Below are 144179 nucleotides of genomic sequence, written 5' to 3'. Positions count from 1 at the left end.
GCTTGTGGTCTTCAAAGTGACTTCCCAGTTTATTTAAAAAGGGGAAACATGGAAATAACTTGATGCAGTTCATTACCCTCTCAACAGCTGGTATTAATTGCTTAGAACCTGTTAATCAGATAATGTAGTCATACCTGCATGGAATAGAATAACGCTCACTCCAGGCTGTATGGTTGTATGAATGCATTCTTTCTTTACTGAGCTCAGGACTGCAGTATCACCACAATGGCCACTTCCATATTCATACTGACAAAGTTTAAGACTTATCTCCAAGCATGGGGGATTCATATTCTTCAAAACACTGGGTCCAATCCTTTACTGGCCGGAGTGTCACAGTGCAAATGGACAAATATAAATTATAATAATAGAGGAAAACAAATCCTGGGGTCACCTCAAGTCTTATTAAACATTCTTGCAGAGTGGTAAGAGAAGGACAGCTTGTCTTTTAATGAAAGTGACATAACGTACTTGAACAATCAAAGGATTTTCTAAACAAACAGGGTTAAAAATCAATTCCTGTAGAAAAACAAATCTACAGAAAATGAACTGTTACATAATTCTCGAAAGACTGACATGTAACAAATAGACATGTATTTTTCTCTTTGACAGAAATGGACTATAGACAGTCTTTGATCTCAGATAACCTAAGCAGTATTTATATGAGTAAGGATAAGTTTACTGTGAATGCTTTTAATCCCTATGAGTAAAACTTAGAATACAAAGTTATTCTCCAAAAGGTTAGAACAGAAGCACAAGTGGCCTAAAAATGAGTGTTGCATTGAGGCAGGAGGGTATGAGATATGTGAATGTGAATGTTGCCAAATCTGTTAAATATATTGTTTTTGGGTTTCAGTCTATCAGTTCAGGAAAAGCAAGACACTAGCAAAGAAATCCTTTTTATTCAATGTGCACAAATTTAATAACTCAATTTAATAGCCTCAATTTAATAGCTACCAAAACTCAAAGTGGTGTTTTTTCAAATTTGATCACATGTGTTCCAGCTCCTTTCCTATACACACAGGATTAACTCCTTGGTTTATTTCCTTTATTATCAGTAAATGTGTCAATTCAGCACATCTATCAATACATTATCCTGCTTTCAAAAACCCTTCTAGGTAACATACTTTAACTCTTAAACTTCGTTCCCGTTCTTTCCAAAAACGAGGCAATATTTAGTATACCACATCCTGGCACTGTGCCTTGTAAAACAATACACTTTATTGAATAAATAGGCTGAAATGTTCCTTTTCATATAGTGTGGTATAGATCATGTTATTTATTATCACCATTATTATCACTGTCAATTTCAAATGTGGATAGCTACAAAAACAAAGGCTAAAGGTCCTTTCACACTGGATGGGTCAAAGTGGTGTCAAAGTCCTTTTTTATTTACAATACATTTCTTCCTGCAATAGCAATGTACCAGAAATAGCGTATGGCAAATAATTTATATTTTAGTTTTTACATTGGGCATAAGTTTATCACCACATAGAAGGAGGAAAGAACACAACTGCAGTAACGGTTACTTCAGAACAGCTACAATTCTGTCCAGTCCAAGTATTTGTAGCATTTGCCCTTTTCTACCTGATTCATAATCCCGGCCGTCAGATTTTTTTAAATGTCAAGCACTGGTAAAAAAATAAAAAGTTTGTTGTACTGAGTACTGTCAGCTGACATCTGAAGTCAATAAGCATTGATTTAACTGTTTAGCAAAAGCACAGAACTTAAACCATGGTGTAAACTGGGCTCATATTAAAAAAAACGATTATAATGATGATGATGAAGAAGATGATTATTATGAGAATTGTCTTCAAATGAGATATTGTGCATGAAACTAGTTCTGAAAAAGTTTAATAGATTCCTTTGTATGTCTGAAAAGCCAGAGACAGAACAAGTTATTACATTTGTCTCCATCCTCAGCTATTGCAAGGTTAAACAGGGAAAAACATATTCTTTCCTCTGGCATTTGTTGTTGCTTCATTATTTTTCACAGAAGAGCATCTTTGTTATGTTTTATATTTGTTTGGCTTACATTTAAGACAAACAATTATCATCTGGGGGTTTTCTGTGCTCCTTTTTCTAAAAAACAAAATGTCTATTGCAGGATCATTTATCTTAATGATTTAACTTGGCAGGCTGATAGCTTGAAGGGGAAATTGCATTGTAGAAACATTTGAATGCAAACTCTGTGCTTTCAGAGCCTAGTGTGATTTTAAATTCAGCACTTCAACTACCATATTAAAGTTATGAATAAGACAGACAAAAGTAATTAGCACAAATCATCTTGAACGTTGCGTCTCCCAGTTCAGTAGCAAACCATCGTGGCGCTTCGCTCATAAAAAGCATTAACTCATCTCTATCTCATATTCAGTTACTTGAATGGTGAACTTCTGTATTATTTTATGGAGATTGCTGGCATTGTGGAGGGGAGCTTAATTTAAAATACACCGTAGTTGCCTTTGATAGATTCCATTCCTGTCATGTCATAAATAATTGGATGTCACCCAATTATTGTTACAGACCACATTAAAAAAAAATCGTATATTATTTTACAGGAATAATCAGTTCTCTGAATGCATATAATATGATGTATTGTTATAATCTTTCCATTAGCAGATGGTCATAACAGAGTGCAACTCGGTGATGGACTATAAAATAATAAAGCAAGTTTAGGGAAAAAGTGATACAAAAGAGAAGAGTGTTACATATGCTCCTGCAGAACTGAATTAAGTGAAGGTTTGATCACTCAAATGAAAATGGAGGCCAAGTGCAAAGTAAAAATGTGTTGACATGGTACAACATGACATGTTTTGTACTATGATCAATTCTGTTAAAATTGCAATTACTGAACACCAGTAAAGAAGCGATATAGAATTGCAAACTGGATGATATCCAGTCTTAAAATTAGAGATACATTGCAGTCAGCTTGGAATGCCTAGATTTTTTTTTTTTTTTTTTGGCTCAATACAAAAAATAAATGAATATCCTTAAGAAAAAATCTGGGTGCCACTTATGAATTTACTAACAGATCATACATGTTTAGCAGACAGAAGTGGAAAACATTATTTCACAGTATTGTCAAGTATTTGTGCAATATTTAATGTACTGTGAAACATGTGGGGCTGCACATGGCGTCTGGGGCTCTGTTGCTTCGTGTTTTATCGAGGAGGGGAGCCAGTCACGGAGCGAATAGGCGTTTCCCAGAAATTTTCCTTCCCCCGGGTCTGAGGTGCAGGTCAGTTCAGGGTGTTCCCTCACCATGCTGCCCAGCACAGCTTCACAGTACCATATGGTTTATTTATTTCAACAACCTTCATTGATCAATTATCAGACAAATTCAGTAATGCGTTGAAAGCTCTGCAGACAAGAAGCCCTTTGATGTGGCATCAATTCCACGAAAAATGAAAATTTGAAAAATTGACACAAATGTATTATTATTTTGTAAAATAATTTTCAGGAGTATAGCTCATTAAATTATTTCTGTACGGCGTCCCTGAAGTGCAAAACACATGCAAATCCCTGGCTTTTAAGTGGTGGAACGACCTTCCCACTGAAGTCAAAACAGTCCCTGACCTCCTTCCGGCGATTACTCAAGATACATCTTCTCAGACTCTACTTGTAATTTAGTCATTCATTCTCCTGTAAGATTGCACTTATACAATGTTTTGCCATACGCTTCCCTTTGCATTACTAGCACTTGTATCGTTTATTTTGATATCCCCTATGCTCCCTTTCCCTTAACTTTGACTTAACATCTTGTCTGCAGTTTTCATTCTAGGATGTAAGACAATATACACTCACCTAAAGGATTATTAGGAACACCTGTTCAATTTCTCATTAATGCAATTATCTAACCAACCAATCACATGGCAGTTGCTTCAATGCATTTAGGGGTGTGGTCCTGGTCAAGACAATCTCCTGAACTCCAAACTGAATGTCTGAATGGGAAAGAAAGGTGATTTAAGCAATTTTGAGCGTGGCATGGTTGTTGGTGCCAGACGGGCCGGTCTGAGTATTTCACAATCTGCTCTGCATTTGTGAAGCCACAACACGTACAACCTTGAGGCGGATGGGCTACAACAGCAGAAGAACCCACCGGGTACCACTCATCTCCACTACAAATAGGAAAAAGAGGCTACAATTTGCACAAGCTCACCAAAATTGGACAGTTGAAGACTGGAAAAATGTTGCCTGGTCTGATGAGTCTCGATTTCTGTTGAGACATTCAGATGGTAGAGTCAGAATTTGGCGTAAACAGAATGAGAACATGGATCCATCATGCCTTGTTACCACTGTGGTGGTGGTGTAATGGTGTGGGGGATGTTTTCTTGGCACACTTTAGGCCCCTTAGTGCCAATTGGGCATCGTTTAAATGCCACGGCCTACCTGAGCATTGTTTCTGACCATGTCCATCCCTTTATGACCACCATGTACCCATCCTCTGATGGCTACTTCCAGCAGGATAATGCACCATGTCACAAAGGTCGAATCATTTCAAATTGGTTTCTTGAACATGACAATGAGTTCACTGTACTAAACTGGCCCCCACAGTCACCAGATCTCAACCTAATAGAGCATCTTTGGGATGTGGTGGAACGGGAGCTTCGTGCCCTGGATGTGCATCCCACAAATCTCCATCAACGGCAAGATGCTATCCTATCAATATGGGCCAACATTTCTAAAGAATGTTTTCAGCACCTTGTTGAATCAATGCCACGTAGAATTAAGGCAGTTCTGAAGGCGAAAGGGGGTCAAACACAGTATTAGTATGGTGTTCCTAATAATCCTTTAGGTGAGTGTAGATCTGTTTGAGGATGTTTTTGCGACAGTTCCTTATTTACACCCTTATCTGCAATCAGGAGCGATTCATCAGACTTGCAGCTCGAAATAGCGACAGTTCTGCAGCCATTTCTGGGGATTTCATGCATAAATGAAAATAGGGACAAATTCTGGTGCTACAAAATAATGGACTAATAAATAAAACAGACCAATTGGTGATTGTTTTGCCTATATAAAAATATGAATACAGTAGTGTGATGTCCCCTAAATATCTATCTAGGGGTATTTTACTGCTACTGTCATAAATTAAAAAATATAGTTCTACTTTACATAATACATTAAATTCATGGTTTTATAGCAATTCTACTATGAATACTACATTTCCATACACCATTCTGGTGCAGCACACATACAACCAGTGTTAGACACATATAATGTGGCACACAGCAGTAGTAATGTACATAATAGCATAGTATGTTTGTTGCTGTGTATTATCCTGCATTAAGACCCCATACATACATACAGTTAATTATGCTTATTGGGTAATATTTATTACTACGCCCACAATATTGTGTTTGCAATACTACACGTATGAGCCTCGTTGTATGCCCTGTCAGGACAATGGCAGACGTGTCACTGTATTACCGAGGTGGTATGCATTTGGGAAGCGTCCAAACATAAGCAAAATGCAGAGTCTCTTTATTATTGCACTTAAACCTTTCCTTTTCGAAGTATCTTCAATCTTCTCAATAAAGCAAGCTGACACGTGTTCTGCAGCTTATGAAACACATACATCACACAGGGTTTTTGTGAAGTGTTCTTTCAGAAAATAGCTTTTTGGTGCTATGAACTGCTATATGTTCCGAGATATTATCTGAATGTGAGTTTGCATGAGTAATATCAGAATGACTAGTCTCTAACGTTTCATCTGCGCTATCTAATATGCTGACCTATTGTGCAAAGACAGTGACAAATGCAGCTTCAGACCAGGAGAATTAGCAGAGGGAAAATCATTTGAGGGATTCACATGCTTTTATTACAAATTACTTCAGGCCAAAGTCAATGATGGTGCGAGAATCACAGGAAAATCTGTATAAAATGTTCAGTTCCCAGACTAAATGGACTTTTTCTGTGTGTCAAGTTACATTATGGTAATACAGTTAGTAGTAGTAGTAGATGCAGTGGTACTTCTCTACTTCAACTGTGACCTCTGTTGTTAATGGATTAAACAAACTAAACAGGTTTCATTAGAAGTGTTCTCTCTTTTGCTTTCTTGGAAGATTAGTAATAGAGTTGTAATAACTGTTATATATCATCTATTAATAGTATATAGATGGTTTATTAATTGCTATTTGTGTAACCGTATAAATTGCTACTATTTAATTTATCATGCAATCTTAAATACATTTAATCTTCATAATCACTTATATGTAATTTTAAAATAATCGCCTATGTATTTTTCAGGTAGATTTTCTTTCTTATGATATAGTACACACAGTAACAAACATACTGTCCTTTTGATGATGTATAACTATCTGCACAATTTAATAGAGTTTTAAACTGGTGTTCACAGTGAAGACAGCCCCAACCTCACACCTGACTTCTGCCTTCCAAAGCAGAAGTATCCACCAACAAACACACTTTCCCAGCATTCATTGCTTTGCATCCCTCCTCCACCCCAAACTTCACCTTTGCAGCAGCTCCTTGGCCCATCCACTGGCCTCATTCTCATTGCCAGGTCATCGTTCCCTTAGTCAAGCGAGTCTAGGTCAAAACAAACTTTTTTACTACATACGTTTATTGTGGTTGGATAAAGTTATATTTTATCTGAGCCATTACATTTTTATGAAGCCTTCACAGTTACCTGTGCTGAATGCATCTGGATGTTTGCTGTAATCATTATGTTGATTTTACCTGCAAGAGTGTTTATTCATTTATTTAATCTTCTTATAAATGTATCCAGAAACCTGACTGGGGCTTTATATATTTTTTTTTTATTGTCTTATGTAGTCACTTATTCACATGCTGGCTTGATTTCTCAGTGGTCTTTTGTTGTTCCTAGACCCTGTGCCTTTCTATAACTTATTATGCACTAGACAACTGTCTCTCTGTGTGAGTTTTTAAAGTGGTTTCTTGCAGTAATTGGATTCTATTCAGAATATTGGTTAGGCTTATACCTGTAGTGTTTGCTTGAAGCTGTAAAAGGAAATTGAAAGAAATAGCAGGACAATTTACAAATGTATCCCACTTATTCAAAGGTATGTTATGTCAATGAGAATAAAGAATAACATTTTTTTACAGCTGAAATTATTGCAAAGAATGCATAATTTTATTTTAGGAGCTTGAATAATCATAAGACGAAGGCGGAAGTATTTTGATTATATATATTGTCTTAACCTGCGTAGCTGTTGGATACAATAGCCTACACATAGGGACAAGGCTGATGTACACCCCCTCACACACACATACTAGGAGGAATGAGTCAAGGAGCTGCTGCAGAGGGGGGAAGTGGGGGGGAGGAGGGATACTAAGCAATGAAAGCTGGGAAGGTGTGTTTGGTAATGATGCTTAGATGAGAGACAGTGAGTGTGAGGTTGAGCTTGTGCTTTCATTCTATTCTATTGCATATCTGTTACAAGCCTCATACATTTAAAGAATGGCAGTATAGTCTCAGTCATTTCAGGCAGAAGCAAACCACACACTGAGGGGGGTGGGTGGACACTGCAGAGCTGCCCAAGACTACTGTAAAAAAATCTCAGTCCTGCTCTGTTTCTAGAAATGCAACGCCAATGAAACAATTTAAAATTAAACTCTGCTAAATCCTAGCAACCAATGTGTGACATAGTTGCACTGACATTTAACTAGACAACTTACAAGTGATTAGTATATAACAGCTATTACCCCGACAATGTTTAAAATACTGTATCTGATTTCCCTTTAGCAATGACTGTGTATTAACAAACGTGACAAATGTGAGGGCAGATTAATTAATTGTATAAATAACAAAGAACAGATTCAACATTGTTAGAGCTGACATCAATCCAAATCAGCATTTGATCTGTGCCCATGGAAACAATGAAAATGTTGTTCTTTCCTCTCTAATGAAGGTGTGTACTTTAAATACATGTGTTTTAAATACATTCTGTGTGATATAGGTAACCTCAAACTATGGCCTCTGTCTGTGTGCAGTAATAGTGGTTCTCAGGATTTCAGAATAAAAACACCTTTCTCTGTGAGGTTCCTTGGTCAGGTAGTGAATTTCAAGCAAAGATTTCAAATCTCAGGGATAATATAATTGAAAAGCACAGGTCAGAAGAAGGATACAGAAAATATCAAAGTCTCTGAATATCCCTATGAGCAGTCAACTCAATCATCAAGAAATGGAAGGTGCATGTACCACCTAGACACTGCCTACTCCAAACTGAACAGCCAGGCAAGGAGGAAACTGGTGAGGGGTGCCACTGTGAGGCCAAAAAGGACTTTGAAAGAGATACAGAATTCAATGGCTAAGATGGGAGAAAATGTGCATCAGTCAACAATATCATGCAGAACACTTCCAAAAACTAGCCTATATGGTGGGGTGGGAAGAAGGAATGATGAGACCAAATTGTACAAATTATGTTTGGCATTGATCCGACACAGCACATTTTCCAGTCAACACCATCCCTACAGTCAAGCCTGGTGGTGGCAGCATCATGCTGTGGGGATGCTTCTCCTCAGCAGGTACTGGAAAGCTTGATAGGAATGAAGGAAATATCCATGGAGCAAAGTACAGGCAAATACTAATGGAAAACCTATTTCAGTCTGCTAAAGAGTTCAAACTGGGGTGAAAATTCACCTTTCAGTAAGCCAATGATCCAAAGCACAAGGTCAAAGCTACATTAGAGTGGTTAAAGAATTAAAATGTGAATGTCCTTGAGTGACCCAGTCAAAGTATTTTCTTGAATCCTATGGAGACTCTGTGAAAAGACTGCTTTCCTTAAGGGATCCACAATAGCAACTTGAGAGAGATTGAACAAATCTGACAAAAATAATTTGCAAGAATTGCACCAAGACAGTGTGCAAAGTTGGTAGAGAAGAAGGTCAAAATATAGATGACTACACCACCTAGTGCTTTTAGGAGGAACTAGGACCGCATTTCCTAATTTCCCCTGCTGTGACTGGTTCTTTGTATCTCCAATTTTTCAGCACACAGACCACAGAAATGGAGTGACGTTAGTTAAGTATTTCCTTTCTCTTTATCTGTATTTTATTTGTATGTAGAATCCCCAGTGAGGAACTAGACCAAGGCTAGTTAGGTTGATTACTTAATTATATAAGAAAAATGCTTGATTTCCAGGGCAACAAGATCATGTACACAATTAAACTTCATAACAAAATAATCAAGAAACTAACAAAACAAAATCAGGCCCTTCTGACATACAAAGTATGGCAACTACCACTCTGTAACAGTCCATTCCTCTTCCCCAAGGCAATGCTCGCAGACCTGTGAGAAACAGCATGAGAGACTCACCCAAGACCGGCACCTTGGGCAACAGGGTACAAGAACGACTCACCTAAGGATCTGTACCCGCTTGGCTCATTTGGTTCACCCATAGCAAATATTTGCAGTTCTGGGGAGATCTGCGCTGCTCCACCAACGGGATAGGTGGGATTTTGCAAATCTGTGCAGCACTGCAGAATCTGCGCTACAAGAAAATGACCTCAGTTCTCTCTCTCTTCCTTGGAATCAGGTGTGACTCGTAGGTCACGTGATCATACACTTACATGGGGGGAAAAAACTAAAACACTCAGTGACTAACATTATACAATTATAAAAATAATGCTGAAAACAGTGCATTTCACACAATATAACCTTCATAAGTGAAAGAAAAAAAATACATACTAACAGACTTCCTCCAAATGTTGAGTTGATGGGTCTGAATACTTATCTAATCAAAGATTTCAATTTCTTCTCAAAACAAGTTTTCCAAAACAAACTGTTGACAGTTCTATGAGGTACATTCACTTTCCCTCCAGCTCTCTTGCCTACAAAAACACTCAGTACTGTTCTTCATAAAACTCCCACACCAACTTACCAAGCAGCGGGTCACCACACCCTAATATACCCCCCAGTCATGTGACCCCTACCCCCCAATAACCACTGCCCGGCAGTACCCACCCCATAGACGGAGGAAGCCACATAGCCCCAAACCATACAACCATCCCTCCCTAACCCAACACAACAAACACTCCACATATACACACACACAAACAGACAGGGTCCCCGAACTGACCCGCCCACCCTCCATACACACTTTTACAACCCCCGCATCCCCGACTGACCTACTGGCACACACACACTCTGGTGCTCTATCAGTCCAATCCAAGATCGCTACAATATATATAAACATATACATACTGTGAGGGAAAAAATATTTGATCCCCTGCTGATTTTGTACATTTGCCCACTGACAAAGAAATGATCAGTCTATAATTTTAATGGTAGGTGTATTTTAACAGTGAGAGACAGAATAACAACAAAAAAATCCAGAAAAACGCATTTCAAAAAAGTTATAAATTGATTTGCATGTTAATGAGGGAAATAAGTATTTGACCCCTTCGACTTAGTACTTGGTGGCAAAAGCCTTGTTGGCAAACACAGAGGTCAGACGTTTCTTGTAGTTGGCCACCAGGTTTGCACACATCTCAGGAGGGATTTTGTCCCACTCCTCTTTGCAGATCCTCTCCAAATCATTACGCTATCGAGGCTGACCTTTGGCAACTCGAACCTTCAGCTCCCTCCACAGGTTTTCTATGGGATTAAGGTCTGGAGACTGGCTAGGCCACTCCAGGACCTTAATGTGCTTCTTCTTGAGCCACTCCTTTGTTCCCTTGGCTGTGTGTTTTGGGTCATTGTCATGCTGGAATACCCATCCACGACCCATTTTCAATGCCCTGGCTGAGGGAAGGAGGTTCTCGCCCAAGATTTGACGGTACATGGCCCCGTCCATCGTCCCTTTGATGCGGTGCAGTTGTCCTGTCCCCTTAGCAGAAAAACACCCTCAAAGCATAATGTTTCCACCTCCATGTTTGACGGTGGGGATGGTGTTCTTGGGGTCATTCCTCCTCCTCCAAACACGGCGAGTTGAGTTGATGCCAAAGAGCTCGATTTTGGTCTCATCTGACCACAACACTTTCACCCAGTTCTCCTCTGAATCATTCAGATGTTCATTGGCAAACTTCAGACGGGCCTGTACATGTGCTTTCTTGAGCAGGGGGACCTTGCGGGCGCTGCAGGATTTCAGTCCTTCACGGCGTAGTGTGTTACCAATTGTTTTCTTGGTGACTATGGTCCCAGCTGCCTTGAGATCATTAACAAGATCCTCCCGTGTAGTTCTGGGCTGATTCCTCACCGTTCTCATGATCATTGAAACTCCACGAGGTGAGATCTTGCATGGAGCCCCAGACCGAGGGAGACTGACAGTTATTTTGTGTTTCTTCCATTTGCGAATAATCGCACCAACTGTTGTCACCTTCTCACCAAGCTGCTTGGCGATGGTCTTGTAGCCCATTCCAGCCTTGTGTAGGTCTACAATCTTGTCCCTGACATCCTTGGACAGCTCTTTGGTCATGGCCATGGTGGAGAGTTTGGAATCTGATTGATTGATTGCTTCTGTGGACAGGTGTCTTTTATACAGGTAACGAGCTGAGATTAGGAGCACTCCCTTTAAGAGAGTCTCAGCTCGTTACCTGTATAAAAGACACCTGGGAGCCAGAAATCTTGCTGATTGATAGGGGATCAAATACTTATTTCCCTCATTAACATGCAAATCAATTTATAACTTTTTTTAAATGTGTTTTTCTGGATTTTTTTGTTTCTGTCTATTCTGTCTCTCACAGTTAAAATACACCTACCATTAAAATTATAAACTGATCATTTCTTTGTCAGTGGGCAAACGTACAAAATCAGCAGAGGATCAAATACTTTTTTCCCTCACTGTATATAGAATCTATACACACACACACACACACACATATATAGATACATACATAAATCTACATTTGAAGTATCAGCCAAAACCATTTTATATCATTTAGAAGTCATGCAATTGGAGGAGTACTAATGCTGAATGTGAAAACCTGAGCACCTCATTCTTATGTATGTTACAGAGACAGATAATCACTCTGTGGAGGCACCGAATATATTTTGATGATTTTAATGATTAATTCATTCAAATTCCACTAAAGATTCATTACTTGAATATCGCCTGTATCAGCATTGCAGCTCATTAATGATAACTGCATATTTAAAAATATTGGCTGAACAGTTCAGATTATACGAAGCATGTATTCATCTAAATTAATCAAAACACACTGGGATATAAGAATCCCAGGTAATAATCTCTGCCTTTTAGTATATTTAGAATATAGGCCATTGGGATACTAACTGCAATCATTTTGATGGAACTGCTGTGTAATGTTTACATCCTCTTTTTAATTTTTTTACTGAGCATTGGTAAAACCTATTTTTTATTGTTTGTGTTTAGATTTTTTCTGTAGAAATGGGGACATCTAAACCAGGTGACAAGCTCTGCATCAGTCTGTGGCCCAAACGCCACTGAAAACTAAGAGAACAACAACATAGACCCTTGATATATATACACTCACCTAAAGGATTATTAGGAACACCATACTAATACTGTGTTTGACCCCCTTTCGCCTTCAGAACTGCCTTAATTCTACATGGCATTGATTCAACAAGGTGCTGAAAGCATTCTTTAGAAATGTTGGCCCATATTGATAGGATAGCATCTTGCAGTTGATGGAGATTTGTGGGATGCACATCCAGGGCACGAAGCTCCCGTTCCACCACATCCCAATGATGCTCTATTAGGTTGAGATCTGGTGACTGTGGGGGCCAGTTTAGTACAGTGAACTCATTGTCATGTTCAAGAAACCAATTTGAAATGATTCGACCTTTGTGACATGGTGCATTATCCTGCTGGAAGTAGCTATCAGAGGATGGGTACATGGTGGTCATAAAGGGATGGACATGGTCAGAAACAATGCTCAGGTAGGCCGTGGCATTTAAACGATGCCCAATTGGCACTAAGGGGCCTAAAGTGTGCCAAGAAAACATCCCCCACACCATTACACCACCACCACCAGCCTGCACAGTGGTAACAAGGCATGATGGATCCATATTCTCATTCTGTTTACGCCAAATTCTGACTCTACCATCTGAATGTCTCAACAGAAATCGAGACTCATCAGACCAGGCAACATTTTTCCAGTCTTCAACTGTCCAATTTTGGTGAGCTTGTGCAAATTGTAGCCTCTTTTTCCTATTTGTAGTGGAGATGAGTGGTACCCGGTGGGGTCTTCTGCTGTTGTAGCCCATCTGCCTCAAGGTTGTACGTGTTGTGGCTTCACAAATGCTTTGCTGCATACCTCGGTTGTAACGAGTGGTTATTTCAGTCAAAGTTGCTCTTCTATCAGCTTGAATCAGTCGGCCCATTCTCCTCTGACCTCTAGCATCAACATGGCATTTTCGCCCACAGGACTGCCGCATACTGGATGTTTTTCCCTTTTCACACCATTCTTTGTAAACCCTAGAAATGGTTGTGCGTGAAAATCCCAGTAACTGAGCAGATTGTGAAATACTCAGACCGGCCCGTCTGGCACCAACAACCATGCCACGCTCAAAATTGCTTAAATCACCTTTCTTTCCCATTCAGACATTCAGTTTGGAGTTCAGGAGATTGTCTTGACCAGGACCACACCCCTAAATGCATTGAAGCAACTGCCATGTGATTGGTTGGTTAGATAATTGCATTAATGAGAAATTGAACAGGTGTTCCTAATAATCCTTTAGGTGAGTGTATATGCTATGGCAACAAATTAAATACTGTATTATATAATTTGAATTATATAATAGCACAGTTTCTTCTGTTTTACCAATGATGGCCAAACACTGTTCCCGAGGAGTAGTATTCCTGCAGGTTTGATAGGTCTGAAGCACTGAAAATCTAGAACACATGGTAACTTTGAGCGGTTACATCCATTAATTGACTCAACTAAGTAGTTAATGCTTTGCATATTTAAAAAAAGCAGAAGACACTGATGCTCTCCATGAATATTGTTGGACAGCTTAGTGTCATTATTGTTAAAGGTATATGTTAGGCCTCCTAACATATACCTAAATATAAACAAGTTTAAAACAGCATTTCCTCCTTTATGCAAAATTACACAGAATGCCTTATTACAAGGTTAATATACTTTATAAGAACATAAGAAAGTTTACAAACGAGAGGAGGTCATTTGACCATCGTGCTCGTTTGGTGTCCATTAATAACTAAGTGATCCAAGGATCCTATCCAGTCTATTGTTAAATGTTCCCAAATTTTCAGTTTCAGCCACATCGCTGGGGAGTTTGTTCCAGATTGTGATGACTCTCTGTGTGAAGAAGTGTCTTATGTATCTTGTCAATGTGTCAAAAGTTGCCCATTATTCCTTTATATATTAAGCATCACAGACACATTGAACCCCAGATAAATGGTTCTAAAAAACTGTAACTGGTGATTGAGGAGATACAGACAAATCATCTCATCTGGTGGTAGTTTAATTAATGGTGTATTTGGCTGGGTTTCTTTATTTTCTTGATGTGTTTCTGCAGCTGGGTGTACTTAATCAAATATCCCATGGTGGAAGCTGTCATACACCATCACACTCAGAGTAAAGCCAATTAACATAATCATCTTGCATGCTATTTACTTGTCAGATCTTTTCAGGCAGCTCACAGAGTTGAAAAGCTGTTGTTTGAATCACATTTTATATACCTGAATTTACTGCTGAGCCTGTCATAGCTGTGCCTTGTGGAATTACTGTGTCACTTTTAGAACCAGAGAACAGGTTTTGTACAATTTTTTGTAGTTCTTCTTTGTCTGTAATGATGTAATTTGCACAATATTAAATAATACAGCAAAGCATAAATAATGTATAGTAATGTGGTTTGATACCTGTCTATTGCACTTCATTACTTCATAGCTTCATTTCTTAGTTTCAATGTATCTCAGAGCTGGAATTTCCCTTCAAAGCCTGGGCTCATGTCAATATGCTGCAGATGGCAGCTCAATCGAAAGGTTTCATTTATCTGAGGAGGATTTCCACAGGTGTGTTTCATTTGCTGAATACCTGCAAAAGCAGAGTGCAAAAATTTTAGCTCCCCTTCGCATATTATTTTCAGGAAGCAGTTGTAAATGTAATGGTGGAAATCTTACAAATCAGAACTTGGATAAAGAGAACAAATAAATCAATTATATTTGTGTATGTATAAGAACTTATTTGAAATCAAATCAGTGCATCTTACACACATAGTGGTTATCCATGCCAGTGTCTTACAATCTTTCGCAGAAATTGAGAATTTAGAAATGACTTCACGTTTCCAGGAGAGGCCAGTGGAGATGCACATTGTGAGGTTTTCTTTGTGGCAGATTAATTATTTTTGCATAGAAAAGCAGTGATATGATTATGAAAGGAGTATATCTTAGGCCCACAGCAATGTTTATTCAAAGGTCTAAAAGGGGTTGTGTGTGTTGGGGGGATCGGGCAATACATCCACCAGAAAATATTATATCGCTAAATAACCTGTCATGGTGAGCAGTACAGGGCACCTTTCTTATGCATGCACATTTTCTGTGTAGTAGATTTCTTTATAACAAACAAAAAAACCTTTAGTGAAATTTGACATTATCTCTTCTAAGCACTACATTCACAATTCCACAAGGGGGCACCAACGCAATAGTAACTGCATAGAATCAGTCATTTAAATATAATGATATACTTAATTACATTTTAAAGAGTCGAGAGTAATCCAGAGATAGATGTTTGGTCAATCAGTAATAATGTCCAATCGGGAGCGTTTTTTTTTTTTTTTTTTTACATTATCTGGCAACACTGCTACACCAGTTAGCTCACAATATACTAGACTACAGCAGTGTGTGCATGGTAGCCTGCTCTTTAACTGTAATACAAAGTAGAAGAAACATGTTTGGGGGATTCCTCATATTTGCAGGTATGATCAACTTTCCATTGCAAGAAAACAAGAAAGGCTAAATATAAATAAATGCATACATAGTTAACCAAAATTCGGAGACCACATTCATTATAGACCTGCATGTATTAACTCAAGATGTGTAATACAGAGAACTAGTATGAGTAGTACAATTCAATATAAAGACCTATCATTTGCATTAAAAATCAAGTCATGAAATGATAAGAAAAAAGAAAAGAAAAAGAATGAAGGGATGTGGGGTTTTATACAGAAGGAGGAAGAAAAAAGTGAACATTAAAGAAAATACTAATTATGGATAAAACCATGCCGTCTTAACTGCAAAACAGTCCAAAGAAAGAAACTTCGAAAATCAGTATGAATTATAACAGTAGGAAATAATCCGCCAAAACTATTCAATGTCTCATATGATTTATAATATGTTTGAATTGAAAAAAACTATTTGTTAATATTCATAGTATACAATCTTATTATCATAATATACCCAGTCTTCTATGTATATGATTTTTCTCTTATTTTTTTTTGTTTTATTCTCCAAATATTTTATATACATTCTGTACTTCCTTGTTAACCTGTAAAGCGCACTGTGTCAAAATGGTTAAAACTGCAGGCTTCTTGGGCGAGTGAGGGGCTTCTTGCAGCTGAAACATACTTACTTACAGGTTTTTTATGTTGTTCTGCACCATTACACCTCAAGTTGTATTTCCCAATGATTAGATTACTTCGTAGCCCGTGCTTGTATTGTGACATTAGATCAATACATCTGTGCATGTGTTTCTGTGGGAGAGAGAGAAGCTGCTGCAGAATGTTACTTGGGGTTTCCAAGAAAGGTTCCACTAAAAGGCAGATGCAAGAGCATGTAGAAAAAGACTAGAAGACAGAGTGAGCATTGATACTGCTGACAAAGTGGACTCCACAGACAGACACACACAACACAGGGTCGATACTGGACATGAACCTCTGCTGATAACAGGAGTGTTTGTGCAACTCTGTGTGCTGAAATCAGTTAATATACATGTCTGAAGAAGTCGCTGTCCCAGTGGAACATCACAGACAGTTTTTTCTTTTTGTATTATTTCTCACAGGACTACATTTAGGGAATAGTTCTGATTAAACAGAAAACGGCTCATTCTTGGAATATGTAACTCAGTTCAGTTACCAGTTTTTAAACTCTGGGTATTCTGGTATTGGTACTTAACATTTGATTAATGTTTTTTACAATGATTACATTATGTTTTTGTTTTTTAACGAAACGGCACACAAAATATGGACATTAAAGTTTGCCTATTTTTCTTGCTCTTCCTGTAGTTTTATCAGCTGCTTCTGCTTTGGTGGTGAAGATTCCCCAGGTTACATACGAGGCTGCAAGGGGAGACAATGTGACCATTCCTTGCACCTTCACCTCAAGTGTTCAAAATAGAAAAGCTCTAATTGTCCAGTGGACACGTCTCTCTAATGACCCGATTATCCCTGGGGTAAGTATCAAATCACTCTACACTGAAGCATACAGTAACCTGGGGATTCCTCAATGCTAGGAAAGTAGGTTTTAAAGTATACCACCAATGCACCAGTGTTAGCATTCATGACTTAATACAGGGGCCACAAAAGGCCCTGCACTATATCTTTCTACCAAAATTCTTGGCAGTTAGCTTAGGTATTTCCCCACTCCTATAGCTAATCTGAAAGCACCATGAGTACAATTCAGGTATAAGATGAATACCTAAAGGATACAATACATTGCAATCAAAATAAAGTCAGATCACATTATGACTTATTGCTAGGCCATTTGTAGGTAGTTGTTTGGCCATGTTCTCTGTACCACTGTGATCTTCCTTGCCAGAGCTGGACTCGTACTCGTAGCTTTGTAATAGTCAGTTTGTAAAAAACACTATTATTGAGAACCATGCTGACAATAATGACACAAAGTTTGATTATATTCACTGATTTTTGATTATGATACCATTTCGGTATTAAGTTACAATACAGTTACTGTTTATCTGACCTAAACTTACAGTATGAGAGAGACACATTCATTTAACGAGGTAAGGTAGTGTGAAGCAGATTTCTCACCTCCAAGTGTAATTCATTTGTCTAATAATGTAGGTTTGCATTTCCAAATTCATATAATGGTTGTGATTTTTTTTTCCTTTTAGGTGAGTGTAATTGATTATTACTGGCCTGGTACCAGTGTTGATGTAGCTGAAACTTATGATGGCAGAGCTGGCCTAGTAGGCGATCCTAACACTGGAGATGCTTCCATATACATCAGCAGACTGACAGTGGCAGACAATGGAGTGTACGCATGTACTGTCAGTATTCCAGGTGAAAAAACAGGAACACCTCAAGCCAACACTAGTTGTGTCAGGTAAGATATTTATTGGTTTGTTCAGGCATTTTTAATTCAATATAATGACATTCTTACTAAGTCTCACTAAGGTTCTCAATGTACTTTACTAGATTTTATTCATTTGATGGAAAATGAGTTCTGTATATCGTGCCAAATGGTCATTGTTTCCCGGAACCACACACTGGTGATTCTAGGTAAAAATTATTTTTGTTTCGTCAACCAAAGTATTTTCTTCTGTTGATATATAGATATATAATATATAATACATATATCATGTGAACTAGTTCCCTGTACTGCAGGGTTTAGATACCGAGACAGCCATCATGTGCCCAGCAAATACATTTATCCAGCATGAAAATTGCCTCCTCAAAGGTCTTCTTCCATGGAGGCTTCTTTCGCTCAAAAAGCGACGGATGGTGCGATCAGAAAGTGACTTAACTTCACCTTGGAGTTCAGCTTGTATCTCTTTGGCAGTTATCCTTGGTTCTTTTTTTGCCATTCGCCCTATCCTTCTGTTCAATCTGGGGTTGATTTTCCTCTTGCGGACGCGCCCAGGGAGGTTGGCTGCAGTTCCATGGACCTTGAACTTCTTAATAATATTTGCAACTGTTGTCACAGGAACATCAAGCTGCTTGGAGATTGTCTTGTAGCCTTTAACTTTACCATGCTTGTCTATTATTTTCTTTCTGATCTTCTCAGACAACTCTCTCCTTTGCTTTCTCTGGTCTGTGTTCAGTGTGATGCACACAATGATAAAAAAATGCCCAGTGACTACTTTCCTTCATTTAAATAGGCTGAATGACTGATTAGAAGATAGGAGATGTGTGAAACTAATTAAAGAAATTAATTTGTTTTGAATATCACTATAATCCAATTATTTATTATCTTTTCTAAGGGGTACCAACAAATGTGTCCAGGCCATTTTAGAATATCTTTGTAGAATGAGCAATAATTCATCTCTTTTCACAGCTTCTTTGCTTTATTCTATGACATATCAAAGGCATGCAAGTATACATGATGCAATAGCTTTTAATTTAATCACTTTTCTGGAGGAATGAAACATTATTTCAATGAGCTATAAGGGTACCAACAAATTTGAGCACATCTGTATTTACAGTGTTTCAAAAGGGCAAATCAAACTAATTTCAAGTTAAATATTATTATTATTTATTTCTTAGCAGATGCCCATAGCCAGGGGGCGACTTACAAAATATAAGCGCAATACAAACTACAAAAAGTGCAAAAATACTGTGTAGTTCAAGGCACAAAACATTACAAATTCCAATTTACATAACAGTGCAATTCAAAGCATTATACATTTCACAAATTGAATTTATACAAGTGTATACAATATATGAGGTCTTACATCTTGGATTGTAAGAGCTGAGAGCAGAAAAGATGTTAGATCACAGTCAAGGGCCAAGGGAAAGAGAGCAGAGGGGAAATCAAAATAATACGAGAACTTGTAACACAAGGCAAGTAGAATGATAAAACATTGTAAAGTGCTATCTTTACAGGAGAGTAAGGAACTAAATTACAAGTAATGTCTGAAAAGATGTGTTTTGAGTAAGTGCTGGAAGGAGGTCAGGAGGGGATGTATGGAGAGACGAGGGTCTGAAGGTAGCTTGGTGCAGTGTGGTCGAGACAGCGGTAGGTGAGGGTCAGTGTCTTGAACTGAAATAAATAAAAACAAACTATTCAGTACATATGCAGATTATACTTACACTGTTTGTGTTTACAAATTGAATAGCCCTACTGATCTGGAGGATAGAAGCAATTCAATTAATGATGTCATCTATTTTGTCTCATGAATTCAAACTCATAGATTGGAAGAAAACGTAACAGTACCTTTCACAGTACTACAAACATTTCCCAGAAAATACAGTAGGTGGCAGCACTAGTGCATTTGGAAAACTATCATCTGTAGTTGGCAATTAGTTACAGTTTGCACATGAATCCATTCATCTGTTGGCTAATGTGTGTTTTAAACAAGTATGTGCTTTTACTTTTTGATCTATTCAGTCTGTTATTTGCAAGTGTTATTTGGAAGTGTTCTCGTTGGTTATGGCATGGGAAATGTTATGAACTCACAATGTTTGCAACTGCAAGCAATATGATAACAATTAAATAAGAGGATAATAGCAATATTTCCCCCTGAAGCCAGGAGGTAAACAGAAATAGATATGATGTGAAAACAGCTCACGTTCTTGGTATATGCAATTCAGTTAATTTGCCAGTGTTTAAATTCTGAGTATTGCATTTGGTATTTAACATTTTATTTTGTGTTTTTACAATGATGATATTTTTTCATTATTATTTTTAGAAAACAGAACACAATTAAATTAAAATACATTTGGTAATTTTTCTTGATCTTTCTGTAGTTGTATCAGCTGGTTTGGAGGTGAGGATTCCATTGCCTGAGTACAAGGCTACAAGGGGAGACAACGTGATCATTCCTTGCTATTTCAAGTCAAGTATTCAAAATAAAAAACGTATAATTATCAACTGGGCACGTCTCTCTAATGACCCGAGTAACCCTTCAGTAAGTGTCAAATCACTCTACACTGCAGGGTACAGTTTACACTGAGACAAAGACCAAACCACTAATTTTATAATCTTTCAAACAAATCTTTTGCACCTGAACTGTTTTATGGTTGCCATAGCAAAGAGGTTCAATACTTACGCAATTGAGAATCATTAAATTATATTAGCATTTTGTTAGCTTCATCAGTTTATACTAGATTGTACAGATGCTAAATATAAAGTCCTATTTCAAAGTTTCATGATTGCAAACTCAAGACGGGAATAAAATATAAAAACTTTACGGGTTGAGGGGTGAATAATTTTGCAAATCACAGTATGTATTTCATTTGGCAAAGCTGTTTACAATGATCAGACATCATGATACATAACATTAGGGCTTATTGCTAGGTCATGCATGTTTCCATTGTGTATATGTGATTTTGCAGAGCCTAAACATTTTTGTGTAGTTATATGGACATGTAATCTGTATCGCCATGATCTGCACTGCCAGAGCTGGACTCAGAAATGTCTTTGTAAAGGTCAGTTTGTAAAAAATAATATTATGTACAACCATGCTGACAATAATGACAACAAATTTTGATTATTTTCACTGTTGTTTGATTATGATTCCATTTCCGTTCTAAGTTACATTACAGTTACAAAAACTTACAGTATGAGAGAGACACATTCATCTAACGAGGTAAGGTAGTGTGAAGCAGATTTCTCACCTCCAAGTGTAATTCATTTGTCTAATAATGTAGGTTTGCATTTCCAAATTCATATAATGGTTGTGATTTTTTTTCCTTTTAGGTGAGTGTAATTGATTATTACTGGCCAAATAACATTGTTGATGTAGCTGAAACTTATGATGGCAGAGCTGGCCTAGTAGGCGATCCTAACACTGGAGATGCTTCCATATACATCAGCAGACTGACAGTGGCAGACAATGGAGTGTACGAATGTACTGTCAGTATTCCAGGTGAAAAAACAGGAACACCTCAAGCCAACACTAGTTGTGTCAGGTAAGATATTTATTGGTTTGTTCAGGCATTTTTAATTCAATATAATGACATTCTTACTAAGTCTCACTAAGGTTCTCAATAGTATTCCCTTCTGGTGATGTATAGATATATAATATATAATGCATATATAATGTGAACAAGTTCCTTGTACTGCAGGGTTTAGACACCAAGGAGACAGCCATCATGTGCCCAGCAAATACATTTATCCAGCATGAATATAGGCTCCTCTAAGGTCTTCTTCCATGGAGGCTTCTTTCGCTCAAAAAGCGACGGATGGTGCGATCAGAAAGTGACGTAACTTCACCTTGGATACATTTATCCAGCATGAAAACACCCTCCTCAAAGAAACTCTTCCTCTGAGTCTTATCTATTTAGGTAACTGCAAGCAATCTGATAACAATTAAATGAGGACAATAAAAATATCTCCCCCTACAGTCTGGAGGTATATAAATACTACAATCAACATATTACACCCTCAGCAAATAGAAATATATATTTATAGATATAATATGAAGGTGAGGGGACAATAACTCAAGCCCAGCATTTAAGAAACTTCAGTTTTAAATAAGAAGCTGAAATGTATATCTTATTAAGACACAGGATTTAAACATTCAAATCTGATAAGGGTTAATACATTTTCACGGTAATTCATTGGTTGTTTGTAAAATAACCTATTTTATGATTTCAATGATCATAAAAAAATGTTTAGATTGTTATTATGCTGCTGTTCACGTTAACTGTGAACATAACTAGTTCGACTACTCTAACTTTTCACTTTCCAAATGTGTAACTTCAAATGCAGTCCTTACACATAAGCATGTAGTACTGAACATTTTCTGCTTGGATTTTGCCATTTGACAAAAGTGCTGTACTGAAGCTACTGCAGGACCTATGCCTTGTGTCTGTGTACAGAGGTGGTGCACTACAGACAGGCCCTGTCAATTCCCTGCAATGCAGCTCTCCTCATTGTGCCTCAGGGACCTCACTGGAAGGACCACGTATTTAGTGAGAGACTAATTCACTCTCCCTGCCCATCAGTGATTGACCTTGTAGGATATGGGTCAACCTTCTTAGCATCCTTTAATGTTACATTTAATAAGAAGAACTGCCCTTATACCAACATATGATGAACACAAGCACAGACTTAACACAATGCTGAATCAGTCTGGCAATCATATAAAATAGGGCACAGTTAATGTCAGGGAGAGAATGACAGGTCAGTGTTAGGTTTGGAACAATGATATGGCTGGAACCTGATCCTCACGATCCTCATGTTGCATTTCTATGTAGATGACTCCGATCTCTGACTATTTAACCTCCTTAATCCCTAGCAGTGTGCCTGCTATGTTCTCCTGGATGCATCATTTGAAACTCAATATCTGGCCGCCTTTTCATCCACTCCTCCTCTTCCCCATATTTCTGATCTTTCCATCTCCATTCCTCTTCAATCTGCTCTGGCTCCTCCTCAACTGAGAATCTTAGTCACTCTAGATCCCCGACGCTCCTACTCTCAGCACATCTCCACTGTAACACCCTCCTCTTCTACCTTAAACTAATATTACAGCTATATTGCAGTCAGGATTTAATTGCCCTGTGTTTTAATAGTAGATTGAATACATATTGTAGACAGTTCAATGTTTGTACTCAATGGTGAATGTATTATTATATCTTATTATGCATGCAGCTACAGCTACTTCCTTCAGTTCTTTACACGGGAGGAGTTGATCAGCTCCTCTCGTTCAGAGTTGTAGATGTGGTCGAGGGAGGGCTTACTGTCTTATGCTTTTAAACACAAAGCCATGGAGACAATGCCCTCCGTTAAGTACAATTATATTCTATTATATTCAGAATATAACAGTGTGAAATACACAATACACAAACATGAATTCAGCAAGTTCAAATGCTGATTTATTCAGACATTTTGTCAAATGTAGGAAAACCACAGGTCTGAGGTCTGTCTACTGATCAAGATGGTGATGAGTCAACCAAATTTATCAACCTTTCTACACAGAATATTTAAGTGATATTAATATTGGTATTTTTCTGTCACTTAAGGTTCTGTCACAGTGAGTCACTTTTATTTATATAGCGCATTTAAAAACAAAGACAGTTGGCCAAAGTGTGGTACAAAATCAACAATTACAAAATTCACAACATGAAAAACACAATAACAATAAAAGAGTACCACTAAACCTGCATATTTCCATAAGCTACAGAAAACAAATTAGTTTTAAAAAGAGATTTAAAACCATCAAAAGTTGGAGAAAACCTTATATGCGATGGTAAATTATTCCAGAGTTGTGGGTCTGCAACTGAGAAGGCACGGTCACCCTTCAGTTTTAGGTGTGACCTGGGAACAGTCAGCTGCAGACTATTTGATGACCGAAGAGGTCTAGAGGTGTGATGGTAAGAGAGAAGATCCGCTATATATTGAGGAGCCAAACCATACAGACCCTTATAAACAAACAATACAATTTTAAATTGAATTCTGTATTTGACAGGAAGCCAATGGAGAGAGGCCAACACTGGAGAGATACTATCCCTCTTTTTAGTCCCAGTTAAAAGTCTAGCAGCAGCGTTCTGAACTAACTGAAGACGTGACAGTGAAGACTGTGAAATTCCCAGATAGAGTGCATTACACTAATCAAGCCTGGATGAAATAAAGGCATGAACTACAGTCTCCAGATCTTTGAATGACAGAAATGCCTTTAGTTTGGCAATTCTCCTAAGGTGGAAGAAACAGCTGTTGACCACAGAATTAATATGTTTGTTAAAATTTAGGTCCGAGTCAGAAATAACACCTACATTTCTAACATGTGTCTGCAGATTTCTTGATAAAGGCTCCATGTTACTGGATATTTTTTGTATAGAGTTCGGAGGGGCAAAAACCATGACTTCTGTCTTAGATTCATTGAGCTGGAGAAAGTTGACTGCCATCCAATTTTTGACATCATTCAAGCAGTCAAACAAAGATTGTAATGCAGAGGTATCATCAGAGTGCAAAGGCAAATAAAACTGCATGTCATCTGCATAACAATGATAAGAAATGTTATACTTTTGAAAAATGCTAGACAGAGGGAGCATATATAAAGAGAACAGAACAGGGCACAAAATAGAGCCCTGTGGTACTCCACAGGAGATTGGTACAGAAAATGAAGAGTAACTACCAATCTCCACTGAAAAAATCCACTCTTTTAAGTAAGAGGCAAACCAATTAAGAGCACTTCCCAGAATCGCAACCCACTGTTGTAGGCGCTTCAGGAGGATAGCGTGGTCAATCGTATTGAATGCCGCACTCAGGTCAAGCAAAACAAGGACAGCTTATTCTCAGTGTCAACAGTAAGTAATAGGTCATTAGACACTTTTAAAAGAGCAGACTCCGTACTATGTTGCGTTCTAAAACCGGATTGATATTTATCCTTCAAGAAAGAAGAAAGCTGATACAAAACAACCAAAAGGTAGCTTTGAAATAGGCCGATAGTTATTTAACAATGATTAATCAAAATTAGGCTTTTAAGCAGGGGTTGTACCACAGCATTAAAGCAAGATGGGACTGTCCCACTGATCAAACAACTATTTACTATAGACAAAATGCTGTGAACAGTGAAGTCTGGGCACATATTCTCTTCTATCAGTGATACAAATACGCACAATGTGAGTCAGGTTAATTCCGGTCTGTTCCACAGAACTGTAGAAAATGGACAAATATGAAACTACTATGTTTGCTTCTTCAATTAAACAAATACTCCCCCCACCATAAGTTTCAAGTCAAGCTGGCAATTGCACATTACTGAAAGAACGAAAATGCTTTGAGCAACCTGCACCAAACCTAGTAACATAATCCATATACCTATTTCAACATGACTCATAACATGTCAAACCAGTTTTATTGTTTTGTTTTTCCCTCCTTTGCAGATTGGGGTTTGTAAATATGTTTCTGGATCTAACACTGGGTCTATGGTTTATACTTGATTTATGAAGCTTTCATCAACTTGCTCAGCCTCAGTTCTGCAATGATTTTGTGATTAATATACCCATTATATTTGTACAGGATGTTTATAGTGCTTTCCTGATCCACACAATTTTGATTTTAGAAGAGTCCCATATTAAATGATTATTTACTTGCCAAGTATTGTGGATACCTTGTAAACCTTACAGAAAACTTGGTAAGATGTGACATTTTATATAAACCAGTGACTTATGAAAACATGTCAAATTTGACAACAAAATTTGCTGTTATTTAACCTCCCTTGTTCCATTCAAACTACAAGGGCCAGTTTAAATCAAGACTGGCTAGATTGAGATTTCTCCTAACAAAAAACAACAAGCCTGTACTCAGTGGCAACTTTATTTTTTGGCAGATGCTTCTTTTTTTTTCTCATAATCAAATACAAGTTATTGGCTTGCTTATCATAGTTTTGATTTAATCCAGTCATCAACCTTTCTCTCAAGGTTTGCATTCATATCTCAAATCAGAAGGCTCTTAATAAGTTAAGTATTTGAACTAACTGAAACCAGTTAACCAACTGGCCAGTAATTAAAAAAACGAAGCCTGGACAATTGCATAGGAGTGCTGTCCAAGTAGTGAGGATCTATCAGTAAGCATACTATACCCTGGGATCTAGGCGGTGCTGTGAAATTATTAACTAGACCACGTCATCTTGTTTTGAGATCAAGGTCCTCATTTAATTAGCCGTGTTTGTATGATAATGATCACTGTCCTCCTCGGATTGCAAAACTAAGGCACGTTGTTTCGGCAAAATACACACACTGGCTGGGCATTACGTTCATTGAATTTATATTGGTATCTTGCATTTTCATTGGTTTAGGTGAATTCGTAGACATACCCACATGTTTCAAGGCCATTCTGACTGCTGAGACTTTGTCATAGTTGTCTGCTATGGTAGTTTAGCTAAACTATGTTTGTATGCAAATGTGCACAAACAAAATTCTAATGTGAACACTGTCATTTTCACCACAATTGTTTTTATGGCTGAGCTTTATAGACTTTGAACGATTGTTCACGTTACAATACAATAACCACTCCAAAAAAATTGAACAAAACGTGCAAACAATTTTTTTGTGAATTTTCAGTTGTAAGAGACTTGTATGTCCTTCTTCAGAAAGAAACACATTGCACCTTGAAATGTTACACCAAACTTAAAGAAATTTGTAAAGGTTGGTTATAACAATTTGCCCAAGGAATTAACACAATAAGCTTTCGATAAACCAAAACAAAGGTCTAATAGATCATGCTAGAAGTGTACAGACCAATGTGATCAGAGAAAAGGAACCACTTTATACCACAATGTTAAGGGTACATTCAACCATTCCGGAAATGTATGCATAGCTTTCAACTTTTCAAAACATCAATGTGTGAGATTTGTCTGTCCCTGAAACCGCTCCCGCTGGCTTGAGACTTAAGAGCTATGTAAATGAATAATCCTTTATTACAGACATGACACAATTTTATTGATATTGTTCACTGAATTAAAGATGTCCCACAGCCATTTTATGTGTCTTCTGACTTCTCCCCTGTTTGTTCAGTGGTCCACCAAAAGGACTCCACTTTATTTCCACGCTGTTAGAAGCATTCATTCTCCTCCCATATCTGTAGTTTTGTATATTGAAAATCGGTAGTCTGACAATTCAGCAGAAGTTTTGAAACCACTGCAGACCGGGAACACCCCACAACAGCTGCAGTTTTGGAGATACTCTGACCCAGTCGTCTAGCCATCACAATTTGGCCCTTGTCAAAGTCACTCAGATCCTTGAATTTCCTGAAATGGAACAAAGGTAAGAGGTAAACTGCCAGAGGTTAAACAAAAAAAAAACTGAGGTTACCAAATACTGAAAAATGATATACATTTCAGATGTATACTGTATATGTATACTCAATGTATGTAAGATACAAACACTTCATTGAGAAGTGGATGGTGGATCCTCCACAGGATACGAGCTCGGGAAGGAAAATCACAGACACAAAGCCGTTCGTTTCGCTTCAATTAATTCTTGCTACAGCACACACTTTTATACACATCAAGATGATCAAGAGTTTCAATAAGATTCTATTCTAAGAATGTTAAAGTGCTGTCTGGCCTTGGGGGTGGAATGTGGAATGCGAGGGAGAGGACATCTAGACTTGCACAAACCTCTACACCAGGGGTTTTCAAACCAGTCCTGGAGTACCCCCTGCCCTGCTGGTTTTTGTTCCAACCTAAGTCTTAATTGCTTAATTGAATCCTTAATTGACATAGCATAGCAATATACCATTCAATTAAGTAATTAAGACAAAAAACAGCCGGGCAGGGGGTACTCTTGCGCTAAAAGTTATTTCTGTGGATGTTACAGGTTTCGGTTCCTCTGGAGCTTGTCACGGCAACAGTTCAGTGTACGCGACTAATGCTGGTTGTACATTATCCTTGTGCTAACAAGCAGTTTCATAGACAGACATTCAGCATTATACAGACAAAATATGGATGTAATATAGCAGAGTATTACACAGTGGGTATATACAATACATAGGGGGCAATTTTACCCCAACAATGTATACTGTGTTACTTCACCCTCTTAAGCATTATCACAGCTCCTGTGCATTATTATTATTATTATTATTATTATTATCATCATTATCGCTCTTATCCAGGGCAACTTACATTTGTTGAGCATTGTACTGGAGCAATCTAAGTGAAGTACCTTGCTCAAGGGTACAATAGCACTCCCCCACCTGGGATTTGAACCCACAACCTTCCAGTCACTACTCCACAGTGCTGCCTGCTATCTGCATAGAAGTTACACTGTATTCCTACAATGCACACATCACTTGAAAGCTTATTCTCTTGGCTACCAGTGTATTTCATTCTCAAACACATCTGATTTACATTTTCCATGTCGCCCGCCGTCATTGAGTGTCTGCTCCGGCAGGGGTGGGGTCTCATTCATAAGAACATAAGAAAGTTACAAAAGAGAGGAGGCCATCCGACCCATCGTGCTCATTTGGTGTCCATTATTAACTAAATGATCCAAGGATCCTATCCAGTCTATTTTTAAATGTTCCCTGGGGAGTTTGTTCCAGATTGTGACACCTCTGTGTGTGAAGAAGCGTCTCCTGTTTTCTGTCTTGAATGCCTTGAAGCCCAATTTCCATTTGTGTCCCTGGGTGCGTGTGTCCCTGCTGATCTGGAAAAGCTCCTCTGGTTTGATGTGGTCGATGCCCTTCATGATTTTGAAGACTTGAATCAAATCCCCACGTAGTCTCCTCTGTTCCAGGGTGAAAAGGTTCAGTTCCTCAGTCTCTCAGTAGGACATTCCCTTCAGACCTGGAATAAGTCTGGTTGCTCTCCTCTGAACTGCCTCTAGAGCAGCGATATCTTTCTTGAAGTGTGGAGCCCAGAACTGTACACAGTATCCAGATGAGCTCTAACTAGTGCATTGTACAGTCTGAACATTACTGCCCTTGTTCTCAATTCTACACTTCACAATATACCCTAACACACTGTTCACTTTTTTATTGCTTCCCCACATTGTTTGGATGAGGAGAGTGCTTCACTTCACATGCTTTACTTCTTCTAGTTCTAGTCCTCCCATAGTGTAATTATAATGGACATTTTTACTACCTGCATGTAATACCTTGCACTTGTCCAAATTGAATTTCATCTGCCAGGTGTCACCTCACGCCTGAATAGTGCCTTTGAATAGCCTGTGCTGCCGAGATTGTATCTGCTGAGCCACCTATTTTAGTATCATCTGCAAATTTGACATGTTTGCTAAATATCCCAGAGTCCAGATCATTAATATAGATTAGAAAAAGCAAAGGCCCTAATACTGATCCTGTGGAACTCCACTAACAACCTCACTCCAGTTACCTACAGATGGTCACAGATCACTCAGTTTCTTAGGCTTGTTTTGTGCAGAACAACCCAACGATGAATCCGGTATATATTATTTGATGTTCAATGAAACACTGAGAAGTTCAGTGGTTCAGAAGTTCAAACGATTCCATGATTATTTTTTTTATCTCCAATTTTTATTTGTTCTATGCTTCAATTTCAGAGTACATTGAGACATTAAACTGCGTACATTTCAATAAAAACTTCTGACCAGTAGTGTATATACATGAGGGGAAAAACATGTTTTAGTTTTCAAAATCAATATGAATGTATATGTATATTTAAAACAATAAAACAAAGTTCCAAAAGAGAACTTTACAGATTGAAACAGGCTAACAAAACAAACAAAAAACTAATAAATAAACCACTTGGCACTACTATGCATTAGTAAATTAGAATTAAAATGCAATGCCAGTGTACATACCTCCCACTCACTATAAATAGTTGAAAATGTTTCTCGGCTTCTTGAGTTTCCTGTGCCCCTTCTGCTTCAGCCCCCCTATATGTTCTCCCAGCCCCCCCAAAAAATAAGACAACAGAAGAATCAAAGAATGAAGAACTAATTTCTTTAAAAAACCCTTCTTATTATAGGTAGACCTGTTGCGGCACAGGTACATTGGTTGGACGTTTCGTGATTAAGTCAACCTGCATGCATGAGTGATGGGCAATCGACAATGCAATCAGGAAGCAAGAGCTAACTCGCCGAGTGAGTGGTAGCAAAGTGAAAGAAGGCAGAAGATCTGCGATTGGATAACACGAGTATCGGCCAAAGGGATTGGCATTAACATAAGTTAGATCATAAAAAAGGACAAAGGTGTCAGCCCTTGTATTTATTATCCTATATAGAGAGAGTCAGCGCGACATTATATTTCAAGAGGAAGAGGAGAAGATGGTGGGCTTTCTGATCTTTACAGGTATGTTTGTTTCCGTGTCGTTTCGTTTACCTGAACAGCAGGACAGGAGACGGCGCCACGCCTAGCCAGGTGCACCACAGCGCTGCTCGCCATTTGTTTCACTACACACATCAATTGTGTTCTCCTCTAATGGGCTTATGGGTCCAAACGCAACGTATATTCAGATTGAGGACTAAATGGTGCTATACTTCAGTAAGGATCATCCCCAGTTGCGGGTTTAATTGGTCATTGCAGTTTGGGGTCAGCTGATCCTCCGGTTTCGTACACAGTCGAGCCAAACCCCCCAGTGCCCACAGATGGTGACATTTCAAGGCATATTTGTGAATGAATGTGCTCGATTGCTAACCTCTATACACGCATTCATCTGGAGGTCGCTGTAGGTGTGCATATTTTAAATCCGCACCTGATGCCTATTAGTATTACTAGGAAGTCCGTGGTTCGTACGATTGCCTGTGAAAGTAGGTCGCGTCCGTGGAGCGCAGATGTCCGCAGATCTGCGCGGCTGCACCAATGGGGTCGGTCGAATTCTGCAGATCTGCGCGGAACTGCGGAAATCTGCGCTACAAGAACACGACCGTAGTCTAGTCCTGATATACTAACTATGCGGTCCTCCGAAACTTCATTATTCGTTATTGGTGCTAAATCGACTGTATCGGTTACGTCTCTATTCATTGACCTAATTAAGTTGCAATATTTTTGATCGATATTTTTACTTTACTTTCTAGGCAATGATCTAAAAAATCTTTCTGAAAGATTTTTTTCATAAATGTCTTAATCATTCGTAGATATAGCCTACGTTACTACACTGTAACAACTTTTTTTTTTTTTTTGGTATTTTTGCATATTCCTCTTCCTTGGGACAAAACCCATCCCCCGCCCAATATCTCCGGTTTCTCTGGTGGATTGGGAAGTAATTGGCTCTGTTTATCAAACTATAACTAGTTTAAACCTTTTAAATCCTTGTGTAACGTGCCATTACATAAATAATTGATTGATTTTGATATTAAAGTAACTGTATATGCTTTTATTCTGTTGAAACAATACATTTTTATACCTAAAATCTATCTTCTAATGCGTGACAAAACTTCTATCAATTACAATATGTCTGATATGTACGTTTGCCTATAACATTTTTACAATGATTACATTATGTTTTTGTTTTTTAACGAAACGGCACACAAAATATGGACATTAAAGTTTGCCTATTTTTCTTGCTCTTCCTGTAGTTTTATCAGCTGCTTCTGCTTTGGTGGTGAAGATTCCCCAGGTTACATACGAGGCTGCAAGGGGAGACAATGTGACCATTCCTTGCACCTTCACCTCAAGTGTTCAAAATAGAAAAGCTCTAATTGTCCAGTGGACACGTCTCTCTAATGACCCGATTATCCCTGGGGTAAGTATCAAATCACTCTACACTGAAGCATACAGTAACCTGGGGATTCCTCAAGGCCAGGTGCTATGAAAATCCTTTTTAAAGTATACGCCTGATGCACCAGTGTGAGTGTTCATGATTAATAGAGGGGTTTAATAGTGCTTCACTATCCCAACCCATTCAGGTAGCAGAGAGCACCATAAACTGCAGGTATAGACTACTTGAATTTAAAGATTTTTTTTTTTTTGCATGTGAAGGTGTCTTTTGCGTTCTATATTATTTATTGAATGTTAGTTTTATGGTAGTATGCAGGCTAATATCAGTGATCAGTCTGTAATCGAAATAGTAGTATGATCTAGGTTAGGAGTAGAACGAAGCAATAATAAGCAAACGTACGTAGGTTAGAACCTAGTATAATGGCAGGTATGTTTATGATACTATGCAAAGTATATCTATATATTTTTATTATAAGTAATCATATCTGATCATATAGTAGAAGTAGCTGTGAAGAGTAAGCTGTTTTTACATCCTAACCCTTTTATACTATGCAAGCATGAGCCCAATAAGGAAAATGCATGCAAAGTGTGCTAGAGGATATCCAAAATGTCATTTGGGGCCAAAAAATGCCATCTGGGACTAAAAGGTGTCATAAACAACCAATTACTGTGTGGTTTCCATTTGCACTGTTGCTGTAGAGTCCATTGTAACAGGCCAGCTCTGTAGCAGGGGATGGCATGGATGTAAAGTTTTACATTTTCATTTGTAGATTTGTATTTCCCAACCATGTAATGGTTTTGATTTTTGATTTTTTTTTTTTTTTTTTTCCTTTTAGGTGAGTGTAATTGATTATTACTGGCCTGCTACCAGTGTTGATGTAGCTGAAACTTATGATGGCAGAGCTGGCCTAGTAGGCGATCCTAACACTGGAGATGCTTCCATATACATTAACAGACTGACAGTGGCAGACAATGGAGTGTACGCATGTACTGTCAGTATTCCAAGTGATAAAACGGGAACACCTCAAGCCACAACAAAACTAGTTGTGTTGGGTAAGCTATTTGTTTGTTCATTTTGAATAAAAAATAATGACATTTTGTGAGTCCAACTGGTGATTAAACGCATGTTTTCCTTGATTTTATATTCCTAATATTTAATGGAAATGAAGGTCTAAACATTAAATTGCTTGCTTTTCCATTGAACAAAATGGTAACCAGGATGGATGATGCATCCACACACTAGATGATGTATCAAAATGAGTGAATATTTAGTTCAAACATAAGGCAAGGGACATTACATTTAGCAGATGCATTTATATTTTGATAATTAAAATCAAATTTGCTAAACTGTTTATTTGTGACTTGACAGTTCCAAAGAAAATGACCTGGTGTGAATCATTTTATTAATTAAGTTAACTACTGTATATTAAAATGTTTTTCATCAAACCTTGTAATATGAGGAACAGTTCCCTCTCTGGATTTATACATTAATTTTTCATTTACAGGTGAAACTGGGGTTGTTACAGAATAAGTGGATCTGCAGTAATCAATTGCAAGAGTAGAAGGGAAATTTGCAGAATCTTTTAAATCCTCAGTCAGGAATCCCTGTTTTGCCAGCATATGAGCTGTATACATACAATTACATTTTTGCCTATGGTGATGGTTGACTTTTTTTTTTTTTAATGATGTATTAAGTCTGAGGGAAGCATTTCAATAATTCTAGAAGCTAACTAAGATGGTTTGAAAACCCATGGACCTTTTTAGTGGTCTATTTTCTGTTCATGCCTATAAACTATCAACTTCCTTATTACCCTACCTTACATATGTAAATACATTTCATTCTGCTTATGATTTCTCAGTTGCTCCATCTAGGCCTATCTGCAAAATTGTGGGAACAGCAGAATATGGACAGAATATCAGTCTGACATGCGTCTCTGAAGAAGGCTCCCCAGCGCCAACCTACAAATGGACTTCCTATGATGTCAAAAACTTACCAAGGGCAAACCCACCAAAATCTACCGACCGTATGTACTTGCACCATTAGAGAAGTTCACTGATGTACAAACTAAAATCCTGCAACATGTTTTTCTAATGACTTGCTACATATAGTAAAACCAGCAGTATATATTTATATTGTAATTATGTCCAAGCCTATTTACCTTATCTGCTTTAATTTCCCAAGATTATTGGGATAAATGAGTGTATCGTATTGTATTCCTGGATGTCTTTGAGTTTATTCTAAAGGGTGAGACTGATGCTTTATAATTATGTATCATGAATAGCAGAGTCATGGGTTTAAAATGATGAATGACTGAGATGTTTAATTCCCCAGTTGACAAATGTATATTTCAAGGTTTTGTATTTTCTTATCGTTTGTGTAGAAAATGGAGTTCTGTCCCTGGTCAATGTTTCAATTGACACATCTGGATACTTCATTTGTAACTCGCAAAACAAAATCCGCTCTGCTTCCTGCAATATTACTCTAACTGTATTGCCTCGTGAGTACTCTTTCACTACTTGTTGTATTACATTTATTGCACAGCTTTAGCACTACAATAATTATTTGGTATGAAAAGTATACATTTTAGTTACGAAGTGTCTTGACGGGCATGTTTATTCTGAGTGTAGTTAAGTGCCTTGTATAATGTTTTCACTTCAGTACATTTAGATTTTAAAATTTAAATTCCTAGACTTGAAGATAGTAAGGATAACCGTTTAAGAATAACCTGTGGGCTGTGAATAATGTTTGTTGGATGGCAGAAGGACATATCTTTTAAGAGATGCATACATTTAGTTTTGGAATTGTGGTTTCTTGCCTCTTGCATGCTTTCTCAGATACACAAAATACCTACCCTCCCTTCAGCTTTTTGAAATGGGATATAAATATCTTTAACATTTTAAAATGCAGAAGATCAATATAATGAAATTGGGTGAATATGCTCTTTGACATCAGTTTAGGCAGTTTGCCAGCACTCTGAATGGTCTAGAGGAATCGACCTGTTGGTACTTGCCTTCAGTTACTAGTAGGCTACAGGCTAAGTGGCATCTGCCTCCATTTTGTTTTCTTCCATGGGGACAGCAACTACCACTGCATTTCTGTGGACCGGTGAGAGTATGTCCCAAGGCAGCAGTGTTCTTTAACTCCCTTAAAGATACCAGACCCTTCCACACAGTACAGGGGCTGAACACATTTCACACAATCGTGTATAGGGCCCAACTTATACCTTCTAGATCGTAAGATTTTGGGTGGGAGGTTTTTTGTTTTGTTTCTTGGTAGGAAGTTTTTGTTGGCAATCCCAACACACCTAGCTCTTAACTAGTGAACTGACAAACAAAGGGCAAAATAGTAATTTGTGGGTTCAGTGGAAAAAGTTCAAGAAAACATATTTCTTACTGAGGATGTAGTAATTATTTTGGAGTGGAAATTACTAAAAAGGTCTAATGCATCAAATATTCGTTTAAATGTGTTATTAGTTAAATTTTGGAGGACCAGGACTGGGAAACGCTGTTTTTACCCTCGAGTTTTCTACAGTAATGGGAATGTATGACTGTCTTTCAGCTTCCATGAACATTGCAACAACCGCTGTGATCATTGCTGTTGCTGCGGTTGCAGTCGTTATCATTGGAATCATCGCGTACTGCTGCTGCTGCCGCAAAAAGGGGGAGCCCCAGGAGTACCCCATGGTGTAAGTATTACAATGACTCTACATAACAGCCAGCGTCTCCAGTTAAAGTACAGCACCTAAGCATTCCCGAATCAGGTATCCGAGAGGCACCAATGACATTTGAATGTTTCAAAAAGCTGGCCTCTAACTGTAAGTTTACATCCCATTCACTGTGGAAGGGACTATAAACACAAACTGCTTTCCCCCCCCTCTGCTTTTTCTAGCTTTTGGCCAGTGTACGTTCCATTAAAAGCAAATAAATAAATTGGGTTGGCTCTTCATATTGGAATTTCAATTGTGAATTTTTCAATATAGCTTACCGTGTGCTTTATACGTGTAATCTCAAGTATGTACAGTATATCAGGTGCTCAGTAAAAATTATAAATACAGGTTTGTCCTTCTGGTGTATTTTTCTCATGTATGTATAATTTCTTTTTAATTCACGTTTTCTTTTAGTTCAAGTTTTTTTTTTTTTGTCCAATAACTAATTTAGGGTTTAGGGTTAAGCATGAGGAAATCTGAAGGTTGCATACTAAGTGGGGGCAGTATAATCGGATCAAAATGCTTATTCATGAATGTCTACTTTCACATGAGTATTAGTAATGCATCCCTCATATATGGTGAGGTGCTGGTGTATTTTGCAAGAGTGCTGGGAAATTATCTTGTGCAGAAGAGGCCCCACCCTCCTTGCCATTTCAAGTGTTTCCAGTGTAGCTTTTTAATTGTTTTGCCACCTGAACTGAAAACTCGTTTTTCTGGATTGATGCATTCTGCTGGGGCTCCACCGTAAGAAAAAGCGATAACATTGTTTTTGTCAGAACTTGTGGACAGTTTTAGATTGTGCTATGAACATAAAGTGTACAAACGAGAGGAGGCCATTCAACCCATTGTGCTTGTTTGGTGTCCATTAATAATTGAGTGATCCAAGCATCACGTCCAGTCTATTTTTGAATGTTCCCAAATATCTGGTTTCAAATAAAGAGGTGAAAATGAGATCCCATTCCCTCACTCTTGTGAATTGAGGGCAAAACAAATGCAATGCAATGCGCTGCTTTGCAATGGGGGTCTTTTAATTCTAGCTACACTAGAAGGATATTGAATAGTTTGGTTTTCAGACTTTGCTAGCTTCATGAGACTCTTGTGTGGTTTTTGACAGACCTCCTCCAGAAGGCATGGAGTATTCTGATGCGAACCCAGAAAAACACCAGCCCCAGAATGGCAGGCCGTATCATGACGATCACTGGGATGAGGAGAGTGAGCGGCGAGGTACTCCTGTGGTCCCTCCTAATAAACCTCGAAGAATAGACTATGAAGACTAGGCTCTGGAGAGTGCTTGCAAGATCTGTCCGCTCTAGAGCCAGCTTTAGGACTGCCCTTATCAAGGTAACAGCACAGCAGTCCAATCTTCTGCCCAAAGAGAATACTTTGAACAAAATAAAGTGAAACCCCTTTTAAGGTACATGTCTTTTAATAATACATTTAGTTCTCTTGCCCTCCCCAGTACTGTAAAAACATTTTGGATCTAGGTCTGCAAAGATTTAAATGAGAAATGCATTTTTTTTTTCTTCATTAAACAAACATTGTCTTGCTTTAATCTGTTCAGCTCTGGAAAAACTTGAGACCACTGCAAAATGTATTCTATAAACTACTGACATTTCTCCCAAATTCCAAATAAAAATATGAATGGAATGGAATGGCTGCCATACATGTAGGGATGCTGATTTAAGAAACATTTGCAGTGGTCTCCATTTTTTCCCACAGCTGTATACTTCATTTACCAAATCAAATGTTCTTTCTTTTAAGTGTTGCTGAAAAAGGTGAATAGTACCACTCTTCGTGAGTACCATGTAGAGATGAATAGTACCATATTTTGTTTTAAGGGGTAAAATTGTCTCATTTAAAAGTTATGTATTGTACTCCCATCTCCAACACTAAAAAGAGTTTTGGGAGCTAACCGGGTGTGATTCTCAGCAGTACTTTTATTTATAAATGGGGCGGTTTCTGAACTACAATGCATTTTTGTAATTGCTTTTGCTTCATGCTATGTAGTAGCAGTGTCGTACATGTTTGCTGGTGGGTTTTGAGTTGGTTTTTTTTTATTCCAATGAAATGCAAATAAAATGCAAATTAACTCTTCAGCTGTAGCATTTGGATCCTATTTATAAGCATTAACTATTTTTAATGTCAAAATTGTAATCTGCAGAGAAACATGTAAACCAAAGAATTTAACATTGCCTTTGATAACAAATATTTCTTACTTATTGTACCAATATATACTTATGTTTATATAAAAATAAATAAACAAATGCTTTGTATATTGTAATTACCACTGAGAGACATGGTGGTGGTTGTTTTTTTGCGGGGGTGGGCTTCTTTAAAATGAAGAGACTCATTCAGACATGTTAACTTTTTTTTTTTTTTTTTAATAAAGCTTACATTTATTATAGACCATTGCAAGAAACTTTTGGAGTAAATTCATGTGTGGTTTGAGGGTGGAAAAAAATGTTCAGACAACATTGACATACACATTGCTTCAGGGTTTCCTTCCCTGATCAGGGAAATATGTGACCCATTAGCAAACATCTCGAGTTGGAAATAGGGCCAGTTGTTATTGTATGTATAAAGATATTCATTTAAACAGGGTAAGCCCTATTCTTCTGGGCAGTTACTGCTGCTTCCCTTCAATCGGTTGTTCCGTTGGAATAACTTAAAGGAAAGGGAAAAATCTGAGCCCATGGTTGTGATGATTTTTAGAATTAATTTAAAAATTACAGTTTGTTCCTGCCATCAATCAAATCTCCCCTCAGCGGTTATAGACCTGCTCTTTTTCAAAGACTACTGCAAGGAATGTGCTTTGTTTTGTCCAAACATGTTGGAGGTGTAGGGTTGCAATGATCCTGCAGCAATACTATGTTTATGATATGGAAATTTGTTTTAACCAATTACCTGTGCCAGTGCCACCTTCCTGTGTCTCCTTCAGCCACTCCCTGAAAATGTGCATTGATCTTCCTTATCCTCTACACATGCTGTGTCAAAGCATAGTAACAGTACCACTGCGTCTGACTGTGCATGTTTTAAGTGTAGTAGGTATAATAACATCTATGACAACCCAAACCCCTTGCACTTAATGTATTCCTTTAAAAGCTACATTTATTTTGTGTAGTCATTTTCCCCTATCACTCTAAAGATATAAAAAAGTTTTAAGCAGAGCACTAGAAATGCATAAGTCTGCTCACCCTATATCAACTAATATATAATAATATAATCAAAATATTTAATTCACAATTCCTTATATCAAACCTTTCCAAAAATATATATTCAGTGGCACAATGTAAAATGTGCAAAAACAACAATTATAAGCAAAATAATGCATGCCTTCTGAGAAATGGCAGCCAGATTAAATTCTATCCCAGTGAATTTACTTTTGAAAATATAGACAATAGTTTAAATGTTACATATTTCATAAAGTTGAAAAATGAAATGAATGCCTGAAAATATCACAGTGTAACATGATTACCAGCAGAGGACGCTGTTGCAACAGCATACGCCACATTTTGCAAGCTGGCAAGCACCGATGCATAGCAAGTACAATCACAGTATATACCTACATTGGAAATATATATATATATATATATATATATATATATATATAATTTACAAGTGAGGAATATTTCCATAGCACTTAGGAATTTTAAACAATGCCCTAATCCATATTATGTATATTAAACCCTTATAGGTCTTGTATGAGTGTGTCACACCACAGGTAAACTGTGTGTGGGTTATGGCTAACAAACCCCTATGAACAAAACAAGCAGCCCTCAGGCCCGGGTTGTTGGATTGTCACTGGCCAAGGCAGCAGTCTGGAGAACATGAAAGCAGAGGCTGTTAACAATCCCCAGGTACCAACAGGCTGCCATTGTTTTCTGACCCGGGCTGTGAACAACTGCAGAACTCTTTCTAGTGAAGCAAAACTTCATGGATTTGAAGAAGGTAACTTACTAGGGTAAGTCTAAAACAATCTACTGAGCATCTCTGGTGGGCTAAGGAGGTGTATCCAATGCAGTTTCTTTTTTTTTTACCTCCATTCAAACTTACAATACCTCAGGAGGTATACACATTCAAAGCTCTGAACATTTTCATCAGGACAATGGATGAAAAAACAACAATAAAAAGCATTGTGGGTTGCATGAACTCTCTTGAATACCTTTAGTCTCCCATTGTTCAAAATGTAAAATTGTGATATTGATGTTTTGTCAAATGTGTCAGTTAAGGAATACACTACTGTTACATTAGAGCTTCTTTCTTATTGTCCTTACTTAGTTGTTACTGCACAATTATCTACAATGTATCATTTCTCCAAATATATAGATAGAACTTTTATTTTTGAAAGCTTTACAAGCATTTGTGTTGCATGTAAAAAGACATGTTTTCCAGGCAATTTACTATTCTGGAGCGAAATAAGAAATTGTACAATTCTGAAAATACAAGTAATGAGTCTGTACAGTAAAATGTTCTTCCCATAACAACACATTAACATTTTATATTTACAGCTGCAGCTTCATTAAGACATGAATCATCTGCAGTTGGTTTGTTATAGTTTGTTCTTGTCAATTGCCTTGCTCTGTCCTCCTGTCCCCACACATACACCCATGCACAGCAAACAGTTCTGCTCTTATCAGTTTCATTCGAAACTTTTCCCATTCGCACAGAAAGAGCCTCACCATTCCAAGCATGTGATTAGAACATACCAACCACAGAAAAGGGGGTAACTGGGACACAACACGTTCAATGCAATTATCATCAGAATGTTGTTTTCCAGAAAATAGCGCCCGGATCACATTCATTGAAGCGAGTAGTGCATTCGCGGGAGAGACATTGTAACTGCTGGTCTTCAGATGTTGCTGCTGATGAGACTGGCAGCGTGAGCACACCCACAGCCACAATAGTACCGTCCCGTTAGCCCAGGATTGACAGTTGTACTTCATTATTGTGGCGAGAAGCGCTCCGTGGAGTGAGACGAGCGCTTCGCCAGGACAATGACCAGCAACTGCTTTTACAGGAAAGCGCTATAATGTGGACAATGGATGTCTTCTGGCTGTTGTGGATTCCTTTCCTAAGCTTAACAGGTACGGCTAAGCCAAGATCATCCATCTATACGCTATTTGTTACATTGAAGCAGCTGTTGGATAGTTTTTCGGCATTGTTAAGATGTAGTGGTGCCCTAGTTAATGATCTGAGTCGCTCTTGTTCATTTTTGTTTTCATTTGCTCTATTATTTTAGTTTGGGGGAGGGGGGAGTAACTTGTTTGAGTTTTGCCTTTACGTTTTATTTCAAGGTGTATGCATGGCCATGATGAAGATTGAAGTTGATAGATCTAAGTTGGCTAACTTGGGGTGACACGTCTAAACGCGTTGGTTCAATTACGCAGATGCATCTTTGTTAATTAACCTTCACGGTGGCATACTAATATCAGGATGGTGATGACTGTATGAGTGCATTAGTGTGTGGGTAGTAGTACTGTTATTTGTCATGCCGTACAATTCAGCGCAGAACCTGTTATGACTTCACTGTGTCAGTGTCGCAGTGGAGATCCAGCTTCATTCTGCAAATTGTGCCAAAACCTCGGTGTTAAAGCAGATGTGTGTATGCGTTATGTTTGCTGTAGTTGTAGTAACAGCTTTGTTTTAGTGTGTTTACCAGTGGATACAGACTGAGATCACCTGTTACATTTTCTGCTAAACCGAGAATACGCAAAGGAATCGTGATTTGCTGAACGGTGCTGTTGCCTGCGGTATTTGAATGTAATTACTGAGATCTGTGGCAAAAGCTGCAGTAACCGGGTCCATAATGCAGATAAAATGACATTTGAAAAAGGATTTACATTGTAGAATTACACCAGTGCACATCTGATAGTGAATGTATAGCAGAAAATAATACCTTTGTGTCTACCATCTCAGAGAATATATGTTTGCATGCCTATAATTACAGCAGTAATTTAGATTATTTATTATTGCAAACAGACTTTTCCTCACAGCACTATCCTGTTATCTTATTAACTGTTTAAAATTGTATATGTTAAGAGTTGATGAGGCTCTGGCGCCTTTCTGAGCACATGCTGAAATGTTGAAGTGCTAGAAGATTAGACAGCCATAGTAAAGACATTGTTCTTGCTGAATAAATGGTCACATACAGGTAGATAAACTGTAGACTGCTTTCAACTAGTTGAAACATAAGAACAATTTTAGCAATGTTGTTTTAATACCATCACAACTGCCATTATAAAATGTTTAATAATATTTATATTTTTCTGAACAAATACATGCTATAGTTAAGAAAATGTTTTGATAAACAATAGCTAGTGCTTGAAAAGGTATGTGAAGCATAATGATTTTCAGTTATAGTTCCCATACTTGAGTGAAAATGATGTGTGGTGAACTCCACTTAAATTACACTCCACATTTTAGTAGTTTTCTCTTGTTTGTTTGATGTGTTTTCAGTTTATTGTTTCCCAAGGCAGATAAACACAAGGTAAAATGAGTAGGTTTGACTTTAGTTTTGCAGTTTTTCAGAAATACAAATACAGAAAACAATCAATTGTAAACATTTTAATGAACTGCAATTAATTATTTTAATGATTTCCAAACCTTACCTCTTCAACAGTCTTATAATATAATTGTCTTTACTTGATTGAATTGAACATTATTGACAACCACTTTATTGTTCTGGATATTTTTGAAGTTATAAGGACAAGAAAATGATCGTCTGAACACTTTTATTCCTTCTTTCTCTTCTCCGAGTGTCAAACTAAACTCTTGCTGTGCAGTTCAGCTGACTGTCAGATGTGTTTAATTGCATTTGGTCTGGAGAGATGATGTGAAACTGAAAAAGAAGCATTAAACATTACTAATGGTGACCAGTTTGTACAGGGTTTTCCACAATCACACACAATGGAAGGGTACTACATAGAATATCTGCTGGTATCCTGGAAAAAAAGAAAATAAATAAATACAATTTAACACATAGCCTAAACATGTTACAACTTCAGGATTGTTCCTTTCAGTATATCTCTGATAAGATAGGACTTTTAGTTGATTGTTTTATTTATATTTTGTTCGAAAGAAAAATACAAAAGTTATACTGAAAGGAGCACAGGAGTAAATGTTTTCTTGAATCTGGCATGTCCATTGCTTGCCTCAAGGAGTTGCTGCTGTAAACAAGGTCTCGCCCAGCCATGCACTGCACTCCAGGATCTTCTAACGGTTCTTGTTTAAATTTCAAATAGTTGACCAAGCTGCCATGCTCCAGAGAGCCGTGCATTTCTAATCTCATTTGCAGGGCGTCTCTGCCTCCTTCATCTCTCTTCAATGGGTCTCACAAGGCACAGGGTACACAACACACTGGGCCCCAGTGGGGCGTTAACAAATGCCAAACAATATAGATTAAACTAGGGAACAAAGGAAGTGACACTTTTTGGCCAAATCTACTAGTAGTAGGAATGTAAAAGTTGTAGAAACTTCCAGCTTCTACTGATCCCAAGCCAAAATGCCCTTACCAAATGCCCTTTGAGATTGTAAGATTTCATATTGTCTTTAATAAAATGTAATAAAATTGTCTGATAGCTCCAGAATTAACAAATGTATCTTGTCATTTTTAGTTTTATTTAATTTGTTTTTTGGTTGAATGTTTTGGATAACTCATTGTTCAATACCCAACTGTTTAACATTTTAGCTCAGCTTTTTGTATTTTAAATAGTCTATACAGACAGTGATTTCTATTAATGCTTTCATGTGAAGGTATACATACAATACAAAATTTAAGATTGTGGATCAGATCATTACTCTGTAAATACAAATATGTAAAATATACAGTATTTATTGGCAGCAGAGTTGCCACTAAATTAGGGTAATTATTGCAGTACCACGAGTTACTGTAGACATTACAGAAAATATGTGTGGGTAGTTAATAATAATTTCAGACTCCTTCCCTTGGCTGCAAAGGCCGTGGTCTAGTTCAGTCTATCACTTTATCTTATCTTAGTCCATATAACTGGAACGTTTAGTGTTGGCACAGCTTGGGCTGGCTAGGTTTTGAACCTACAATCTTTCACATTAGAAACAAAAATCAGCCCACTGAGCCATTATACCACTGTGGCACTAGTGAAATATTTTGTGATTTAGTGATTTCAGCATTCCATGACAACACTGATTTTGTGAATTAACTCCTATGGCCAAACATACCATTTTAGGAAAGATGGCTTGATATCACACAATACATATAGGCCTCTTGAATGCTTACATTGGCAGTGGTGCTTACAAACCCATCTCAGTCCCTGAACTATGTCCAAGCTGAAAATGAAGAATATCTTAAACCAGTAAACAAGGCTGAATACTTCCCACAACGGCCAGCCACCATGCTTTCAATTATAGATTTGGCTCCAAAGTTTTCAAATATGCTCTCATTATTTAAAATTAGAAAAAAATGCTATAGGCCTATAGTTTGAGCTCTAAATGTGGAAAACTACAATTTTCCACGTAAAATTGCACCTAAATGCTTGCTTCCTTACCAGAGAATGGATGCCCAATTTACAGTAATGTACTGCAAAAACATAGCATGTTATTTTACTGTAAAAAATATGATAATTTACAGAAACATTTTACAGTGCAGAGCGTATTGTTGATTTGTTTCATTGTGTGGTGTTGTGGGGCAGGCAGGTCTGAGTGGTTTGGATAGGAAGGACAGTTAATGAGTTTGCAGCAGCTGTGCTTTGCTTTTGTTGTTGAAAGCTTCAGCTGTTTTGGACAGGAAGGTTTAGCTTAAGGTACAACCCAGGCTAGCAAAATTAGAAAAACAATAAAAAGATGGACATTGTTATGGTGTGGTAGACAGTAGACATTTCATATCAAGGGATTTATAGAGGCAGACTCTCAGAAATAATAAAAAATGGACACCCCATGGGATCTTTGTCTTGCTTATTTATACAAATCCTCCTTGGCCTCTGTAATGTATAGGAGTAGCTGTATTCAATATTGAGACTTGATTTTGCCTGTGGGCTGAACCGTTGTCTGGTACCAGCCTGTATCCTCCACCACTTCATCAGCAGTGCATTAGTCCATCATTGCAGCATGTTTGTACTCTCTCCATTAGTTTAAAGTTCACAAGGAAAAGGGCGGGAAGTCACCTGGAAAACATCAGACACTGGCACCAGAAGAGACAAAATTGAGAGGACAAAATAGGCCACGTTAAAGCTATAAAAATATTCTGCAATGCAATTTTCTCTTACAACTTTTTTTTAAGATTTCATTGAACAGCCAGATTGTGTTTTCCTTTTTATCTGCCAATTTCTTTTCAATGTGCTTATGCTTGCAGTCATTGTTCCATAGTAACAGCACTAGGCTGCTGGAAATCACCAGAGAGAGCATAATAGCTGAGTTCCCATTCTACACCATAAGAACTATTTCTTCTGGTAGAATAAAAATGTCTTAAACTCATTTTCATTTAAAATATAAAAAGGAAATGCATGTTCTCGTCTTAATACTGTGATTTAAATGGCATTCCCTTTGGATCTTTCTGGTCATTGAAAGGCCTTATCTAGTAATGGAAGCTGTATTTAAAATGTTAATTAGTGAATGGGTAAATACATTGAACCACTGAACATAAATCTTACAGGGTGGATACATCATGGCAGGGTTTTATTTTGAAGGCAACAGAGCTTTGTAAAAATATGCAGGGAATGTGGATTTCTATTTGATTAATGACCCTGAAGTGGTACAGCATACTTACCAAGTTAAAACCATTTGATGAGTTTAGATTCCAAGTAAATGTAGAACAGTAGAGTGCTCTGCTGATGGCTGAACAGAAATGTTAAATGGTAAGGCATCTATCTACATTTTCAGTAACATATCAAAATAAATAAATAAATACATAAATGTCAGGAGAAACTCAGCAGAAACAAGATGTGTCCATACTGATCTGCTGCCCTGTGGAGCATTTAAATGAGAAACTGATCAAACTGACGATAAATTAGCAAATACGGGAATTATGAAAGAGTGAGATTGCCATTGGTCATGTTGCTGGTTATCAGTGTCTGCTGTGTGTGTAACCGTCTCGTTCTCTCCCTGCAGTGGGGAGGTGTGCAGCTGTGCATGTGAGAATGCGGGAAGATAAGAAGTTTGCCATGCTGTTCCAGCCGGTAGTCCTGGAGTGCCAGTACTCCACACAGTCCACTCAGCCTCCGGTGGTGCAGTGGTGGTACAAGTCCTACTGCCACGATCGCACCAAGGAGGCCTTCAGCTTCTCAGACAGCCTGGGCGTCCCATCCTCAGAGACCAGCCCCTCCTCTCACTTGGACTGCGCCGACAACAGTCGTACGGTGCGCGTTGTGGCGTCCCGGCAGGGCACAGCCATCACACTGGCTGAGTTCTATAAGGGAAGAGACATCACCATCATCAACAGTAAGGCCCCTTTTCAAGGCATAGAGATTGAATGCACATGGGTAGTCTGAAGGCATATACTTCATCCTATTCATTTTAAACAATAACTGAGTTTACGAAACTGCTGGCATGTTACCTCAGCTTTGGCAGCAAAGAATTACGAGAGTAATGGAAACGTAGTTCAGAGTCGAACGTGTGTAATTAAATGAGCTTGGGCTCTAAGTGATGTCATTCGAAATGATTGAAGGTATGGAGACATGTATTTAAATAAAACAGTGGTATATGAAGTGGAGATACTTGTATATTCTGTGTTTCCAGACCAGTTAAGAGAGAAACCAATTGACCATTCTTAATTCATAATAAGATACCTTAAAATGTTCATCTTCTTACTTGTATCCATGAAATAGATACGCATAACTGGCAGGTTCAAAGTTAAATTTTAATTACTCTCTTACTAGTTAAACTGTAACACTCGTCATGTTAATAGTGAGTCCCTGTTGTGCCTGTGTTTCTTCAGGAAATCAGTCAGTCCTGTGGGGCAATTCAGGGATCACAAACAAGCAAGCAAAAGGAAAACTACATACAATTTTCATACAATTCAGTCATAAATTAAGCAAATGAAAACAAGGTTTAAACAGAGGGAAATCAAATAAATTGTATAACAAATTGAGAATGGTAACTGAATTAATTACAGGATTATGTGGCTTGAGGCCTTTCCACTGAGACTCTCCTCTCAGGGCTTTATAAATATGTGAGAATTAATTAATATGTCTCCTTTTTTAAATACCTGGCGATCTGGCAGCCAGACAATTCATAGCAGTTGCTCTAGTTGAGCAGTCTCTAGCAATTTGAAGATCACGGATTTGAAAGATTGTATTTCAGAAATGTACCATTAAAATTCCGTACTTTTCTAAAACACACTTCGAGGGAGCCATGGGTGTAGATAATGAAACTAGCTTTGATTTGAGATAGAGCACAGTGACACTACAGTCTTTCAGGGGTGATATTGTCCACAGTGGGGGGTCACTGCGGATTGTGATGCAGTGCCTGGATGTTTTGTGGGGGAGGGGAACTGTGAAGGAGGTTCATATCCTTCACAGGCAGGAGAGGCAGCTACAGGGCTTGGCAGCTTGTCTGTCGCCTACCCCCTCACAAACAAGTCTAATGAAAAGTCACTGAGGTTAAACAACAACAACAGAAATACTCTGGAGACTAAAAGGAGTAGCAATGAAATGATTACATGGTATTTTTAAGTGCAGAATACAGTTTTTAATGTGTGGAATGTAACAAGTAAGTAAAGCATTATTAACCAGAAAGATACTTGTAAATCAAATGATTTTTCAGTCAAAGGTGACTGAATTCTATGCAAACAAGGATTAGAAATGACGAAAGAGAGGAAAAGGGGTTCTGCAGTTTTGGGTGCTGTGATCTTTGTAAGATAAGTATTTTCTTTCCAATGACTGTTTATCCAGGATTGCAGGTCTAAAACAGTTAGTATGTTGATTGCTGTGGCTGCAGCTGCATCCTCTTGGAGAAAGAATTTGAAGTCTTTCTCCTGCACAGACCAGCCTGCTGAACCACACAGGAATTTTGGAGGAAATCTCTGTAATATCCTGGCGAGAAGCAAATCATTTTCTACCAGATATAGCATAGTGATATAATATCATGACATGAACTGATGCACCTGAGTTGCTGTAGGCATTACTTTAAAATGTTAAAGTTCGAAATATTATGTTTGCCAGGTGTTTCACATCAGGACTTGAGCTGTGTCTCTGTCGAGATTAGAACACTAAGGTTCTGGGCGCTGTTTGTCTTTAGGTTTCTTGAGCGAATTGATTTATTGGTTTAAACCAGGCGCTGAGGTTAGTGAGTGGTGAAGCGTAAATTGTTCTTTACAGTCCCTCTCCCTGCTGGAAATGTTACCCATTGTGTGAGCATTTTCCTGTTCCCTAAATAGTTTTGTTTGCTCTCACATAACAATAGACTGGAAGACTAAAGCAAACAATCCCTTCCTTAGGCTACTCTATAAACGTCTAGTTTTTTTATTACTACAGAGCATATATTCCTGTGTCTAGCCTTGATGTTTCTTGGATTTCAAATAAACCTTTGAGAAACCTTTTTTGGATAATACTGACATTGATAACATGAAAACCATGACACCCCTTTATTAAGATATTAGCTTCCAGTCTTCCAGGAGAGTTCCCAGCCTCACATAAGTTGTTGAGAAATGTTCACACTTCACACAGTTCATTTGAATAATGTGTTATAAGCCGAGACAGATTGTAAAAAAAATTATAATTTGTAAACTGGTTGAGTGACACCATAGTTTTTTCCTACTGCCTTGTAGTAAACCTGAAATGGGCAGATTGGTCAAGATTTCTCTCTGGGACATTCTGAATTTCTGTGAGCTGTTTTGAAATGCAGTGCAGAACCGTATCTGTTTCACAATCTTAAACATCTCTGGTGCTCTGAAAATGTTCTGACGTCCTTGGTTTGACACATGAAGATTAACTGATGTTCTGTAGCAGAAAAAGGCAGTGTAATTTTTCACTGGAAAACCAGCGCAGGAATACAAGTTCAGAATACAGAATCTGCAAATGATGTAGATGTTCTGTAGGCTATTTAATTATTATCCCTGTATAAACCAAATACTTCAATTAGAGATACAGGTAAAGGTCTTACGGTGACATTTAGGTTGATTAAGGGTTATGGGTTGTGTACTCAAATTAAGTTTAGTGACAAGTAGTGAAAATGTCTACTTATTTTAATGATTTGTCTGGTCTCTCTTTGCTTGTTTAGAGGCCGACCTCAGGATTGGAGAGCTGCGGTGGGGTGACAGTGGGGTCTATTACTGTAAGGTGGTGATTTCAGATGACTTAGAGGGAATAAATGAAGAGAAGGTGGAGCTGCTGGTGCTGGGTGAGTAACACAGACAGGAGACAAACTCCGCCGTACACCTGTCACAGCTTTTAGGGCAATTTTAGAGCTCATCCTTCCTCTGAGAAAGCAGGATGATGCTTTTGCTTGGTTGTGGATCTCTATAATCTGTATCAACACTCAGTCCTGCTCCTGAATAGATTATAGCAGATCCGCATTGTTATGTGGTTATCCCAAAATATACAGTGGGAGGAAAACATCAGTATCTGTTCATTCTGGTTTGAATGCTGATACCAGTGTTTGAGGTTTCAGGCCCACCAAGAGTATGCGTTTTTTGTCTTCTACGAACATCTTTTCTGTGGTGTTTGTAGTCCTGAAACACTTTAAAGGATATGATGTGTATGATTCCTTTGTTTTATCCAGTAAGGTGATATATTTGTAACTGAATATGTTTTAGATTCATTTCAATGACTTAAGCCCAATTTAATGTAAATTTTCCTGGTTTTACTTAGTGTTGCTCTAAACAGATGCCGCTAGAATTACGACACATTTCACAAGTTTGAATACTTTCTGAGGTGTCACAAACACTATAGAATATTTATGTAGTTCTAGAAATGGACACATAAGATGTGTCTACTGTAGCTCTGGGGAAGAGTATACATGTAATGTATATCAGAGCATCATTATATGAATAACATGCAGACACACTATCTGTGTAAGCAGTTTAATTCAGAATGGAATGAATGCTGAGCACGTTTCTCCAGGTGGCAGGATGCAGGTTTCTGTTCATGATAAAGGGCTAAGAGGGAAGGAAAGGTTAATACTGAATGTTTCAGTGCATTGTCTGTGGTGGACTAAGACCAAGGTACATTTACATGTTTATGAAGGTGTAAAAGTGTTGTTTGTTATTTTGAATGAAGTATTGGAATCTAAGATGTAAAATATGTAGGAAATATACATTTAATCAGTTTATTCAAATATTATAATGTATTTTTCCTTCACTTAACAGTGTATTTCTTCTATGTTTGTAAAAAGCTACTTAACTATGACAATATCTACATCCCGAGCCATGGCTACTTTTGGTGTCATGGCAACAGCCTAGTGTGGCCCATGTTGGCAGCTAGGCCTTTGATCCTTTTTAAGTAGTTCCTTTGTTCGGCTTGCTGCTCTTCAGAAAGCTTGGAGCCAATAAAAGAGAAAATAAATGAATTAATGAATGAATTGGGTTTGCATCCTAAGTGAATAAAGTGTAGCTGTGCTTGTGTACTTTAGGGTTTCTTTTATTTTAAGCAGTTTTATTGTGTGTGTGTGTTGTTTTATTTCTTAGCACATGTTGCAAAACATTGAAGGAGAAAAAAATGCAGGTTACCAATTAGTAGCGCATGCTGTAGGTCACTTCTTAAGCTGTTGTTATGGAAACTGCAAGTCTTCATGAGGTCATTGCAGGACATGGGCCTCAATTTTATGAAATAATATTGTGCTTGAAGTACACACTTAAGTATTAGAGAATAAAATAACAAATATCTTACCGAAAATTGATTTTGATTAAATAATCTCTGAAAAATAGTGTAACAATTACCAGCTTGATTTGGGTACTATACATACATGTACAAGTAGAAGGTCTTTGGACCAAGCTACTAGCAGTGTAATCAGTAGATTAAATTGGATAATGTGCCATGCTTTTCCGGTTCTGTTGCAATTTAGATCAATTAAGACTAGGGATGGGCAGGCAGATCTTCAGATACAGCACCATTTATGTATTAAAGTTTGGAGGCTTGGAGCTTTGAAGTCCAGTTATATGATCTCTCTAGTTCCTCAGACAGCAGTTTATCTGACATCACACAGAGAATGCAGATGCTTTTTAAATACCTCTATACAAAAAGGTAGGCCCTATACATTTCATATGGTATGTCATGGAAAGAGCATATGCAAGACTTTGAATTATGTAACATTATGAGATTCTGACAAAATGGCATATTGAGTATAGATAAACCATGTAGATCACAGAACACAAACTAATGCCTAAGTGTGGTGGTGTGGCATTGTTCTGTAAAGGTGCTGCTATCTATAAGGGGCATGCAGTAAGCTAGCTGATGTATAGAATTACCACAATGTGTGCATTGTGGGACATTCACAAATTCATATATATCCATTTGTGCTCTGTAAGATCATTTACATTGAACAGAAAAATACAGATTTCCTTGACTTAATTAAAATGACATCATACAACACATGTTTCAGTTTCAAACTTTATACTTATGATTCTTCTTAGAATTATCAGACCTCTGGTTTTGCAAGTTATTTCACAGTGTAGGTTGTGGCTTGTTATTAAATAAGGCTGGTCAGATAAAATGGATCCAGCTGTTGTATTCCAACACATTTCATGTCTTATGGTTTTGTTGTTGTTTTAATTATTTAATGAGAATTTGTCTATCATGACAAGACAACGTTTGAATTCCAGAGTTGCTGTGCATAACTTAGAGCTTTACAGACTACCTCTGTTTTTCCTGTAATGGTTTGCTTTTAAAGAATTCACTGAATAAGCTTATTTGGGGAGGGTGAATCCTGTTTTCATCTCCAGACTGTAGCTGTGATTAAAAAGGAGACGAACAGCAAAGAGATTTGAGACCACAGCTCTCAATCAGAACCCCTACATCCTCACATGAGCCCCTGTGAGCTCTTCCAGGAAGAAAACAATGTTTCTTGTGCTACAAAGAACTGGGAGTTACATTCCTTGAGTTCAAAAATGCAAAAAGAAACCCTCCGGAATGAAACCTCTATCTTAACCATAAGGAAAAAGTAACTAGAACATTTAGAAAACCCCACTCATCGTCCTCCCTTTCCAAGAGTCATTTCCAGTCCATTTAGAGATAGGAGATTGTGACCCTTAAGATGCAATAGAATCAAAGGAAAAGGAAAACAAAGAGAATATGTGTGTATATATATTTTTATATATATATATATATATATATATATATATATATATATATATATATTCTCTTTGTCTTCCTTTTCCTCTAATTCTATTTCTTTCTAATTCTATTCCACCCAATATCAGCATCTCTTTCCTTAAAGGGTGAAATGAAAACTGAAGTAACAAAATATCATTGTTTACTGTGGCTATAAAACTCACAGCTAAAATAGATATTGTAACTGCAGTCACGCTGAACTCACAATTAAAGAACAGCTCAATTATACCTACACAAGCTGTAATTTACTGCAGTTGTGGTGTAACTTAAATGAAGTAGTTTTTTTAATAATAATATATGTTTTGTTCAAGCAAGGTAGAAACAGGGAGTTGTGCTGTGTTGTCCCATGACTATAGTTACTGTCTTAAAGATTGTTATATTCTTGACAGCTGTTTGGTGCTGTCCAGTTGTCAGGAGCTGCTTCAGGGGAGACCAACAAAATTATATGTAAGACTTGAAGGCCTAGATTTATGAAACTTCAACAATGTCGGAAAAATAATAATAAAGCATTTATTTGTCTTTGAATGGTTTTATGTGATACTTACCAATTGATTTGTCTATTGATTCATTAGGAAAAAACATGTTAAATTAGCACAGCAGTACATGTTTTATGAATCAGAAACAAAATCTCAGGACACATTCACAGTAAGCAACGTCTGAGATGTATTGAAGAAAGCCTTGCATGCTGTCTTTTTCTTTTCTGTTATTGGCTTCTCAAGACTTCCAGAATTCTGTCTGTTCTCATGAAATACTCAAAAAAATTTTGTCTTGCACAAGCACACCTCTTAAAAATACGAACCTTTACTCTGCCATTGTGTACAGCAAATGTATAACCTGCACAACTGGCATGGATGCTGTAAATATCCCAAAGGAGAGCTTGTCTGTGTTTCAGGATGTGATGTTTCAACACTTACCAGATAGCAGAAAAGACTACATTTACAAGAGCACAGGATTTGTTTTTCCCACAGCCTCCTGGGTTATAAATAGGCTCATTGGTAGTGTGTCCGTGACTCCGTGTTCACTGGGATATTTTGAGAAGGGACAGGATTTTAAAATAGCCTTTAATTATTTGTAATTCTCATGCGACCACATTTTTTTTAAATGAGTGAATGTAATAGAAGAATGTATGGGCCCTGTTTTACACTGATTGGTCTGATGAACAAAAACAAAAGTATACGCAACATTCACATGCAGCCGACACTAAACAGGCTGTTTACTTGTACGTGAAATGCACAGAATTCATACAGTATTACTGGCTGAAAAATGTGGATGATATAGGCCTCATATGTGGGCCCTGAATCCAACAAGACTTCTGAAAGCCTTTTTTGCCAGTGAATGGTTAATTACACAATTTTCAGTCATACAAAGGACTCATCTAGCATAAATCTCAGTGCGCCCTCTGTCTCCTGATTAGGGCAGGAGCTTAATATCAACTGTTCAGAGATGGTTGTGACTGATAATATAATAGTCAGTTAACTGTGTTCTCTTAATGAACATTTAGTCCGATTTTGGCCTCACCACCAAATAGGCCCAAACTGTGGAGAGAGAACAAAATCTTATGAACATTTTATAACTATGCTTTAAATCCACAGTATTTTAACAAGTGGTCTTTTTAATTCTATAGCAAAAGCTGCCTGAGAATCCTTTAAGAAAGGATATTACATTTTATTTCAAACTCTCATTACGATAGTAGTGTAATGACAAAGATCTTTGTGATCATCCTTAAAGCAAGCTGACACATTCCTTTGAAAGGTAATAGAGACGTGTGAAGTGCATCATTATAGAAATTAATGTTTGACAGAAGGATCAAATCTACAGTGACAAGTGGTAACATTCCAGATGAATGATGTGAAAGATTAATCAATTGAGTGTTTTTTCAGATACACACTGTAATTAGATGAACCAGAGTCTTAGCCTGAACACACATTTTTTCGCATGTTTTAAATTTCATACTTTAAATCTTTCAAACCATTTTTGCTCTCATGATCAGACTTACTCTGCAGGGACAAGTGAATTGTATGAACCAGGTTGTGCTTTCATAGCACTTTCTGACTATTTACTATGACAAAAATCTGTATTATTATAATTTTACTGAAGAGCGGAAGCATTTCAAGACTTTGAGATGTTCTTTGAATTGAATTGTTTGTGCAGCTGTTTTATCTAGGCTATATCTTTGATTGTTTGTATGTCCTGCAGGAGCTTCAGAAATGGAGATTAGACTCCAGCTGATATATTTAAAGTGTTGATAACATTTGACCTCAATTGCGGGCCAAAAAGAGAAATACATTGTTTGAACGCCTTCCATATAGAAGCAGACCAAGTTTGGTTTAAAGTACTGACTGCTGTTACAATAAGAAGGCAGATAAGACAGGAACCAGTGGTGTGAAGCTGATTGAAATTGTACTTTTCAGTATTGTGTGTTACTTCTTAAGGTTTAGACAGTGACTCATGGCAAACTCAGACGGCAGACTCTAGACAATTACTGTGTGAAAACTCAGACGGCAGACCCTACAATGTTAAATATGACTTTAAGTATCATTGTTCTTTGATTCATAGATTATTCTCGTTCATTAGATCTCTGAATTCAATTTAAATTGCTATAGTTCATTGACCGTTATTGAAGTGTAGTCACTTACACCCTGAGATGTATCCACAGACATTACATTGGGACCAAATGAAAACTTTGACTCACCCACCAATTGCAAATTATAATACCAATACCAGTTTGACGGAGGGTTCTTCCTTCAACCTAATGTTAAATGCTATACTTCATTAAGGTTTTGTAAATCATGAGTGGATCGTATATCTTAGTTAGTTAGATCTTAGTTCCACCTGAAGTGTATTCTGAATATTTTCTAACTAACCCCTTTTTGCATTATCTTAACACAGCAAAATCAGATTATCTGAGAACATTTTCTTTGCCTTTATAGGTAGCTTAATTTTTTCCAGCACTGCTCAGGCAATAGTATGCTTGCTTCACAAATGTGTTTGTCACAGTTTGTTTTTGTGTTTTCCCTCATGCTTGCTTTTAGCTCAGATCTTGCCTCACTGTCCTCCCTTTATCTCTTCCTTTCTTCTTTTTCCAGGTAAGACAGGGGTGCTTGATGATTTCCTGCCCGATTTTGATGTGGAGGTTATGCCAGGTACCAGTAACCCCTCTACTGTCTTCTCAACAACTTCTCAGCTCCCTTGCTTTTTAGCTGTAACTGTTTTCCTCTTTTTAACATAATCCTAAACTAAAGTAACATAAACCACATGCAGTAATGAATTGTATCTTTGTGGGTTTTTGTGTGTGTGAACACAACAATATTGTGAGACTGGAAATAACTCTGTTGTTGTTATGAATTCTTAAGGTCGCTATTCTACATCTTCTCTGTGGTTCCTGATGTAGATTTTGTCTTTATTTAAGTGCTTTAACACACAATCTGTTTACAAGTAAAAAGAAAACTAAACTAAACAATAGACATATGGTAAAACAAATTGAAAGTATTTAGTTTTAAATCAACAAAGTTTTAATGAAGAAGGAGGGGAGGGCTTGTGTTAAATAGATTGTTACCATTGGTCACCTTATTAACATACCTTAACACTGAACAATGTGTAATTAAAGAAGTATTTAAAACGTGTACTTGTTTTATGGTTAGAAGAAAATCTATGTAAAGCTCATTTTATTGTGGCATGACTGGTCAAAGCGTAACATCATTTGCATAAATTGTAGTGTGTTAAAAAAACAAATCTGTTGCACATGTCTACAGGTCACAGTTGTGAGTCATTTAGGTTTTGAATGTAGTAATCAAACCCCAGTAGATTCCCAGTGCTATTAGAATATGAAGCACTCATTCCACAGCAAAACAGTTATCATTAGTGTTTACCTTCGGGGATGGAATTGCATTTTTTGCTTAATTATAGTGGGATCAAAGGTAGATGGAGGCTGGTATGTTGTTGGTGAGGCTGAGGAATTGCAAACAATGAATGCGTAATCACACCGAAAAACAACAGAGCGCTGACATACATCTGCATTCATCTCTGAGCTCTGAGCTTGAGTAGTGAAATGGAGTATTAATAAGAGAAACTCAGAGAGGACTGACTTTACTTCTGTTGAGATTTTCTTGCTAAATTAGGGAAACTCTCATTTTCCATTCCTCCCTATATATTTGATTCAGAGATGAGTGGAGAAGCTGTACAATATGTAGTCCTAAAGGAGTAGAATATTTTAAATTAAAATTTTTAATATAAATTATGTACAAGTTTACAAAAAACGCTTAAGGAATGTTTTATTAACACTGTCAAATTGTTGGCTGTGTTTAAAAAAAACAAACAATTCCAGTTTAAGTATATCCTTTAAAAGTGATTTTTGCTAGTTATCATGTCCATTTATCATCGTATTATTATTATTATTATATTTTTCTTAGCAGAGAAACATTACATAGCACATGCTTTGGTTGGCTAAGTGTATTACACTCAGATAGGAGGAACTCCCACCAATACCACTGCTAGTTACAATAACAGGAAATTAACTTGTAGTCATTGCTGTCCTTGAGTGGATCTGAATCACAGTGTGGGGATTCATTCATTTTCTGCTGTACCATATTGCAGCATTAAGTATTCTTAAAAAAGAAAAACACGTCATTGAGAAAATGTACCTTTTTAATCTCAGGCCTACACTCGCAGACCAGTGAGGTTCAACATAAGAAAGTACATTCTGTACAGAAATTTCTGAAGGTCATTCTAACTGTGCAGCATGGATAAAAGCAAAGTAAAAATCTCTATTGAACTACACAGAAAAGAAGAAGATTAATATTATAAGAAACCTTGTTACAGGCAACCCACCCTTTTCTTCCTACATTAAATAACTCTGTGGAGATATTAAGAAAATGATTACACTCTGTTGCTTTTATAATTGTAGCATTCTGTATTCACATGTGTGAATTATTAGAAACACATTATTAAAAATATAACTTCTACCGCTTACTTACTTACTTGGACATACAGTAGTACCTTGATACGGTGATCAAACAAGCAACCTATTTGACAGTGATCCTTCACTGAATGGTGAAAATGAAGAAGTATCACACCATTTGAGTTGTATGTGTGGGAAAGCCCCACATTAGGTCTACAATGTGATGGTTTAATAATTTTGACTGTTGTTTAAGACCACGGCTTAATGCTCCAGAGATAACAAGTGATAAGTGCACTTATTGGAGTTCATAATATTGTTGTTTTGAAGGCGGGGGGGCAGTTACGGGGATAGAAGACAACATTTACCTAGTGTTTTATTGTTCAGGATAGAGGGCCCCCATGAGAATCCTGTCTTGGCTGTCTGAGGTGTGTGATCACGTTGTTGAGGGCGATGTTTATTGCGGATTCTGGGACTGACCTTTACCTATGGCATTGTGAATTCATGGGACGTGTTTGTGACCCTGGAGAAAAGTCATGATTCCAGTCAGATGGGGCTCAATGAGAGCTGTGAACCAGGAGGAAAATGCCTCGCTAATCTGAGTCTTGCTGAACTGAGATGATGTGCTGCAAAGCATTATGGTTCTATTACTGAGCACAGGAGAAATCAGTCAGTAGTTTTGAAAAGCACTATGATTGCATTTCTATTCTTCTCTTTTCGGCACTTTCATACAGAAGAGGCTTAATCCTGATGCCACATTGCCACATTGCTTGACACTGTCATTTCTTCAGTTTTGAGAGGCTATTTGCGGAAGAACCATTTGCCCGTATTTGTATGAAACCTTTGTATGTGAACCTTCTTTTTTGGTCAGTGTTAATATGATGCACAGTAGGATTACCGAGACTTCAAGATTGTCCCGCAGTCTCGGGGAAAAAGAGGTTTATCTCTCCAGAATACTGCTGAGAGTAAGGAAAATAATGATTCAGCGGAGTAATTTAAAAGTCATTAAGATTTATCCTGTGATTTGGTTCTCAGAGGTTTCATACATAATTAACACGTCCTCACTGTTGTCCGTTCTAACTAACTTGTTTGTGTTGTTTAGGGTTAGCCTAGAGGTTGAGTCAGTGCTGAGAGAGACTGACAGCAAATGCAATGTGTCACAGTCAACAGTAATACTCGAATTAGCCTCTTAGGCATGGATTACTTCTGGGAGGAGGAAAAATTAGTTGAAATTAAAGGAGTGGCAGCCAAATTAGGGAGTTTTGGTGTTGATCACGTATATAAGCTTTAACCCCAAACCTACTCTATAACCCTATCCTTAACCCTGACTCTAACCTTGTTATACATGTGATTAACAACATAATTTAGATGTGCATAAGGTATTCATGTGTTATTCTTGTGGTATTCATACACCAGTTAAGAATTGGTGCCCGTTATTATAAAAAGTCTGAGCAAATGTGTTAACTCAAGTGACAAAGCAATTAAGCACAAGATAGTACCATTTTCTCAGAGACAGAACTTGCCTGTAACCTGCATTACTTTTCATTAAGTAGGGGACATTGCAATGTAAAAGTTAAACATAATATAATTCTCTACAGCCCTTTTAAAAGGTTGTGGCTGTGTAAGAGATGAGTTGACCAGCTGGACCCTTGCTTCTCTGATGCCACAGCTGTATGATGTATTTGCTTCCCAGAGTGGCTGTTTGTGGGTGTGGTAATTCTGGGAGGATTCACCTTCATCTTGTTCGTTGGGATCTGCTGGTGCCAGTGCTGCCCACACAGCTGCTGTTGCTACCTCCGCTGCCCCTGCTGCCCAGACACCTGCTGCTGCCCCCGACACTGTGAGTACCCCCCCTGCAACTCCTCCACACTGACCCTTCAACATGGAGTGGCACAGGGATAGACTGCCTATTTCATTTTAAAATGCAGATCTCTATGTAAGCAGGTTAAGTGACCCCTAATGGAAGTTGGGTTGCGAAAACTGGCATGAGAATATTTGGGCAGTCAATCAGCCAGTTTGCATTTGTATCTCCTAAATATAGAACTGGAACCGCATTTCTTGACGTAATGGCTTGTTTTTCCTTTGGCAGACGTGTGTACATTGATTTTAGAAGCTGCAATTTTAAACACCAGCCTTGACTCACTGAAGCCTTGAGGATTTGGATGTTGTGGGTTCGATAGCAGTTTTCTTGGCCCGGGTACTTTTGTTTACTTAGCGCTTTGTTTTCATTACTGTGATTACAAGATTTCACTTCAAAGGGCTTTCCGCCTTCTCATCCATACAATAAAAGAAGAATACCAACAGAAATTCATTAAAAAAAAAAAATGCACTTTATAATCAAAGGGACTAAAGTGACATTCATTGTCTTGTGTGTTTGAGAGATTATAAGAATTTCAGCATCTGACAGTGCCGTTTTTACGTTTTTCTCTCTCTTTGTCTAGTGTACGAAGCTGGTAAAGCCGGGAAGACAAGTGCTACCCCACACATTGCCGCTATCTACCCTCCGTACTATGTGCCAAATGTGCCCATGGTTCCCATCGGACCTCCAGCATTGTTGGATCCAAAGATAGGAGCTCCAGCTGTAGAGAACAATGTGACAGGCGGTGAGTTTAACAGCTTCCATGGCAAGATAGATAGGCAAGGCCTCCTAAGGTCTTCTGGCTTCTGTCAGCAAAGATCTCATTGCCTGTTGGCTTCGTGTAGTCCAGCATCATGCATTCCAAACATTCGATAGGTTTGAATCATTGTGTCCACTTGTTTATGTTTATCTTCCTGATTGTTAAGTCTACTCATAGAAACATTGCAGAAAATACTAAATGCTATCACAGTCATATATGTTTTTCATATGTCATACAAATGGTCAAAAATTATTGATACAAATATGTAATCTTCATCATATCGAAAAATGGCCAGGAATAACCAATGACAGAACCTGTGCCCTATTGTATTTAAACATATTTTAGGTAGTAAAGAATGGGCAACATTGTATGACTTTCTTTCTTGTGCAAACCAAGTGCTGTTTCTAGTGAATACGGTGACACTACTGTATAATTAGGTTTATGGCAGGAATGAGCAAATCACAGCTTTTAGTTGCCGTCTCAGAACATCGCCTTCAATCAGCCACAGGGCCTGAGATTACTGCACATTTATACTCCTTAAAAAAAGTTTATTTACATTCCTTCTTTCTTTCATAGTTGATTTGTTTGTTGTTATTGTGTGAGTGTAAAGGGGCTCATTGTGTATATGAGCTTAGTACATGATGTAACCCCTCTGTGAAATCCATAGAGTGTATAAAGCTCCCATGGTGGGAGACCTGTCTTTTGGTGTAGTGGATTTATCCTCTGCTGGGTGGAGCTGTGTGGCACGGAGAGCTCAGAAGAGTGCCTGTGTCGGTGCGGTTTAAATCCCAAGCGGGGGCTCCGACCTGCACACGCTACATGAGCACACATGGAGAGTTGCCTTTCTTTTACAGTTACTGCTCAATATTCTGTTACACCTCTGGTGCAGCAGAGACAGGCGCTTATTGTTAGTACTGGAATCCAAAGAATGAGGGAATGCATAAAATCAGACCTGCGGTACAGTCTGGAGGAATGACTTGCCTACGGGATCACCTCAGATACCTTTCATGATCAGATTGTTGTTTAAACTAAAGCACACCTTCAGCTCCCCAGCACTCCCTCCCCCTGAAATACACTTATGGATCGATCAGTTGTGATCTCAAGAAAATGCCTGACTAAATCAGTAGTTTATGTCATGGAGTAAGAAGTACCATTGCCAAAATAAAAGAGAAGCTTAAAATAACTCATATTCAATGTTTAAAAATAAAAGAAACTAAGCATGTCTTTTACTAACATTTGAACTAATTTGAAATGACCCGTTTACTTTTCATCCTCTGACACTAACACACTGACTTTTGTTCCAGTGTTAAATTTAGTTTGTATTTTCTAAAAATAAACAAAAAATGTAAAATTCTGGGGGGGATATTTATTGCAATTAATTTTACAGTCTCAATGTTATTACTACATGGGCTGTTTTTCCTTGTAAATTAAGCCAATATTAATGTAAAAGTCATATATGTATTATTTTAATTCAGATATGTTTTGATAACTGGCTACAGAATTTACCTGAACATAATCTTTAATGCTGATTGGGAAGGCGATTTGTTTCATGTGAGATTATGCAAACTCCATCACATAAAATCATTCATAATGCATCATCTCTTATGTTGATTTAGCAGTAAAACTCAGACTTCAGAATACCCTGGATCTAATCTGTGAGAAGGGATACATACTTTAATTTTTTCAATGACTGCTATACTGAAAATATCTTTTTTAACACCTGTTATATGTACACTTTCCAAATTCCATTTGACAAAACAATATTTTTAACATAACAATTTATTACTGAAAGCAGGAACAAAATGAATACAGAAAATGGGAATAGGTTCCTATTTGCATTCATTTTAAGTCAAGAGTGATAAATAACCCTTTACAGTGTCAAAAACTAGTATTAGATTAATTTCTGTAGAGTAGCATTGAAGAGCTTCGACAGGAGACGGTGGCCAGCAGGCTTTATTCCTGACCTCTCAGCCTTGTCTTGTTCTGTCAGCAGTGCGCAGTGGGTACCGTATCCAGGCCAGTAAGGAACAGGACTCTATGAAGGTTCTGTACTACGTAGAAAAGGAGCTTGCACAGTTCGATCCTGCCAAGAGATCATATGAGAAATGTAAGGCATGCTTTCTTAGTTGAATTTAACATAGAACATAAATTCACCCACATCAATTATTTTTCCATACACCCTGCTTCGCACTGTCCTCTAGGTGTGAATGTGTACAAAAGCATAAATGTGGATAGTGTAGGCCCCTGCCATATGAGATTAGGTTGCCATTTAATCTGGAGGTTTGATTTAATCTGAATGCCTGTCTCCATGTTTTCTCTGCCATGCTTTCTTTTGACAGGGTGTAAGTTTATTTCATTTCAGTTACAAGAGCAACAAATGTCATGACCGCTGATATTTTTCACACACTTACAGTTTAAATCTCGCGTGTGATTACATGTATTTATCCAATTGCTGTACAGCACAAATAGGAGCACAAAGGATGCCTGTATGGCATGTTTAAATTTGAAAGGGGCTCAATGTTGTTTGGCACGTATCTCTTCTTCCCAGTGTGGTCATTTAGCCAGTCATCTTCACCCAGTATTGCTAAAGATCTCAATACATGGCAGCATTAAGTCACTGTGGAGAATCAGAACAAAACTGGGGAAGATTCCAAATCACAGCAAGGTCTCTGTTGGAGGCAATGGGAAACAAAACACTCCAGATAATAGCAGAAAGCAGGGAATTCACTGATGTCCATTAGCTAAGGATATACTGCTAATTGCTTTGCTGGGAGGATTTTATCAATAATGCCCTACAGCAAAAAATGATTTACATATACATAGTAAAATATGTGATTCACAATGTCTCAATGTCTGTTTTGAATGCAGTTCCCTTGTAAAAGCGTAAACAGCATGAGAGTGATACTTTTATTATTCAAAGCACGTTTTCTCTTTGGCAACAGAATTAAAAATTTTAACAAGAATACCATTCTGAACCTTGAAATTAGTCTTTGATCCATTTGCATGCTTGTTAAAGCCTTTAACACTATTTAAAATGAAACCGCAAACTATTTTGGAAATAACAAATGTATTTCACATTTGTAAGTAATGTTCCAAAAAGTCAAAACAAATCTTCCCATTTGCAAGAATATCCCAATGTAGTATTTGCTGAAGGCCGGTAGTGATAATGGCGCTTTATGTCAAAGTTACAGATGGCCCCGCCCCTAACCTTTACCCTTTGACCCTCTCAAGTCAGCCATCTTGTAAGGATACAGGTTTTACCCTTTGACCCTCTCCTGTCAGCCATCTTGTAAGGATGACCGTCATCTTGTTTGGATGACCTCCATCTTGTTAGGATGACAGGCATTTTGGAATGGTCATCTTGACAAGTGTTCACCGCCATCTCACCCTGATGGTGTGTGTGTGTGTGTGTGTGTGTGTGTGTGTAATGTTTAAGTTTAAACGTATTATTATTTGTGTTAGGTTATGTTTTATGATTAGGTTTGGTATGATACGTTGTTAGCAAAATAAAATCAATTAAAATAGAAAGAGAACAACAACATAAAGTTTTAATAAAAAAAGTATTTTAAACGGTGTTTAGTGATGTGAGTGTGGTTTAAGGTTATATATTTTATGATTAGGTTTAGGATGGTACAGTGTTAGGAAAATAAAAGAAAAAGAAAGGTATAGACATTCAATAAATGAGACTCTGTAAAATATGCATCAATGTCAGTCTTTTATTGTGACAGCTCTAAAAATTACAACAATGATTTCCCCTCCCCAACACCTACAGCAGACTGTAAGAAACAACTGAACTGCACCGCTCTAGCAACTCCCTCTACTTGTTTATTGGCAAGGGTATATATACTAGCAAACACAAACACACATATACCTTTATATATCTTATATCTTTGTTATATTTATCAATAGACACTAAAGACATATACACCACTTTTCTTAGAGAAAAACTGTGAAATGTATAGAATTATAAATGTATATTTTGACCAGCCCTGTACTTATTACTGTTGTTACATTAGTGAATGCTCAAAAGTAGACTTAAGAATATATTGCATTTCATCTCATTACATACACTCACCTAAAGGATTATTAGGAACACCATACTAATACTGTGTTTGACCCCCAGAACTGCCTTAATTCTACGTGGCATTGATTCAACAAGGTGCTGAAAGCATTCTTTAGAAATGTTGGCCCATATTGATAGGATAGCATCTTGCAGTTGATGGAGATTTGTGGGATGCACATCCAGGGCACGAAGCTCCCGTTCCACCACATCCCAAAGATGCTCTATTGGGTTGAGATCTGGTGACTGTGGGGGCCAGTTTAGTACAGTGAACTCATTGTCATGTTCAAGAAACCAATTTGAAATGATTCGACCTTTGTGACATGGTGCATTATCCTGCTGGAAGTAGCCATCAGAGGATGGGTACATGGTGGTCATAAAGGGATGGACATGGTCAGAAACAATGCTCAGGTAGGCCGTGGCATTTAAACGATGCCCAATTGGCACTAAGGGGCCTAAAGTGTGCCAAGAAAACATCCCCCACACCATTACACCACCACCACCAGCCTGCACAGTGGTAACAAGGCATGATGGATCCATGTTCTCATTCTGTTTACGCCAAATTCTGACTCTACCATCTGAATGTCTCGACAGAAATCGAGACTCATCAGACCAGGCAACATTTTTCCAGTCTTCAACTGTCCAATTTTGGTGAGCTTGTGCAAATTGTAGCCTCTTTTTCCTATTTGTAGTGGAGATGAGTGGTACCCGGTGGGGTCTTCTGCTGTTGTAGCCTATCCGCCTCAAGGTTGTACGTGTTGTGGCTTCACAAATGCTTTGCTGCATACCTCGGTTGTAACGAGTGGTTATTTCAGTCAAAGTTGCTCTTCTATCAGCTTGAATCAGTCGGCCCATTCTCCTCTGACCTCTAGCATCAACAAGGCATTTTCGCCCACAGGACTGCCGCATACTGGATGTTTTTCCCTTTTCACACCATTCTTTGTAAACCCTAGAAATGGTTGTGCGTGAAAATCCCAGTAACTGAGCAGATTGTGAAATACTCAGAGCGGCCCGTCTGGCACCAACAACCATGCCACGCTCAAAATTGCTTAAATCACCTTTCTTTCCCATTCAGACATTCAGTTTGGAGTTCAGGAGATTGTCTTGACCAGGACCACACCCCTAAATGCATTGAAGCAACTGCCATGTGATTGGTTGGTTAGATAATTGCATTAATGAGAAATTGAACAGGTGTTCCTAATAATCCTTTAGGTGAGTGTATATATATATATATATATATATATAAACTTCTCATTTCTATCATTACAGTGAACTAACTTGAATACATAAAGTATACACATAACAATTGCTTAGAATTAAATGCTTTTCTTTATGAAATGTAAGATTAGTGCTCAAAATAATTAGACATCTATATTTCTACCACGGGTTGATTATGTTGACAGTTTATGGCTGTGCTTTGCCATTAATCCAGATTTCACTTTGTTCTCTATGGGTTGGTTTCACAGAGCTTGATTAGCACTAGTTTAAGTACATTACTCAGAATATGTCACCATTGTTTGGTATACAAAATTATTTAGCCTGAAAGCCAATAAAGCATTGGTATATAGTAGTATACTAGGCTAGCATAAGTAATGTACCTGTGTACATAAACAATTTACACTCTGAATTAAACCTAGTCACAATCACATGCAGCTGAATTCCAGAGCCAGCGGGAGGCTTTTTAGTTGACAAGGGCAAGAGTTTTAAATAGTTTTCAAGTCTTTCATGTTGTTTTTCTCTTGTCAGTCTGTATGTGTGTGTGTGTGTTCAGCTCTTGTGTTTTATATCATACACAAAGAGTATGGAACAAACTCCTCAATCATGTTGTTGTTTAACTTCTTGGCTGTGTCTCACATGTACCAACTTTTAAAATTGACTTCCTAGTTCAAGTTACAAAGTGAGGGGAATTTAAACAAAGATGAAGAACTGTCTATTTTTTCATGAAACCTTAATCATTTTTGCCATTATAAATAAGCTGAATGCCTAAACTGAACACATTGCCACCGCTTAGTCAGAAATGGTTTTATTTAAAGTGACTTGTGTCTTAACAGAAAACTAAGTTGAAGACCTATAATGTCCACATAGCAGAAATATTTACACAGAAATGTGTTTCCTTATGAGACTAGTGAAGTAAAGGCTTAAAAGTGATAATAATAAAAATAAACAAATGTGTCAATATTGGGCTCTTAAAGGGAACTGTATAGAAACAACACATTTGTGCTATTAAAATAAGTAAACTGAATATGGCACACAAAGACTGTGCGACAATAATCAAACTGCTCTGTAGTAAAAAGTCATGAAATTCTGTCTGATTACATAATCCTTCTTTTATTGTTATTCTTAGTTTTCTCTCTGGATTAGTGTCCTGTAAAAGGACAGCACATACTTATCAGATTGGGTGTGAAAGCGGCAGAGCCCTGAACGCGGCTGTCAGTAGCAAGCGATGGCTACGTTCTAGATAAGGCCCTGCAACCAGGCCTGGCCATATCAACCCCACAACAGAGCCAGAGAGCTCTAGTTTATGTAGCAGGCCTACGAACCCAGTACTCAGAGAGTTAAAAAAAAGAATACATTAAAACAGCCCTATACTTTCCCACTCTATATTGATACATGTACATTAAGTAAAACATAAATTAACACACTTTGATGTTGTGGTATTGCATAAGCATTTCTCGTCTTTCCTATGTATTAGATCTGCTTAGAAATGTTCAGTCCTGATCATTTATACAATCTCATTCTTAAACATGGCCTATTTATCTAAATGGTGTATATATGGATTAACTTTAAATATATGTATATCTCACTGTCTGTCTGTCTGTCTGTCTAAATGGAAGGAATATTTTGTAGGCTGCATTGCCATTTGGGGTATACAGTATTTCACCCTATTCAAACAAAACATTTATGAAAACAACGTAAAGAAGTTGAAATCGTTTTAAAAAACATGTCAAGGTAAAAATAAGATATATGTTTGCAACAGGTATTCTTTTAGTACATGTACAACTAACAAAGAACCATAAAATGTTTTTTCTAATAACCATAACACTACCCAACTGGGTCACCTTCCAAGAAGTACCTTGCTCAACGGTACAACATCATTGCTCAACCCTGGATTTGAACCCACAATCCAGAGCCCTAACCACTTCTCCACAGTACTACCTGTTTCTAAACCCACCTATTTCACAACTTTTATTCCGCAAAAGGTTCCGAGAAACTGCCAACTGTTGGGTGGGTGTGGGGGGTGAGGTTGAGACCACTAGAGCATGATAAAGTTAATCTTAACACCCATCTGTATCTGGGCAGTACTGTTCCATTCAGTTTTTCTCTTGAGTGTTTTAAAATCAGGATTTTGTATAGCTGTAACGTTGTTCTCTACTTGTTAGTACATTTGTTACATTTTTACATCCACAGAAGGTGACCAGTTGGGTAGTGTTATGGTTATTAGAAAAAACATTAAAACTTTCCAAGAATGTTATATATGTTCTGGTACTTTTTGGATATGCTTTTTTCATTTTAGAAACCCACAATACTGTTTTTTACATTAGTATAATATTTCATGGTTTGCCTCGTAAGGCCATGACTTTATGACCAGATATTACCTTTGATATCTTATTTGCGCTATAATAAAGTGAATATGTTCCATTGACATGAAGGAATCAAGAACATCTCTAGCCTGTAGACACTCAATTAAGTTTAGAGCCACAATGATTTACTGCATTTTTAAAAGCTTTGAGAAGCTGCCAGAGCCGCAGTTTGCAGCTCAAGAGTGAGAGGACAGTGTAGCAGCTTTGGTCTGAAATCTCCTACAGGAAGCCAGACATATTGAAGGACAAGGCTGCCCGGACATATTACTCTTCACAGAGACAGAAATAATTCCTTTCAAAGTTTCAGTTTCTTTACTTCAACTATCACACCAAGGCCTCCCCTCCTACTTCAAAAGCCTTCGGTGACCATTCATTGTTTTTACACAAAACCATAGTGCCATATCGCTTAACGTTCTATGTACATCATGTTGTAACATCATGTCATTTTATGGTTCTTTGTTAGTTGTACATGTACTAAAAGAATACCTGTTGCAAACATATATCTTATTTTTACCTTGACATGTTTTTTAAAACGATTTCAACTTCTTTACGTTGTTTTCATAAATGTTTTGTTTGAATAGGGTGAAATACTGTATACCCCAAATGGCAATGCAGCCTACAAAATATTCCTTCCATTTAGACAGACAGACAGACAGACAGACAGTGAGATATACATATATTTAAAGTTAATCCATATATACACCATTTAGATAAATAGGCCATGTTTAAGAATGAGATTGTATAAATGATCAGGACTGAACATTTCTAAGCAGATCTAATACATAGGAAAGACGAGAAATGCTTATGCAATACCACAACATCAAAGTGTGTTAATTTATGTTTTACTTAATGTACATGTATCAATATAGAGTGGGAAAGTATAGGGCTGTTTTAATGTATTCTTTTTTTTAACTCTCTGAGTACTGGGTTCGTAGGCCTGCTATATAAACTAGAGCTCTCTGGCTCTGTTGTGGGGTTGATATGGCCAGGCCTGGTTGCAGGGCCTTATCTAGAACGTAGCCATCGCTTGCTACTGACAGCCGCGTTCAGGGCTCTGCCGCTTTCACACCCAATCTGATAAGTATGTGCTGTCCTTTTACAGGACACTAATCCAGAGAGAAAACTAAGAATAACAATAAAAGAAGGATTATGTAATCAGACAGAATTTCATGACTTTTTACTACAGAGCAGTTTGATTATTGTCGCACAGTCTTTGTGTGCCATATTCAGTTTACTTATTTTAATAGCACAAATGTGTTGTTTCTATACAGTTCCCTTTAAGAGCCCAATATTGACACATTTGTTTATTTTTATTATTATCACTTTTAAGCCTTTACTTCACTAGTCTCATAAGGAAACACATTTCTGTGTAAATATTTCTGCTATGTGGACATTATAGGTCTTCAACTTAGTTTTCTGTTAAGACACAAGTCACTTTAAATAAAACCATTTCTGACTAAGCGGTGGCAATGTGTTCAGTTTAGGCATTCAGCTTATTTATAATGGCAAAAATGATTAAGGTTTCATGAAAAAATAGACAGTTCTTCATCTTTGTTTAAATTCCCCTCACTTTGTAACTTGAACTAGGAAGTCAATTTTAAAAGTTGGTACATGTGAGACACAGCCAAGAAGTTAAACAACAACATGATTGAGGAGTTTGTTCCATACTCTTTGTGTATGATATAAAACACAAGAGCTGAACACACACACACACATACAGACTGACAAGAGAAAAACAACATGAAAGACTTGAAAACTATTTAAAACTCTTGCCCTTGTCAACTAAAAAGCCTCCCGCTGGCTCTGGAATTCAGCTGCATGTGATTGTGACTAGGTTTAATTCAGAGTGTAAATTGTTTATGTACACAGGTACATTACTTATGCTAGCCTAGTATACTACTATATACCAATGCTTTATTGGCTTTCAGGCTAAATAATTTTGTATACCAAACAATGGTGACATATTCTGAGTAATGTACTTAAACTAGTGCTAATCAAGCTCTGTGAAACCAACCCATAGAGAACAAAGTGAAATCTGGATTAATGGCAAAGCACAGCCATAAACTGTCAACATAATCAACCCGTGGTAGAAATATAGATGTCTAATTATTTTGAGCACTAATCTTACATTTCATAAAGAAAAGCATTTAATTCTAAGCAATTGTTATGTGTATACTTTATGTATTCAAGTTAGTTCACTGTAATGATAGAAATGAGAAGTTTATATATATATATATATATATACACTCACCTAAAGGATTATTAGGAACACCTGTTCAATTTCTCATTAATGCAATTATCTAACCAACCAATCACATGGCAGTTGCTTCAATGCATTTAGGGGTGTGGTCCTGGTCAAGACAATCTCCTGAACTCCAAACTGAATGTCTGAATGGGAAAGAAAGGTGATTTAAGCAATTTTGAGCGTGGCATGGTTGTTGGTGCCAGACGGGCCGCTCTGAGTATTTCACAATCTGCTCAGTTACTGGGATTTTCACGCACAACCATTTCTAGGGTTTACAAAGAATGGTGTGAAAAGGGAAAAACATCCAGTATGCGGCAGTCCTGTGGGCGAAAATGCCTTGTTGATGCTAGAGGTCAGAGGAGAATGGGCCGACTGATTCAAGCTGATAGAAGAGCAACTTTGACTGAAATAACCACTCGTTACAACCGAGGTATGCAGCAAAGCATTTGTGAAGCCACAACACGTACAACCTTGAGGCGGATAGGCTACAACAGCAGAAGACCCCACCGGGTACCACTCATCTCCACTACAAATAGGAAAAAGAGGCTACAATTTGCACAAGCTCACCAAAATTGGACAGTTGAAGACTGGAAAAATGTTGCCTGGTCTGATGAGTCTCGATTTCTGTCGAGACATTCAGATGGTAGAGTCAGAATTTGGCGTAAACAGAATGAGAACATGGATCCATCATGCCTTGTTACCACTGTGCAGGCTGGTGGTGGTGGTGTAATGGTGTGGGGGATGTTTTCTTGGCACACTTTAGGCCCCTTAGTGCCAATTGGGCATCGTTTAAATGCCACGGCCTACCTGAGCATTGTTTCTGACCATGTCCATCCCTTTATGACCACCATGTACCCATCCTCTGATGGCTACTTCCAGCAGGATAATGCACCATGTCACAAAGGTCGAATCATTTCAAATTGGTTTCTTGAACATGACAATGAGTTCACTGTACTAAACTGGCCCCCACAGTCACCAGATCTCAACCCAATAGAGCATCTTTGGGATGTGGTGGAACGGGAGCTTCGTGCCCTGGATGTGCATCCCACAAATCTCCATCAACTGCAAGATGCTATCCTATCAATATGGGCCAACATTTCTAAAGAATGCTTTCAGCACCTTGTTGAATCAATGCCACGTAGAATTAAGGCAGTTCTGAAGGCGAAAGGGGGTCAAACACAGTATTAGTATGGTGTTCCTAATAATCCTTTAGGTGAGTGTATATATATATGTGTGTGTGTGTGTGTGTGTTTCTGTGTGGTGTGTTTGCTAGTATATATACACATATATACACTCACCTAAAGGATTATTAGGAACACCTGTTCAATTTCTCATTAATGCAATTATCTAACCAACCAATCACATGGCAGTTGCTTCAATGCATTTAGGGGTGTGGTCCTGGTCAAGACAATCTCCTGAACTCCAAACTGAATGTCTGAATGGGAAAGAAAGGTGATTTAAGCAATTTTGAGCGTGGCATGGTTGTTGGTGCCAGACGGGCCGCTCTGAGTATTTCACAATCTGCTCAGTTACTGGGATTTTCACGCACAACCATTTCTAGGGTTTACAAAGAATGGTGTGAAAAGGGAAAAACATCCAGTATGCGGCAGTCCTGTGGGCGAAAATGCCTTGTTGATGCTAGAGGTCAGAGGAGAATGGGCCGACTGATTCAAGCTGATAGAAGAGCAACTTTGACTGAAATAACCACTCGTTACAACCGAGGTATGCAGCAAAGCATTTGTGAAGCCACAACACGTACAACCTTGAGGCGGATAGGCTACAACAGCAGAAGACCCCACCGGGTACCACTCATCTCCACTACAAATAGGAAAAAGAGGCTACAATTTGCACAAGCTCACCAAAATTGGACAGTTGAAGACTGGAAAAATGTTGCCTGGTCTGATGAGTCTCGATTTCTGTCGAGACATTCAGATGGTAGAGTCAGAATTTGGCGTAAACAGAATGAGAACATGGATCCATCATGCCTTGTTACCACTGTGCAGGCTGGTGGTGGTGGTGTAATGGTGTGGGGGATGTTTTCTTGGCACACTTTAGGCCCCTTAGTGCCAATTGGGCATCGTTTAAATGCCACGGCCTACCTGAGCATTGTTTCTGACCATGTCCATCCCTTTATGACCACCATGTACCCATCCTCTGATGGCTACTTCCAGCAGGATAATGCACCATGTCACAAAGGTCGAATCATTTCAAATTGGTTTCTTGAACATGACAATGAGTTCACTGTACTAAACTGGCCCCCACAGTCACCAGATCTCAACCCAATAGAGCATCTTTGGGATGTGGTGGAACGGGAGCTTCGTGCCCTGGATGTGCATCCCACAAATCTCCATCAACTGCAAGATGCTATCCTATCAATATGGGCCAACATTTCTAAAGAATGCTTTCAGCACCTTGTTGAATCAATGCCACGTAGAATTAAGGCAGTTCTGGGGGTCAAACACAGTATTAGTATGGTGTTCCTAATAATCCTTTAGGTGAGTGTATGTAATGAGATGAAATGCAATATATTCTTAAGTCTACTTTTGAGCATTCACTAATGTAACAACAGTAATAAGTACAGGGCTGGTCAAAATATACATTTATAATTCTATACATTTCACAGTTTTTCTCTAAGAAAAGTGGTGTATATGTCTTTAGTGTCTATTGATAAATATAACAAAGATATAAGATATATAAAGGTATATGTGTGTTTGTGTTTGCTAGTATATATACCCTTGCCAATAAACAAGTAGAGGGAGTTGCTAGAGCGGTGCAGTTCAGTTGTTTCTTACAGTCTGCTGTAGGTGTTGGGGAGGGGAAATCATTGTTGTAATTTTTAGAGCTGTCACAATAAAAGACTGACATTGATGCATATTTTACAGTCTCATTTATTGAATGTCTATACCTTTCTTTTTCTTTTATTTTCCTAACACTGTACCATCCTAAACCTAATCATAAAATATATAACCTTAAACCACACTCACATCACTAAACACCGTTTAAAATACTTTTTTTATTAAAACTTTATGTTCTCTGTAGTTGTTCTCTTTCTATTTTAATTGATTTTATTTTGCTAACAACGTATCATACCAATCCTAAAATGGGGGCGAATACTTGTCAAGATGACCATTCCAAAATGCCTGTCATCCTAACAAGATGGAGGTCATCCAAACAAGATGGCTGTCATCCTAACAAGATGACGGTCATCCTTACAAGATGGCTGACAGGAGAGGGTCAAAGGTTAAAACCTGTATCCTTACAAGATGGCTGACTTGAGAGGGTCAAAGGGTAAAGGGTAGGGGCAGGTCTTCCAGCTGTCACAACATGGCAGACTGGAGAGGGTCAAAGGGTAAAGGTTAGGGGCGGGGCCACCTGTCACTTTGACATAAAGTGCCATTTTCACTACTAAGGCCAGTTAAGAAAAGAGTAATTTCCTTAGAGAGAAAGAGGACAGTGTTTTTATTGAAGTTTATCTCCCAAAGGCTAAGTCTGCCAGGAAACCTCTTGGGTCCTGAGAAAAGAGAAGTGATCATGGAAAGGTGTCCTCTGCTGCATTCACCTGGATACATGCTTTATTTTTTGTTGGTTTGAAATTGAATCTGGTCAGTGGAGTTAACCAAGCCTCTGAATCCACATGGGAAGAGATTAGATGATGTCACTGCTTGTCCTCACTGGGACACAGCAGCAACAGCAACTGAAGGGGCCTCACGCTCAGACTGCCCTCCCCGTCAGTGTAGTGGAGCTCCAGGGCCTCCGCCTGCGGGAGTGCAGCCAAATCGTTCAGCTGGGCAGGCAGGGCTCCAGTTCTCTGAATCATCTTTCTGACTGAAAAAACTGATAGCCGTGTTATTTTTGTTGGTCGCATTTCTTTATCTTGACAGCCAGCAGCATGTCCGAGCTCAGCTCCCTGCACGAAGGAGACACGGATTTCCGTCAGTCCTACCGCAAGGTGCAGAGGAAGGCCCTCCCGGCCATCGAGGACAGAGACGAAGAGTCTGAATTCAGAGCTACCTCGTCTGTGCAGGGCCGCCGGTCGGCACGCTACCCACTCCGAACGCACAGATCAGACGAGCAGTCCCAGAATAGGTAACGGGCCTTCAGAGTGCTTGTGTAAGGAACAGTGTACAGGAATAACAATGCTTTTGGAATTATTTTTTGTTACACAGAAGAAATTACTAGAAGCTGTTTTACTGTAAGCAAGTGTCATATACACTCACCTAAAGGATTATTAGGAACACCTGTTCAATTTCACATTAATGCAATTATCTAACCAACCAATCACATGGCAGTTGCTTCAATGCATTTAGGAGTGTGGTCCTGGTCAAGACAATCTCCTGAACTCCAAACTGAATGTCTGAATGGGAAAGAAAGGTGATTTAAGCAATTTTGAGCGTGGCATGGTTGTTGGTGCCAGTCTGAGTATTTCACATCTGCTCAGTTACTGGGATTTTCACGCACAACCATTTCTAGGGTTTACAAAGAATGGTGTGAAAAGGGAAAAACATCCAGTATGCGGCAGTCCTGTGGGCGAAAATGCCTTGTTGATGCTAGAGGTCAGAGGAGAATGGGCCGACTGATTCAAGCTGATAGAAGAGCAACTTTGACTGAAATAACCACTCGTTACAACCGAGGTATGCAGCAAAGCATTTGTGAAGCCACAACACTTACAACCTTGAGGCGGATGGGCTACAACAGCAGAAGACCCCACCGGGTACCACTCATCTCCACTACAAATAGGAAAAAGAGGCTACAATTTGCACAAGCTCACCAAAATTGGACAGTTGAAGACTGGAAAAATGTTGCCTGGTCTGATGAGTCTCGATTTCTGTTGAGACATTCAGATGGTAGAGTCAGAATTTGGCGTAAACAGAATGAGAACATGGATCCATCATGCCTTGTTACCACTGTGCAGGCTGGTGGTGGTGGTGTAATGGTGTGGGGGATGTTTTCTTGGCACACTTTAGGCCCCTTAGTGCCAATTGGGCATCGTTTAAATGCCACGGCCTACCTGAGCATTGTTTCTGACCATGTCCATCCCTTTATGACCACCATGTACCCATCCTCTGATGGCTACTTCCAGCAGGATAATGCACCATGTCACAAAGGTCGAATCATTTCAAATTGGTTTCTTGAACATGACAATGAGTTCACTGTACTAAACTGGCCCCCACAGTCACCAGATCTCAACCCAATAGAGCATCTTTGGGATGTGGTGGAACGGGAGCTTCGTGCCCTGGATGTGCATCCCACAAATCTCCATCAACTGCAAGATGCTATCCTATCAATATGGGCCAACATTTCTAAAGAATGCTTTCAGCACCTTGTTGAATCAATGCCACGTAGAATTAAGGCAGTTCTGAAGGCGAAAGGGGGTCAAACACAGTATTAGTATGGTGTTCCTAATAATCCTTTAGGTGAGTGTATTTCAGGTGCCTCCCCATGTCTAATATAATTCTTCTCATTGGACTGTGATAGCAGGTGGAAGCCCAGGTCTGAACACCTCCAAAGAAAGGCCTTCAGGTCCGATGGGCGAACGGGCTCCCTGGATGAGCTGGAGGAGTTTGCCCTGTCATACGACCAGAGACCAAGGCGGGGCGACTACAGGGATGGAGAGCGGGAGTACACCCTGGACATCCAGAGCAACGAGCACTGTCCTCCGCTTCGGGAACAACACCGCTACCACGATGATGAGCATACCGAGGCCTGGCTGGACCGGCACCAGTACCGCAAGGCCTTTCCAGAAGACCACTACAGGAAGGGTGAGCGCGGAGGATATGAGCCAGAGAGGGGGAGGCAGCACAGCCCTCCATCGCCCAAGAGGAGGAACCCCAGCGAGCGCTGCCCCACGCACCACCTGGGCAGCAGCAAGGGTTACGACAACACCTTCCTGACCAGTGTCCTGGAGAGGAAAGCCCGCTTGCGAGTGCCAGATGAGAGCTTCAACAGCGAGACCCCCTCCAAGTCCAGCTCCAAGAAGAGCGGCGACTGCTACTACAGCCGCTCCCCCAGCTGCAGGCCCGAGGAGGAGGACTGCCTGCCGCCTTACTCGGAGATCGAGGGCGAGAGGAACCGGTCGCTGGCACACTCAGCCAGGCCTTTCTCCTACACTAGGGACCCTCAGAGCAGTGCACACACGTTACAGGACAGGAGGGAAGACAGGGAGAAGCTCAGGAAGACGGTGAGTTATTTATAGCAAGAACATGCTCCCCTCAGCTTGACGCTTTAGCACCAGTGTGAGCAGCAGTACTGAGAAACAGTCGTTACTCCGTGCTAACAGCCTTGGAACCAAATTACCAGTGATATCGCTGTTGTCATGCCCCACTGAGAACACAGGAAAAGAACATTTCCTTTTACAGAGCTGTGTTTCTCAGCACAGGATGGCGTAATTTACAGCAAGCCAAGTCAATCTCATTATGTGTTGGTTAGATTATTTAGCATAGATATGGTTCACAAAGCTTTGTCATATCCAGTACTGATTTATTTATTAATTTCTCACCAAAATGGTTTAAAATGAAGCACAGGATTTATTTGTCTTATGCAACATTATCTTTACAATGTATTAGAAAAATACACAGGGCTACTGCCAGTACATATTTAACTGTGCATTGGGTAATGAATATCTTTGGCTGATTAGTACCAAGAATGAAAAATATATAAATACAGCTGCTCATTTTAGGACATATTATATCATTTTTTAATGAAATGAATATAATAAAATACAGTACCATGTACAGCACTCAATCCTCTACACAAACTAGCTGCACTAATTCACTTGGAGTTGCTTAAACTGCAATTTTCCTATTAATTATATATGTTTTTTCCACATATAATTTAGAAATGTTAATATTAGGTAGTGTTAAATGGTTCACAATAAAATACTTGTACAAGTACTTGAGCTTTTCCTCACTCTAAAATCAAGGCAACATGCATGTCTGACACTCCTGATCATTCAGCATGAGATCTGGCATCTAATTCTACTTCCTTGTGATTGCATGCTTTGCTTATTACATTTTCATTTTATTTATTTAAAGTTCATTTCTAAGATTTGCATTCTCTAAAGAGCCATCCATTCCTCACATTGGCAATGAATACAATAAAAGTGTGTGTCAGGGGGTTCTCAGGGCCTTATTCAATACTTTCATTTTCTTGGTGATCATCAGCAAAGGTCACTAACTTGTGGATTTTGGTGTTTTCACAGAATACTCTCCTAAGCAGAGATTCCCTTGTAGTGTGAAAGTGCATGAGACTGTGAAGTCCATGTATTAATGGACGCGCTGCTGCGTTCTGAAATGTGAGAGCACATTCTGTAGCTGGATCCCGAAGTCATCTCGTACCATCACTGGGATTGTTAGTCTGCATCGATTAATCGAATCCAAGCGAACAGGGTGCAGCGATCAGCCAGGCACACAGACACAGAACATTTTCCTTAAGACAAAGGAGCCCAGCTTCCACAGACACAAGGCAAGATAATCCCTGAACCTCTGGGCAGGACCCTGTGGCTTTTGGTTTTATGGAACAGAATCTGACTAAGTAAAACTAATTCCTGGCTTCAGCAGATGGCTTCTGAAGACGTGGTACCTGCTGGGTGCTCAGTGATAGTAAAGATTGAGTCATCATCAGCCCCTGTCACTCCTGCAACATAGATACTACGAATTAGTCTGCCTTTGGAGGAGTGAGAACGTGATAGAAGACTTTTTCAAAGAGCTGTCTACTAGGGAGGTTATGTGGGGTACCTCAGAAAATGCCATGATGATATTATATTTTCTTTATTGCTGGGATGCAATTTCTGTCAATGATGACGACTTTCTCTGTTGAGGTGCTATGTGGAAATCAGTAAAGTGGAAATTCTTATCTACAACTCCAGGATTTCTCAATTTAAATTAAAAGGAGCAGATGCCTCACACACTGTTTGCAGTGATTCAAGGGGTAAAAGTTGACAGATACAAGGTCATGCTTAAAAACATTAAAACAAAATTCAGTCCAATCAGTAATACAGTTGTAACCCCTTTTACATGTTCTTAAATAATGTAAATAAATGAACAACATCTGGAGAGAGCACAGGTGAGCTCCATCTTAAAATAATCACAATGCTGACTGTAGTTTCACACAGTTAATTGCTGTGATTAACACCTGTTTGAATGAGGCTTAATGACAGGTCTGAGGACTTCTGTATGAGAATAGTCTGCCCTTGACAGGAGTGTCTCGATTCTCTTTGTTTATTCAATAACACTGAAATGGAGCTCTGATGATGATCTCCCAAGAATAAAACAGAGGTGCCATTTTTAATTGCATTGACCCAACAAAAAGCAACTGAAAGTTTTAATTCTTCTAGCTGAGGTACAGAGTCCTGTAGGGCATAATCATGAGAAATACGAGTCACGAGAGCTCACTATAAAGCTTGTGTGTTACACAATTTGAAACTGACAATAATGTGACCGAAAGATTGCATTCTTCAGTTCCTTGTAATAAGAGTCCCATGTGGCACCATACTAGGATTCCTTGGTCATACAGATTCTGATCCAAGAATGGGCTGCAGTCCCACACACTTGGACTGCTGATCTTGTCCACATGATGTATTTAAGCATGTGGGGGACCACAGCAGCCAAAGCCAAGCACCACAGAGTATTAACCCCTTCCTCTTCTGCCAGCACTATGGATGGTTCCAGAACAAACAGGTGCTTTAATAATATGAGCGTCTGTTTATTAACAGTTAGTCTGTTATGTGTATTTACCCTTTTTCTGTACATCCTCATGTTCACAGTATATGTGGCAAACTACCCTAAAATGCTGAATGTCCTGTATCTGACTTACACACTTGACTTTGTTTTTCCACATGGCACCTTTGCTTTCCAGCTTCACTTATCTGAGACATAACAATCTTCTGTCATCATTCAGTCACAGGAAAATTGCTTATTATTTTCACACAGCAGGGGACTTAAGCAAATTCTATATTTGGTGCTTTTCCTTTGAAATTACTAGTGAGTGTGCTACTGTGACGGGAGCGATTCCACCGATTCATCTGGTGGGTTAGCCTGGTGACTCACGTGTTCTTACATGCCTCTTTAGGGGTTTAAGGCATAGCAGTGAGATTATTTGTATATTTGTTCATTTCAGTTTTTGGAGCACAAAAAGTAATTATTTTTCAAGGGAAATGAATTTTTAATCTAATGCTTGATTTTATTTTTGCTATACAATGAACATGTCTTTGTTTGATCTGGTATTTTGCATTCTGTTTATAAGATAACTTGATGGGATTTCAACAGTTGTCAGTATTCATGTTAAAATGTCTACATTGCCTTACGATGAAGTGTCAAGTTTGGTTATCCATATTTTATTTGTGTACTAGATAAGAACTTTTGCACCTACACTGCAGTCAGCTTTGGCCAACTCTTTTCTTGCTTATCTTACTCGAGAATAATGTCCCTTATCCGTATAATCACAAAAGCACACTTTAATAACACTCAGACATTTATTTAACACCAGATAAAGACCCTTATCTGCAAGAACCTTGATAACAAGAGTAACAAAGGAACAACTTTAAACAACTAAAAATATATTATCACAGCTATATGAATGGAAAGATTTATTAAGGGTTTTCTTTACCAGTTGTCAGAAAAATGTTCCCCTTTCCCTGTTTTGGTTTACATCTCTCTACCAGAGTCCCAGAGGCCATTCCAAAACACAACTCTTAAGTATGTTATTTTTCATTGTTAATATTGCTAATCACAACAAAAGAAAGCTCAAACAGGAAGTAAGTCTTGTTTGCTGTGACTTGTTTTTTGCAGGGTGGGTCATAAATCTATTGTGTAGCATAATACAATACTACAATGTTACTCACAGACCAAATGGCCATATTTCAGTAGAGTATGTCAGTGTATTGATACCCATGAGCTATAGAACAGTGTGGTACATTAGAAGCCCTCACGTTTGAAGCACAAATGTGAGTGGTGATCATGTTACAGGTCTCTGTATAAAATGAGCCTGTTATTGTGATATCATTCCCTCCAGACTTGGTACAGCCTCAGTTGTTAGGGGATGGGCCTTTGGTCATAGCAGGTTTGCCACCACGTTGGGGCTGTGTGGAGCAGGTGCTTGGAGATGTACCTGAGATAGTGGGTCAAATACAAGCGTGAGTTCGACCGAACGTGTTACACATGTTTGTTGTCTTCTGCAAATCTCCCAGGCCAGTCTGGATAGTATCATTAACATGAACTATTTTACCTTGCACACTCACACTGTACCCGTGGATGCATTTCATGTGGTGATGGTTGTGAGAAGCAGGGCATGAAATAGCTCTGCTGTGAGTAATGTATGGCTGCATCCATACGGGTCTTTAATAATAAGCCATCCTGCAAAGTGTTGTGAACAAAGCAGTCTTTTATGGGAAACACTTGAGCTGCTGGCATCCCAGTGGCTGGTTACAAATCTGTCATCTGTTAACTCAGCATGCTTTTCACTCTTCAGGGCCTCACGCACTCAGGAACACTTTGTTAACACACTGGATAATGTTCTATGCCAGTAACCTACACACTGTCTTGGGCCTAAGTTGCCAAAAGATTGTCCTTATACACACACATATATGTTTGAATTATATTTTATATGTTGTTTCAAGGTTGCTTTTTCTTACATAATCCTTATTTGCTTGGTTTTTATAATGTACTACTGGATTTCAGTTGATGTTGATGTGTTAAGTGCACAATGGCCAGGTTGCTACTAGCAACCTCAGAGCTCATTTTGAAGAACTAAATTTGCAGGGCTGCTGCCAGCCACATAATCATTGCAGCTGAAGAAATACATATTTAAAGCATGAACATGTTATAGAAAAAAATACCCCTATTACAGGTAGTTTTATGTATTTGTATAGTGTCACTTCATGAGGATACAATGTGTAAACTGGACTGTGTACAACTGTACAACCTCTCTTCTGCAGGGCAGTGACAGACATCACACATGTCCTCTTTTTTGCATCTTATCATCATCCTATCATTCTGTTGCACTTATAGGAAATGTTTTTTTTTTTACTTCCCATGTTTTAGTCAGATATAGATCGCAATCAAGTAACTTTCATGTTTATTTTTGGATTATTTACTTCTTTCATTTTCCTTCATCAACTAGGCCTTAATATTTCTCTTTGCCTTCAAAATTGTACTTCGAAATTATACTTCTGTCTCTATAGTCATGATGCTCATCAGTTCAGTTTTGAAAACAAAGAGTAAAGATCATCCTTTTCTCTGTCGTACAATGGCATTGTGATTTCCTTGTTATTTCCCAGTGAAAAAGATTCTTCTCTGTATGAAAATATTTAAAGATTGAGTTTGCGACATCCACATCTTCCTCTCTTTTCATTGTTTACATTTCCTGTTTTCATATCCTGTGAAATGTGTTTGGTGCAGCACTCAGTTGTTATCTCTGCTTGGAACATTTCCTGTGATGATGACTCCACCTAGAATAGCCAAATGGTAGAGCAAGAGATGTTTCCAGAGATCATCTGCAGAGCCGCAGAGCTACAGGGAATCATTGGGGATAGTTTTGTGGCCTTTGTTCAACTCTGTACAGTACATACACCATTAAAGTACTGAAAGCTAGGGGGGCAGGGCACAGACAGGACAAGTTTAGTCCCACCCTCTTTAGTTCAGATGCCCAAAAATCTCCTCTGATTAACTAAGAATGACATCCCAGCTAAATAAGAATAAGGTCTATAATGGCAATCACCAACATTAACTCTGTAACACAAAAAGGTAGGCTAAATTGTGTGCCACTTGGTTGTGAAATTAACTGTTTTCACCCACATGACTTATCTTAACTTTTTGTAATTTTGTTAATGTATCTTGTTCTAATGTAGCTCATCCCAAGGGCAAAACACTATGTGGATTGTGTGAATAATGAACAAATGTCAGTGTTATTATTTATTTAAAATATAACCTATACAAATTGAGAACTGTCTACACTCTGCTTATACTTGAAAATAATGGTTGTCTGTTAAAACAATGCTTTTTGGAAAGACATATTAACAGGAATGACCAAATACAGAGAAACCATGAAACATTGTATTGTCTTGGAAGTAATGACCTTGAAAACCTTGATCACAGTCCTATACTGAAATGCCTCCTGCCTTGCCTAACACATTCCACATTTTCTCCAGTACAGTGTTATTTCTATAGCAGGGGTTATTGAATACAATTTATTCCAGCAATGATAGGTTATATTTGTATAGTTTTTATAACAGTGCACCCAGCAAAGATACCACAAAACTGCAACAAAAAAGAAGCTTTAATTTACAATTACATAGAACACTCTGGTATACAATGTGTGTGTGAACAGAAGGACAATTGTATTTTGTTACTTCTATATCTGCATTCACAATGCATACTGTAGTCCCAATATATATATATGAAAATGAAATGTGTGTATATATATATATATATATATATATATACACACACATTTCATTTTCTTTTGCTGTGTTTTGTATGTGCTGTACACTATCCACTAATACTGTTCCACAACAGAAAAAATAACTTACTTTATATATTAGGGTTTCCCTAAAATGACTGCTTTATATCTACTCAAGTATTAGTATGAGTATAAGTGAAGTACCTGTGATTTTTCTGTTCCAATTTTTGTAACTTTTAAAGCTTCATAGTATTTGCTTTATCATAATCACAGCTGCTGTAAAATTAAAATTAGAGCTCTTCAGTGTTTCAGTATGTGACATTTCAACACTTACCAGATAGCAGAAAAGACTACATCTACAAGAGCACAAGATTTGTCTTCCCCAGAGTTCAGTGATAGTGTGCCATATGGCTTCGTGTTCACCGAAACACTGAGACAGGACTGGATTTTAAAGTGGACACGAGAGACATTAACATTTAGGCATTATTTTTATTTACACCATTGTCAAACTGAGTCCCATTCCACTGCAATAAATACATCGAATACAGGTTGATAACACACTCCTATTCCTTTCTTTATTTGTTTTCCATTATTAACATGATAAAGTTGCTGTTTATCTCCTGTTAATGATTATGAATGCTAAATGTAATATTGATAATTATGCCTGATCTGCCCACTGCATGCATTATGAGTGTGGCTGTGCACTGTAAAATGTAACAGAAAGATCACAGATACTTTACTTATACACTCATAGCCATACAGATATACACCAATCATTTTAGGGGCTGGGAAAGTTTCCCTTTAAGTGTCTATTTAATGATGGAAGAAGGTATTATTGAAGGTATTATTGAAATAGTTCCTTACATTTCCATGTCCAGTATGAATGTGTGGAGACCAAGAGGGAAGAAGACAATGGCTATTTAGACCCAGTGCCTATTCAACATATCTGTTTTTGAACCGTGCTTTATCATAAACTGCAGTCTTGGGTTTTGTATGTGAAAAGATGTCATACTGTGATGTCTTTTGTGTGGTTGTTTATTTTTTAAATAAAAGTTTACCATGTGAAACAACTCCATATCCCCATATCTTGCGCCCTGTCTTTTTCTGACTGCTGTTAAGTCTTACTGCAGTTTTTACTGTAGGTCAAGTTTTGCAGAAGGAAAAAAAAGTACTAAGTGAATGAAGACAATTCTGCTCTAACAAGTCTTAAAAATGGTCAGAAGTGCTGATAATTACTATTACTAAGTATATATATATATATATATATATATATATATATATATATATATATATATATATAACATTTAACAAATATCCAAAACATGTTTACTTGTTTATTGCAACTATACTGCATAAATACCATCTGCAATATATTATCAGGATTGTGTCCAATGTGTATACCATCAGTTACTGTGGATTGTTTACTATTTCAACATCACAGGATAGCCAACTCTGCTAGGATGGTTTTATTATTAGATAAAGTGGCTTTAATCGCTGACCCGCAAATGGAAACGTCTTATTTAGGGCCTCTGAAATCACTTTCATTTATGTATCTATTAATTTAGATCAATAGAAGGATGTTGTTAGGAGTTTGTTTAAAGATCCGAATTCCATTTATTGTAAATTAAGTACAATAATTAAACCTTATATTGACATTTGTGTTCTGATTCATATCAAAGCAGCAGAATCTCAGAGGAAAGTCCCAAAATGCCAATTTCCAAACACAGGCTAGTAGAAATTCATAATAACAGTATTGTCAAAGGAAAGTTATGTGTTGTTTGGCAAACATCCCAGACCAAAACTACAATACCAGGAAGCTCTTAGACTGAAATTTGTAGGTGTTGATGAGTAATACTTGCCAAAACACTGCCTCTCTGAAACGATTCACGAAGCCTCCTTGTCTGACAGGAGGAAAGATAGGTCCACCTACACACGCAGTTAACTGACACACAACACGGCATGGTCTTGGAAGAGCAGGCAAGGAATGCACCATGGAGACTACAACCAAACGCTTTGCAATATCACTTATGAAAAAAACACACTGTCTTGGAAACACACAAAGAAGATGGCCAAAGGAAGTTAAGCCACAGTGGTGTCCATCTCAACAACCATGGTGAGAAATGTATTTTAAGTTTACCTGGCAGCAATAATACAATCTGGGAATACTATACATAGGCCTATATTAAGTATATGTGTGTGTGTGTGTGTGTGTGTGTGTGTAAGTATATACATAAAGAAAATGGTGATTTCCTTGCTCTACTAATCCTTCATTTTGTCACTTAAGCCTTGTAAAAAGGAAGAAAAATGTCCTTCTTGGAAAAATTAATACATATTCTGGGTACATTCCTCAATGTGAAACAGTATAAAATAATTCTTGTTACTTTCTGTGTCTCTGAGAATCTAATTTATCTTCATCACTTGTCATTGTTTACAATCCTATACACATGCACATACAGTGAGGGAAAAAGTATTTGATCCCCTGCTGATTTTGTACGTTTGCCCACTGACAAAGAAATGATCAGTCTATAATTTTAATGGTAGGTGTATTTTAACAGTGAGAGACAGAATAACAACAAAAAAATCCAGAAAAACGCATTTCAAAAAAGTTATACATTGATTTGCATGTTAATGAGGGAAATAAGTATTTGACCCCTTCGACTTAGTACTTGGTGGCAAAACCCTTGTTGGCAATCACAGAGGTCAGACGTTTCTTGTAGTTGGCCACCAGGTTTGCACACATCTCAGGAGGGATTTTGTCCCACTCCTCTTTGCAGATCCTCTCCAAGTCATTAAGGTTTCGAGGTTGACGTTTGTCAACTCGAACCTTCAGCTCCCTCCACAGATTTTCTATGGGATTAAGGTCTGGAGACTGGCTAGGCCACTCCAGGACCTTAATGTGCTTCTTCTTGAGCCACTCCTTTGTTGCCTTGGCTGTGTGTTTTGGGTCATTGTCATGCTGGAATACCCATCCACGACCCATTTTCAATGCCCTGGCTGAGGGAAGGAGGTTCTCACCCAAGATTTGACGGTACATGGCCCCGTCCATCGTCCCTTTGATGCGGTGCAGTTGTCCTGTCCCCTTAGCAGAAAAACACCCCCAAAGCATAATGTTTCCACCTCCATGTTTGATGGTGGGGATGGTGTTCTTGGGGTCATTCCTCCTCCTCCAAACACGGCGAGTTGAGTTGATGCCAAAGAGCTCGATTTCGATCTGACCACAACACTTTCACCCAGTTCTCCTCTGAATCATTCAAATGTTCACTGGCAAGTTTCAGACGGGCCTGTACATGTGCTTTCTTGAGCAGGGGGACCTTGCGGGCGCTGCAGGATTTCAGTCCTTCACGGCGTAGTGTGTTACCAATTGTTTTCTTGGTGACTATGGTCCCAGCTGCCTTGAGATCATTAACAAGATCCTCCCGTGTAGTTCTGGGCTGATTCCTCACCGTTCTCATGATCATTGAAACTCCACGAGGTGAGATCTTGCATGGAGCCCCAGACCGAGGGAGACTGACAGTTATTTTGTGTTTCTTCTATTTGCGAATAATCGCACCAACTGTTGTCACCTTCGCACCAAGCTGCTTGGCGATGGTCTTGTAGCCCATTCCAGCCTTGTGGAGGTCTACAATCTTGTCCCTGATATCCTTGGACAGCTCTTTGGTCTTGGCCATGGTGGAGAGTTTGGAATCTGATTGATTGATTGCTTCTGTGGACAGGTGTCTTTTATACAGGTAACGAGCTGAGATTAGGAGCACTCCCTTTAAGAGAGTCTCAGCTCGTTACCTGTATAAAAGACACCTGGGAGCCAGAAATCTTGCTGATTGATAGGGGATCAAATACTTATTTCCCTCATTAACATGCAAATCAATTTATAACTTTTTTGAAATGCGTTTTTCTGGATTTTTTTCTCATTATTCTGTCTCTCATTGTTAAAATACACCTACCATTAAAATTATAGACTGACCATTTCTTTGTCAGTGGGCAAACGTACAAAATCAGCAGGGGATCAAATACTTTTTTCCCTCACTGTACCTGTGTACATTTTCACCATTTGCAAACTGACCGAAAATAGATTTTAAATAAAAACTAGGATATTATGAATCTTTTTTAGTTACACTTACAATACATTTCAAAGCATACGTATATTGCCTTGCATGTCATAGTAGCGTAGCACTTTACACAGTGACTACATGTTTAAAGAATTGAATGATGTTGCAAAATAAATAATCCACAGTACTGATAATCCATTCCTACCCTTAAATATTGTACACAGCAGCGAATATTTCCTGTGAGTACAGAAAAAAGGTTTCTGAATCCAACCCAATGTAATGTGTGTAAAATGTTCCTGTTGCATTAGGTTTCAGAGCCTCTGGCAGCCTTTCCCATTGAGAAGACTTGCTTGTTTCCAGGCACTGTGACCCTCCCCCAGCGCACACAAAATGCCCCTTGCCCTCCACAGCAAATAAAGGAGGGACAGTCTCTCCTGTGTCCCCTCCTACTTGAGTAGGAAGCTTTTTATTCAAATGATAATCATCAGGGCCCCCAAAACGTTTGTCTTATTTGAGACTGTTGACAGAGAGCTAAGAGTGCAAAGACAGAGTACTGGATTCCTACTACTAAAATGGAAAAAAAAAAAAAAAAGTTATTACAAATGGGCCTGGGCTTTTATTTATAACGCTGTATAACTAAAAGATGCATATATAAAGCATCTATGGGCAAACTATTTTTAAATATATATATATATATATATATATATATATATGTGCATATTTTCAACAAGATTTGATTTAGCATTTCTTCAAAAGAGCTTTGACGACCTGAAAGAGTCCAGAAGTCATGGCATAAGAAATGATGTAGGGCATGGCTCCACCACGTGGTTATTTACTGCACAAGCACACATTGACACAAGCATATATTATATTTGACAAACATTTGAACATGATAACTCTTTCATTTGTATACAATCGTGATGGATTTCACTGGCCAGAGCAAAATGGGGTTTAATGTATGGCAGAATAAAGCGGCTTTCTTGTTGTATTAATGGATAACTATTATTGTGATTGTGTGCGTGTAAAAATAACCCAGCATCAAACGCCGAAGTAGTACTAATAACAGAAAATGTGGTATTCTTACTATTGTATATAATGTAGTTATCAGTCAATTCCCCGTTGTCTTATGTGCAACTGCTGCAGAAGCATTTTAATCAAAAAGTTTACATAATAATACAACAAATATTGTTTGATGGAATTGCATAATAATGTGCATGTATGTGTCAGGATTCCCGCGGTGTACCTGTGCGGCTCCCGGTCACATGACGCACCTGTCTCTGGGCGGGTCAGCGATGCGTTCCTGCCGGGGAGGCGCACTGTGAGGAGGCGTCCGGGCCGCGACACCGCTGGGGCTTTCTTTTCATCTCCTTTTGTTTAAGAAAAGTCTAGCTTTTTGTTATTTTCACAGAGTAGACTACAGAAAAACACATACGCAAATGCTGTGCTCGATAAAGAAGAATTATTTTTTAAGTGAGATGTGAGCATTAGGAAAACGCGCCGGATCGCAACACTTCCTTGTGGATCTAACAACACAATGAGGAATTCAATACTGGCTGCCTTTCTGCTGGGGCTCCTGCCGACAGGTATTCGGCTACTCCTTTCATGGGGTTGATTTGCTTTTTGGAAAGATAAATAAACTATCGTGTCGAGATTAGGACTGAACTACTCTATAACTATAGTTATAAAGGTACTTTATTAGTAGTAGTAGTAGTATATATAGGTCTATTGTAAATGCGCATGCGTGGTTGGTTAAGTATCGACAGGTGAAACTTTGACCTAATATATAGTAACAGTATTATTAGTGGCCGCAAACACTATAAGCCCATATTCGTAAACTAGGGAGTTTAACAATTTGGCAATTTCTGTGTGGTTTATCAATATGGGGCCTGTAGAAGCTTTTTTGTTTCTATTGAAGAAAGGCTAGAGCATATTTGGTATCGATGAAACTATAGTCTTCTCAAATTTCAACAGCGCTAATGTAGGCCTGCAATAAGCCACTGAATAGAGAATGAAACCAAATGAACTCCTGTGTGTAAATTCAACATCTCCAAAGAAAATGTGGGTCTGGCTACAGTTAGTGGCTTAACACTTAACAGATAAATGCCAAGACAGACGTTTTCCTTTAATCATAGACTTTGTCATTTCCAAAGTTATTTCACTATTCTTTTCCAGCTTATACAAATGAAGACAATGCTTAATTATATGTCACTGGGAGGGAAGAAAGACTGGTAAACCACCAGTAAGAGAAGGTCACTTGTTGCTCGCTCAGCAGCTTATACATTCATGTATGCCATTCCACAGACATGGCAAGGTAATTTCCTAACTATTAAAAAAGTACAGGAAACTTAATAAACTATAAGAAACGTATCTTATTAAGGGAAACATTTTTGTATCAGTTACACTATTTTTTAAAAGTCAGATGGAAGTGAATTATTATTGCAACTGATCTAAAGGATTTTAGCAGAAGAGAGCAGGACATTTCCATTCTTTGTGCTGCTGCTGTTTTGAAAGGAGGGTTGTCTTTCCGGGCGAGGACACAAGATGATTGTGTGTCCGGGATCCTCGGAAAACTTCAGAACAGCCACTTTGCTTGATGAGGACTGGAGAAATGTAGTCTCCTGGCTTCAGCTGTGGCAGAATGGGAAAGCCACAATACTGTCTATATTGGGAAGTTGGGATGCCTTTTTTCTTCTAATTATATCAAATGTTTAGGCTGGTTTGCAGCTGTCAGGCAGAGTTGACATCAGCTAGCAATGTCCATTTAGCAGTCTATAAGTTATGAAAATATGTCTCAATCTGTCTGGTGCAATGTGCAATTTTGCCTTTAGTACAGTAACAGGTGGTCCATAAATGTACTATGGATAATAATTTAAACTGTTTTCCCCCCTTGTTTTGCATTGGGTTTTTTTGGAAGATGTAACCTCACAGCACTCATGCAATATAAAGGTTGTAAGAGAGGTCCATGGCATCGCAGTTCTGCCCGTCCTGTCCAGACAGAGGGTGTGGAACTAGCTCCAGAGTTACACCGGCTCTCTGCATTGTTTTTAATGTGGAAATGTTTCAATAAACTTTCAAACATCTGAAAGCTGACATTTGTTTAATGGCTGAATAAGATTTAAACACTCTAGGTAATGCAGTAGGTCAGTGAAGTGCTTGAGAGCTCAGCTGGAAGAGAACAGAACAGAAGGTGTGTGCTCATGATTGGTTGTAGGCAGGGAACTCATTTTTGTGTGTTTGTTATTGTACATTTTCCTGTTTTTCTAGTTTAGCCATAGTCACGCCTCTTATGAAGTGAGGAGAGGCTAAACAAGATCTGCAGGTTGACAGACCTTCAGAGACGAGAAGCTGTAGTTTGCAGTCTCGATGGCCTTTTGTGGAAACTCAAGCTCCACTTTCTTGATGATCTGTTGTACCTCCTGAATGGTATATTTTTCTTAGAGCTACTTAATTGTTAAACAACACTTGGTCCAAACCCAAGCCTTTCTATGCTAAACTAGCTGAAAAATCTTACCAGGAAATCCAAAGGCCATACTTTGTGGTTTCACAATTATAGAATACAGAAATTCTGCTAGAAATATGAAGTGTGTCACAGTTCAGTTTTGTCGTTGAGAGCAACCATGTGTTAATCAAAACCTGCTCTAAACTGTTTATGATCTGAAACAAGTTGTTTACCAGCCTGGTTAATGTATAACACATTGACCTTCACCAGTTTATATCTTATCAGTTTCTGTAGCCATTCTGGACTATTTTAGCTTTCTTTAAACCAATGGGGGCGTTTTTTTGTTGTTTTTTTAACTGGAATGATTGGTATTCTACCTTCAGAGTTTGACTGAACAAGCGTACTGTATACTTTGTTGTGCCTAGAATTATTTTTTTGCCTTGACTGTTGTACTTTGCATTGTAAATAATTTGGTCCTCACTAAGCGATTAGTGTTTTTATGTCACATAAATGTGTCCATTGCAGGTGTTGATCCACAGAAAGTTTTTTGTTATGTAGTGTTAATCACAAGTAGCATGCTTCCTTACCTACGATGTGTTATACCATAAGATTACAAATAATTATTGATGGCACTAAACCTTCTTGTTGATTAGTTTGAGTAAACATGTTGGAGTTTGTATCCATTAGAATAAATGGTTCACCTTATTCCCCTATTCAACTATGTGAAGTTTCTTTGTAGTAACCCAGTTCTTTTATTGCAATGATTACCTGCACCAAATCAGCACAGCCTTCTTCCGAAATGTCTGCTCCAACAAGTGGAGAATCTGTTCCAGTTGCGCTGCTTAAAAGAGTGTGTACTGGGCCTGGTCCCTGATCATTGTGTGTTTTGGCTGCACAGGGATTCTGCCTGTCCAGGTGACTGTACAGGATTCGTTGCGCAAGGTCACCTTGTTTGCTTCGATCACTCTGAAGTGTGATTATTCAACCTCTGCCAACCTACAGGATGTCCTGGTCACTTGGCGCTTCAAGTCCTACTGTCAGGACCCGATCCTCCAGTACTTCTCCACAGGTGAGTAGATGGGCAGTGCAAAGTGAATTTCCTGAGGGGAACGCCACTATCTTCTACTTTGGGCTAAGATGATTGTTGATAAGGTCAATTGTAACATTTTTTCAAAGTAGTAATAACATGAAGGCCCAACTCATACACGGAAGCTTCTCCTACGGTTTTTCCTATCCTTAGACATCTTTGTTACTACACCTTATTCCTATACTACTAAATGCTACCTGTGCTGTAGTTCTGAAGAGCGCAGTATGAAGGAGCTGTGTTTTACCCCTCAGCATACCAGGCCGCTCAGTCCTTGGGCCAGGACCCTACGAATGATTGCCCGGACAGCATTCGAACGGTGAGGGTGGTAATCCAGAAGAAGGGCTCCAATGAACCCACTCTGGGCACAGACTACAGCCAGCGGAGAATCACCATCCAGAACAGTATGCACCTGTACTTCTTACTTCTTTTCTGATTCACGAACTTTTCCATGTGTTTGTATGTGATAAGCATCCCGCTAAGACATACCCATGCTTTATGTGTCTTCGCTCTTGCTCTCCTAAACATTCCCCATCAAGGCCTTCAGCAGAATGTTAATGTCACGCGATAAAATGATCACAGATCACGTTCTATAACCATCAGTACTGGTATTAAGGATCTGAAGATGCATTGGGAGTTAAGCAGTAATACGTTACCCTAAATAATGTCTTAACTTTTTTTTTTGTTTAAACTGAGGCGTTTGAGAGCCGCTATGGTTCCAATGAACTGTAGGTGACATGGAGTCTGCGTTTAGGCCAAGTCAAGGATATTTCAAACCAAACCAGGCTTGTATGTCAGTTGAAATGTGCTTGTTTGAATAGTGAGGAATCCTGCTTGTGTTCACAGAGGCTGACCTGGTGATTCAGGAAGTGATGTGGTGGGACAATGGTGTCTACTACTGTTCCGTCTACGCTGCAGGTGACACCAGCGGCAATCCTGAAAATTTTGTGAAACTCATCGTCTATAGTAAGTATGAAGAAAAACCTGTTTTCCAATTTGAAGTTTATCTGCATGTTTTGAACAGAGGAAGAGTGAAAAATAGGACAGAGTGAAGAACAGAGTAATTTATGTCTTCCCCAACTGTGGGGTTAATTAAAATCATTTATGTGTGAAAGTGCCAAATACCCTTCTAGGTTTTATAATTATCCTCATTAATGAGCCGTGTAATTAGACATATTATCTTCAAACTGTGTACTCACTGACGGAACACATGCAGACTTTGAAGTGTTAGTTCTACCCATGTAATGCTTTAATGTTTTACACTCCGATTCCTCCCTTAGTGCTTCTGTAAATTCTGCAAATAAAAAAGGCCAATCTGGAGATAACTGTATCCTAGGTCCTGATTTATACATTATTTGCATTATACTTCCGCATGGCTCCAGTTTTCAGTTTAATGATCTGGGAATGTTTTAATCTGACAAAATTCAAACGCCATCATCCATCAGCTGAAAAAAGTGAGGTTACTCGAGCTGTGCATATAGGAGTAACAACAGTGTCACATAAAAAAACAACAACTCATCATGCAGATGTAAGTGTCCTCCTGAGTGTCTCTCTGCCATGTCTCTGACAGACTGGGAGGTGGTCATCTTCATTATCCTCGGCTTCCTGCTTTTGCTCATTCTCCTGTGTGTCTGCTGGTGCCAGTGCTGCCCTCAGCGCTGCTGCTGCTACGTGCGCTGCCCCTGCTGCCCCACCAAGTGCTGCTGCCCAGAGAAAGGTAAGACTGCAGTGCCACACTTCAGCATCACCAGACTAGTGGTCATCTGTGACTCTGAAACCGGCCTAGAGAGTGAAAGTTGTCACTCTTGTGGCTGTTTAACATTTTATTCTTTTGTGTGTTTTTGGGGGAATCAGAATTACTTCAGGCCACAGTTATTCATGATTCAAAATAGTTTCTCTGCATATTTGATATTTGATTAGATGCTTAAAATAAATAATTGCTACCTCAGGGACCGCCCGACTGCCCAGTGCAGGTGCCAAGTTCTGCTGGGCAGGCTTCTTTACTAGAATACAAGCCTGACCTTAAATACTGACTATATTGACCAATATTTCCATTTAAATATCAAACGCAAATTAAAAAATAGATCTAACCGATATGGCATTGCTGATTTGTTTACATCGGGAATGGACATGTGACCTACACAGTTTTAATTTCCGATGACCTTATGTGGCACTCCGCAGTCTTCAGCAAGTTTCCGAATGAAATACAGGTCAATTCATAGCCAATCAAAAGATGTCAAGCTTTAGATACATGCTGATGTGAACGGAGATATCGACATGTCCTGCATGGGTTACATGTTATTTGCATTTGGCTTTGCCTAAGATAAAGAGAAAAATATCAAATCTGTGAATGATGAGAAGTATTCAACTCAAAAGAAACATAAGCTCATATATGAGAAAAGGAGGGACAGACCATTCCAAGAAGTATGGAAAGACAAATAGATTCCCAATAGATTCCTCGCAACCATGAATAACCTAAAGCGAAAAGTTGGACAGGTTCAGTTTTTGGGGGGCAAATACAATTTCAAGGCACCTACCCCGCTGGGCAACCAGAATTTAAAAATGGTCAGACCCTGCTGCATAAACATAGTTTTTAATGTTTCTGCATAATGTTGGGGTGTTTCAGCTGTGATGCGCTACAAGATGATGAAGGATGCTCAGAAGGCCATGTCCCAGTGGTCATACGGACAACCTATTTATGCACCGATGGGCTCCAAAGCATCCTCCCAGCACCCCTTGCTCTACACAGGTATGAAATGTACTGTATAACTTGTACGTGTGTTCCTATTGGTTATCTAGCTTTTTAAATTGCAAAATATCCCTGTTCAGCTAGGTTACCTTAGTGTTATTATGTGATCAAACTTCTTAATATCAGACATTAAGAACAAATTTGAAATTGCATTTTGTAATAACTTTTTTGTATTCATTGAAATAGCTCAAGCTTCATCAATGATGCCTGTTATCTTGATCAATTTATACTGTAGAATGGGTGTTAATTGAAAATCATTGTGGTTAATTCATAAATGTATTGATTCTTGGCACATGTAGGTACAGTTAAAATGGCATATACAGTACATGAGTCTGGATAATCCCAAATCCCTACACCTTTATTGTAAAGACAAGGATGCTGAAGCAGCAATCCAAAAGCTTCCATGTGTCTTTCATATCAGTTGTTCTTCTGTTCTCTTCAAAATGAACAAGTCACCCACTTTCTTTCAGATTATGGTATGAAACAAAACATCCCTTTGACAGCCATGCCTCCTCCTCCTCCTCCTCCTCAACCTCTCTATCCTGGCAACAACCCCAACCATGTCCTGGACTACATCGAGAACCAGGTGAGGAGCATGGATTCAGGCACCCCACAGATGCAGGTAATGCAGTACCAGCCACAGCAGCAGCTGCCGCCCCAGTCCGTCATGGGCCAGCCAGTGCCCTTTCCCCCTGGCCCTCCCAGCATGATCTCCTCTCTCAATGACATTGGCGTGCGTGAGGTGGACCGGCGAGTCATCCACCTGCCGCCCATTATGGAGAGGATGCCTGATTCCTCACAGAGGACCCCTGCAGGGCCTAGGGGGCTCCACCCAGGTGGTGGGGGAGGCCGGTCCAGCAGTAGCTCAGCAGCCACAAGCCGCAGCCAGCAACGCCCAGGGTCATCCAGGAACCACCAGCCGCGGAGGGACAACTTTGAAATGGGTCGGCCTGTTCCTCGGAGGGACTTCTCCCCCCCGCGCCGCAGCGTCCAGCACGGCTACAGCGATGATGAGTCCAGTTACAATAGCCGGAGAGGCCCCAGGCCAGCCAGGGGGGGGCACCACAGCAACGCGAGCAGCAGAAGGGAGGGCCGGCTCCGGTCCAGGAGCCGTGATGACCTCATGGAGGATCTGCGGCGCCCCCCACGCAGGGACAGGAGCTACTCCCCAACGCCACGGAGGGACTCGGTGAGCTCGGAGGACGAGGACAGCAGGAGAGGCGCGCGCGGCCACAGGCTCTGGCCTGAGAAGCCACCCAGCTACACCTCCATAGAGATCCAGCCCGGGAGGGCCCGAAACGGGGCTGTGCTAAACGCCGAGCGATACTCTGTAAGTGCATGTCAGTTTTCCTTATCGCATATTTGTATGATTCTAATTCATGAAACGTGTTCAGTATTGGTTTAAACAATCTTTTGAACTTTAAAATATTAATCTATACATGAGATAGAAAGAGAATAATTGTTAATTTGTAGTATTAATATGCTCATTCATTCTGTGAGCCACATTAGGTCATATCTTAGTTCATGTTTGGGTTGTATACATGTTTTCATTCATTAATGAAAACAGTTATTTGCTATATGTTGTATTTTATGGGAAAGAAGCATCTATTGTACCTGCAGTTTTTGTATCCTGCTTGTATCCTCTCTGTATATAACTGGGCCCTTCTAAATGAATTGTTTAATGATTTGTTCTCATGACAAATGTAGAGTTTAGTGGTTATTTTCAATAGCAAATGCTGAGTTTAATCTAGTTTCTTTTTCAGGACAAGAGTTCCCGCAGTGGCAGGAGTATGGTGATATAAAACCAGTCTCTATATCCTGCCCCAATGTTGCCTATTGAAGGAAGAAAAAGAAAACATGTTTTAAACATTTCTTATTTTTTATTGTTTGCACAATATTCTATAGAAGTCATAAGAGATGCTCTTTGCTCTAGATACCTGCCTGTGGCTATTCTTTCTTTCCACAAAGCCTTGAATTTAAGTATTTGAAGGCTAAGCTTCACTGGAGTTTTTGCTGTGTGGTGCGGGGATCAACTCTGGGATTGAACATTTAACTGCATCTGCAGTGTCAACTCTACCATTGCGCCCTCTTGTGGATGTTCTCCCACATGGCAGTGAATACATCCTGATCAGCAAAATGCGCCTCAGTTGCAGAGACCAGGCCTTGCAGTCAAAAACAGCAACAGTGAATTAAATTTTGTCTTGGCTGCCTCTGCTGGCCTAAAATGAGGACTTTATGCAGATTTTATGTATAAACTAGTAATGCAAAAAAACAGCAAGATGAAAACCCACAAGGTAATTTTCATTCATTGGCCAGTCTCCCACCGAGGAATGAAAGTGTCCTGAGATAATCCAATGAAGGTTTTGGGAAAGTAACTAATGTGATGGATATTTTTTAGTTTAGATTTTATAATTTATAATTTTTAATGTTATACTTTTACTTGTATGCTACCTTTAAGTGCTATTGTGCATGTGGACGTTTATAATGTAGGGAACTAGCACATTGAGGGCCTGCCATTGAAGTTAACTACATTCAGGTAATGTACTGCTTTACAGTAGTTTTGTTCATGCTTTCTGATTCTTCCATAGAAATGCAGTTCATTAGATAGAAGAGGATATTATATACAGGGATAGTGGCATTGTTAATGAAAGGGGGACCAGAGTGTTTCAGCAGCAAGAATTTATTACTCCGAAAACGTTTGAAGTCGTTGTTCATTCTATAGTTAGCTTGTACTGTAATTTGAATGCATCTTTGTGTGTATGTATATATGTATTGAAGGTATGAAGATCATTATGTGCTCATTCTGCAGCTACTGAATTGTAATGGGAGAAGAATTAAAAAGACAAAGCAGAAGTGAAAGCTTTTTAGTTTTGTATGAAGCTGTAATAATTGTGCTTATAATTCTGTAAGCTTTTGATATTTTATCTAGATCATTTTGTTATTGGGAAGAATTGGTAAAATGAAAAACAATGTGCAAATACACTTCACATGCTGAAACAATTGTAGTTTTCTCAAAACAAAATGTCCTTTGTCATGATTTTTTTTTTTGGACAATATATTTGTAATGCTCTTATTTATATTATTACAAGGTACCAGACATTCTCTGTATTTCTCTTTAGTTACTGTATTCACAATTCGATATGATCTTTCTTAGTGATTTTAATGTATTGCAGCCAAATACAATAATTTTGTAAACTGATCCAAATGTGTAATAAAAGCCATTGTCTAAAACAGACTGGACAGCTCTTCATTGTAATGGTGGTAGCTGGACTCTCTATGGAGTCACAGATCTCATCTCTTTTGGTCTGATGTGGCCAAAGGCTTTATGCTTACTCATACTGGCCAAATAAGGGAAATGCAGCCCAAAAGTGTCCTATGGGACATGTCTGAATGTCAGTATTTGGCGTCTAATACAGATATGAAGTTTTGCCTTATTATGTTTCTTCAAAGCTCTCTTCTCAATGCATTTTTTAAATCTAGATGCATGCTGAATATTTAGCAGAACAGCATTATCCCATTGACCAATACTTAATACTGGTATTTAACAATATTGTTTTTTACGCACTGATTTTGTACAATGAAGGTGCTTTTATACTTAGGTTTTATGTATTTCCTGCATTATTAAAGTTTGAAAGCTCTGTTAAATATTATAGTATAATTATTAATATATATTTGATATTGATTTTTAATGGCTTAATTTCAGAAAACATCTTTAATAAGGTTTATACATTTAACCAGTAACTCTCTTCTACTTAGTCTAATTTGGTGAGGTAAATTAGAAACCTCTAGGTGGCATAACTGGAGTTCCTTCCATAACGAACATTTGTAATCAGCACCTGCTCTGAAATCTCTTGGTGGAGTGCACTAACTTGGTATAGTCCTGAGGTACTAACTACAGGATCATTTGTAGCATTTTGTTTATTGCAATTGACCAAACCGGATGAGTGTCTATGTGGGGTTTTTTTGTACCCAGTTTCCACAGTGAAGAGTGCTTTTGTTTCTTCAGCAGGAGAGTCAAGTTTGGTCTTAGTCCTGGAACTTTCAATCAAAAGTAGTTCTATCAAGAACATAATAATGGAATTGTAATGTACTTATGAAGCATTGTTCTTTGACTGACAAAGTGAAAGCATTAAAAACAAAAAAAATCATTGGGATGGATTATTTCTGTATGCTGTCTTTTGATGTGGTTTCATGTATCGGCTGCAGAGCTGGTAGGGAGTTGTCTTTTGAGCTTAGACTAGAGATACCAGTTTTTCACCATGTTGTGTAGGAGATGCATTATATTTGCTGCAGCTCTTCAGCAGTATAGCGGTGAATTACAGATGTATTGTTTTTCATGGGTGATTTTAAAAGCGGAGGCATGGTTCAAGATTGTTTGCTCGAACCTTTATTTTCATTTTGCACTTGGTTTTGTTTGTGACCATTTATTCATCACAGTTGTTTCTCATTGGTGCACATGAACAATAGCTAAAGCTCCTGCACCACAAGACTATAAGAGAGCCTTATTCAGCATTCAGTTAGTCTGTTAATTGCAGAACTGTGACTTCCCCTTTGAAGTGGCAGAGCCACAGCCACTTTCAACACATTCAAGATTTCCTGTGAGAGAAGGAGGCTTCATCGAGGTGGACAACAGCAAAGGAGCCGATTACCGATTCTGTAACAGACTGATAAAGAAGCTCTCAGATGATTTTATCACTCACAAGGTTATTGTCACAGCTATTTGTGTACCTTTATTGACCCTTACAGTTTTAATGTCCCATATTACAACATTCTCATCTGAAACTTCCTGATGTTGATCTGTCAATCTGATAAATTAATTCAAGCATATTTCAAATGTGTAAATGTATATACATTCATTTATTTATGATGTAAGTATATATTCATCTATGTTTCTGAGGAAATGCAAAGGAGAAATTACAGACTGTGGGAAAACTGCTCTTGAGTAATTCTTTTGGGCTCACCTCACCTTCTCGCTCTCAGCCCTGCTACTGCTATTTTTAATGGAATTATTTAGTACTATTCACTTCTCAAACCTAGTACAATTAAGTCAAATTCATCATACTTGTACTAATGTGAAACCCATAATACCTATCTATCACTTTTCAGGGAGCTATAATAAATATATTTCATATACCTACACAGAGCAGAGATGAAACCAGAATTGGTACACATCATTCTGGTTTCAGACATAATTAGAAATTCAATTATTTTACAATGTATATATTAGAACTCCTTGGTACATATGTTTTGTTATTGAGTCTTTGCCAGACATGTTTTATTGGGTGTGTATCAGGGCTCATTTGTCACCTGGGCAGTGAGAGAACAAGTCTTGCATCATCCTGCTGCCAGCTGCTATTTTAACAGTGTGATGTAAAGAGGGGAAGAAATAGGAAAAAGATGACGGCAACTGATGTTTTTCTATATTGAAAAGTATTCCTAAAGAAAGAAAAACATCAGCAACAAATCTCGGACTACCTGACAAACTGCAGATTCAACACAGTTTTTGTCTGTATTACAAGAGGCCTTTTTCCTGCCCTCAACTGATTGAATATTCTTTTTCTTTTTACCCCAAACCTTATCTAGAAAGAACATTTCCTTCTTCTCCAACTGGAAGAAATTTTTTCCTGCTTTTCCATGTTGGAAATGAATGTGATTTTGTGATTTTATCTGCTGTTTTTTCTTTTCCCTATCTGTTTTATGAATGCCACCTCCACTTGAATAAGTCAAGTTATCAGCACCTCCATCCCAACCCCACCGTCCACAATAACAACTACAGAAAGAGACAAAAGAATAAGGACACTGATATCTTTCACTGCTGTTCACTCCTGCATATCTGGGTTTAGATATATACACTGGCACAGATATCAGCTGAACACATACGTATATGTAGCTTTTCCGAACTCTGAGTGGTCGCCACCGAACTGTGAAGGGTCATCCACAGACATGTACAGTATATCAACTGGCCTTCAGCATAAATTGTACCTTGTAATTTAATGCACAGCCATCACTACTTCACTAAACATTTGAATCAACTAATGTCTGCATTATTTGGAAAAGTAATTTTATATATTTATGGCAATATTATTTTCTTTGTTTCACCTTTTTCTTTCCACCCACCAAATGTACTGCTGTTCTTAAATGTCAGTTTTTATTAAATCTAACCACAAAGTGCATGCAGAACTGTCTTTTAAGTTGTTGTTTTTTTTCATCTGGGCCTTTGTTAGTTAAAGATGTGGTAATTATTCTTAAGCCAGTTCATTTCAGCTTTGACAAAAACTTAAAGAGCTGCCAGCACAACATTTGTTACATCAGTATGCAGGCATTTTAATTCAGCTTAGTGTTTGCTTTTCCTTCTACAACATGCTATATGCTGTATGTAAAGCACAGATTAACAGATTTGCTTAAGAATTTCTACCAAAACAGTACCAAAGTCCAGCCAATCATGAACACTGCAGTGACCAATATCTGACAATAGAATCTCGTTGTTTTCTTGGTTACATCAACCACACCTTGTATAAAGGCAACTAAATAAAACTTAAGAATAAGTGGTATGTTTAATTAAAATATTAAAATTAAACCAACTGAAACTCAGTCCCAAATCTGTTGGTTTTATAACTTCAGACAGTCCAGAACTGAGACTGTGAACATGGTGGGAACATCATATCTGAAATCCTTTTTCAATAAGGAAAACTTCAACACAGTCAAATGAATTAAACATTTAGGAAAAAAACAACTGTTTATCTGGGTATTCCCACCATAACCTGTTTTCATCATGCTATATTGAAAACTTATGATAAATCTAGAAAACCACATACCGGTAGAGCACAACAATTTGTGCTATATGGTGCAATTATTGTTGCAGTTCAAACAGTGTTTCACAATGAAAATCACTGAAGCCCTAAGTAAAAAGGCAGCTTTTAGAGACAAATTACATACAAATTCAACAATAGACCTGGTATGAGACTAAATACAGGCCTAATACTGTAGTGACTGTGTTTTATAAAATATGTTACAATACTGAGCTACAATACAATATGGACATAAAATGTTGGAGGGTACAAGGCAACATGTAAGAGACAGTCATGGGGGTGTTTGGGACAGGTTCTTAATATTTGAAGTGTATGTGTGCATGTCTACAGCCTAAATGTGAAGCTGTGCCAGAGGTCTTGAGGGGCTGAAGACTCTTACTGTATTGTACTGTACTGAGAGATACAGTTATAGTTGCAATTTGTGTTCAAATAAAGAAAGACATTTATTTATGGATGTATTTCAGTTTCAATCAATCAATCAATCATTTGTATTTGGTATACCGCCCAGCACCAAGTGGCCTCCGAGCACTTCATGGATTACAACAACTCAAGATTGTGATTAAAACAAAATGTAAAAGATGGGGGTGCCTTGCCTGTGGCTGGAAGGCAGGAGGAGAGATTGTGATCAGCTTTCTGAAGGTGAGATGCAGGCGACACAGGGTAGTGTAGTCATCTCTTACATAAAGTTGAAGATCAATTGTCTGATCAGGTTCTGTACTGAATTAAATCATATCTAACCAATAGATTCCAATATGTAAAAAATGAATGATAAGTGCTCTAAGTGATCAGGTGAGAGAATGAAGATGAATATATATATATATATATATATATATATATATATATATATATATATATATATATATATTCATTTGGCAGGCATTTACCTTTTTAAGCTATTGGCTATTTCAGTAAAAGTTTAATTATATGATAGCACGTAATGTGGATACACTTTGCTATGCTACAGATTTTGGTATTCAGTTGGACATAGAAACATTAAGCTTGTGTGTCTAATGGCATGTAATGGCATGTTTATGAAGTACCTTATTAAAGATTTTGTGGTTTCCTGTTCTAACACGTATATTAATTGAATTGAATGAATCGGACTGCCTCGACACCACCCGTAACCACGAGAATCAGGCTCTTTTCAGTTGCTGCATTTCAGCGAATCAAATCGATGTTTTTAATCGATTCACTGGGCTGGAGTGATTCAAATTAATCGAGTTAGCAAAATGCATCGCACTGCCTATGCACGGCATGTGCGTTATAAATACAAGCTGTAATACAAATGGGAGGGATTAACAACTGTGGCACATGTTCCAATTCATCTGATTCGCCTATTAGGGAGAAACACGACACGGCACACAACCGCAGTCACACTATGATGGAGTGAACTGTCCAACACCGTGAACCGGGGACTTTCCAGTCACGTGTTCGTGTATTTCCCACTACCTGCTGAGTGGGACACTTCTGCGCCCTACTGCGACTGCGCAGCGCAACGACCTGTCCATCAGCGTCGCGTTTCTGATGACGTCACCGAGAAGGCGGTGCTGCTTTGCCACGTCGGTCGCTCGGTGGCAGCGACAGGTCTGTAGTGGGGGTGATTGAGATAAGTTTTTCCGTCTGGAAATAGAGAAATAAGAAGAAAAACTCAATTCAAAGCACTGGGTGTGTGAATAAGCATAAGTTCCCGTTGGAGTACTGTCACAAAACCCCAACCCGAACATAAGGCGAGCAATATAGAAATACATGCTCCCATTCGGACCTAATGTAATTTCTGCCCACAACTGATGTCTCAGCGTCGACTCCATCCACTGCACATTAATGTGTGAGTAAAGACCTTTCTTTTCTTAAGAATAGCAATGGTGCATTTGATACCTAGTCATTTTCTTTGCAAATTGTTTTGTGCAATATGTTTGATCTAGATTGTGTGAGTGAAACTTTGAATTTCCATTTCCTGGCGTGTGTTGGGAATGGGCTTCACTGGCTGCTTCCTGTGTTTTGTAGCTTTTCGGTTGAATTTGGTTCCAAATGAGGGAGTCTGGTGTGTTTCATTTGAATGCATGTCAATTAAAGTGCAAATTGTGAGTTTTACGCCATAAGAGAGCATTTGTTTCAGTATCAACAAGTACTTAATACGCGTGGACACCAATAGACGTATTATAGTGTGGTTTAAGTTAAAGCAATAATCAAACGCGACTGAACTTTGAAACTGAAAATGCATGCAGTGAAGCAGTTGAAAAGCACCAATGCACTTAACAGCTTTTTAATAAGTAACAACAGTGGCGAGACGCAACTTTATGTTATTGACCTGGGTGGTAGATATAACACGTAGTGATCAAATTGAGATATGCATGTGTATCTGACATTGAAAGAGCCGTGGTACCCAGTGAAGTTAAAGTGCAGGACCTACAGGAGTGTAAAGGAAACGTCGCACTCCTTGCTTTTGGCCGACCAAACCAATACATCCCCCCTCAAAATAAGTGATCAGTACCTTCAGTGACTGTTATGCAAATTCTTTAGGCAAAAATACTCGTAAATGTTACCCGAAAGATGATTGTTTATGTGCAGTGTAACAGCTGTGCACTGTGGAGTACGGTGCTGTTAAACGCTATAGTTATGCAAATCAGTCTCAGATGTAACCACAGTCCTTTCCCATTTTGAAATAAGTGAACTGGACTTCAGTTTGACAGACCTTATCTGAGAATCAATGTATATTACTGTGCAGAAACAATGTAGATTGTAGAAATTGTTCTTGCACAACATTTTGAAAGTTTTTTTTTTTTCCTTCAAGTGGTAAGGAGCACATGCATTTTTAATTACTTTCAATTAAATTTGTAATTTTCTGGTCCCAGTGTTTTAATCTCTGTGACATTGGATTATTATTATTTTAATCCTGAATAAAATCATATTTTTGCATGATTTTGCATATTTGTTTGTGGTAGTAACACAACTTAACTGTAATACTTGTTTTGAGTTCAGAGTAACTGTTGTTCTTCTTCTGTATTTTGTGAAACCACTCAGCTGGTCTAGTCTTCTGAGTATCTAGGATTAAAAGGACATGTAACTACTTTACCACATACCCAAAGGACCACAATCCATGGTGAATCATGCAGTCTTGCCTCAAACAGTCAATACACAAGCAAACCAGGGTATTCCATTTTACACATCAGTGGTTTCGCTGTTACTCTTAGAATATGTTTTAATACAAAGTCTACCAACTTGTTTTGGCCTGGCTGGCTTTCTGATAAACCTGCATATAAACCTCAAAGTCTTGTGCAATCAAAATGGAATACAGCTTTTTGCTTTTATTCATGGTCTTTTTCACTGTTATTCTTTTCTTCTAGTTTTAAAAATGCTACAGGGCAATATCCATCCATATTTTACAAAAACACACACTCCAATCATATTTGATGTTATTTTTTGTGAGTTAGACACCAGTATTACCTTTTCACTGATACTGGCTGATACCATTTTTAATTGACTTTAATCATCAGTGGCCCTGCCCTGACCACTGCGATTTATTTGTATAGCTCAGATGACAATTAGATATTTTATTCTTACAGCACCATATTTCAGGTATTATTACACATATATCTATAGTGAACAAATGTAATTGTGTCAAACATCATACATGGTGCAACATTGCATCATGTAGGCCTAATTATTTTATCCATTACTGTCCTGCATGGATATGGACTGATTTTCCATCCAGGCCAGAAGCTTTAGCCCAAAGGTAAGAATCAGAATTGCTGGATTTGTGTAAATGAAAAGTACCATCATATGAAGTTTTGTACTTTAATTATGCTTATGAATTCAGTTACCACTAGATTCTAGTATTTAGGTGGATTTATTTTTACTCAGTGAAATTAAGCATTTCTATTTGTGAAGCAGTTTGACAGTGTATGTACTTTCTGGATAAGGGCAGTTGTTTACTTTCAGTATTATTGACATCTCGTGTAATCTCTTGACATTGAGTCACTTTATGTAACATTTGTCTGTTGGAGTATTTCCAAAATCCAAACCAACCCACAATACTAACATGGCCTAAATCACACCATATTCAGTGGTTCTTTTCAAAGTCTCACATAAAAGTGCATGATTAATGTTTTTTTATACAATAATACTTTTGCTGGTTTTTAATATTAAAACATTGAAGTCCATCTTCACTCGTCACTTTGTTACCTTTTCTTACTTTCTACCGGAGACTTAAACGTTAAGTAAAGTAATGTCTTGTGCTCAGATAGTATGAACTAATGACAACCAGATTAACTGTTTTAAACATCTAAGATGTGGCAAAACAAAGAATCTGATCATAAGTGGAAACGATTAGAGGCGAAGAATGTTATGCACTTCCTTTATGGTTAATGCAATATTGGGTATGCTTGGGGATTCCTTGGGTTTCTCTATGGTGTACGTGGTACTTTCTCTAGCCAGTGTTGATGTGACACAAGCTTGTTTTTATTCTATGAAGGGAATAATTTTCATTATGGAAGAAGTATCGACATTAGCCTTATTCATTCACCAATGGCCTGTATACAGCTGTGCATCTGTATTTTTCCATGGGCTGTACAAGTCCTAAGTGAGCCACATTGCTGGTGCTGGTCTATTCCTCTGCTACCAGTGGTCAGATCTTCAACATAAGTGGCTCCTGATTTCCCTGTTTGGTATCCCGGCTTTCTGAACTCGGATAACCCTCATTTACTTTCTGTAAGTGAAAGCCAAAATCAAAATATATTGTTCACCGTTTAATTTCTGTAAGCGGATGGTCAAATAGTATTTGTAATATTGTATTACTGTGACATAATACAGTACTGTATTGTGACAGTGAATTACGTTCCTTTTATCTGGTCCAACGGTTATCTGTATTAGTGCAAAAATGTGAATCTTTCTTCCAGCCTCTCAGGATACTGTAACTTCTGCTCACCCCAGCACTGGGTGCCTGACAGTGAGGAAGGCAGTCTTTTGGTTGGAGTAGATCCCAAACTGGCCTTGCTCCAGTCAGTGTGAGAACAACACACTTTAATTCCAGACCATATGAATGTGCTCCAGACTAACACAGGAGAAATGTAATGGACTGTGTGACTGAATAACATTTAGATTTCCTACTCCACATCAATATCCTGCTGAAAAAAACCTAATTTGTGCTTCAGACTAATTTTACAGAGTGCTATCTTGTTTAATATAATTGTGTACTTCACGGTATTGTTTTGAAACATCCCTCCCTGCCTAAGACAATTATTTCTTACTCTTGAAGCAATGAAATACTGCAGTATGCTTTGTTTAAATTGTAGCGTGGAAAATACAGTAGTCTGGAATAAATTAATTGTACATGGTCTGTTATCGTTTTACACCTGCACCATTCATGCTTCTTTCTCTATTATATTCATAGTCTGTATTTTCCATGAATGGAAAAACAAACATTTCTCATTGAGTAGGCTAAATTTAAGTTGTCGGCTATACTGAACTACAGCTGTGGAGAGCACTGAAAATACTCTCTAATTGTAATTAGATCTCACAGTTTCCACCAGAGGCTTGAGATGTACACTGTCCTCCTGAAATGTCATACTGTTAAAAAATAAATCAATACATTAATAAGTTTGAAATGCAGCATAGTAGTTTACACTATTACTAATAGTTAATTTTGTTGTTAGTGTTTTTCAGTGTAATTTGTGATGGTGAGGAAGCATTTTTTTTTTTTTTTTAACCTTTACATTACAAAAGGTAACTTTTATTTATGCTTTGTCCTTGACGTGATATTTAAGCAATAGGACTGAAATAGCATGTTATCACATACAAAAATCATGCTACAGTTTACTCTCATGCATTTCCCCAGTTACCCCCTGCCCATCGAGGCCTGGCTGCTCAAATCGCGTTTGCTCACCTGAACTCCTTCACAGGGGGCGTGATGCAGCTGGGTGTGCTCGGTCCTTTCAATTAAACACCGTCCTCCTTTTCAGAAAAGGCATTTCAAATCTCGACTTTTCTTTCAGACCTGGAGTCCTGATGCTCCTTGCAGCGCTCCTTTTTTTGTGGAGTTAATTTCTTGTCAGTGTCACACTGGTTAATTGAAAGACTCTAATCTGTGATCAATAGATTCTCTTCTTAAAATGTTGAATTGGGTTAAAGTATGGAATAATTAACATGATTAACATTAAAATAATAACATGGTAGCAGAAGCATACTCGGGCCCAGAGAAATGTCCACCTGTAGACCCTAACCTGCACAAGATTCCCCCAGCAGCAGAATTGCCCCGCCAGTGAGTCACAGTGCAGTTCTTGCACTGATATAATATGCACTGAGAGATTGTCCAGATTTGTCTACTGCGATTAGGTATTGTCCTGATGGGATGTGGGGAATCAGGGTTGCAATGTCATGGCAGCTGTGGAGTGACCTGCGCTGATGAAAACCTCTTTCTCATTGCAGTGGTCAGGCAGCGCTGGACTCAGCTGTGAGATTGTGGGGGGGAGCAGCCCGGAGCATCGGGATTGGTGGGGCGCCTTGCCATGCCTGGGGGACGGCGGGGTCCGAGTCGACAGCAGCTGAGCAGGTCAGCATTGCCATCGCTGCAAACCCTGGTAGGGGGGAGCTGTAGTAACGGCACAGGCCTCAGAAACAGGTAAGTGCAATCACATTAATCACGGTCAAAACCTCTGACTGTTGCCTCAGCTGTCACTTCTGACAAGCACTTACACAATCAGTAGACATGAGGAAAGAAGTGGGAAACACAGCTTTCTCCCTCCGCCTTATTAATTATCAGCAGGGCAGGAGACAGGATTTGAAGTGCATTCTACTCATTTGGCATGTTACTCCTAAATCTTGTAAAGGTGCTGACTAATTTTAAATGAGATTACAGTGAACGAGAATGATTATTACATTGTTACTACAGTTCTTCAGCATTCCATGTCCTAAAACTTCATATAAAATCTAAAATGTCTGTTTTTGTGGGTCACTTTGGGCTTTTTAAAAAGATACACTGTCACTCAAAATCTAGAATGTAGCCTAAGCCAAAATGATCAACTATATTTTGAGTTAAAGAAAGGAAAAAACTAGAAGTAACAGCATTTTTGTAAGAGAGAACATTATAGTCACATGCCCTTAAGGTAACCCACAAGTCCATACTGTAGCATTCATCACAAATATAGAAATTATTAAAAAATACATATTCACAAGAACTGAAATGTCTTTTTGCTATTGTAGCTGTATATTTAAGTGTGTTTATTCAGCGAACTGCTGAAGCAAACCTGGTAGCTTACTTAAATTAGGTGACAGGCCTTTTACCTGGAGAATTACCCTACATGCTGTCCATGTGCTGGAAAGTTAATTAAATCCCTTTTCAAAATTTAAAATAGCAATTAAAATAAAGAAAAACAGTAAATGTTCACTGAAGGTGTTGACTTGGATATCCGCAAACAAAAACTTTCCAAATGACGATCAAGCTCAGATCAGGAAATGAGTGAAAAAACGCGTCTCTCTGACAATGTTGGATAAAACTGAAACTATACATGATATTTATAAAACTATTTCAAATCCTACATCGTGTTTTGGCTATGATTCATATTGCAATACGCTTAGCATATCTATTCAGTAAGTTGCACTTTCCAGGGCATTTTTAAATGTATGTTTTTAAAACAAATGCAGCTGTGCTGTGCTGCCTGCGCTATAACCTGTCACAGTTGGATCGGCAGTATTGAGCACTGAGAAGGACTTGAGTACCTGACGAGTGTAAAATGCAAATATAAGCCAGACCAGCACTTAATATTTATTTGCTTGAATATATAGAACATGCACATTTTTTTATTTGTGTGAGAAATTGCTCATATACCTTGGTCTTCGTTCTAATGTATAGAACATGCATATTTTTATGTTTCCTTTATTGACCCTTATTCTAACTTATTTTATTTATACAATGTTTGATTTGTGGTTATTTATAGTGAAAATTTGTTATGTTTATTATGTAAAAATCTAAAAATCCTGCCTTCAGTGCATATTTGATACAAATTCTCTCTGACAGGGAGACATTTGAGGGACCCATGCTAGAAAATGTCTGTTTTGCTAACCAAAAATGTAAATATCGGCAGATGTATCGTTAATTGGGAAATTAGGGTAAATGCAATTCAGGGCATCGTTTATAATCTAATGGGTTACTTTGTGTTGGCATGACCTCTTGCTTACAAGCTGTATGTCTGAAGATGCTTTCTCTTTAAGTGATTGGCAAGGGTGCTGAGAACAACTAGAACATGTAGGAAAAGGCAGAAAATCTTGCAAAGGCTATGCTTTTGCCCGGTTCCTCCATGTTTAATATGATATTTTTAATCTGAAGTGTATGGGCTGTATATTCAGCAGTCCCATTATAAAGTCTTTTTATTATGTTTTTGAAGGTAAGGAAACTGAATGCATATTCAGAAAGTCCATGAGTTTGTGTTTATATTTCTAACGATTTCCACACTGCTGCTGTTTTGGTCAATGTTAAAAATCAAAAACATTATGAAGTTTCTGTGTATAATTACACTATAATTACAAATCAATCTTTTAGACATATCAAATTCCATGACTAATTAAAGGATTTGTACTGTGGCTAGTTCAACACTGTATTACATAGTAAATTTAAGTAGTCCTATTTGAACAATTAATTTCAAATCTGTGTCTATTTGAAAAGATATTTCCAAGATTGTTTTAATGTCAATGTCAAATGATTTTCATTTGATTCTTGAACAAAACTAATGGGGAAAACAGTTGATTTAGTCATAGGCAGTGAAGTGACTCTACAAGTATGCAACAGTGTTTCCCCAACCATTATACCCATGCTCACGAGCCGCCCCCTTTAAATGGAAAAATTTAAAAAGCCGCTACGACACAGCCACACTTTCCCCCTTTTATAAAAAGTCAGTAATTGACCGCCATGCCCAAGCTAGTATTTGGGGAAAACCCTGTGTAATGTCACTGTCACTGCAGAGCTAAAGTTTTAAGTCTAAAGTTAATGCATACTTTTCATGTATGTTTATTTCTTTTGGTGTTTGATATAGGTTATTGTTTCTATTTTCATTACAATAATTGCAAGTGTTAATCCTATTTTAATGTGTAGGTGCAGGATTGCTTCAATAAGGTTATTTTCTTTGAACTTGGTGCTGAAGATGGAAATGCAGGCTAAATGTGTTCTCTGTGACTTGAGGGGTAGCTGACAATTACTCAAGTATTGATTTGTAAGGATGTGTCATATGTTGTGTTGCTGATCTCCTGCCTGCTCATATCTGTAACCAAAGATTGTTGGATGTCAAATGATCAGATTTCTGCTAGTGCATGCCTGCACTGCCCACTACACCCAGGTCATATTGTGCCAATGTTTAACTTGAGATTAAATACTTGTTCATATCCCTTTTCACAAAGTGCATTTAATTTTTCAACAAACAATGCTTATTTTAAGATCCTAACCATACCCTTCTCATCTGTAACCTCAGGCACCGATTATTAACATTTTGGGTGGCATTCCAACCCACCTAATGATTCACCTAGTCATTCAGTTTTAATAGGAACTTATTACATTTAAATTAACGAGAAGTGTAGCCTATTCTTATGTGTGTATGAATGGATTATAGCAAAGTGGTTGGGAAACACTGTTCTAGCAGATGGGGTGTAGGTTTGCATTGAATGTCAGCCTCCAAGAACATGAATGCTTGTCTGAACACGATTGGGAAAAGCCTGGAGAGCATTCCATTCACCACCTTATATTGGGACAAAAGAGAAGACTTTAGGAAAGTGTAAGGACTAGAGTGGACTTTCCAGTTATCCACCTCTTTTACAGAATCCACATCTGAAGCCTTCTAGTTTATGAAGACCATTTGTCTGTGAAGAGTCTATTAAAATTATTCAGGGCGTGCTGTCAGGTTCAGAAGTCTGGTTCTTTATTCAAGCATGCAGGGGAGAGTTGACTTTCAAAATCTATGCAGTCTCACTGTGATACAGTTCACACAGCATTTTATAGGAAACATGACAACCTACAACAGGGTTGAGCTTTTGATTCTGCCTAGTAACAGCACATGTTACTAGGAAAGTACAGACCATGAGTTAAACAGATCTTCATATAAGAGTTTCAAGACTCCAGTAAAGCAACTCCCTCTTTTAGACCTTGTGTATATCTCAAACTGCTGATAGTATAATCAGCATAGGAATGTACAGACGCACAACACAAAGCCTACCTTAACGCTTAATAATAATCTGGAATGATAATTTGGTTTCTTCAGTCTGCACAATCCATGCACATTCATAGGCAGCATAAAATTTACAATCTGTTTAACCAGACAAAAGTATTGGTCTCTTATCCGCCCCTAAAAATAATGTTTTGCTGTGGAAGTGTTCCAGTCCTGTGGCAGACTTGGACGTGTCTCACAGCGTGGCTGTGTTTTGCAGGAGCAGTAACTCTCTGGGTCTCTCTGCCCCTCCCATCACGACCCTCATCACCCCAGAGCCCGTGCGCCACTCCCGGATCCCGGAGCTCCCTCTGGACGGTGGCCTGCTCTTCGAGTTCCTGCTCTTCATGTACCTGCTGGTGGCCCTCTTTGTGCAGTACATCAACATCTACAAGACTGTCTGGTGGTACCCCTACAGCCACCCGGCAGCCTCTACCTCACTGGTAAGGCCAATACCTAATGTTGCCCTCACTGGTCATAACTTGAGCAGGATTCATAGTGACTTACTTCGTGTACGTCTTTTTCTTGGTGTGTTTTCCTGTTCTTTCATTTCTGAATTTCTTTATGGTATGCATTATGGTTAAAAATCTGTGTAAAGTGTTAATACGGATTCAGCGCTCAGGCAATCTCCGGCGTATCTCTCTCTGGAATTAAGGGTTAGCATCACAATTGACACCTCACATAGAAAATGGATTGGGGATGTCAAGTCAAATTCGATTGGCTCAGGAGGAGAGCTGTTTCCACTCCCCTTGTACCAGTTATCTCGGCAGATACCGAAGTGTGCTTATCAGCGAGCTGAGCCCTGCGGTGCTCAGTACAGAACGCATTTTCTCATCAGGTTCATTATGTTTTCCATTAATGTATTTACAGATAAATCATTGTGGGACAACACCACACACTAAAGCTTGGAAAATAAATGATGAAACGTGGTAATGCTATAGATATATAGAGTACTGTGCAAACGTTTTAGGCAGGTGTGAAAAAATGCTGTAAAGTAAGAATGCTTACAAAAATAGACATGTTAATAGATTATATTTATCAATTAACTAAATGCAAAGTGAGTGAACAGAAGAAAAATCTAAATCAAGTCAATATTTGGTGTGACCACCCTTTGCCTTCAAAACAGCATCAATTCTTCTAGGTACACTTGCACAGTCTTTGAAGGAACTCGGCAGGTAGGTTGGCCCAAACATCTTGGAGAACTAACCACAGTTCTTCTGTGGATTTAGGCAGCCTCAGTTGCTTCTTTCTCTTCATGTAATCTCAGACAGACTGGATGTTGAGATCAGGGCTCTGTGGGGGCCATACCAACACTTCCAGGACTCCTTGTTCTTCTTTACACTGAAGATAGTTCTTAATGACTTGCACTGTATTTTGTGGGGTCATCATGCTGCAGAATAAATTTGGGGCCCATCAGATGCCTCCTTGATGGTATTGCATGATGGATAAGTATCTGCCTGTACTTCTCAGCATTGAGGAGACCATTCATTCTGACCAAATCCCCAGCTCCATTTGCAGAAATGCAGCCCCAAACTTGCAAGGAACCTCCACCATGCTTCACTGTTGCCTGCAGACACTCATTCATGTACCGCTCTCCAGCCCTTCGGTGAACAAACTGCCTTCTGCTACAGCCAGATATTTAAAATTTTGACTCATCAGTCCAGAGCACCTGCTGCCATTTTTCTGCACCCCAGTTCCTGTGTTTTTGTGCATAGTTGAGTCACTTGTCCTTATTGCCACGTCGGAGGTATGGCTTTTTGGCCGCAAGTCTTCCATGAAGGCCACTTCTGACCAAGACTTCTCCGGACAGTAGGTGGGTGTACCAGGGTCCTACTGTTTTCTGCCAGTTCTGAGCTGATGGCACTGCTGGACATCTTCAGATTGTGAAGGGAAGTAAGCATGATGTGTCTTTCATTTGCTGCAGTAAGTTTCCTTGGCCGACCACTGTCTCTACGGTCCTCAATGTTGCCCATTTCTTTGTGCTTCTTCAAAAGAGCTTGGACAGCACATCTGGAAACCCCTGTCTGCCTTGAAATTTCTGAGAGACCAGTCTTGCCATGGTGTATGATTTTTGACAGTAAACTGTCTTCGGCAACCTCACCTTGTTAGCTGAGTTCGGCTGTTTGTCACCCAGTTTTATTCCTCCTACACAGCTGTTTCTGTTTCAGTTAATGATTGTGTTTCAACCTACATATTGAATTGATGATCATTAGCACCTGTTTGGTACACTGCTCAAAAAAGCAAGGGAACACTTAATCACACATCAGATCTCGATGAACAAAATATATTAAAGATCAAATTTTTTACTGTACATTGTGTAATTCGTTGAGAACAAAATGGCGTAACAACGGACAGTAGAAACCAAAATCGCCAACAGATTGAGGGCTGGATTCAAACTCATACCGAAAATCAAAGTAAACAATTGAAATCACAGGCTGTTCCAACTTGTGTGAATTTCATCACAGCAACTCATAATGTGACTCAGTAGTGTGTCTGGCCCCCACGTGACTGCATGCACTCCCAACAACGTCTGGGCATGCTCCTGATGAGATGTCGGATGGTGCCTGGGGGATCTTGCATGGCATGATGTTGCAGGCAGCATAACGTTCACCACGGCGTCTCCAGACTCTTTCACATCTGTAACATGTGCTCAGTGTGAACCTGCTCTCATCTGTGAAGAGAACGGGGCGCCAATGGTGGACCTGCCAATTCTGGTGTTCTTTGGGAATGCCAATCGGTGCTGGGCTGTGAGCACAGATCCCACTAGAGGACATTGGGCCCTCATGCCACCCTCATGGAGTCTTTCTGACAGTTTGGTCGGAAACATGCACACCAGTAGCCCGCTGGAGGTCATTTTGTAGGGCTCTGGTAGTGCTCCTCCTATTCCTCCTCGCACAAAGGAGCAGATACCGGTCCTGCTGCTGGGTTGATGCCCTTCTATAGCCTTGTCCAGCTCTCCTTGTGTAACGGCCCGTCTCTTGGTATCTCCTCCATGCTCTTGAGACTCTGCTGGGAGACACAGCAAACCTTCCTGCGACGGTACATATGGATGTGCCATCCTGGAGGAGCTGTACTACCTGTGCAACCTGAATCGGCTGCAGGTACCAGTAGTGACAAGGACAATAGCAAAACGCAAAACTAGAGAAGAATCAGTCAGGAAGTATAAGGAGAGAGCAATTGTCTGTGGCCACCACCTGCAAAACCATTCCCTTTTTGGGGGTTGTCTTGCTGTTGCCTCTCCAGTGCACCTGTTGTCACTTTCATTTGCACCAAAACAGGTGACATTGATTCACAATCGCTTAGGCACCTTACTGGACAGATTGACATCCCTGAAGTTTAATTGACTTGGAGTTATACTGTGATGATTACGTGTTCCCTTAATTTTTTTTAGCAGTGTATAACTGTTTAATCATACACCTGACTATATGCCTACAAAATCCCTGACTGACCTAGAAGAATTGAAGGCAAAGGGTGGTCACACCAAATTTTTATTTGATTTGCATGTCTGTATCTGAAAGCATTCTTACTTTACCTGCCTAAACCTTTTGCACAGTACTGTGTGTGTGTATATATGTATATGTGTATATATAATTTTTTTTTACAAGATATATTGTTTTTGTTCTTTTGCTGTTTGGTATGGTTTGTTGTATCTTCTGAAGTAAAGAGCGGTCTGTTTGTTAATGGCCTCGTTATGTATTGTTTGCAGAACTTCCATCTAATTGATTATCACCTGGCGACATTCATCACTGTCATGCTCGCCCGAAGATTAGTGTGGACAATCATTTCAGAGGTAGTTCTGCTTGGTTATCAGTGTCTGTTAACTTATTCATGTTAATGGCAATTTAGTGTGTGGGTGCATATGTAATGAGATCATTGGTGTTTTTGAATTACCAAATGCATTAGTCTTTGCTTTTCAGTTCTGAAGAAGGCCTTATCTTTATCAAGATTATATTGCATACCTATTGTCTACCATGAAGTAGGAGACGGACTCCATTTGTTATAAGATTTTAAAAAGGGAATTTGTGTTTTTGTTACATGTCACTTAATTTAAAGATTTTCATTGTTTTCTCTTTAGTCATCTTTTTGTAAGTTTACGCTTTCAAGGAAGAATGATATCAATCTGTTATGACTTTTTCAGTATAATATACTGACAGACCCACATACGTTTCATGTGTCCTGATACTTATTTTCCAAAGCAGCGTTTCTGCATAAGCAGCAGTGCTTTGTCAGCTACTAGTGGTGTGCTGTGTTTGTCGTCCAGGCCTCTCAGACAGGGCCCACCTCAGTGGTGAGGTACACAGTGCTGATAGCAGCGCGCCTGACTCTACTCACGCTCTGTGGATGGGTGCTGTGCTGGACACTGGTCAACCTCTTCAGAAATCACTCGGTGCTCAACCTGCTCTTTCTAGGATACCCGTAAGTCAGTTCTCTTACACCTCTCACATCTCACCTATATGGAGGGGAATTTGTATTATGATCAACTTAAAGCCAAGCTCACAGTACACTTTTTCAAGTCCGATTTGGGCATCTTGACAAAACTGCACCGATCGTGATGACAAGCAGCTTGTTTGGGGTGCGTTCGTGGTACTGATTAACGAGTAGTGTGAGTGGGTTCACGATGTAGTCACTTGCCCTACAATCCAAACTTTCAAACGGAGACTGGCAGCAGCAAATGAGAGTTGAGCTGACTGAAGAAGAAATAAAACCCAGGAAGGATTAACCTAACAGGAGTATTAGATTTTTCAGTACAAATAGTTTTGTAAATATTTTCACTTACAAATACCAATTAGTCTCTTTAATTGACCCAGGTCTGCGTAAGATATCGATACATTTAATGTGATAGTCATACTGTGAGATGGATTTAGCCTTTGCCTGTTGCTCACCTCCAGCTCTCACAGCAGAGTATACAGGCCATATTGCCCTCACCTCCCCAGCCATGTCTTCACCCACATTCTCTCTGCTTTCTTTGTTCATACACGCAGACAAATGCACAAACAGCAAGGGCAATGAACTCATTAGTGTCAAGGTCTACGTTTGTTTACTTTTTCTCTGGCCGTGTTTCCACAAGATTTGGGGAGTTTCGAGTGTCAAGAGATCCCCATGACTAAGGATTTCAAATCAGCCATTAAGTGTGTGACCCCCAGTTCTTAAACAATCCTTGCGTGTGAGCTGCCCACCGTTCTCAAAATCAGTTTGCATTTAAACATTTGTGTAATGTGAGCCTAGCTTAAAATATTCTAGGCTACATCAGTCAAGGTTAAAACACCATGGATTAAAAAAGAAAAAGGGTGGGGGGCATTTTAATGCATTTTAAATAGTTTTAGTCTGTTTTCTGTCTTTGTAAAAATAAATGGTGCATTTTTAAGGCTCGTGGTGTGCAGGGACTTTTTGTTCAGGTACACCTCTTTGAAACCATTACTCAACACTGGCCGTCTTGTTAGCAGTTACAAGGGGGTGTCTGTTACAAAGAACTCCCTATGTATTTTTGTCAATAAAGCTTTGTATTAAATACCATGCAAGCAAAAGTCTTGCTCTTCTCATATGATCGGAAACTTAAGTAGAAAAGTAGTAGGAAAAACAGACATTTGCTTCCAATTAAATTAAGATTTTTTAGTAAATCCTGATGAAAACTTCCTAGATCATATTAAGTTTTGATTATCCATGTAAATAATCTATGACTGAAGCACATCTGTTTTCGTGGTCTTTGGATATTTTGAGAACCTGGTGACCGAGTTAAAAGAATGCATCTTGCCAGAGAGTTAAGATTGTATCAAACATCGAAATACTTAATACTTAATGTATTCTTGTTTATTTCCTGCTTAAAGAAACACACGAAAAAGGTGTATATGTATCATCTTGACTGTTTAAATACCCTTGAGTATGTTGGCTAAACTGTATTGCAAGCCAAATAATCATTTAGAGATATCTCTAAATGCATTTCAAGATATCTTCAAATATTTCTAGATCTTAGAGATATCTGCAAACCATTTAGAGATCTAAATAAGGTGCTTTTTAAAGATATCTGAATGATTTGCAGATATCTCAATGACTTGCAGATATGTGCAAATAATTTAGAGATCTGCGAATGACTTCCTATATTTTGTCTGAGATTATCACTTTTCCTCATTCAGTTACATAGAAATGAATTATCAAGTTACCAGGAAGTGATAATCTTGGGCTACATACAGGAAGTGATTCGAAGATATCCCAAAATGATTTACAGATCTCTTAATTAACAGGAAGTCATTTGTAGATCTCTAAATAATTTGCAGAGATCTCTAATTGATTTGCAGGTATCTTTAAATGATTGAGATCTCGATATATTTGAAGATCTCACTTAAAAGTGAACTAAAGATATCTCTAAATGATCATTTGGCTTGCCATAAAACTGATAACTTTGGCTGATTTGTATAAAATCTATGCAATAACCATATTCAGCAAAGTGTGCAGCACCATAAATGTATGCAAAAGGCTGCAGTAATGGCCTTGTTATGCAGGTTCGGCGTGTACGTGCCGCTGTGCTGTTTCCACCAGGAGAGCCGAGCCCAGGCCATGCCCACCGACTGCGGGTACCTGGACCAGGAGCCACTGGATGGGCCACTCCTAAGACCAAAGGACTTCCTGATGCTGCTGCGAGAGAACCTGAGGGAACAGTTCAACAACCCCACCTCCATTCCTGCGCACACCTGCCCCCTCTCCCCCGACCTCATCCGCAATGAGGTGGAGTGCCTGAAAGCAGACTTTAACAGGAGGATCAAGGAGGTCCTCTTCAACTCCCTCTTCAGTGCCTACTATGTAGCCTTCCTGCCACTTTGTTTTGTAAAAGTAAGTCTGCCCTTACCCAGGCAATATAGACCTTAGTGTTTACTGTTAAACAGCTGTGGTCACGTCACTGTAGCTCAGACAACCATTTAAGTGATGCTGTTAAAACACGCACTTCGTTCAATATCCAAAAAGACAAAGAGCCGTTAACACAACATTGTAACTAAAATGAAAATATAGAACCCTAAGACAGTAACAATTGAAAGGGGATTTCTGTTTTGCCTCAGTGCATGTTCTTCTTCCTCAAATAATCAGCAGCGAAACAATCCACCACAGCAGCCCAGGTCTTTATAGGCTACATACGAATGCAGTATATAATCAGTAGGATTTACTTTGGACAAAAATTAAAGCTGCGGGCAAATTAGATCTTAAGGTGACATGTGTAGTTGATTCCACTATGTTTCTATGCTGTAATTCAGTGTGGAGGAGAATTTGTTGCTGTTCAAATACATTTGGGCTTTGTTTCTTAGGAAAAAAAACTCTGCCCTTAGAACTTTTTTTGTTATAGCTTTCCTGGTGTTGATGCAGACAAATTCTCAATTCTCATTACAGAAAAGAGGATACCTTCATATGCATTGCCATTGTTAGTGTCATCCAGAAATACTACAGAGGTGGTACTACATTAACTTGCTTTCCTTGCAATGAAAAACACGAGAATTGGACCATAATACGTCTACAGCACTAAATTTTGCAAGTGTGAAGTAATTATTTTACATTTAAGAAAAGCATTTCTGCATCACTGTTATTTTCAGTAGAAAAATCCTGTCTATGGGCAATGTATTGACCTTTTATAATGCATGGCAGTCCTCTTACATATTGTCCTCCTCTACACTGCAAATACTTGTTTAAGGGACAGCTTTCATAGTTGAGTTTTATTGTTTTATCTGATTTTAAAATGCTGTTGTATTGTTGCGAGCGTGGCTAATCGGATCCAAGGTCCTGCTCCTTCCTGTGAATAAACCCCACTATAAAATGTGGATAAACATCTTGCTCAGCTTTTTCTATAAACAGGGGAGCGCAATTACCAATTTATTTGTTTGGTAAAACAACATTATTGCTCATAACAGCCATATCTCTGCAATTATTCACTGATCCCTTTGTTCAAGTGGCCAAGTGGAGAAACCACATAACCACATTTCCATCTAAGTGCTTGCCTCCCAATTTCAAATTGTTGTAAACTGCTGATCGAGACCTTGTCATATGCCTTAATATCAGATTATGACACACATGTATTAGCCTTTGTAATTTCAACATTTATAAATAAATAAAAACAAATTCTAACTAATAACATCCAGCGCAGTGTGGAATAGCTGGTGTGTCCAGTTTGCTCAGTCTAGAGGAGCCCAGCTGGCATGATCCATGCCAGTGCAGGAGCTGGCACACCCCCTTGTTAAGAGGCTGCCATCTTGTCATTCCAGAGTACACAGTACTATGACATGCGCTGGTCCTGTGAGCATCTCATCATGGTGTGGATCAATGCCTTCGTGATGCTCATGAGCCAGCTGTTGCCTCCCAAATACTGCGACCTGCTCCACCGCTCAGCGGCACACCTGGGCAAGTGGCAGAAACTGGAGCACGGCTCATACAGCAACACGCCACAGCACGTGTGAGTAAACTGGGCAGCCTGAGAGGGAGGCAGGGGGCTGGGTTTGGAGTAATAATTTTATGAGTTTGTGCATGTGTGTTTCTAAAGTTTGGACCATTGCTTTGGCAATTACAGCAATACTAGAGAACCATTTTTGCTCTTGTGTGTGTAGTCATTTTCCTTATATTTAAGAAGTGCAGGGTATGTTGTTAGACCAACTGTGTTTCCTCCTCCTTTTGTTCTGTGGTCAGTAGGGGGTGGTGTTTTCTTTTCAATATGTTTTCAGAACATATTAGGTGTAAAGTGTGTTTGGAAAGTATTAGCTAATAATATAAAGGCAACTAGGTTACAAGAATAAGTATGTATCCGCATTCCTTTTCCTTACGTGCAATGTCTTTTTCTTGTAGGTGGTCAGAAAGCACAATATGGCCACAGGGTGTGTTGGTACGGCACAACCGATGTCTATACAAAGCTGTTGGCCCCTGTAACGTCGCAGTGCCTTCAGATGTATCCCATGCCAGATTTTATGTAAGTAAATATTCTAATTGAAGAGAATGCTACAGTTCCCACTGTGAATTGCAAAGAAATGAAAGTGGTAGAAAGAGTAAAAGTGTCACCCGCCTCAGGTCACTAAGAGAGCTGAGCACACAAACCTGAGACTCTTTCAGTTTCAGTCTGAAAGTGGAAGCCACTCCTGGCCTCCTGTGAAGCCTGTTATTGCTCTCCGTCTGTGCAGAGATTACTGCAGCTCACAGATGGCGGTTTAATTAGTGCCTACCTGGCATGAACACGTTCTGGGTTTAAACTACACTTCTTACATGTACACTTCTACTTCTCTCCTCCCACTTTTCATGTTTCCATATTTTCAATTCCTTAAAGTGGCAGCTGGGACATCTGACTATTGTTCCGAGATTAAAGATGGGCCCGCTGTTTCCAATGCACGTGTCAGGCTCCTGCGTTTCTGAACGAGAAGTAACTTGCGTTTTCTTGTTTGTGTTGCAGTTTTTATTTCACAAGCCATTAAGGATCCTGAACCTCCTTATCCTGATCGAGGGCAGCGTGGTGCTGTACCAGCTCTATTCTCTGCTGCGCTCTGAGAAATGGAACCACACGCTCTCCCTGGCTTTAATTCTGTTTTGTAATTATTATGTTTTATTTAAACTGCTTCGGGACAGGATTGTCCTGGGGAAAGCTTACTCCTATCCTCTAAACAGCTTTGGAATTAAGTCTCATTGAGAGTCCAGTTGGGGTGGGGGGTCGAGAGTGAACTCAAATTATTTTGATACGGTTCTATTTTTCATGCAATGTTTATATCTATTTAAAAAAATATTTTATATTTTGTATACTGTTTCAAAAGTTCCGGTTCTTTGCATATGCAAGGTGTAATGATTGTGTGTTGTGCACTTGTATCACATATGCCATCTCAGACCTATGCTTTGCTCCACCTTTTAAACAATGACCAGTTCATTTACCAGAGTGCCAAGACTGTCACAGCCAAATGCTCTTTGCAGCAATGATTGGGGAAAAGAATAAAGATGTGCAACAGATTTGTCTCTTATCTTTCTTGTGGATATTGAGTTTATTTTCTCACAGCAACACCTAGCTGCGATTGTTACACTAAATGTATTAAATATCAATAGATTTAGATGAAGATCGAGTGAAAGTAATGGATATTTGTCACTGATCCTCACATGAATGCAGGTTGTCTTGCTGCCATATTAGAAAATAAGTGTTTCAGCTATTTCCAAAGATATTGTGTATTTCTCTGTATTCATAACCATGTTAAGAATTACTTTTGACAACTGTAATGCCATTGAAAATTAGTGTTGGTTGTTTTTACCATCACTATTCTTAGTGTTTTCACTTACCCTTTGATGAAATCACAAGACATCGTACAAATGACTTGTAATGAGGCCACACAGAACTGCCACGCATAACATAATCCAGCTGAGCATTTTGACTTTTTATTGTTGTTTTGCTTGCATTCATCAGTGTCAAAGACCAGAATACAATGAAAATGTTACATATGCAAAGGCAGTAGTTTCATGGTCAACAATGGTAATATTTACATTCCAAACAGGATTAATGCTGTCCTGTAAGCCTTAAGATTTTCAGACAGACATGTCTGTGCAGTTTAAATAATGCTAATAAAATACAAATAAAAAAATAAATTGTGACGTTCTAGATCTTGTTTTTAATGGGGTATACTTCGGTGAAACTGATGGCAACACTGCGTTAATCGACAGTGGAGCAGCAGCAGTACACCTCAAATTCGGGTTACTCGCTGAGAAGAATGTGCTTCTGGTGACGTTTGCTTTCACGTCACTTGAGACCAAAATGAAACATTCCCTAGTTTGGATTGTTGGAAACGAATGGCATTTCTTTCCACGAACACCACTTATACATGTCTCTTGCTAAAATGATTGATGAATATTCTGGAAGGAAGATTCCAGTTTCTTTTATGCTTTCCATTTTATTCCATATTAAAAATGATATAGCTGTCATGTCTGCTTTTGTCTTTAAACAGTATTTTGTAGACATTGGTTACTTAAAATTGCATTAAAACATTAAAGAATGTCTATATTCCGAGATAAGTTGCTCAGACTGAGAGGTTGACACCAATGAAAGTAAATGTAAAGGGATATATACCTGCTTCAGATTGGTTTAATTTGTTGATGGGTATTATAATACTTGCATGTATGGAACTAGTTTTATTTAGTCCATATTGAGTTGAGTATTGAGTATTTTGCAAATATTGGTCTTTTAAAAACTGCCTGGTGGTATGATTGGTCAGTTTTTTCCTTTCCACTCATCTTTTAAACTTATTGTAGGATGTTTTATTATTGTAGCAACTTAAACTTAGTGTGGGATCTGTAGGAAAGTGTCTTAACCGTATGTGAAATGTGATTAAAGCCCAGGTGATGTTTAATTTGTGACACTAGGAGGCGCAAATAAACCGTTGTATTCTGCAGGAAAAGCAGCTTTGCTTCAGATCTGCAAGACTAAGGGGAATGCAAGTTATAATCAAGACAGCAAATTGGATTGTTTAGTCCCCCTAATTATTCATCAATTGAGTTGGTGTGTGATGGTATTCAACTGTCACATACAAATCCTAATATGCCTCAGCCTTTGAAAAGGAGTCTGGGAATGGATGAGGTTCGACCATAAGCAGCCTAGCCTCGCCTCCTGCTTAGTGGCTGTCTATCCAAGGGACAGGCAAGGAGAGTGTGTTTGGACTACAGCTATTAATTACATAGGGCTTGTGTACATTTGTTTGTTGTACCTATATGTATAATGCACATACATATGTACATGTGCAGACATAGGTATTGTGTGTGTGTGTGATTCAGTGTTAAAATAACTGATTAATTTAGTTTTCATGTTGGGATTTCTATGTGATTAGGCTATTGAAATCAATATTTATCTGAAATGTGTGAGTACTTTTCTTATGTTCCTGATATATGTATTTTTTTTACTGACACTCCCCACTAGAACACATAATAAGTGCAGTTTGTTTCCATGTTATAAAATATTCTGTTCTAATGATTATACCACTTTTTTATGTTCTTTAAGTAGAGAAAGTTAAGGCTTAAAGTTTATGTAATCATAAGCATATCAAAGTCGAATAGCACCTAAGTTGTAGAAAACTGAATCACGTGACAGTAGATTGGCATTGTTGATGTTTTTCTCCGTCAGCATTATTGTGCACCAATACTTTTCAGCACTGTCATAGAGTACAAACAATTCAAACCCATATAGGCATACAAAAATATTAAAAAGCTACTGTAATATGTTTGTAATCCTGGGAGAAAATATGTAGATAATATCACAAATAGGATACTGCTTTTTCCAGACCTCAACATGTCAATTTGCTGAGTGATTCAGTAAACTCACAAGACTAATTCAAACACAAAGTGAGGACAGTGTCTGTAGCAGGTGCTCAGCCTCCATGATTGTCCCTTTTCTACAGCCTTCCTGCTTATCTGTCCCCTGCAGAAACAAGTTCTGGAAAAAAGTGTTGAATTGATCTTAAAATGCAGTTATCTTTTGAAGATTAAACATTCTTTTAGTTTAAAAAAAGTGCAGTTTTTCGGTTTAGCATTGTATTTTTAAGTATGTATTTTATTATTATAATATTTTTTATCCATCCCGGCAATCCACATAATTTCCCTTGATCCAGTAGCAGATCTGGGCGTATTTCAGGGGTGTGATGCGCACGGCGACATTGAACTCCTGGGGGGAGCCGTTTTGGTCGACCCACTGGTGCCCTGAGAAGATGCCCATGATCTTGCGCTCCCAGCGGCGGTGCTGGCGGTTCCAAATGCGTGCATAGACCCCGGAACCGCTGGCCCCTGGCTGGGCGTCGCAGTGCTGGTACAGCAGGTCATAGGTCTCCTCCCGCACCTCGCAGAAGCGGTACACAAGGTTCCCTGGACGGTCATTGTCAAAGCCTGAGAAATGGATCCTCTTGCCTGGCAGCTGGCTGGCTGAGGGGCTCACTCCGATCTTCATGTACCGCCGCTTGTGGGCCTTCTTGAGTTCCAGCAGGGCGTAGTCATAATCCATTCCGATATCATTGGCATTGCCTTTGATCCAGCCCTTGGGAACATGAGTACGCTTGACCCGAATCCACTGGAACTTCATCTTCTCTGGCTGACGAGAGCTGGTCTTGTTAGTGTCGGCTGTCTCTTTCTGTCTGGGCTTCAGGAAGCCAACCTTCATCTTCTGCGCACCTTTCACGTAGCTCTTCCCATCGTGAATGCAGTGGGCGGCTGTCAGGACATGCTTCTCAGCCACCAGTGTCCCTGTGCAACCAGTGGAGACCTTCACCGACGTGGAGAAGGGATAATTCAACAAGAAGTCCTTCCCAAAAATACTGAACCTGCTGTCATGTCCATAGATTTGTCTCTTGGCCCTGGAACGCCCTCTGGCCCCTTGGGCCAAATTTGCTAAGTGAAAGCCATAGATGCCTACCTTGGTTTCCGTAAGGCTCCCATTGAAGTAGAGAGTCTCGTAAGAGAGGAAATCTTTTAGGTCCTCATAGCTTGGTATTGGAGCCTGCTTGTGACACTCCGGCCCACATGGTGAAATCACCTCAAGTTTGGCTTCGGCATTAAACTGTGGAGGGTCCAAGTCCTCTGTTAGCTGAGGCAGGACCACTGGCAGTTTGGCTGTGGACCACAAGGGCTTCCAGATAGGGTTGTAAGAATAAGTACCTTGTACTGAGACCAGCAGGAGGAGGAGAGAGGGTAAATAATCCATAGTTGAGGAGGACCTGTTAAAAGAACAAATGTGTATATTTTAGGGTAGATGAAAATACATATATTTGAGACAATATGTTGATATACAAATCAAAACTCAAACTATCCTCTACAACCTCAATAGCTTTGCAAAGGAATCCCCACATCTCAGAAAAACTTCTCTTTTTATAATTGTTTTTACCATTTCATTGTTTTGACAGCTAATCAAGTGAATATTAATGCAGCTCTTTGGATTTTTTTTGTCAGTTTAGATTGCAGCAGATTGGATTTCAGCTCCAGAGAAATGCTTCCAGATATGTTTTGTCTGTTACAGAACACTCTTGCTAAAATATGACAGTCGCGTCTTCCAAAAAACATAAAGCTGGTTGAAGATATCAAATCAAATCAAATAAAAAAAATATGACCCAGCTGTTGGTGAAATCCTTCCAAAATAATCATGGTACTACTGTGTCAAGATCAATTGCCCACTGTGCAAACGAAGGCAGGCATCCTTCTCAAAGAATGGGGGCAGAGGCAAGCTTGTTCCCTTGTCATCAGAGCAGATGATTCCTGAATATAGGCCTGCGTTTCAGCACCAGACCTGTCTGTGTCATTTCCATTACTTCCCTTCAACATCACATTCAACACTCAACTATTTGCACTAATACCCAAGTAGAAGCACACAGAATGAATGAGTACATTGTAAGAAATCCAACTACAAAGCTATGATATAATAGGAATGTCCACAGTAGGTAACCTATGTCTTTTAACAAAAGCACTTTCAGAATCTCCCCGATGTGAACATGTCTGAGCAGCGAGACCGAGATTACCAACAACACAGCCACACCTGTGCTCATACACAGCCACCCAGAAAACAAATCCTACTGAAGTGCCTTTCTCTATCAGTGTGGCTAACCATTAATTTCACCTTTGTAGTCCATACTGCATGAAGAAGCACAGTTGTTCCCTTTAAGGCTGAAAGCAACCGTAGGCACAGTTCCATTGAAGTCAAACACCATGGCCTCTTCCCAAGGTTTGATGGTTCACTGCTCTGATTGCAAAATGAAGCATTGCCGTGATATGTATGTGTTAATGTTTCTATATTATTATTGTTTTTTTGTAAACGATACAGCAGTCCCCTCTAAAAATACTTGCATGTGATCTGAACTGGGACCTTAACTCTCCAGCCACCCCCCGCAAGGTTAATTATGACTTCCACTTTGAATTATGGTAGAAGTAAATGTTTCACTAAAGGCATTATGGGTCATGACTTACTTACTAGACTCCCAAATCCTCCACTTATTCTGTAACATATCCGTAATATTATGTTTTCCTTGTACCAAAATCTAAAAGTTTTAAAACTAACTAACTAAATAAATAAATAAATATGTGTGTGTTTGTGTATGTGTAGGCCTATATTTCTTTATAAATATAACAGATCCTCACAGTCTAGGGCTATTTTGACCAGTATCAAACTGTTCCTTGTGAATTGCTCTCTATGTATATATATTATTATTTTTTAATAGCTCTGTATAATATAGAACCTAAAATCTTGCAATGTAATTAACAATATCTAAACCATAGTAAACACTGTATTGTTGATAGACTATCTGAGTTTCTGCTAACTTTGAAAGTTGTATAGCAATCAATCTGAGCAACAATGGGTAATCAGTATTTAATGTTTCGGCTGTAGGGTGTAGGTTGCCATTTAAGTCCCAGGCAAAGTCAGCCCTTTCCAAACATAATTAAAACTCTGGAATAGGACACAAACAAGAGGAAAGGCGAAACATGCAGAGCCTTTGGAGTATTCTCTGTGAACCAAGTATTTCATCAGCAGTACATCTGGTCTGCCTTGCCCTCCTCTGGGTGTGTAATTTTTAAAAAAGCCAAAGCCTCCACATATCTTGCATGTGCATTTACATTTGTTCTGCATTTAAACAAAAAGTTATTACAGCCTAAGTAACTGATAGTTACTTTTGATTTCTCACATCGCCAAGCACAGTCATTTTTCTTGGAGCTATAGTCCCTGCTGGGTTGAACATTAGTAAACCATTCAATGTCCCCTTTATTTCGATCAGGGGCCCAGTGGAGAGGACTTTGTACCGGGTCAAATCCTCCGTTCTCCTTCGACTATTTCCATATGAACTGTCTCGTCCAAAGATAAGACCCCAGCTTTAAGACTGAACAAAGAGCCTTTTACACATAACACTGCTGCAGTGGCTTGGGTGGGAGGACTGGCGGGCTTGAAACTGACTTACAGTAGAATAGATTCTGATATTGAATTTGACATCAGCTCTGGCGCTAATGGAAATTCAATTTGGTTATATATAGACAGCTTTTAAAGTGAGTTGGCCCATTCAATCAAGTGTATCATGGAACTGAACAATGGACCAATGACATTTAGTACTTATGCAAATGGCACCATGGGGAAATCATTCCCATGGACAAAGACAATGCACGCCAGAGGGTGGCTCTGTGTGACAACCATTTGTATCCATATGGGTTGCATGCATGGAAGGACATGGCACACAGCTGCACCAAGCTCTTCAGAGTTCAAGAGCCCACTATAATAGGATGGTGTGTTGTGCATGCTCACAGTTGTATGTGCCCACCCATTTATTTCTCAGCTGTGCACAAACACTGAGACATTTGCAGGTACGAACTATGTAAAAATATAATGTACACAATAACTGTGGGTGGGAATGACACTGATCATTTTTCCACATGCCTTCCAGTCCCATTACTTAATGAATCTTTGCTTGAATCAATTTAAATACATGTGTAACTATTGTTATATGTATTATAAATATATAACAATAGTATGTACAACAGCCCTGGCCCTCTTATTTGTGTATTTACGAACTGTATTTGACTTTGGCATGTCATTTCATATTTATGCTCTTTACAATTCTCAAAACCAAACACGAACAAGCCAAGACAACTAACATGCCTTCAGTAATTCATACTAAACTCTTGTTGTGGATTTTATTTTAAAAGAAGTATGAGAATTCAGTTAAAAGCTTCAGATAACTATATCATTTAGTCCAATTCTGGTACTTTTAACAAAGATACCAAGACTCCTTACAGACATGTTTGCAGAGCCATGTGTGTATGTGTGATTGAAGAACACAGCCAGAGATTGTGTTAGTGTGCTGTCAGCCAGTTTGAGAATAATTCCCTTTGCTGTCAAAACATTTGGCCTAAAATCAGCAGAGGAATGCTTTCTCAAAGAGGGAAAAGTACTGGAACTTGTTTTTAGTGGGAGACTGAGCTGGGCCGATCCATTCCACAGTGATAAGCAGTCATAAGCCCTGCAGTGGCTTTCTTTCATTACTTTTATTTGGCTGCAGTGGCAGGTAATTAGTTTTTCATGTAATGGTACAGGCAACTGAGTGCAATGAGTTTTTAAGGTTTATTTACAACATTAGATAAACTGCATAACTAGGATATACATTTTTACAGACTGGCAAAAAAAAAAACTTGAATTCCCCTGCTGTTGTGAAAGCTGGTGGAATCCCACTTGTATTTTACATTCAGGAGCAGAAATGAGTCAGAAATTAACTATTTTTACTCATGCCTGGTGGCTAAGTTTCTTAAAGCCGGGTGAGCTCATGTGAAACTCTCCTGCTGAGAAGGGACAGAGCGACAGTTCCTCGGTGAGTCAGGGTTTCCTAGTTGGGCTCTCTGGATGGGACTGGTGTAAGACACACTGGCATACCATACATTCCCGGCTGCAGGAAGTGAGTCTGGCAAGTAACACAGAACAACACGAAGCTTCTTATCGACTGAGTAGCCAGCTAATCCACCCCCAGATCGCGCCAGATCAATATAACATGGTCTCCCAACCTGTGCCTCACAATCAGTCCTCTGTGAAAACTTGTGGAAATATTGAGTTTTCATTTCCATATCTTACCTTTGCCCGACTTCATAATTTAATTACAGATTTTGACTTTCCAATCAAATTATAGGCTCGTGTCATCTTTATGCCAACTTTTGATAACATGTAGCTTAATGAATGTTGGGTCCATATGTGTTCCCTTGAAAGAACTAGGTAACTTGGTTTCTTACTGTTGTTGAGTACTCTACCTTATTTGGCATTGGCACTCAGCACATGGCAGTACATGTGACCTGTTTTAGGGAAATGCTCTGGCATTTACTGTTCTATTGGTGAGGCTGTTTAAGGAGCCTTCTCAGGCAGAGTTCAATTCTGAGAATGTAATAAAGAGCTGAGGTTGTATATTCCATTGTGTTTGATAGATACTTTGAGTCTTAGCTGTCTGTGGAAAGGAGCCATTCTTCAGTGCTAATACTCAGAGTTAGATCAATCGGTGAAGATACAGAGCTGACCTCATTAAGACAGGCAGATGTGCACAGTTGAAGAGACAACCACACCTTTTTACAGTTTCAAAATATAACCCTGACATACAGGAACAAAGGTATCTCTTCTATTTGTATCCTAACCTTGTAATAAAGGCTTGCTCTATTTTAGTCTCATCTGCCTGTTTGGAATCATCTCTTGTCCGTACCATCCCTGACTCGTTTACACATTACTATATTAATATGCAAACTGATTAATATTGTGTGCATTTATAGCTACATATATGACTCTATTACATGAAATGTTCAGTAACATTTCTGATGCTTGTAAAATGAATATCTTGTTTTCAGTGCTATTTTTAGTTTAAGAATTAGGGACACAGGGAAGAAACTAGACTAGAATTTGTATCTCTGTTGGAATTTAGCCAAGGCTATTTCCTTCTCCATTTAAGACAGCAAAGACTTTATTTGTATCCAAAGACAAGACACTTTAAGTGCAGTGTTTCATGCTATCATGCGCACCTCTAGAATCTTCCTGAGAACATCTCACACCTCCTCACATAGACCCTACACAGCTGTCTTGATCTTTTTCTTTGGTGTTTAACAGAACTACCCTGCAAACTACAAACCAGTTTCCAATACCCTGTTGAGGTCTTCTAAAGGACTTTTAATCCTTAATGTTGGGACCCTTTTAGTCAAGGTGAATGTATTCCATGTGTCAATAAGATAAAGCGGATAGGAATGCTACAAAAAGCTTTAAGTGTTAAGACATAATCAGTAAGTAATATTAATAGAACAATATCAGATTTCTGCAATTGTTTAATTCAAATGTAAATATATAGAGGTTTATCAACCTGTCCTGTCCTTAAGGTAACATATAGCCTGCATGCTTATTCAGTGTGAGAGATCCTTAAGTTTTTAACAGCCTTGCTAACACCACACCCAAACCTTTGAATAATATGAATAAGGTGATATTTTGTATTATTATTATTATTATTATTATTATTATTATTACTAATCCCACACACGAACCAGGTTCATACCTCTGAACGGTTTTTTGGTAAATGATTAAACTTTGGCTGAATAACTTTCTTGTAAAAAAGGACTTCGTGAAGATCATGTCAAATTAGAGGGACGATGTTCTTATTATAAGAAGAAAACATGCTTTATCGGCGCAAAACTCATTTCGACAAAATATTAGTCTGAACTATAGCCTATACAGATGTTGTCCAAGATTTTTTTATTTTTTTTTACTTAAATATTTGGTCTTTAGATTAATTCAATCTCCCCAGTGTAATTATTGTTGTAATTTTCTTTCCGATTTGTAAGTAATAGAGTCGTGCAATGTTTTAGACTATTTGGTATATTCATTATTTGAAATATGGTTGATTTATACCACTTATGCAAATCAAATGAGAGGTTGATTGAATCTCTTTTGATATGGTTGCAGATAAACTCATACTCTTGAGAAAGGGGGCAATTATTCAAATTGCTTACTAGATACCATATATTAGTTGAAAAAGTGAAAACATGATCTAAAAAATGACTATATATTTGACTTTATTTGTATGCCAAATAAACGAACGCAGCTCTCTCATATAATGCCAAAGATCATATTGTTAATTAACCAATTAACGCGTGCTTCTGATTTATTTTCTTATGAAGCTTTTGGACTGCTGTCAGTGTCACTTCTGCAAAACATTAATCTTTTAAAGTAAGACAAAATCAAGTAACCAATTAAACTGACATGAACGCTTAATTAATCATTTACTGTAAATCTGCATGGAAGAAATACCTCCTTGTAGAATGTTTAGCTTCCATTATAAATTGCAGTTATATTTTCTAACGTTAACAAAGCGGGGTGAGAAGACACTCAGTCTGGATTCAAGCTCACACAGAGTTCAATGAAACCTGGTGCACTAGTTGAAGAGTGCCTTAGACTCAATCCAGAGCATGCATTCTGTATGTATTCCTCTTTTTCAAAAGCGTAAGATATCAAAAAGAAAAGCCACCATTCTTTATTGTTCTTATTAAAAAAAAAAAAACAAGTGTGAATCGCAAATCCTTTGCATTCACTCATAATCTCCTTAGTCACAAGTAAAGCAAGTATGTTCTAAGCTGTCTGCAAATGCACTCCTACGCACTGACGGACTATTCCTGCTCAGAAAGTGATTTCTTATGAATGCATACTCATCCCGCAAGCATGACTCTTACCTGGACAAATGCACAGCAGCAGGGATCTGCTCTGGCGCAAAGGTGGCGCGGCAGGTGGACTGTCACCAGCCTGTTCTAGCGCAGGAGTGGCCGCACTGAGCCCGGGCTGCACACGACTTGCTGAGAGACTCCGCTAACGGGATGGATCCTGCCGGTTTCAGAGCCTTAGGAAATCCTGCTCTTCCCTTCCTCTTCCAGGATTCATTTCCTTATCGTCCCCGATTGAAGTGCGCGGCGGTGGGCACTGCAGGGGCACCGATGGAGAGGCACAGACCGGGGCAGACTCAGGTGGCCGCACTGAGAGAGAGACTGCGCTGACTGACAGCCCCCCCTCGGCGCACACAGTTTCTCCAAAGCCTCCCCCCCACGTTTGCTAACGTCACTGGGCGCTCTGAGCTGTTTGGAGAGGACGTCTCGATGTGGACATTTTCCCTGGATGGCTCAATGAGTAGTTATATAGTCTTTATATCTATTATGTATTAATATTTTTGAAAGCACATACCATCTTTAAAAGCTTTGTATAGCATACCTTTTTTGGGGGGTCTGACTTTAGAAATGTTTTTTTTTTTTTTTATTGCTCAGTGCATTTTTGGGGGGGAGCAGGCTTTACAAAATCCTGGCACTATTTACTGTTTACTATTTACACAGCAATACATACATAACTTTGCCAATCTCTAAAGTTTGACTACATTTTTTTTCATTAAAATGATTAGGAAGCCCAGTTTGTACTCTGGTGAGCTGAAGCTCATTTAGTGTAATAGGAAGATGAGGAGTTGCTGTTCACAGAGACAAGGCTGCCGTCTCACCGCACTGGTTATTCACACTGGTTATTGTGTCCTTCAGGGCACAGTGCGCAGGAGCTGCAGCAACATGGCAGAGGTATGCAGTCTGGCAAAGCTCTGACCTAAACTGCCTAGTTTGTGTGTCTGTGCCCTTAGGAGGAATCATGGGTTTTGGTTTTCATCTTCTATCCTGGTCTTTCAGAAAAAAATAAAATCTGGGTTTGAAGACAGTTTGATAAAGTTCCTGATGTACAGTTTAGAAGAATACAAAGTGGATACCTCATGTGAATAGATGTTTTGTAAATAAATAAAGAACAACAAAACCACTTCAATATTTTTTTGTGCCCAGTCGCATGATTGGGCACAAGCGTGTGCTGCTTCAACTGGAAGAAATGTCTGACCTGCATGGTTGGCAGTCCCTGGCACAGCCTGTGTTAACCGAGAGGCTGTGCTGGAGCCCTCTTGACTGGCAGAGGTTGGGCAGGTCTGGCTTCTATTTCTGAGATCTTCCCGCTGATTGGATCACTCTCTGTCTGGTCCAGTGGGTTTTCATTAGACCACAGCAGTGTGCTTAATTACTTTAAGCGTAATGGCATTATGATAGCCATACAATTAACAGCAATGCTATTAGGTTCAGCTATACACAACAACATAATACTCCTGAATTATTTCTGTCCTTCACACTCACCTTGTTTGCTCTGCGTGTGTGTGTTTTAATCACTTTGATCATATTTGCGTAATGCAGCTTTGTTAACAACCAAAGCTGTTTATTACTTCTTGACGTGTCAGTCCTGTAGCTGTAATGTTGAGAGCAGGACTGTGTGTCTGTTTTGGAGGACTGAGGAGGCTAGATGGGATTTCAACATTTTAACTTCTGTCATCTTCATTATTTTTGGATTTCCTCCATTACTTCCTTTAAGATTGTGAATGCTGTTGTGTGTAAGCAGGAAAGTGCAGAATTCCCCGTTAGTTGTTTAGAGACAGTGTAAATGATGTGATTCATGTATTTTAAGCTGTTTACATGACCTTTTCCTGTGGTATCGCCCAAGCACCTGAATTTAAACCTCAGTCTGCCTCCGGACCAGCTCCTACAATGACTCACAAAGCATGCATTAGCAATGAGCTAGTGTGGTGTGGTGCCCAGCTTTTTCTTGCTCTTGTGAATCAGACACTTAATGAAGTGTAAAGCAAGCCTAGGTCTGTTGTTTTGACAGGTTTACAAAGAATCCCACTAAATTCAGCCTTTTCTCTTTTCCAGGCCTCTATGTTCTTTCTTTATTTTATTTATTAGCAATAATAATGATGACAGAATGAACACCTGGGAGCTAACTGCCTTCATCAATAGAATAAGGGAGTGTTATTATGTTTTCTGTTCAGCCCAGTATGATGGTGTTGTGGATGTAGACCCCTCACTCGCCCCTGGATGCATGCTTGCAGGGTGAAGCAAATCCACGTTGTTCCTGTCCCCCTCACTTGTGAGAACACCATAGCCTTTAGCCTTTAGAGCTGCATCTAAGATTAGATGGCTGAAGTAAATAGGAAGGAACTTGGGTGTTCTGGAAGGTGTGTCATTTGTTCAATGCCTGTTTACTGTGCTGCTGTTGTAAACTCATTGTAAATTGTTCTGATTTAAAACGATAACAAGTTCAGATATGTGTGCCATAAACACTGGGCCTTTGATGTTCTTGACATGGCTCACTGAATTTAGGAAAACCATGTCTGCCAATTGCCTGTATGTTATTTTAATTAGATCGACTTTTAGAGCTATGACAGCAGCATGGGATTTCCGTATTCTGTCCCACGGTTCTCAGTGTTCCCCTCAGATATTCACAGTAAAGTCACGCAGGGGTATGGCATTTGGTTACACTTTTTAAAGACATGGGTATATTTCAACATGCATATCTGGTACTTGACGATTAAAAAGGCTGCATATATGATTTTGATTGGAACATATGTATCCTAGCAAATTAAGTATAATGCTATTAATGGCATTAGTTTTCCTCTTGCCATTACATTTCTGAACAACAGGGGTTTCCCTGTATGTTTAAATGACCTCAGAGCCACTCATTGCCAAGGTAGATGTTCTGTGTATAGCAGATATCCATGACAAATTTAACTACAGCTAGAACCACCCAGAGAACACACAAAATGCTTATTCATAATACCCCATTCATAGTGTCCAAATTCTAAAATCAGTCCATAGTATTAATCCTTGTAACCAAAAATATTGTCGAATGTATTGTATTGTCCACAACTGTGAGCTTCCTCGGCCTGAATCTCATTCGTGCTGCTACCTAGGTTTGCCATGTGTGTGTTGTCAGCATATTCCCATATAAAGGGTCTTAATCAATCATTCATTTGTCATTCTACATGTCCTAAAGAGCATCCATCACTGCAAAACGGTCCTGTTTTGGGGATTATTTAAAAACTCTTTGTTTTCCAAGTTAGGATCTTATATTAAAATAAACATTTTAAAATTAATGATGGTTTATTTAGAGCTGTAGAGACTTTCAAGGAGTCTGTTTGTTTTCTCTGTGGTTGTTAAGCTGGTTTTTTTTTTTAATAGCTGGCTTCAATTACCTTCACTGTACTGCAAAATTAAAGTATGGTGTGGATAATCCCTATAACATGGGCCTCCTTCAAGGACTGATGGTAGAAACAGACCATGAAACAGCTTCTGTTTCAATTGTGATGTTGGTACATTGTAAGATTGGGTGCTTTAAAACCCTTCTAAGACACTTAGTGCTCAAGAAGTATGTAACTCTCTGTATTTCACTTTCACTGTGAGGATGTTTGAGGAATTCCGATCTTTAAACATCTTTTATCACACTCCTGAAGGCTAACTGTAATGTTTATAGCAACAACAACAAAAAAGACAGTTATTGAATATATTTTGTCATGTAAAACAGAGCAGTGCCAAAGCCATGATGAAGACTGAGACAGAGAAGGTGTATCTGAATAGTTAGTGATCTCTTATGAAATAGACATTTGTTTAAGTATAATAAGTATACTTTAGAATACTTAAACTGGACTTATAGTATATTTAAGTATACATAGAGTATGCTTAACTGTACTTCTTTTCCAAAAGAGATTACACTGAAACTTTTGAAAATGTACACTTCAGCATCATTCCAGATTTTCTGATTGAATGTGTTGCTTTGTTATTAATCCCATGAAACAACTTCAAAGGTTTCTCAAAATGCTCCTTTCATCAAGCCCTGGCCCTCCCATCTGATTGTTCCTGTAGCTGTAGTCTGTCCTGGAACAGCTGGGAACAGCTGGCTCGTGCAAAGGCATCTTAGTAAACATGTATGAGCTTCGCCATAACTTCGATGTCTCCAAATATAATTATGCGCGAGGGTGAACTGAGGGTTTTATGATTTTTTATGAAGTAAACAACAAAAGTCATTCCATTGTGTTATTTCAGAATTTTAAAAGTGTTAACCCATCACATTGAGGCCTTTCTTTAAAAGTTGCACCACAATCATGGTTGCTGTAAATACCTGCAAGTAGAGTAAAAGAGTTTTGTAGTTTTGTTGTTGCCAAAGAAGCAGACAACCAGTAGCTATTAAAGTATATTTTTGTCCCTGAGTGTACGTTTTTTAACATAAAAAGGAGTTTGAGATTCTATGGTGAGCAAGAATAATGGAACTTTGTCAGAACGTGTTCCCTCAGAAAAGTCCTTGTGGACTCTGGGCATCAGCACAAGTCCCCGGTGCAGTTATATAATGTTTTCTTCTTATACAAAGGAGGAAACAAGGAAGTTTTGTTTAAGGTTTTTGCCAAGGGAAATGCTCAACCCTCCTCCCCTACAATATATTTTTCTCAAGTGTATTATTCATAGTGTTTCCCCCTGTGCCATGATCCCAGGTAACTGTTTCCATCCCAGGGAGGCTCTGCGCCAGACAACATCCAAAAACGTTTAAGCAGCTCCAGATACCTTCCCTAGATTCTGTTTACAGAGGAAGACAAGTTTTGAAATTATTGTTCAAACCCAAATTCGAGAAGCAGTCTTTGTTGATGCCAGAGGTGTGACAGTGGTTTTGTATTGAAGTGCAACTGTAACCGTGACTGAAATTCATTCAGACCGATGTCAATGACCCTCAGCATGGATGTCAGCCTTAGAGGACATTGATCCAATTCTCTATCGCAGAGCATGCAATGTGTCTCCCCAGAGTTTTCTCAGGCCATACTGCACCATGGTATAATCAGGGTGTGGAGACTGGTTTCATTTACTGCTGGAAAAGGATCCTGTTTAGAGTAAAATACTGGTAAAAGACAATGAGCTCCTTTATTTTACTAATGGCATTAGGCAAGACTTGGATATATCTAGGGGACTATCCATATAGTTCTTCAGAAATCTCTACACAGAACTGGCATATATACGTGGGTGTGTCTGTTTTTCAGAAATCTGAAATGGACTCTCTGGGACAGATCTGAAGAGATTAAAACCAGGCAGCTTGCCCCGCTTGGCTTTTTTTGTGTAATTAGTGATACAGGATTTACTGGAATCCTCAAAGACCTGCAAAGCACTGCAGCCCTGAAGTACATAAAGTGAACTTTACACACCCCTGTCTTAACCCATGATCAACAAACTCGGAAAAGATTTGATCGAAGATAAGTATAACCTGATATTTTCAACCTAATGAATGCCTGAATACTGTTATATGAAATAATACATGCATGAAAACTTTGGACTATAACTGTATTTAAGAATGGTTGTCTGGGGACAGAAAGGAGAAGAAAACAAAGTTGTTTTTTCTGATTTGGTGACCTTTAGCAGTGATTGAGTAAAGCAGGCAACAGAGAGAAGATGAAAGGGGCTTTCTGTTCGGTGCAGGCTGTGTTGTCACCATGGTCTCGTCCTGGAGACTGCTCGCCTCTGCGCTGTCACCCACCTATTTCTCTAATCTGTAGCCTTCAGCACATTCCACCATGAATGGCCATTACAACCGTCTCTTGCCTTCTGCTTGCTTAATGGTACCCACGCCCTTCACTGCTTCACAATCAACAGACAACTCAGATAAATAGCAGGGGCCCTGCGTGTCTTCATTTACATGCTTGCCATTGCACTGCTTTGTTTACACTATAGATGGTATTGCTGCTGCTTCATGAGTGCTTTATGAGCTTTACACATGTTGCATGAAGAGGATTGATTGTAAGATAGAACCACCATCATCAAAGGTTGTTAAGATGAGTTCAGAATTTAAACTGGCATGACGTTTCATAAGCAGTGAACTTTTCTCACTCATTTCATTTCTTTGTAATATAAAATGCAGAGAACGATAAGCGCATCAGGAATGTAGCGATCAGTTTTCTAGTTATATTAAACACATTCGCTGCTTTTGTTGAAGGCGAGCCATGAAAGGGTTCAAAATAGTAGCGTGAATGAAAACATTGTATTAGAGCCACAACCCTTGTTTCCACTCTGTTGTATTATTGTACATGGATATTTCTGAAAATAATTAAAGATTTACAGTCCGAGCTGTTATCCCCTTAGGAACAATGGGTGTTTCTCACTCCATATTTGCAAATGACAGATGGACCTTGTGAAAGTGCTATAATTTTTATTTAATGAACTTGAAACATACACAGGAGGACATCGTTAATCTTCTTAAAGGTTTCCTGCCATACATTCTTGACCCTGCACCTTCACTTCAGAATAAAAATCAAGCTACTTATAAAGTTTATAACAATGGAGTCATGATGGATTGTTGCCTGGCTCAAGCCATTATGAGAGTCCATCGCCTTCTCTTTCCCCCCATCCCCACTGATTATATTCTGCTATTTATATAGATAGAAACAAGGGAAGGGTTTAACATTGCAATGCTGAAAGAAAATTATTTTAAAAATGAACTGTTGCACTTCTCCACATGTCCTGGAAACCAGTAATAGGTTTTGCTCAGAAGCTGTTTTTGTTTGAATAATTTCTATGGTGAATATCAATGCCAGCTGGTGCAAAAATAGACATAAAGAAAGTAACACACACTAAGGGTCTTAAACAAACCAGTTGTGAGAAATCACATTCAACATTTCACACAAGGTCTATCTTACATGGAAATGTTCCAGTTTTGGAAACTAAAAAAATGAACAGCAACAGTGTTCTTACATTCAAGCATGCTCCTATCACATCTGTTGAATTATGAAATATGCTTGATGTTTAGTATATTTTGTGTTCTTTCCATGGTTCTTTCCAACTGACCCATCTCTGTGAGATCGACTGCTGAAGTGTTTTTCGTTTCCTTTCAACAGTTTGAGTTTATGTTTGTTACACTTCTGTATTTTAGCTGTTAGATGGACATTGTTACCCCCTTCTGCACATGAAGAAGAGTGAAACCACACTTTTCCCATTTCAGCAGCAAAAGGGTGGGCTCAATATAAATACAATGTTCCTTTCCGTGTTTGTTTCAGATTTACATCTTAAAAAAGTTGTTCCTTGTTTGAAAGGTCTTACACTCTATTTATTAATTTATGTACCTCAGCTTTTGCTTCAACCTTCAATTTCATCAATAGCATGATGAGTAGCCACTAGCCATGTGCTCCTGGGTGAGGCTGCTGCTCGCCACACTCATGCCATTGCTGGACCCTGTCCTGCTGCCACCCGTCCCTCCAGCCACACAGCGCTTCTGTTTTTGTTTTTATTGTGTTATTTTATTAAGAAAAGAATGAGGCTCATTTGGGGTGGATCCCTTCATTATCATGTATGCAGTTACTAATGCAATTTATACTACAAACGATGTGATCAAAACAAATAGAAACCAATCCACACACAGTAGGCTTAACCACTTTTCAGAATCTCTTAAAATAATTTTCTTCAGAAGAATAATCTAATATTTTCTGCATTTTAAATGGAGACTATAGTAATTCTACTGGAATCTGTAGGGTAGCTTTGAAAAGGTGCTATTTTGCCAGCAGTTTTATATACCTCTTGTCAAATCTAGAAAGCCAAGCAAGAAAGGTATATAAAGGTGTAGGTAGACCAGCAGGTGGTGCTTTTCCCTCTGGATCAGAAATTCCCTACAAATCATTGGTGCGGTAACAGAGGGATGTAGTAAGAGTTGTAGATTATATAATCTAAACGATATGATGACCTAGGTTCTGTCTACAGTGTGGGTATTAAATAGACCTTTTTGTGTTATCCCAGTATCATGAGCTCATTGAAATTATGTCTTTTTTTTTAAATGTGGCCTACCATAAAGTCCCTTTGCCTCCCTTCTAAAATAACTTTTAATATTAGTAGGAAATTCCCCGCAGATTGATATAATTATACCGGTGTATATATATATATATATACATCCAATGCAGACAATGTCATGTCCAGTTAGTGTGCTCATGGTCTGCAGAGCTCAGTGCCCCAAAACAAGCTGTGGAGGGACTGGCTTTGATCATGTAAGATATACTCAGATATCCACGAATTGCTGTGTTTAAGTAATGTATCTTCTTTATATATTAGAGATAAGATAATGTTTGGGGTAAAAGTGACTGAATTTTTAAAAAGCCACTTACAAAGGACTAACTTTGTAACTCCTGCAAAATCAAAACAAAAAACAAAAAAACACATTCAAACTATTTATGTTTGACCCAAAAGTAAACTTGAGCATAATGGCATCAATGAAAGCACTGCACTGATAAACTCTAACAAAGCCACAGCTTCAAGCAAAACTTGAGGACATGCACATTCTCAATTTGTACGATTTAAAAGGCATTCAAAATGGCTGTGACTAGAATGTATTAGATGTGTTTAACCATTGTTAATAGATTTTCCTTCCAAACAGAAACACATGGTGCTCTAATAACTGTTAAGCAGCACCCAGCTGTAACACAGAAACAGCTCCTGAGTGAGGTTCAGGCACAGAGGCTCATGGCTGTGAGACGGTATCCTTGTCCACTTCTCTACTCAGTCTAGAGACCTGTGCCTGGTTATTCAACATGGGTCTATTCTAGTAGGAGGACTACCATTTCACAATACACAGAAGTCAGAGAGAGTTCATGTATGAGATAGTATTGGACTATTAGTGTTGGCCTGGACATAATCTAAGCCATCTGAATCCAATTAAGCATTCATCTAACATATAATTAAATGATGCTTCATCAGCTGATTTTGGAAACTCACAAACGTAAATACCAAGATATATGCAGTGTTAACTTCATTTACATTGTGAAGGATTATTTTATTTAAAAAAATCATTACTAAATGGTTTCTGACTGAATCTAAACTTCAAAGATCAATCTCAAAGCAAGTGCTTAATTTATGTAATTATACAGCAGAAGAATTTGAATGGGAGAAAAAAGCTTTTTTCCCCATTTTAAATACATTTGCTACTCATCTTACTGTATCGCATAAAATGATTAAACAAATCATGTCATCCTTTTCCTTGACATCTCACCTGACCAGAGCTGCTGTCAAGTTACAGAACCTGCACTGACCACCACTACCATCTGAACAACAGAAAGCAGTCCACTCCCAGCCTGGATGAACTCCGGGCTTCATTTTGGTCATGTGGAGCACCAAGGAGGCTCATAAACAGATCATTATCATAATGCAATCAAATATAATTTTATTTAAAGTGATCTTCTAATGATTGTATTACACAGACTTATGTGTCGTTTCATTTTCAAGGGGAGCTGCAAATACGAATTCCTTGTGGTTCGATATTTTACATGCCTGACAATTTTCTGCATAAAATGTCATGCATTTGTGAGCTCAGCTATTTCTTCAGCCAAGATTCCCTGAAAAGCAGTCATTAATGATCACCTAAAGACCACGCTGGATTGATTTTGTGGTCCCATCTTGATGTGGCCACTGAGGGGCATTTAGGATTTTATACTCTGAAGTCAACATCTGTTTGAGCAAAATCTCAGCTGCTTTAAGTCTAGAGTAATACTAATCAATCAGAATTATGTTTTCTCTCTCAGCGTGTGCAAATTTCTCCCAGATTCAGTACTTGAGACAACTTTACTGTACTATAGTGTATAACCAGGCCCTGGAGGTATGCATATAAATCACTATATTAAGTGGAAAGGCATTGTATGGCTTAGACAATAAAAAGGTCAGAATGTCTCCATGTGGTGTGAGATAATAATTAAGGACATGAAAAATTGAATCTCCCCAGGCATTCCTCAATGCCTGACTTCAGATTAATCAGTATCTGGATATATTCCCCCAGAAATAATGCACTGTGAATGTTAGAAGATGATAAGAAGGCATTGTGCCATGAATTAACACACACCATTTATACCAGGAATAAGATGGAAACAAGAACAACAATTCTGAATCACTCTTGTAGATTATAGTCTTAAAACAAATGGGAAGAATGCATGCAACGCTTTGAGCAATAAAAATAAGAAAAAGAAAATCTTGAATGATTGCGGTAGAGTTGCAAAGATACAAAGTGCTCTTAAAAACTGAGCTAGAGTTACAAAAGTGAACAATATGTTTACAACTTTAATTTGAGAATGTACAGTATTGTTTGCTTTTGATGCAACGCCTATGACTGTTCACTCTGTGTTTGACAGAAATTAAATGAAAACAGATTCAATAAAAACTTTGAATCTCTCACCACTCACTAATTACACAACCAACTGTGGGGTTGTGTTTGCCACAGGCTACTTCCATCTATATGAGGGAAACCCACCACTAAGTATTGGGCTTGTAATTTGTGCCTGGCGAGTGGCTTAAAGTTTTGCTGTAGTTTAATTTGTTTGGTCATCTGTAAACAAAATACTTGGCTCCTGCAGTTGATCGTCATTCCTCAAGAATGGAGTCAACACACAATCATCTGCACATCTTTTTCACAACCCTCCCCAAACAAGGACTGTGTCAGTTTTGAACAAATGCTCTTTAGTTATAGATTACATTACAATGTCACATTTAAAATAATATAAGTCATGTTTGCATTGTGGAAAGTTTTCCTGGTGCCTGATTATTAACGACCAGTGCTTCACTTGTTTCTTCCTATGGAATTTCAACACCCTTTTCCTCTTGAACTCTGATCATCCTAATTTCTATCCCTGCAGATAAACTCTAGTGCACGTGCTCAAGCGCCAAAGTCGAGACAGGAAAGCAAAACAGATTCTGTTCTGGTTGAGGGATGACTCATCTAATTTCAGTCACCACTAATGCACATCTGCACTGTAAATTAAGGAAACAGACTGTTGTGCTGAATTTGTGTTGTTCATGGTGGAACTGAAATGATAGTCCTTCATAGTACCTTCAGGCCACTAGCTGACCATTCCCAAGCAGTCTGTTTTACTTCCATTCAGATGCAGATAGAGCATATTTGCTGGAAAGACAGTTGTCTTTTTTCATGAGAATAAAATCAGTTTCAGTAATTAAATCAGCTCCAGAATTGCCATTATGCCTCAAAATACAGTTCTCTAAGATTAGACTGTATTGTGCTGCCACTGACCAAGAGCTATAAAACAATGAGACTTGACATGGTAAGGACTGTGGGCATTGGCTGGCAATGAAGAGCCAGTTTTGTTTAGCTGCAGGAATTAATTCAGAGACAGTCAAGCAGAAAGCCTGCCTCGAGTCACTGTGTAGAGTTAGGAAAATACTGGAATTACGTATACCCTTTTGACACTATATTGTACTTCAATTATCTATGGCAGTACCTGAAAATAAGTAAAACAAATAAGCAAATAAGTTCAATCTCTCTACCTACTGTTAGTTCTCTTTCTTCTAGATGCAGTTCTAGATGTGCCCTTTGCTAAAAGAGTAACAACCATGTTTCAATTATTTGCATTATGAGATTATGAGGGTCATACAATCTCCTTATATTTAATCAAAAACTACAGTGGCTCTCAAAAGAGCTGTCAAAGTGAAAAATATAATTTGCAAATTGTTCTACATGAATTACAAATACAAAACAGAAAATATTTTAATGCATAAGTATTCACCCCTTTGCTATGACCCACCTGATTGAGCTGTGGTGAAACCAATTGTCTTTAGAAGTCATGTAATTAGTTGAATGGAGTCCACCTCATGATTTCAGGTTAAATACACCTGTCTCTGGAAGGTCTCACAGTTTGTTAGTACAATTCCATGACAAAACTACATCATGAAGACAGAGGAGCATTCAATGCAAATCCGGAATAAGGTTAAGCACCAATCAGAGGTAGGATATAAGAACATTTCCAAGGCATTGAATATCCCCCGCAGCACAGTAAAGTCCATTATTAAGAAATGGAGAGAATATGGCACAACTGTGAATTTGCCTAGATCAGGCCATCCTCAAAAACTGAGAATCTGGGGCGAGAAGGGCAGTAGTCAGGGAGGCCACCAAGAGGCCTATGGCAACTCTAAAGGAGTTACAGTCTTCCATGGCTGAGCTGGAAGACACTGTGCATACTGGAACAATAGCCTGGGTGCTTCACAGAAGTGGCATTTATGGGAGAGAAAAAAACTTACATCAAATCTTGGCTAGAGTTTGCCAGACCTAAGACCAAGTGGAGGAAGATTCTATCGTCTGATGAGACCAAAATAGAGAATTTTGGCCTCAATGCTAAGCTCTACGTTTGGCGCAAGCCCAACATTGCACATTATCCTGAGAACACCATCCCTACCGTGAAGCGTGGTGGTGGCAGCATCATGTTATGGGGATGCATCTCTGCGTGAGGGCCTGGAAACCTTGTAAAGATAGAGACAAAATGGATTCAGCAAAGTACAGAGAAATCCTGGACAAAAACCTGCTGAAGTCTGCAAGAGACATGGGAATAGGGAGAAGATTTATCTTCCAGCAGGACAATGACCCCAAATGTACAGCCAAAGCCACAATGGAAACAAACAAGAAGACTAAGCCTGGACCTCGATTCAATTGAGAATATGTGGAAAGAGTTGAAAATTTCTGTTCACCACAGGTCCCCATTCAACTCGATGGAGCTTGAGCAATTTTGCAAAGAACAATGGGCAAAAATTGCTGACTTATCCACAAAAACTCATGGCTGTAATTGCTGCCAAAAGTGCCTCTACCAAGGGGGTGATTACTTATGCATTTAATTATTTTCTGTTTTGTATTTGTAATTAATGTAGAACAATTTGAAGATTACATTTTTCACTTTGACATGATGGACATTGTCTGTGTTGATCAGTGGCAAAAACTCCTGATTAAATCCATTCTGATTTCATGTTGTTTGGAATGAATGATTTCAATGAAATGTGGAAAAGTCAATACTTTTGAGAGTCACTGTAAGTATTGAAACAAGGAAACAGAAGCCGTTTACTGGAGGTGTGCAAAATAAATGTATGAAAAGGAGGGTGTCAGCATTACCTTCACATCTTATTGGATCCTTAAGAAGCTTATTCATGAAAACAGTCACACATCTCTCATAAAGCCAAACATCTGTTAATAATGACAGGGTTGCATTCCTAAAGGGTTAACTAAGATGGGATGATTTGTAGATTCAGCTTTTCTTCCAAAAAACAAAGAAACACACCAAAATATGCCTATGGTTTCAGATCCTGTTACTTACTTTTACAACTTAAAATAAACTCTTCAGAAAAGCATTGCTAACCTGGCCAGAGCTACTGGACTGTCTTTCTGCTCAATTATTAATCTCTCTCCATGTATCTGCATTCATCGCTATCATTCTGCCCCTCGGGTTTACTGTTCAGACTCAGATGTGTCTTCTGAATAACTCCCATATCTGTACAACAACTAGGTCTCTGTCATAGACTGCTACGTCCTCTAACTTAATGTTGTTCATGGTAATGTGTGGCAAAATGTATTCTTGTAGTAATGTGACATACTCCTGTAATGCTCTATATAAGTAATTCATTGTATGTTAGTTTGAGAAAACGTATAAGTTGTCTTAGATAAAAGCATCTGCTAAACGAATAGATCACAATCATGAAATAATGGTGGCTATCTGAAGCCAATGGAAAGCTGATGTTAAATATTGGTTTTAAATTTGGGATTGGTTGGTGGGTTGAGTTTTTGTATTCAATGGCTTGGTGAGACACTTCTGTTATACCCTTAAGCAAGGGAATTTACCCAGATTACTCCAATAAAACCGCCACTAGTTATTTTTGTAAATTTCTTGGAATAAGAGCTTTAGCCAAATTCATTAATACTTGTCTCACAGTTATAGGGTTCCCCCTGCTCCCCATTTTTGACATTTAGCAGAGGGACTATATGAGCCCTAATGAGAAACATCTCAGCATCTGCTTTCTTCAGTGTTCGGACGATCATTAAATACACACTGCCTCACATGATACTTTCACATGAAATAGCTCTTAATTCATTCTGAAAAATCAACACATGTGTGTTAGATTAAAA

The 144179-nt window shown here is 38.6% G+C and overlaps 5 protein-coding genes across 9 annotated transcripts; 4 read left to right on the top strand and 1 right to left on the bottom strand.

Annotated features, from left to right (window-relative positions):
- The first annotated feature begins 30339 nt into the window (after positions 1 to 30339).
- On the top strand, positions 30340 to 37895 carry gpa33a (glycoprotein A33 (transmembrane), paralog a). The gene is made up of 7 exons (XM_066706294.1): positions 30340 to 30527; positions 31754 to 31920; positions 32732 to 32948; positions 33755 to 33919; positions 34277 to 34393; positions 35455 to 35581; positions 36717 to 37895. The coding sequence occupies exons 1-7, from the start codon at positions 30503 to 30505 to the stop codon at positions 36877 to 36879; spliced, it is 981 nt and encodes a 326-aa protein (XP_066562391.1). The 5' UTR covers positions 30340 to 30502; the 3' UTR covers positions 36880 to 37895.
- A 2490-nt stretch (positions 37896 to 40385) lies between these two features.
- LOC136751043 (immunoglobulin-like domain-containing receptor 2) lies at positions 40386 to 82711 on the top strand. 4 transcript variants are annotated; one of them, XM_066706289.1, is made up of 10 exons: positions 40387 to 40686; positions 45683 to 46012; positions 48791 to 48910; positions 54924 to 54980; positions 58425 to 58571; positions 59173 to 59334; positions 61340 to 61456; positions 73117 to 73321; positions 74711 to 75413; positions 76434 to 82711. In XM_066706289.1, the coding sequence occupies exons 1-10, from the start codon at positions 40632 to 40634 to the stop codon at positions 76467 to 76469; spliced, it is 1932 nt and encodes a 643-aa protein (XP_066562386.1). In that variant the 5' UTR covers positions 40387 to 40631; the 3' UTR covers positions 76470 to 82711. The 4 variants fall into 4 exon arrangements, with proteins under 4 accessions (XP_066562388.1, XP_066562386.1, XP_066562387.1 ...); XM_066706290.1 differs by having other exon boundaries at positions 40388 to 40686; positions 61343 to 61456; XM_066706291.1 differs by lacking the exon at positions 54924 to 54980 and having other exon boundaries at positions 40386 to 40686.
- Positions 82712 to 86965: 4254 nt separating this feature from the next.
- ildr1a (immunoglobulin-like domain containing receptor 1a) lies at positions 86966 to 96177 on the top strand. Its single transcript, XM_066706288.1, has 8 exons — positions 86966 to 87257; positions 90012 to 90182; positions 90452 to 90601; positions 91044 to 91163; positions 91768 to 91914; positions 92824 to 92946; positions 93417 to 94276; positions 94710 to 96177. The coding sequence occupies exons 1-8, from the start codon at positions 87209 to 87211 to the stop codon at positions 94746 to 94748; spliced, it is 1659 nt and encodes a 552-aa protein (XP_066562385.1). The 5' UTR covers positions 86966 to 87208; the 3' UTR covers positions 94749 to 96177.
- Positions 96178 to 101270: 5093 nt separating this feature from the next.
- Positions 101271 to 119893, top strand: tmem39a (transmembrane protein 39A). Of its 2 annotated transcripts, none has more exons than XM_066706286.1 (9): positions 101271 to 101580; positions 106179 to 106302; positions 110160 to 110382; positions 113646 to 113729; positions 114201 to 114355; positions 116437 to 116764; positions 118180 to 118367; positions 118754 to 118874; positions 119349 to 119893. In XM_066706286.1, the coding sequence occupies exons 2-9, from the start codon at positions 106259 to 106261 to the stop codon at positions 119580 to 119582; spliced, it is 1377 nt and encodes a 458-aa protein (XP_066562383.1). In that variant the 5' UTR covers positions 101271 to 101580; positions 106179 to 106258; the 3' UTR covers positions 119583 to 119893. The 2 variants fall into 2 exon arrangements, with proteins under 2 accessions (XP_066562383.1, XP_066562382.1); XM_066706285.1 differs by having other exon boundaries at positions 101272 to 101580; positions 106179 to 106371.
- Positions 119894 to 120288: 395 nt separating this feature from the next.
- On the bottom strand, positions 120289 to 130429 carry LOC136751040 (serine protease 23-like). The gene is made up of 2 exons (XM_066706287.1): positions 130118 to 130429; positions 120289 to 123621 (listed from the first exon to the last, which is right to left on the bottom strand). Exon 2 carries the CDS (start codon positions 123606 to 123608, stop codon positions 122487 to 122489), a length of 1122 nt encoding a protein of 373 aa, XP_066562384.1. The 5' UTR covers positions 123609 to 123621; positions 130118 to 130429; the 3' UTR covers positions 120289 to 122486.
- Positions 130430 to 144179: the final 13750 nt, after the last annotated feature.

This window comes from Amia ocellicauda, chromosome 6, assembly GCF_036373705.1.
Source record: "Amia ocellicauda isolate fAmiCal2 chromosome 6, fAmiCal2.hap1, whole genome shotgun sequence".
Classification (NCBI taxonomy): Eukaryota; Metazoa; Chordata; class Actinopteri; order Amiiformes; family Amiidae; genus Amia; species Amia ocellicauda.
This window is presented reverse-complemented; position numbering and strand designations above follow the sequence as displayed.

Coding starts and splice junctions, on each gene's coding strand:
- LOC136751043 (XM_066706289.1), top strand. CDS start 40,632: ATGTGGACAATGGATGTCTTCTGGCTGTTGTGGATTCCTTTCCTAAGC. Junction 48,911..54,923: donor GGTGGAGCTGCTGGTGCTGG/GTGAGTAACACA, acceptor TTCTTTTTCCAG/GTAAGACAGGGGTGCTTGAT. Junction 75,414..76,433: donor GGGAGAAGCTCAGGAAGACG/GTGAGTTATTTA, acceptor GTGTTTTCACAG/AATACTCTCCTAAGCAGAGA.
- LOC136751040 (XM_066706287.1), bottom strand. CDS start 123,608: ATGGATTATTTACCCTCTCTCCTCCTCCTGCTGGTCTCAGTACAAGGT.
- ildr1a (XM_066706288.1), top strand. CDS start 87,209: ATGAGGAATTCAATACTGGCTGCCTTTCTGCTGGGGCTCCTGCCGACA. Junction 91,164..91,767: donor TGTGAAACTCATCGTCTATA/GTAAGTATGAAG, acceptor TGTCTCTGACAG/ACTGGGAGGTGGTCATCTTC. Junction 94,277..94,709: donor TAAACGCCGAGCGATACTCT/GTAAGTGCATGT, acceptor TTTCTTTTTCAG/GACAAGAGTTCCCGCAGTGG.
- tmem39a (XM_066706285.1), top strand. CDS start 106,259: ATGCCTGGGGGACGGCGGGGTCCGAGTCGACAGCAGCTGAGCAGGTCA. Junction 114,356..116,436: donor CTGCTCTTTCTAGGATACCC/GTAAGTCAGTTC, acceptor CTTGTTATGCAG/GTTCGGCGTGTACGTGCCGC. Junction 118,875..119,348: donor TATCCCATGCCAGATTTTAT/GTAAGTAAATAT, acceptor TTTGTGTTGCAG/TTTTTATTTCACAAGCCATT.
- gpa33a (XM_066706294.1), top strand. CDS start 30,503: ATGGTGGGCTTTCTGATCTTTACAG. Junction 31,921..32,731: donor ATGACCCGATTATCCCTGGG/GTAAGTATCAAA, acceptor TTTTCCTTTTAG/GTGAGTGTAATTGATTATTA. Junction 35,582..36,716: donor CCCCAGGAGTACCCCATGGT/GTAAGTATTACA, acceptor GGTTTTTGACAG/ACCTCCTCCAGAAGGCATGG.